Source organism: Nycticebus coucang, chromosome 9 (assembly GCF_027406575.1).
Source record: "Nycticebus coucang isolate mNycCou1 chromosome 9, mNycCou1.pri, whole genome shotgun sequence".
NCBI lineage: Eukaryota > Metazoa > Chordata > Mammalia > Primates > Lorisidae > Nycticebus > Nycticebus coucang.
Genome location: NC_069788.1, coordinates 71,292,894 through 71,437,072, shown reverse-complemented (window position 1 = coordinate 71,437,072; position 144,179 = coordinate 71,292,894). Strand labels below are relative to the sequence as shown.

The 144,179-nt window shown below is 40.0% G+C and overlaps 3 protein-coding genes, 1 non-coding gene and 2 pseudogenes across 8 annotated transcripts; 3 read left to right on the top strand and 3 right to left on the bottom strand.

Moving 5' to 3' along the window:
• The first annotated feature begins 7,331 nt into the window (after positions 1–7,331).
• Positions 7,332–8,114, top strand: LOC128594893 (spermatogenesis-associated protein 31D3-like). Its single transcript, XM_053603798.1, has 2 exons — positions 7,332–7,448; positions 7,696–8,114. The coding sequence occupies exons 1-2, from the start codon at positions 7,429–7,431 to the stop codon at positions 8,111–8,113; spliced, it is 438 nt and encodes a 145-aa protein (XP_053459773.1). The 5' UTR covers positions 7,332–7,428; the 3' UTR covers position 8,114.
• Positions 8,115–10,542: 2,428 nt separating this feature from the next.
• On the bottom strand, positions 10,543–12,835 carry LOC128594889 (adenylyl cyclase-associated protein 1-like; annotated as a pseudogene). Its single transcript, XR_008382650.1, has one exon. The product of XR_008382650.1 is annotated as an adenylyl cyclase-associated protein 1-like (transcript).
• A 17,628-nt stretch (positions 12,836–30,463) lies between these two features.
• LOC128594890 (probable dimethyladenosine transferase) lies at positions 30,464–32,504 on the top strand (annotated as a pseudogene).
• A 6,669-nt stretch (positions 32,505–39,173) lies between these two features.
• On the bottom strand, positions 39,174–79,324 carry BLOC1S5 (biogenesis of lysosomal organelles complex 1 subunit 5). The gene is made up of 7 exons (XM_053603792.1): positions 79,178–79,324; positions 76,036–76,118; positions 63,936–64,065; positions 47,337–47,395; positions 40,957–42,633; positions 39,748–40,052; positions 39,174–39,464 (listed from the first exon to the last, which is right to left on the bottom strand). Exons 1-5 carry the CDS (start codon positions 79,287–79,289, stop codon positions 42,454–42,456), a joined length of 564 nt encoding a protein of 187 aa, XP_053459767.1. The 5' UTR covers positions 79,290–79,324; the 3' UTR covers positions 39,174–39,464; positions 39,748–40,052; positions 40,957–42,453.
• A 2,127-nt stretch (positions 79,325–81,451) lies between these two features.
• LOC128595100 (U6 spliceosomal RNA) lies at positions 81,452–81,553 on the top strand. The gene has a single exon (XR_008382783.1). It is a non-coding gene; the product is annotated as a U6 spliceosomal RNA (small nuclear RNA).
• Positions 81,554–91,178: 9,625 nt separating this feature from the next.
• Positions 91,179–118,633, bottom strand: EEF1E1 (eukaryotic translation elongation factor 1 epsilon 1). 4 transcript variants are annotated; one of them, XM_053603795.1, is made up of 4 exons: positions 118,506–118,623; positions 114,027–114,227; positions 107,850–107,945; positions 91,179–93,300 (listed from the first exon to the last, which is right to left on the bottom strand). In XM_053603795.1, exons 1-4 carry the CDS (start codon positions 118,590–118,592, stop codon positions 93,250–93,252), a joined length of 435 nt encoding a protein of 144 aa, XP_053459770.1. In that variant the 5' UTR covers positions 118,593–118,623; the 3' UTR covers positions 91,179–93,249. The 4 variants fall into 4 exon arrangements, with proteins under 4 accessions (XP_053459770.1, XP_053459772.1, XP_053459769.1 ...); XM_053603797.1 differs by lacking the exon at positions 91,179–93,300 and adding an exon at positions 96,928–97,205 and having other exon boundaries at positions 118,506–118,620; XM_053603794.1 differs by lacking the exon at positions 91,179–93,300 and adding an exon at positions 98,272–98,706 and having other exon boundaries at positions 118,506–118,633.
• Positions 118,634–144,179: the final 25,546 nt, after the last annotated feature.

The following is a 144,179-nucleotide window of genomic DNA, read 5'->3' as shown; positions in this document are numbered from 1 at the left end:
TTGCGCGTTTACAACAGAATCTATCAAAGGCGATGCCTATTTCTGTATCTAGCGACTCCAGGAACACCCCCCGCAAAGCATTGCATATCGTTTCTACATCTAAAGGAAGTTCAGGGAGTGGAATAGTTAACGCTAGTTTCTCATGCTTCTGTGGGCAGCTCAGAACAAACAGGTCCAATCCCTCGGCTGCTTCTCTAAGCTATCAAACCCATTCCTTCAAAAGCAAAGATGTGTCAACCAACCAAGTCCTCACCTTGTCCCATAATCATGTGTTTTATTTTTTCCCTAGAGTAATGGAAAATGAACCTATTCTCTCTTCAAGATGAGAGATTTTAACAATTTTTTAAAGTTAAATGTTCTTTACATGACCCAAGAGTACACAAAATCCTTCTGGCTAACTTAAGAGCACTGGATTGTGTTGACAGTACGCTGGGCAACCAGGAAACCATGTGCTAATTGGTGGCTTCATCCCTTGTTCCCTTTTTGTGTCTGCCAGGTGGGGCCCCGAGTTCCGGAGCACGCTGGCTGTCCCGGCATCCTGCCTGTTATCTCTGTCTGGCAAACAACCACCCCTGGCTTCCAGAACTTTACAGCCTTCCAGGGCATAGATGATAAGTTGCGCTCAGCCCACTGTGCCAAAGGTTTTCCTGGCCGAGGGACTGAGGAAGACCATTGTTGTCGCTGGCTGTTATCTCTCGCGCAGAGTCCACTTGGCAGAGGCAGAGGTCCATCTCTCTGGTGTGGAAACCAGGCGCTGGGCTCAGGGTGAGTCAACATGTTCGTAAACAGGAGTCACAGAGGAAATAGCAGCCAGTCTTGAAAAAAAAAAAAAGGGGGAGAAACATTTTGAAATTCGCTGGATGCTGAGATGTTTGTCCTCCATAGTGCAATCCTGTTTTATCTCACTTTGCAGCCTTCCTATCAAAGATGTGGGGAAGTTAATGGTTTATCAAATGTGAATCATGCCGTGATGTTTATGGATTACTTACACAGCACGGAAAATACTTTTTTGGTGGTGGGGGCACTGTTTTGTTTTTTTTTTTCATTGCATATTTATATCTTTGTCATTCATCTCTCTTTTTTCAGACTCCATATTTTAGGAAGTCTTCAGTCTTCCTAAAAGATATTTATTGCCTCCTGAACTGTTCGCCGTGCCATCAGGGAAGCCATCCTGCCTGTGGCCTTAGCAGTGCCTACACTAGTGTAAAAATGACAAGCTCGTCCCTGGCGTTGGTGGAGAAGCAGCATGGAGACCTGGGTCTGGGGAAGGCTCTGCCTCTGAAGCAGGAGCACGGGGTGCAGTGAGAGCATGCCGTATCACACGTGCGCTCCCTGCAAACGTGGCAGGAGCTGTCGCCTCAAGGCCCACCTGGGCACCAAGTAGCCCTTCCTCTCAGCCCCTGCACAAGTCACTGCAGTGGCTCACACCAAGTGGACTAACCCAGAAGACCAATGTGAGATGAGAGTCATAGCTCAACTACTGAAGATACAGCATGTCACCTAAAACTCTTACAAAATACTGGGGGAGGAAGCCAAATCCAGTTCTAGGCCAAAGATCTAGTACTCCCTAAGAGTACTCTGGAGAGATGGGACATCCTGTGGTGACTTACGGACATCTTGTAATAATCCTGGGTGAGAGAGTCACGAGAGGGTAACCACATCTCTGTTTCCTCTAGAAAACCTGGCTTTGTCTGGCATATGTATCAGGGATGCTCTGTTTCACACTCTTCACGAGTGTTCGTTTGGGTGACAGATGGCTCCCCCGCCCTTGTCACTCCACATCCTGATGGAGCTAAAGATAAGCTTTACTGCTGCCATGATGCACTGCTCAGGGCCACTTACCACCTGTGCTTTTATTTAATTTGGTTTCAGCAAACACTGACACCCCTGGGGCACTAGCCATAGTGTTCAGCAAAGGGGACAGCGTGGATGTGATGATCCTCACCACAGGTCTCAGCCTAGTCAGAGAGACACGGCGCTGTGTGAACCGTGACAGCCGAGACGTGCACAAAATAGAGCCTCGGTGCCTCCTCTCCATGTCAATTTAGTGAAAGAACAGCCTGCTCACTTAGGGAATTATCTGAGAGTGTCCCAGCTTACAGGAGGGAATGGAAATGCAGGCATTGGCTGTGTGAGCAGACAGAAACCCATAAAGCCACAGGGTAGGTGTGTTTCTAAAAGCATCATCAGATTCTGGAGAGCAGAGTGTAACGGGGATAAAAAAGTGCTCACTTTTTTTTCCCCTAAAGATACACACATTTTTTAAATTTAAATATTTACTTCTAATAGTGCTTGGCTACTACAAAACATGCAGAATAAATTCATTCTAAAGAAGCTAAGAGCCAGGGGTCTGGGTCCAGTCCATAGAATAATTAAGCAGTTTATAAACAATAGATATTTATTTCTCACACTTCTGGAGACTGGCAGGTCCAAGATCAAGGCCCCAGCAGATTTGTTATTTGGTGAGGGCCATGGATGGTGCCTTCTCACTGTGTCCACACATGGCAGAGGGGGAAGGCAGCTCACAAGCATTCCACCCTCATTACCTAATCACCTCCCCAAAGTCTCACCTCCTACCAGCATCACCTTAAGGGTTAGGATTTCAACATGTGGGGCCAGGAATGGTGGCTCACACCTGTTAATCCTAGCACTCTGGGAGGCCGAAGTGGATGGATTTCTTGAGCTTAAGAATTCAAGACCAGCCTGAGCAAGAGTGAGACCCCATCTCCAAAAATAGCCTGATGTGGTGGAGGGTACCAGTCATCCCTGCTACTTGGGAGGCTGAGGCCAGAGGATCACTTGAACCTGAGAGTTTGAGGTTGCTGTGAGCTATGATGCTACAGCACTCTAAACTGAGGGTGACAAAGTGAGACTCTGTCTAAAAAAAAAAAAAGATTTCAGTATGTGATTGTAACATGTGACCAAGAGGCTAAGGACAAACAAAAATGCTGTAATCAAAGTGTACTCCCTACCCAAGGAGGTACCCATGTACAACTCCCATGTTTTCACTAAACATGGCTGTTGTGATCAAGGTAAGACTCACACCCTGATGAGGTCCTTCTCTTTAGGGGATTTAAGTGACCAAGATATAAAAACAAACCCATCTGCATGTTAAGGAAAAGGGGACACAGACATTGGACCACAGCCGCTGGTGTGAAGTTAGGATTAAAAAGAAAACTCCCAGGTCTACTTTCACTCCTGCCTACTTGTGCAAACACTGCCCACACTGTCCAGCAGTTTGTGTCGGGGTCTCGCATTATCTCTTTAGTGACCAGAGGCTGTGCCTGCACTTTTAGACTTTGTGTTTTGTGTGCTTTCTACCTCTCCCCTCCTTCATTGTTTGAAAGGCATCAGTCTGAAGTACAGAGAGGGAGACGCTCTAAAAGAAAATGACATTTACTTGGGAATAGGGCACTGCGATGGGAATACAGATGCCATAGTCAATTATGAGGTCTGACAACTAGTTCATGAACTTGTCCTTGTGCACTTATGTTGGCAGCACTGTTCAAACACCTTGGTAAGGTTTCATAACATTGGTATTTCAGTGTCTCACAGCTGGGTCTGTGGTGATGTGTGGTGATGTGGTGCTAAGTGGTGTTCATTATTTTTGTTACGTGTTTTAGTTTGCAAGAATATTGGAGTTTGAATTAGAACAACAAACAAACATTCATAAATGTCTTGTTAAACCTGGCAAGAGTAGAAGTGAAATCAGGAACAGGTTAATCCAAGTTTATAAGGATAATGCCATGAAGAAAACTGTAATGTAAAAATGGATATATGTATTTCTTTAGGGGAGAGAAAGTATCACGGATGAAGAAAGGTCAGGGGGCCAGCAACAAGCAGAACTGACAAAAACATTGAAAAATTCATTAACACGTGCATCAAAATCATCTGCTGACTGTAAGAAGCACAGCAGACCAAGCAAACATCAGTAGAGAAACAAAAATCTTAACTGAAAATGTTGGCATGAGAAAGGTGTGGATCTTGCATCACAGCAACACACCAGTTCACACAGCACTGTCTGTGAGGGAGTTTTTGGCCAGTCAACAATTGTATTGGAATACCCTCCCTACTCACCTGATCTGGCCCCCAATGACTCTTTTCTTTACCCGAAGATAAAGGAGATATTGAAAGGAAGACATTTTGATGATATTCAGGACATCACGGGTAATATCACAACAGCTCTGAGAGTCATTTCAGAAAAATGAGTTCCAAATAGCTTTGAACGGTCATTTAGTGCCTAGCTCCCCAAAGGGAGTCCTTTGAGGGTGACCATACTGATATTCAGCAATGAGGTATACAGCACTTTTTCTAGGATGCCTTTGTGAACTTAATTGTTGGACCTCATAGGTACATATTCAGGGAGGCAAAGGAAAACAAAGGTTTTTAAAGAAAAAAATGAGGAGGATTACATTATTGTTTTGAGGTGATTATCTTTGGCTACAAGGATCCACACTAAGGGGATGCCACTTGGAGGCTGGACAGGCCGTTGCTGGGCATAGATCCTCGCACAAGTTTTTTGTGTGTTTATGTGTAAGGCTGCAACAGCCTTTGTGTAAACTTGTAGATTTCGTTGAGTTTTTTGTGATAGTTTCATTATCAAGCATTCATGCATGAGAATCATTATGAAGTATCTCTCTCTAGGAATACTTTTTTCCCCAGCATCCTTTCCTGAATAGTTAATCATAGATATATATATAAAATGTATGAAACATTATAATGTAGACAATATAATGTATGGTAATAAAAGGAGGAAATGATTGATTCCTGGATTTTCAAATACTGAATTGATTTGCCAAGGATGTATGTGTGTGCGCGTGCACACTCAAAGCATGTCCTAAAAGTGTTTGTACAATTTCTGTTCACTAACTTCAGAAAAGAAGTGCTATAAATGTCCCCCAGGATTCCCTGAATATGTAATTATATATGTTTATTTTATACTTACATTAGTTTTCTGGATGTTGCCTAATGACCTATTAGTTTTAGTTATTGAGTCAGCCCCTCTGGTTGGAAACAGAAAAGGTCGACTTTAAATCAAAACGTTTACTATTCAAGTTTCATAAAACTAAGTTAAGTGTGAAAAAAACTTTAGGTTTGATATCTGGGTCAGTGTAAGGAAGCGGTTCACAACCTGTGGGTCACGACCCACAGGAACTGTATTAAAGGGTCGCAGCATTAGGAAGTTTGAGAAGACTGGTGTAAGGAAAAATCATTCAGGGGTCCTCAAACTTTTTTTTTCCCCTCAAACTTTTTAAACAGGGGGCCAGTTCACTGTCCCTCAGACCATTGGAGGGCCGGACTATAGTTTAAAAAAACTATGAACAAATTCCTATGCACACTGCGCATATCTTATTTTGAAGTAAAAAACCAAAACGGGAACAAATACAATCACACCGCCACATGTGGCCCGTGGGCCGTATTTGAGGACCCCTGCTAGATAATATGGCTTTGAGGATAGGTGTGCTGCTGAGAGTATAAATGTCTGAGAACAAGCAGAAATTTCAGGCAGTATCTCAGACTTCCAAGGTCCAACTCAAGGGTTCTGCACAGTAACAGGTGATTCTGGTAACATCTGGATGACTAAGGAAAGAAAGAGAAAATTTCACTGAGGCAAATATATGATACAAAGAAGGGTAAAGTTGCAAACCCTTGGTAGCAGAGGGCAGAAGGGCCCAGTGGGTCCAGGAGAGGTGGAGAGATCGGCTGGGGTGAGGGAGGGAGCAGGGGATTGGCCACAACCTCCACCTGTTGTCACCTCCTCACCCTAAAACCTTCTGTGACTCTCATCTGTGATGTCATCAGTGATGCAGGCCTGGGACCATATATCCCTAAGCCCCGGCACCCTCAGCCCTCAGTTGCTTCAGGCAACACGCCTATTGCGAACATGGACAATATTCTTATTTCTCTGAATAGTAATCCCGAATTATGGCAGAGCCTACGCTCAACCATTTTAAATTTGGACCCTCAATTTACATTTCTGGGGGTTTTGGCATTAAACTTTGTTTACTTGATGTACCTAGCCATGAGTTCATTCCTGTCAACAGCCTGGGACTGTAAAGATGACAAAAAGGTAAGGAACACCCATTTCTATCCCCATGTTTCTAAATGAGCTGGTCGGCCTGGAGATTGGTAGAACATGACTCTGCTAGAGGAAGAGGTGGGGCAGGGCTAGGGACTCAGGAGGACTAAGGTCTCACCTCGGGCTCAGAGGCTGCCTGCCTGGGTGTAGTGGAAGGTTCCGGGATAAAATCCCAAATACAGTGAGGTTGTGGGCACACGTAGAAAGCGTGGGTTCTCTGAAGAACAGGCTGTCCTCACTTGATGGAGAGCACATAACCATGGCAGGTGTCACTCCACCAAGCCTTCCTTCTTCCTGTGCTGATCAGGAGAGCAACATCCAGAGCTTCCAAGCTCTGTCCCCAGGATACAGGGTCCTCTCCTGAGGAAGCAGATGTGACTGCTGGATTCTGAGTCTGTGTCCTCCTTGAGCACAGGACTTCTGAGAGCATCAAGTGGAGATTTCACACACAATTCTCCTTTGAGCTTTTCAAAGAAGGAAAAAGTGGAAATATTTAATCACTTTAAAAAATTGACAGAAGGAAATAATATTCTATCAATTAAAATGAAGAATCACATTATTTGTGAATAAAGAGTGCCTACACTTCCTAGAGAGTGGAGTGAGAGGAGTGGGTCCCAGCCTCTCACTCCTTTTTTTGTTCCCAGTCTCAGGGAAAAGCCCAGAAGATAGGGAGAGGTGGAAGGAGAGGTAAGTAAGGTTCTAGGTAAGTAAGGTTCTGCCTACTCGACCTGAGCTCTCCAAGGGGGAGCCTTCCTGTTTCTTCTGTGAGGTCTCAGGTCCCTGATCTCTGAGGAAGTCACTTGCTAGACACAGTCTCTGTGGGGGTTGAGGGGAAGGTCTCCCAGAGGAGGCGCTCCCGGGAAGACAACGTGACGTGAGACACTTCTCAGAGTCCCTGCTTTGCCCGTCTGTGGCCCTGGGTGTTGCCCAGTAGGTGGCCATGAGAGGTGGTGAGGGGGTTGACCCCTGGGTTGGAGTCAGAATCCTGTCTCCCGACTGTGGGTCAGTCCTTTGACTTCCCAGAGGCTCAGCTTCCTCTCTGAGGTGACCCCTGCTGCCTGGGCTGCACCTGTTGGGTTTGAGCATCACGAGGGATAATGAACGTGAAAGTACTTTCTTTATAAATGAGGCCACACACACACACACACACACACACACACGAACCTTGTAGCATTGCTGTTGACATTCGACCTTGTCTGTGGTTCGGGGGCTGTCAGAGTTTACTATCCCGAGCGTCTCCCAGGAAGGGACTCCTGTGGTCCTTACTTCTACCTTCCTCACCTGTCGCCCCATCTCCTGGTTTCCCAGGTCGGAGGAGGTGCCCGAGGGAAGTAGAGGAGGAGAGGACGATGCTTTCCATTCTCACCAGGTGACTAATCTCCCCCTCTCTTTCCTGGTCCTTTTTCAAAGTGTGTTCTATGCATGTCAGGGATTCAGGGAACCCTGCCTTGGTCATGGGAGGGTGTAGCTGTGGGAACGGGTAAGTGTGTTGTGGAGTTGTGTGTAGGGCCAGGTGGGGGTGCAGGCTTCAGGTGGCCCCAGCCAGGCTGGGCCAGCAAGCCCTCCTTTCTGTGTTCTAGTCTCTGCCTCACCTTCGTCCCTCCCGTCTTCTGCAGGCCCTGGGGCGAGGATCAGGACTTTATGAACTTCCGGCGAGTACTATGTCCAGACCTGCTCTGTGACGTGTGTGACAGGGCAATGTTTGAGGTTATGAAGGTGCTATTCCGGCAGCGTCTGGACGATGATGATGCCTCCTCTACAGCATGTTCAGATACTCCAGATTCTCAAACAGAGTCATCAGGCACTTGGTCCGCAGCCCGCTCAGCGAGCCCTCCAGGAATCCCCCCAACAGCCCATCTGCTGGAGCCTCCTCCACCTCCTACCTCCATTCTTTCAACTGACCTGAAGACCTCCCAGACCTACCCTCCGTTCCCCAAACGGCCTTTTGCCTTTCGCTTCTCCCACCGCCTCGGAACACCCCCCACTCCAAGGCCATTTATTCCTTCACCAAAAGGGCTCCCTTGTGTAAACTAACACAGACCAAGAGCCCCGATAATAACTCCACCAGTTTCTTTTGGATAGTGTTTGAACATCTTTTCAATTCATTTACTTTCAGTCTTTTGTGTTCTCCTAATTTAGATGTGTCTCTTGTAAAGCACAAAGTTGTTTTTAGTGAATCCGGCCATCAACATTTACATTTTAATGAGAGCATTTAGTTGCTCCCAGTTAAGGTACTTCTTGGTAGATTTGGGTTTAAATCCTCATCCTCCCCTTGGCTTCACGCCTGTCTTGCCTCTTCCTGGTCCTTTCCCCAACTCCCTTCTTTTTTGCTTTCTTTTGAATTGACTCAACGTCTTCAAATAATTTCCTGCCATCAACTTGGCAGTTTCCAATATTTTACTACTTTTTGGTAGCAGAGATTGCACCATGTGTTATTAAATTATAAATGTCATTACCTAACAATTACAATCGGTGTAACCTGGCTTATTGTACCCTCAATGAATCCCCAACAATAAAGGAAAAATAAATAAATAAATAAAAGCAAAAGAAAAAATTATAAATGTCATTTATAATCCTCCTGATTATTGAGATTTAAAATTTTTTTTTTTGTTTTGGCTTGGCACCTGTGATTACGATGGTTTCGAACCCAGCCCGGGTCGACTAAACAACAGTGACAACTGCAACAAAAAAATAGCTGGGCTTTATGATGGTGGGCACCTTTAGTCCCAACTACTTGGGAGGCTGAGGCAAGAGAAGCGCTTAAGCCCAGGAGTTAGAGGTTGCTGTGAGCTGTGATACCACAGCACTTTACCCAGGGTGACGTAATGAGACTCTGTCTCAAAAAAAAAAAAAAAATTTTTTTTTAAACACAGAATATAGCATTATCATCTTATGAACAACATTCACTTGGATTTACTCATTTATTTACCCCATTTCTTTGCTTTCCATTTCCTCCTCCATCTCTAAACGACTAGGATCATTTTCTCTTCCCTGAAAATGCTCATTGGTGTTTTCTTTTTTTCAGGGCTACTTGTGAGGAATTGTTGTTTATCTGAAAATGTCTTTATTTCTTTATGATTTTTGAAGGGTTTTTGCTAGGGATAGAATTTTGAATTTTAAGAGTTTTATGGGTGGTGCCTATGGCTCAGTGACTAGGATGCCAGCCCTATATACCGAGGATGGCAGGTTCAAATCCATCCCCGGCCAAACTGCAGCAAAAAATAGCCGGGCGTTGTGGCAGGCGCCTGTAGTCCCAGCTACTCAGGAGGCTGAGGCAAGAGAATCGCCTAAGCCCAGGAGTTGAAGGTTGCTATGAGCTGTATGATGCCACGGCACTGTACCGAGGGTGATAAAGTGAGACTCTGTTTCTACAAAAAAGAAAAAAAAAAAAAAGAATTTTATTCTTCTGGCTTGGTGCCTGCAGCTTAGCGGCTAGGGTGCCAGCCACATACTCCAGAGCTGGCGGGTTCAAATTCAGCCCAGGCCTGCCAAACAACAATGATGACAATTGCAACCAAAAAATAGCCAGGCGTTGTGGCGGGTGCCTGTCATCCCAGCTACTTGAGAGGCTGAGGCAAGAGAATCACTTAAGCCTGGGAGTTTGAGGTTGCTGTGAGCTGTGACGCCACAGCACTCTACCCAGGGCGACATAGTGAAACTCTGTCAAAAAAAAAAAAAAAAAAAGAATTTTATTCTTCTGTCTTCTATTGTTTCTTTTCTTTCTTTCTTTTTTGAGACAGGGTCTCACTTTGTTGCCCTCAGTAGAGTGCTGTGGTGTCACAGCTTATAGCAACCTCAAACTCTTGGGCTCAAGCGATTCTCCTGCTTCACCTCCTGAGTGGCTGGGACTACAGGCGCCCGCCACAATCACAATGCCCGGCTGTTTTTAGAGGTGGGGTCTTGCTCTTGCTCAGACTGGTCTTGAACCTGTGAACTAAGGCAATCCACCCGCCTCAGCCTCCCAGAGTAAGGTCTTCTGTTATTTCTGTAAAGAAGTTAGCTGCCAGTCTTACTGATTCTTTGAGGATAATCAATCCTCATCACTTTCCCTCCTGCTCCCTGCCAACTTTGGTTGCTTTCTGTTTGCCTTTAAGCAGAATTTTACTATAATTTTTGTTTTTATTAATCTTTCTGAGAATTATAATAATTCTTAAAACTATGAGAATTTTTGTTATCCATTTTGAAAAACAGCCATCGTCTCTTAAAATATTGCTTCCATTGCATTTTCTCTCTCCTTTTCTTCCAGTACTTCAAATACGTGTTCTATTTTTCTGCTGTATCCTCTATCTTTTCTCTTCACTATATATTCTTTTTTGGTATTAACTTTGTTCTATTTTCTTAAAGTTATACTTTAAGAAAGAATAGTAAAAAATGAGAAAGTGAGAAAGAAATATTCTATTTTCTATGAAGTTAGTAGGCACATAAAGATTTATTTCCACAGGCCTCAGGAAATGCATAGAAATCACAGGACAATCTCTCTTCTTGCCAAAAAAAAGTTGCAGATGTTGGTTATTGTTTATCCTAGGAGGAGAACTGAAATTTACATTAGCAATGCTGTAGGAGATTCTTACACAAACCGATACCTAAAACCAGCCTGCAGTGTAGCTTTTAGCCCCCTGGTCAGGTGCCTAGACAGAAGCTGTAAGTTGCTGAGCATGACAGGGGACAGGAGGTAGTGACGATGGACGACAGGCATCTAGCAGGCAAGGAGCAAGGGGAGACTCCTTGCAATGAGGTGGTATTTTTCCTTTATTTCCCTTTCAAGTCATCTCTGTAGGAAGGTGCTGGGCAGGGGTCCCAGAGAAAGAAAGGGTCCAAGACACCTTTAACTGCCCTGCACGGAGGACACTGCTATAGCAGCTGGTACCAAAGAACCTCCTAGCTCATGGCTGAGGCAGAGTAAAAGGAATGCTTATACGAATCAATTTTGCTCAGAATTCTAAAGAGCCTAGCCTCAGCCTTTGGTGCAGTGCAACATATTCCCTCACCTGTGATCAGTGAAAAATTAGCTTTGTTAAAAGAAGTGTCTGGAGCCAACACAAGTTTCTGCTACCTTTATGCTCATAGTTAGGAAAAGATTAACTACTATGAACATTCTGATCAGTTAATTCCTGGGATTGTTTTATTCTTCTCAAAAGATTGTGTGCTTGTAGAATAACCCCCAAAAGCTAAAAATTAAAATGCAGCAGTTCGGGTTTGCAGTTCCTTAAGAATGGACTGCTGGTGTGGTTGACCTAATATCCCATCCCAAATCTCAGCCTGGGAAGCTGTGCGTCTCAGTTTTAAAGCACAAAAGTCAAGCGAGTCTAGAGAAGAACTGTCGTGATGCAGATTTAACCTCTGGAGTGAAGAGAGAGGGCAAGGAATACAGCAGCATTTATTATCCAGCAATTTCTGTCGCTGTGGTGACTAACCTCTGGCTTCTGTAGGGTCTTGAACTGCTCAGGGCCTGGAAACTCATAAAGTCACCACCTTCTGTAGGAAGGAGGATGTTCATCTCAGAAGATTTGGCATGGACTATCACACAATCCAGGGGATTCTTGCTCAAGTGAGCATGACAGCCATCTGTTTTGTTGATGGAAATGGTTGGCATTCTACCCATTACCTGAACTTTGACATCCCTACTATTGATAATCTCCAACATGCCCACCACGTCGTTAAATACCAGACCAAGTTTCTTACAGCTATCTACTGTAATGGAGTTATTTTTGCCCTTGATTTGCAACGCCGTGTTGACACACTTGTATATGTAAACCACCTGTTTCAGCTCTGGGTCATCAATCACCAGACTGATTTTCCACTCTCCACTTCCTGCCCTCCCAGTTCAAGTAGAGCTGGCTACTTCTTCTTGGCTGGTTTGGGAGATGGGCTGGTCTGGGTTTTGAATGCAGAGAGTGATTTGGGGCCACACCGTACTGGACCACTCTGTCTTCAAGGTAGTATTCTTGTGAGTTTTCGCGTCATTAGATACATATTTTAAGACGTGTGATGTTCTTCCCCTGATTAATCTGTGCAGACAGTGCTGAGCAGGATGCAGACTCAGCAGAGCTTGAACTGGTGGGGACTAGGGTAATGGGAAGTGGTGGGCCTGTGAGTGGAGGAGGAGGGCTGATCCAGCAGAGGGTCCAGATGGTAAACCACTCAGTTCTTTTGCCACAGGCCTCATCTTGCTCCAGGCCAGTCCAGTGGTATTGCACTCCATTACTGAGTTAAGCCTGTAGCTCTGTCCGTATACTCAAGTAAGCTTTGACCCAGCTAGATGCTTCTTATTCATATCCTTGTATTCCTTGAGGACTCAGTTTATATAAAACAGGGCAGCATCATTCATTTCTGTCACATAGAGGCCAGGCTTGGGAGCCACATCGGGCCCAGGGCCTGGATACTTTCATGGACAGCTGACAGGTACTTCTTCAGAAAAACTATCACTTCTTAGATCTGCTCTGAGATGGGTGACAACGAATCAGAAAGTCTGTTGGCTGCTTATCCTGAGAGGCTGTACTAAGAGAGCTTGCTTCAACTCCAGATCCACACGGACCATGTTCGCATGTTTCTGCACATCTCCCTCAACCTCTCTGCTGACCTTCAAGTACTCTGCCACAGGACAGGCAAGCAGCAAGTCAAATGCCTGGACACATGGAGGACCTGCCCCTAATTTTGAACTGTGTCCATATCCACAGTGTCAGGGGCAGGGGGTACTACCTCCAGGTGGCCCACTACCCTTCCCAATCTTTCTACCGTGTTTTGCATGTCAGCCATAATGGACCACCTCTGAGTCCACACTGAGATTAGCCACTCTCTTTACTGTATTTTCTAATTTTCATTTTTCCACGTTCCGTCATAGATATTTTCTTCAGACTTTTCTTTCACTTCATTAGTTCTCTCTTTAGCTGTCTTTAATTTGCCGTTAAGCCAATTCATTATGTTCTTAATTGTTATTATAATTTTTAGGCGTAGAATTTCCATTTTGTTCTTTTTAGAGTTTTTACTTAAATTTCCAATCTTGTCTTTTGTTTTGTGAGATATATCAATCAGTGTTACCAAACAATGTGTGTAAGATAATGCCATTAGCAGGAAGTAAGGCTAGCGCACCTGCTAGGACAGGGCACTCAGGTCATTAGGTACAACTTAGGGAAAAAGAAAAAGGCAAAGAAACTGATGATCATTTTGAAGAATATAATAAAGAAAAGGAGCCAGGAACTACAGAAAGTTGAGGTCAACCTGCCAAAGCATCTTAAAACAGAGACAGAGGCTCTTGATTTGTAATTTAATACACCTGACCATAATTGTGGTAAAAGTAGGCAGGAGCCAGGGAAGGGAGGCAGCTGACTCTGCCATGTGTCTGTGGGGGTAAGGTAAACAAATGTAGGGCAACACAAGAGGCATGGCCAGGAAGAGACAGTGTTCACTGCCATAAATAAATGCACAAAGAAGTAAAAACTGTATGGAAACTGGAAAATTTTTCCCTGGACCCAGATACTTTATAAACGCAAGGAACCATTTATTCTGTGGAGTAAAACTCACATTACTGATAGGTGAGTTTTCAGTGGTTTGATATTAGTTATTCCATAAATCTAAAACATTACTTCTTATATTGTGTTTTCCCATAACATACATGCTAACAAAAACACCTCCTAGGGTGCTAGGGGCTTTAATGAGAAACTTGTTTGATGCTGTTACCAGCATCACTCCTGAGCCACATTTATTCATCTATTCATGTACTAATTCCCTCGTTTGAGAAGCACTTATTAAAATTTATGTTAGAACTAAGGAAATAGATAAAAGACATGATCCCTGCTGCCAAGAAGTTGCTTGGCTTACTGATGGAATTTCCTAGTACTGCATGTTATTCTTGGCTATGCAAAAATTAGATTTTTAAATTTTTATTATTGTATAAAAATTATGGGTTATGCTATTTAGAGAGAAAGCTCTCACTTCTGTTGCAGATTGAGGTTGCCCCTGGGGTGCTGGGTAGGAATAAAGGCTCTCTGACAGCATCTGAGTAAGGACTATGATAGCCTTTGCAGAGTAACAAGCCTGTGTGTCTTTTCCTAACATAGTGTGAAAATAGCAACATTATATCTTATTATTGTTCTTAAAGATCTTTTTTCTTTTTTTACCAACTTTTAAATTTTTTTATGTTTATTATTATTTTTGTTGTTGTTGTTGCAGTTTTTTGACCTGGGCTGGGTTCGAACCCGCCACCCTCGGTATATGGGACCAGTGCCCTACTCCCTGAGCCACAGGCACTGCCCTGTTCTTAAAGATCTTAATGAGAATAAAGAGAGCCAAGGAAGGAAGAAAATGGTTATGTCACTTCTGAATGTTTGCTAGGATGCTAAAGTCAAAAAAGGTTGAGGATGTAAGGAATGCTTAAGTACAGATGATATTGTTGTTTACAATAAAGATCAAACCACACAGAATGCTCAGTTCCGCAGTCACACTAGCCACATTCCAAGTGCTCAGTAGTCACATGTGGCTGCTGTATGGGAGATCACAGACCCAGAACCACCACCACTGCTGAACGTTCTACTGGACAACGCCGGAAGAGGAACGGGTGCCCCAAAAGAGCTTGAAAGTTAAGATTGTACATGCTGCCATGAGTCTGAATAGCAAAAAAGAGGAAATATAAAAAATTATAAATACATGTAATAAGAGATTTAAAAACATTCAGTTGGAACTTTTTCTCTTTTTTTGAGACAGAGTTTTACTCTATTGCCCTCAGTAGAGTGCTGTGGTATCATAACTCACAGCAACCTTAAATTCTTGGGCTCCAGTGACACTTTTGCCTCAGCCTCCTGAGTATCTGGGACTGCAGGTGCCAGCTACTACACCACAATGCCTGCCTAGTTTTTGTATTTTAATAGAGACAGGGTCTCGCTTTTGCTCAGACTTGTCTCAAACTCCAGAGCTCAGGCTATCCACCCACCTGGGCGTCACAGAGTGCTGGGATTACAGGTGTGAGACACCTTGCCCAGCCTCCGTTGGAACTTCTTAACATGGAATTTAGCCAAACAAAAATGATGGAAACAGATTTTACCCAGTCACTAGGATGAGTGACTCTTTTGAGCCTTGTTTGTAGGACCTGAAAGGTGCTAAGCCCCTGTGTGTGTCATCAAATGATCACTAACTGTGTTGTCTCAATGTGACCCACTTGTGCTGATAGAAAAGGACCTTCACAGCAAAACACTGGAGGAGGGAATGGCACTCACTCTGCACACATAATGCGCCTAAACATGCCCTGTGTGCCTGCTACTCTGCCATAAAATGGGAGACACTTTAAAAAAAGAAAGTCTTGGCTCGGCGCCTGTGGCTCAAGCAGCTAAGGTGCCAACCACATACACCTGAACTGGCGGGTTCGAATCCAGCCCAGGCCCGCCAAACAACAATGACAGCTGCAACCAAAAAATGGCCAGGCATTGTGGCAGGTGCTTGTAATCCCAGCTAGTTGAGAGGCGGAGGCAGGAGAATTGCTTAAGCTCAGGACTTGGAGGTTGCTATGATGCCACGGCACTCCACCCAGGGTGACAGCTTGAGGTAGGCACTCTACCCAGGGTGACAGGGTGACAGCTTGTCACAGCTCCATCTCAAAAAAAAAAAGAAAGTCTTCTCATTCATTTGATTGGACACTTAAAAAGTGTTGCTGGGTGTGGTAGTGCACACTTTTAGTTCCAGCTACTCAGGAGGCTGAGCAGGGGGAGTGATCCCTTGAGCTCAGAAGTTTAAGGCTGTGGTGAGCTCTGATGACACCACTGCATTCCAGCCTTGGCAACAGAGTAAGACTCTATCTTAAAAAAAAAAAAGAAAAGAGAAAGTGTTGCCCTTGACCTAGTCCCACGGGATGAATAGAACAGGGTCACCCTGCAGTGGATTTTAGTTAGAAGCACATGGGTGCAGTATTTCTTGGATCATGTGAACGAAGGAGACTCATAACAATGTAAAACTCATTACTGGGCCCTAAATGAGATGGGTAAATGCTGGTTTCTTTTACGTCTTCTGTCTACCCCCTGGTGGAGGGATTCAGAGACAAAGAAGGAAAGAGAAAGAAAAAAGCATGAATTATTTCCTGAGTGTCTATTCAGTCCCTCCACAATCGACAATCTTCGCTTGTTGTTTATATGAGAGTGGCAGCTCCACAGGAGGAGAACGGACATCCATTGTCTCCCTTTGAACATGTTCTTCACCAGGAGTGGCAGGAGGAGCATTAGGGGCTGTCCTGCCAAAGTGCTGAGCTTGGAACTGACGAGGCCATTGCTCTAGGTGCAAAAAAAGAATTATGGGCTTTGCTGCTCTGGCAGGTCTGGAATCCTCCCCTTGGCCTTGGATAATACCTAATGACTCAGAGGAAGTACTGTCAACTCTTCAAAGCAGGTCTAGCTAATTGTGCAACGTTATTCTGAGGCACTGGGAGAAGCCAAAAAAGAAGTGAGGCTGGGGAGAAATTCCTTCCTTTGCAATGGTCAGCTTCCATCCTGCAGCACCAGATTTGATTATCCTTATCTTTTCTTGCATAACCACAAATGTTTTGACTGGTCATAGTGACCAGACTTCCAAAAAAAAAAAAAAAAATTCAGCTACAATATTGGACTCTCTGAGCCTGTGACAGTAAATTCCTTAGACTGGCTACATGCTGTGTTAAAAGCTACTTCCTTTGACTAATCCCTTTGCCAGTTCTTAACTCCATCAGTGCTCACTTGTTCTCAACATTAGAGAATAAGGAAAAAGAAAATTCTGTTCATTCAGTATCACCCCCTTTCAGTTAGACAAGTTAATCTAAATATCCTCTAAACTCTTTTTCTCATATGGCACATTAACTTTAAAAATTAACTTTTTTTTTTTTTGAGACAGAGTCTCACTCTATCGCCCTGAGTAGAGTGTCATGGTGTCATAGCTCACAGTGACCTCAAACTCCTGGGCTCAAGGGATCTTCCTGCCTCAGCATCCCAGAAGCCAGGACTAAAAGTGCCTGTCACAATATCCAGCTCGTCTATTTTTAGTAGAGATGGGGTCTTGCTCTTGCTCAGGCTTGTCTTGAATTTCTGAGCTCAAGCAATCCACCCACCTCAGCCTCCCAGAGTGCTAGGATTACAGGGTGAGCCACCAAGCCCAGCCTCACGTTCAGATATTAACCTTTGTGATAATTATTATGACCTGGCAGGTAGAGCACTACTTGATATTCCTAAGGGGGAAAAAAAATTGGGCACTATTGCATTCATATTGAAAAGATGTCCCTGGGGAAGATATAAAAATTGTATGTGTGGGGAACTGAGATATAAAATCAGAAACATCAAGCCTTTTGAGATGTACAGTCAACTTGCCATACCTTTAGTAAGCTATCTGCATATACTGAAATAGCATACGAGACCTGTTGAGGCTGGAAACTTATACCTTAAGGCAGAAGGCCCAACCTTTTTGGTACCAGGGACCAGTTTCACGAAAGACTATTTCTCTCTGGGCAGGGAGTGGAGGAGATGGTTTTGGAATGATTCAAGCTCATTACATCTCCACCTTAGATCATCAGGAATTAGATTCTCAAAAGGAGTAAGCAACCTAGATCATCACATACGGTTTACAGTAGGGCTCATGCTCCTATGAGAATGGAATGCTGCCGCTGTAACAGGAGGCGGAGCTCAGGCAGTGATGTGAGCGATGGGGAGCAGCTGTAAACACAGATGATGCTTCCCTGGCTTGTCCACCCCTCACCTCCTGCTGTGCCACTGTGACAGGAGGCGGAGCTCAGGCAGTGATGTGAGCAATGGGGAGCAGCTGTAAACACAGATGAAGCTTCTGGCTTGTCCACCCCTCACCTCCTGCTGTGCAGCTTCTAACAGGCCACAGACTGGTATCAGTCCATGGCCCAGTGGTGGGGACCACAGCCTTAATAGAATCTTTGGTATACTATATTTTTCTCATTCATTTTATCTTGTGACTTATTTAGAACACTTTTTTTTTTTGAGACATACCTACATCACTCTGTTGCCCTGACTAGACTTCTGTGGTGTCACAGCTCACAGCAACCTCAAACTCTTGGGCTCAAGCATTTCTCTTGCCTCAGCCTCCTGAGAAGCTGAGACTACCGGCACCTGCCACAATGCCTGGCTAGTTTTTCTATTTTTAGTAGAGATCGAATCTTGTCCTTGCTCAGGCAGATCTTGAACTCCTGAGCTCAAGTGATCCTTCTTCTGCAGCCTCGTAGAGTGCTAGGGTTACAGGTATTAGCCACTGTGCCTGGCCTGGAATACCTTTCTTTTTACTCATTTGAATTGTTTCTAGTTAAAGTTGGTTTCAGCTCTAGTGTGTCTACCGTCCATGGATGTCTGGCAGTAGTAATGGAACAAGGTCTCCTGGAGGGGAGGCGGCAGCATCCCGGGGGAGCAGCAGCTGTGCGTGTAGCCTGGCCAGCACCAGCGTCCTCCCACGTGTGTCCTTTCTTTCGATTTTCTGTTCTTTCTCCCAGCACAGGACCACATGACCTCACACTTGACTTGGCAGCTTCCCATGTAAACTTCCAGAAGCCCCAGCTTCGCCCCCGTACCGCCTACAGCAGCTCTTCCATCACGCCATTCTCCACCTGTGAACCAGCTGCCTTTCCCCGTCTCTGAGGCACCTGAAGTCCTTTGGCAAGGACCTACATAATTGGCTTCCATCTACTTTATCCAGTCCCCTTCTTATTACTTCACCAACTCAAGCCTACTCCAGCCATGGAGGGGACGTCTTCCTTTCTTTAGCAGACAAAGCCCTGGCTCTTATTCTTCTGTCTCAAATGTTCCGCCTGCTCCCTCTGTAGGATGATAGAAAACAAAGAGTACAGACTTTGGAGTCAGGCAAAATGTAGCTGTGACTCTCACCCAAATGCTATCTATCACTTTCTCTATGCTTTAAAACATGTGCTGAGTGGTCACAGGATGTCAGAAATTGCACTAAGTTCTTTTTCTTTCTTTCTTTTTTTTTTTTTGAGACAAGTCTCACTATGTTGCCCTTGTTAGAGTGCTGTGGCGTCACAGCTCACAGCAACCTCAAACTCTTGGGTTTAAGTGATTCTCTTGCTTCAGCCCAAGTAGCTGGGACTACAGGCGCCTGCCACAACTGCTTTTTTGGTTGCAGTTGTCATTGTTTTTTAGCTGTCCTAGGCTGGCTCGAACCCACCAGCCTCGGTGTATGTGGCTGGTGCCCTACTCACTGAGCTGTGGGCGCCGAGCCTGTGCTAAGTTCTTTATCTCTTTAAGTAGTTGATTGATCACACCCTACCTGTGAGGTAGTAGTGTTATTATGTTCACCAGTTCACAGATGAAAACAATTGAAGAACAAAGATATGAAGCAGTTTGGTGCCTGTAGCTCAAGCTGCCAGGGCGCCAGCCACATACACCAAAGCCGGTGGGTTTGAATCCAGCCCAGGCCTGCCAACAACAATGACAACTACAACAAAAAAATGTCTGGATGTTGTAGTGGCCACTTGTAGTCCCAGCTGCTTGGGAGGCTGACGCAAGAGTCACTTAAGCCCAAGAGTTGGAAGTTGCTGTGAGCTGTGACGACCCTACAGCACTCTACCCAGGGTGACAGCTTGAGACTCTGTCTCAAAAAAAAAAGCTATGAAGCATAACCAGTCAGTAGAGGATTCAAGTCCCAAACTGCCTGGAATTCAGAGCCAGTCAGTCATCTTAACCATCGCTTAAGAGCAACTCACTAGTTGTGTAAACTTGAGAAAGCTACTTAACCTCGCTAGGGCTTCATACTCTCACATATAAACAGGGATGTAAATGTCTACTCAGCAGGATGAATGCGATTATATGCGCAAAGCTACTATCAAAGAGCCTGACATTCAAAAGAGGTTCCATAAATGTTTCCGTCACTTTTCTTTTCTGCCCAATTACATTCCATTCATCTTTTATATCCCGCCTCTTCCATGATCACTCTCTGGAAGATGGACTGACCTATTTCAGCCAATGGTGAATTTTCCTCCTATAAAATCCAAGAGTTCTAAAAGATAGTTTTAAATTTTTTTCCAACTATTTTATTTAACTGAACCTTAGCTTCCTCAAATGAAGTTTTTTACAGGGCAGTAATCACGTATTATACTTCATTTTATTCCCTGTACTTAGCCAAGTCCATAGTTAAGAACTAGATAAATATTGACCGCCTTAGCAATGCACCCCCTGGATGCAGTCTAAGACAGGTCTTATTTAGGAAAATTTCATTGTATATTTAAAAATGCTTACAAAGAGGTACATGGTAAAAACATATTTATAATCTACCATTTATCCAGCATATGTAACCATGAATCAAAAATTCAAACAAATATTAATTTAACTTTCCTACCTATGTAAGCTGGTATTAGCTTAAAAAGCTATGCTGTATCTTACCAAATTGCTATCCTACCAAGAAATAATGTCTATACTAGAAAACATTAGGGCAGCGCCTGTGGCTCAAGGAGTAGGGCGCTGGCCCCATATACCAGGTGTAGCAGGTTCAACCCCGGCTCCGGCCAAAAACTGCAAAAAATAAAAAATAAAAAAAGAAAACATTAGTAGCAACCATCCTTAAATATGTACAGCAGACCATTAAGACCTTCCTTGACAAGTTAAGTATATATACGTGGCTGGTGATTTCCCTCTGAAGTAGTTAGAGACTGCTCAGGTAACTGGAATTTATTGTGTTAAGTTAATCCTGGGAATGAGCCAAGATAAGAAAGCCCAAAGTGATTCCACTGATACAAACTAAAGCCAAACAATGAAGACAATGATTTAAGACTCTGAACACAGTTCCTTCTCACGTTCTTAAACTAGGCCTGGACCACCGCACCCTGGCCCCAGTATGTTCCACAGAACGGACAGAGTGCGGGGACCTGTGCCTGGCCCTCTCCACTCAGGAGTCCATGTCACCAGGTCCGCCTTCTGTGCTGTAGGGCATGGCAGCACACACCAGCTTTGGGTGTTAGCTTTTGTCACTGACTCTTTTCCAGACAGTCTTAACTTAACCTATTACCTTTTAAGCAAGTTAACCAATTTCCACCTGCGGTTTCTCAATTTGATTCTCCTGGCTTGAAAGAGCCAGTGGGGGTCAGAAGGAGACGCTATCAAGAAGCAAAGAATTCTTTTTTTTTTCTCTCTCTCTTTTTTTTTTTTTTTTTTTATTGTTGGGGATTCATTGAGGGTACAATAAGCCAGGTTACACTGATTGCAATTGTTAGGTAAAGTCCCTCTTGCAATCATGTCTTGCCCCCATAAAGTGTGACACACACCAAAAGAAGCAAAGAATTCTTTAATGTGGACATGTGGCCAGGCTACATGGAAAGATATCTTAAAGGAAGAAAACCTCAATTTAGCTATTTCCAGAATTGGTCCATTTTTGATGCAATCAGAAATAAGCAATTTAAATGCCAATTTCACACTATACTTCTAAAAGTTGCATATTTCATTTGATAAAATGAAACAAGTTGATTTTTTGTTTGGTAGAGATAGAGTCTCACTTTATGGGCCTCGGTAGAGTGCCATGGCGTCACACAGCTCACAGCAACCTCCAACTCCTGTGCTTAGGCGATTCTCTTGCCTCAGCCTCCCGAGTAGCTGGGACCACAGGCGCCCGCCACAACACCTGGCTATTTTTTTTGTTGTTGTTGCAGTTTTGGCTGGGGCCAAGTTTGAACTCGCCACCCTTGGTATATGGGGTACTCACTGCCCGAAACAAGTTGATTTTTATGCAGAATGAAAAGACACTGTATCAATACCTAAGCTTCCAGACAGGGTGAGGATTTATGAATATCCACAAAGCCTGACCAAGCCAACTGAGAGCAGGCTGTCCATGAAAAACTTCGGGAAGCGGCCTGCACAGCCTCCCTCATAACTCCCTGTGAGTTATGTCACAGGATCTCAAATCTCTCTTCATTCTGTCATTGCCCTCTCTGTGACACATACACACAATAGGGCATACCTTTTATTCAGGGGAGAGAATATAACAATACAAAGTCAAATTTGAATGTCCAGATAAAATTTAAAACCGGCAATGGTGGAAGTTTCCCAATAACTTTGTAATTGGCATTGTACAGTTTCAATGTACAAGTGACTGTCCCCAGTTTTTTTTCTCTGCATATCAAGAGAAAAACCTGTGTGTGTATCCTTGATGAAATAGCTTACTGTGCAGGTTTCCCTTTAGATGAGAATTCCAGAAAGCAATGTCTAAATATGAGCAATCTTTTTAATTGTTATTTTTTGCTGTGGATATCACAAGCCTACATTGATGATGTTTATGCTGTTAAGGGTCACAAAGATAGTTCTTAATACAAATATCTATCAATCCACATCAGGAGCCAGGGGGTTCAAAAAGCTCTCACAATACAATAAGCTCTCCATTTGCTAAAATGGATATTCATTCTTTCCGGAAAGTTTACATTTCTTATCTAGAAAGCCTGAAATAGAAGTCTCAAATTATCTTTAGGAGTAAAAAAATAATGTCATAAAATAAGTTCAATAAACTGCGAGTAATTTCTGAGATGGTCCCAAAGGTGGGCAGAAAAGGAACAAAGGGTTGTCATCTGACGAGGGGCTGTAAGGCAGCACATTGTCCACAGACCAAAGACAGAAAGACCTCTCAGGAAAGCCAAGTGGTTAATAATTTATGACTTCTGGTCACTGGATTCCAGTGAAGGAGACTGGAATGTCATACCTTCATTCACAACACTGTCTCATGGAATTATTTTTTCCGGATTCCTTGGGAAGTTAAAGTATTTGAGAAGAATATCAGGAACTGTTGTTTCAGCCTGTTTTGTGGGTAGATAATTGCCTTCCAACTCCATGATTTCAGGAAATGATGTGTGCGGCATTGTTCCTAGGGGAGGGTAGCAATGTGTTTTAGTAAGACTCACACATGCACATTAAAATAAAACAAAAGCATGCAGGCTAAGTCACTTCTCTGAACTCAGACTTTTCGAATCTGGTCTCTAGATAAGAGGCTGGCCCCAGATAAACTACTCACATACCAATAACATTCTTTTGAAAGGGTGTAAGCAAAATATGTTTTGAGAAATAAGAAACTGCACCAAAATTACTAAATGTGGTAATAAATAACTTTGGTAAGTTAACTGCTGTTGAAATGGGTTCAGCAGAGACCTATTTGAAAGGCTAAAGTTTTCTCTAGTTTGGGTCTGAATCAAAGACTAGTATAGGAACACAAGTAAAACACTTTTCATCCTGAGAAATACCTTTGATTCCATGGAATATATTAGCCAATCTTCCTGAAATGTGACATCATTTGTGGTACCAGCTGTGTGGGTGTGCCATCTAAGGATTTACAAAACTAGTATTTCTTTGGCTTTAATGTGTATTTTAAGACCATAGAAAGAAGTCTAATCCAACTAAGTGCTCCAAGGGGAACTGTTATGGGCTTCACTTTAAGCAGTTTAAATTTCTTACGATCCTGACCTAGCAAACTTTCATTTACACAGAGCAAATTCCCAGATGGACATCTAGAATCAATGATAATAGTGATGCTAATACATTTTTTCTAAAGCAAATATTACATACATCACTTATATGTGAGGCTCCATTTAAAATATATCAGATATAACAACTCATTTAATCCTCAAAACAAACATATGAGGTTAAGGATTGGTCCTTTTACCATTCCTATTTTACAGATGAGGAAACCGAAGCACAGAGAAGTTAAGTAACAGCTAATGAATTGTAGAACTAGAATTTGAACTCACAATGGACACTCTTAGTCCCTCTGTCACATCATCTCTTATGATTCTCACTTTCGTCTGACTCAGGATACAGTGGTCATATTTTCTTTCAACAGAGGGTATTACTTGGATATTGTGTCAAGGAAATGAGAAGTACTTGAAAAATTTCTAACTAGAGTCCCCAAATTTTTAACTCTATCATGATTCAATATTAGTTAATAGGTGCTGCGAAGATGTTTTATTTTTCCCTTGGTCAGTACGCTGTGATGTTATATGAAATGCAACTCCAATAAAAGGGAAATTGTTTCTATGGAACATCTATGCCTAGCGCTGTTGTTCAACAGTCCAAGGATGTATTTTTATTTATTTATTATTTATTTATTTAGACACAGTCTCACTCTTTCACCCTGGGTAGAGTGCCATGGCATCATCAGAGCTCACAGCAACCTCGAACTCCTGGGCATAAGCGATCCTCCTATCTCAGTTTTTCTATTTTTAGTAGAGATGGGGTCTCACTCTTATTTGGGCTGGTCTCAAACTCCTGAGCTCAAGCAGTCCACCTGCCTCGGCCTCCCATAGGGCTAGGCTCACAGGCACGAGCCACCACACCCGGCCTTGAGGATGTAGTTAAAATGCATTACCAAAGGTAGAGGTAGGCTATTGAGAAATGTTTTGGTTCTTTCATGTTATACTTAAAATCCAGTGTGAAGACATCCAGTTGAAAGGAGTGCTACACCACAACACATCCATCCCCGGAGCCAGCGAGCTGTGCGTGCTGGGCACTGAGAATACAGAATGCATCTGGCGAACCCCAGCCTCACAGAGCTTCTGCTCTAGGGAGGGAAACACTAAATAAAAATGGGAGAACACTGTGTCAGACTGAGTGGTCAAGGAAGGCTTCTCGGACAAGGTGATATGGGAAGGGTGAGCTCAGGGAAGTGAGGGCGGGAGTCCCAGTGGGATCTGAGGAAAGAGTGTGCCAGGCAGAGACTCCCAGATAGAAATCAGCTTTGGTCTGTTTGAAGATTGGCAAGAAAGCCAGTGCGGTCTGATGAAGATCAGCAAGGTGCACAGGGGTAGCGATGACAAACGAGATAGGCCCTCATGGCCATGGTGAGGGGTCTGGATTTTATTGCGAGAGACAGGACGTCATCAGAGAGTTTTAAGCAGGTGAATGACATGATGTGCGTCATGCTTTCTAGAAGATACTTGGCTGCTGTGTGGAAAATGGATGGGGGGGTGCTGGGGGAGAGAGAGAAAGCAAGTAGACTGGTTAAGAGGTACCGTCTAGGTAAGAGATGACAGTGATTAGACAGAATTGTAACAGCGAAGCAGGCAGAACTGGTGAGTAGATTTGGACACGCTGTGATGGTAAGAGCCAACTTGGCTGATATATCAGACGTGGAGGGCGAGGGAAGAGTCAAGCATGATGGCGAGGCGGTAATCTGAGCCCTCGAGTAAGCAGAGGTGCTATGCCGTGAGACAGGGGAGTGTGGGAAGGGCAGGTTGGGAGGAAGGGGCACCAAGAGCTCTGTTCCAGTCGTGAAGTTTGAGGCATCTCTTAGATATCTAAGTGGAGATGTTAATCTGGCAGAGAAACATGTGAGGGGAAAAGTCAGGGCTGGACATACAGATTGGGGAGTGAAGTTCTAGGACTCACTATAAGGAAGTACCAGTGGGGAAGAGAATATCTGAAGGTCTGACCTTGAGATAGATCAATAATTAGAGGTTGGAGAGGCAGAAAGGCAAGAAGACGTGGATACCTGGCAGTCAGAAAGCCGAGTGAAGAAAGAGCTTCTAGAAGGAGAGAGGGATCAACTGCAATAACTGCCGAGCTAGAAAAATACGAAAACTGAGGACCAGCCTTTGGATTTGGTCTGATGGCGGTTGCTTGTGACCTTGACAGCAGGGATTTCAGGGGAGTGGTTTCAGAGTAGTGCTGAAAGTCAGGCTGGAAAGAGTTCAAGGGAGCACAGAGTGAGCTAAGTGGAGATGGCAGCGAGTATCAGCAGCTCCTTCCAGGTTTTCTGCCTGGAGGGCAGAGCAGTAGTTGAAGCCCAGGGAGGGCTCTTTGGGCTTAGGTGGTAGTTAAAATACATTTGTAGTATGTTGAATGAATGATTTTGCATAATCTCCAAATTTTTATCTCTTTATCTTCTGAAAAAGTGAAAACAGAAAATAAAATTAGCTTGATTATAACTAATGTTTAAAACACGCATTTTTCTTCTGTACACATTTACTCTGTGTTTTTTGTTTTGTTTTTAACATGCCAGCTAGCACACAAATGGTCGTCTGTCTAGGCTTGGCTCAGCCACTCAGTTGGCCACAGCAACTGTGCGTGTTACTGATTACTTCTCAGTTGCTATAGTCTGGAATTTTGCTTTCCCTTAAGAGGGGAACTTTCCCTTTTCTTTATTAAAAATCTCATCTAGATGCTCCTCGGTGTGAAATGGAGATGAAATCTCCACATGGGGAGCAGTAACTGGACCTCAGAGGTATGACATCCACCTTCTTCTTAGGGGTCACTCACTGTCACTGCCACTGCCACCCCATATACTTGATGTAGAAGAGCTCCTTTCTTACTTCCCTCTACACAGGTGAGATAATGTTGGAGCATTTAAACAAAGTTTTGATGAGGATTAGGGGGTTACAAAATGGCAACAGCCACAAAATAAAGTGTATCTAGAAAATCTGGTTTACAAAAGTGTAACTCATAGCTGGGTGTGGTGGCTCACACCTGTCATCCTAGCACTCTGGGAGGCTGAGGCAGGTGGATTGCCTCAGCTGGGGAGTTTGAGACCAGCCTGAGCAAGAGTGAAATCCTGTCTCTCAAAATGTAGCCAGGCATGGTGGTGGGTGCCTGTAGTCCCAGCTACTTGGGAGGTTGAGGCAAGAGGATCACTTAAGCCCAAGAGTTTGAGGTTGCTGTGAGCTGTGACATGACAGCACTCTACCCAGGGCAACAAAGTGAGAATCTGTCTCAAAAAAAAAAAAAAAAAAAAAGCATAGCTCATGCATCTTTGGTTCAGGCACTGCTACAAGGATGCCTCCCCAACTTCCAGTCTATCTCCACATGGCAGAGGTTATCTGTGATTCTACACACGGTGGAGGGAGAGGGAGAAGGAGACGAAAAGAATGGTCAAGAAGGGGAGAAGGGAGGCCTCACACCCACCTGGGGCCTTTCTGAGAACTCACCTCTTTCTGAGGTGACTAACGTTAGTAAAGTCTACTTATTGCAAGACTCAAGGATAGTCTTACTCTGTAGCCTTATTAAGATTATCTACATGAGATTTTAAGACAATAAACTCAACATCGATGCAACACACACACACAAACACATACAAGCCACAGGAGAGAGGAGGGTGTTTGTTATACTTTTATGTTTGGAGGTGCCCCTGGGACCTGGTATCTCCAAGTGGGATCCTAACTCATTTCATAGAAACCCAGGTCTTTTATAGCAGGACTAGTTGGGGCAAGAAAGAAAGGAAGCAATGAAAATAAATCCTGGATGGGAGGGCACTGCTCTCCACTCTAACTTGACATTTCTCTAGCCCCAAGGCAAACCTGTAGGCAGCAACCTCGTGGCCAACTTAATCACTTCACGGAATACCCACACTAGGAGAACCAAGGACAACATATAACAAAGTCATTGAATGTGCAAATGGAGGGGCCTAGTGATGGGTTTAAAGAACCATCGGTGTCAGCTAAGCACACTTTGCGCATGTGTGTGTGGTGGTGGGAGGGGTGCTTCTCTTGTCCTCTGCTTCTCCTTGTTGTCAACGATTCCTACCTAAAAACTTCAAAATCTCTTCTGTGCCACAGAAGAGGGAAACCATGAGACTTCTGAAAGTGAGGTGAAGAATGAGCTGTTTTGAGGCAGTACAATAGAAAGGGGAAGGAGACTGGTGGGAGGCTGGGACTGGGAATGCAGAAGGATTTGTTTCTGAACAGTAGACACCTCCCTCGGGGACTGGACGTTAAGGAATTCTGCTTCCCCCATCCTACAATGTTACTCTCAGAGCTGCTGCCAAATGGGGAACATCCCGGGTCCCACAGGTTAAGACTTGTACATTTCTAAAAATAAAATAAAATAAAAATAAATAAATAAATCATCAAATATAGTGGTAGATCTTAGCTTACAGCATTACACACTATTGGTACTGTAATATTTCATATTCATCCTTGGGAGCCAGCTAAAAGCCTAATCACTCTGTATATTATAGTTTCTACTGGGAAATTCATTCTAAGTTCCAAACAAATGACCAAGTGAAGTTTTAGAAATAAATTTGTTAATTGGGGGGAACTGTAATTTTTCCAAGGAGGTAAGACTTAAAGTTTCTATTTTTCCAGTATACAGCTTACCTTAAGAGCTTTCCAGAGAGAAAAGCCAATATCATAAACTAGGTAATGACAGACTATTTTTAGGGGTGTCCAACCTGCAGCCCGTGGGCCACGTGCCAATTTTTGTAAGGAAGTTTTTGCTTACTGTTGTCACATATCATGAAAAGTATGCAAGCACCTTTTCTTTTACTAATCAGCTTTTGTTAGTGTTTGCGTGTTTAATGTGTGGCCCAAGACAACTCTTAATTCTTTCAATGAGCAGGAGAGGACGAAAAAAAGGCTGGACACCCCTGAATGAAACACATTCACCGAGGATGTATGTACTTCTTTATATTCAATCATTATAGAACACAAATGTAAATAGCACGGATCACTCAAATCTTCCCTACTCAAACTCACAGTCAGCCTTCAAACATGGAGAGAACATCTCTTTTTAAGTCAATGGTCAGTGTACGTCTCAAGCATGGAAGATAAAAGAGCATAAAACATCCTTTGTCTTCTGGAAAAGGAAATGGGGAATCCTTAAACAGGGTAGCTGCTTCATAAAACCCAATAGTATTTTCTCACTAATTATATGAAAGCAAAATACGTATTGAAAAGACAAAGACCCTTTAATAACTTTCTCAATTTTCTAATTTACAGTAATAGTGTCCTCAAAAGGAAAAATTCGGTCACTTAGGTCAACAACTTTGACGATACATGAAAAGGAAATAGGACAGATTGTCTAAATCTGAAGCCATGCAAGTCATTATCATAATGTAAACAGTCTATAGACAGACCTACATATGGATGTTAAAAAATTCCCCATAATCTGCAATTCAAGCCAAGATCTTCATCTCTATCCCTGCCCTGTCTAGACGAGGAGTTGCTGTTTTCAGCTACATTCTGAAAAATTCCACGTGCAGGCGAGTGACTTCTTCAGTCTATCAGTCTATATGTGAGTCCATGGAGTAACCTTCCTGTAACACGGTCACTGTGCCCCTTACTCCAACAGTCCATTACCTACAGGACAAGCACAGGTTATTAGACATACTGCGAAAACCATCTAAGTGATATATTTGAAGTCTCTCAAATTTAGCGAAGTGACCAAAATGGGTCTTCTATCAACCCAGTGTGCTTTTCAATTTTCTGTCTTCACCACCACTGTTTCAGTATCAATGAAGTCTACAAATTAATGTTTGAATTTGCCAGGGGTATTTCCACCAGTATGCTTAATAAACAAGGGCAGAAACCAAGCCTTAGTCACTTTTTAACCCTAGAATCCCCCTCAGAGCACAAAGTGCTTGGCATATAGGTGCCCCATAAATGCTTATTGAACTAAACTGAGCTGGAAATACTTTGTCATCTATAATGAATTAAAGTTTTATCTTTATTCTGAGGGACTCCTTGATCACAACTCACAAAATAGTGCCTGGTTACTAAGAGGAAAATCTTTCAGTTTAACTCCATTCAGTAAAATATTAGCTGTGGGGTTGTCATAGATAGCTTCAATCAGTTTTAGAAATGTGCCACCTATGCCTATAGTCTTCAGTGTTCTAATTAGAAAAGGATGCTGGATTTTATCAAACGAAAACATTTTAGTCGTATACTGCCTGGTTACTATGTCATGGCTTTTGTCATGGCATTATGTTATATTGTGGTCTTGGTTTATGCTAATAGTTTATCACTACAGTGCACAACTTGATTATAAATTCCTTCAGGAAAGAGTGCTATTATTGACTGTCTTTCTTTTGAAATATAATCCTGACACAGTACGATGCTCCAGTGAATAAATGTTTATTAAAGTCTACTTTTGGGCAGCACCCATACCTCAGTGGGTAGGGCACCAGCCACATGCACCGAAGCTGGAAGGTTTGAACCTGGCCTGGGGCAGCTAAAACAACAACAGCTACAACAAAAAAAGCCAGGCATTGTGGCAGGCGCCTGTAGGCCTGGCTACTTGGGAGGCCGAGGCAAGAGAATCATGTGGGCCCGAGGGTTTGAGGTTGCCGTGAGGACAGCAGCTCTACCGAGTACAACAGCTTGAGACTCTGTCTCTAAATAAGTAAGTAAAGTAAGTCTACTTTTACTTCCATGCTAAGAGGTAAAAAATATTCTGAAAATCAGCTGTTTAATTTTTATTACAGTTTTCCACCAATTACTATATTTTCATGTCTTTAAACATTAATTTAAAAGTTGTAACTAACTTAATTTGGAGGAAAGGACCGAACGGTTTTTCGAAATCCATATAAAAACATTATTGAAAATGTTCAGTTTTAGATTTGGCTTTGGTTATACAAGCTCTAAAGTTTGTGGTTTGTGTAATATGTTCGACATGAAGTTCAAAAAATTACCAGAATTTTATTTTACTGTACCTTTATTGTTAATAAATATCCTACAATCAATTACATAATGAAAGAATCTGTATGTTTAAGACATAAAGAAAATTAGTAAGAGCTTTCAGGAAGGGGACGGATGTTTACTCTCCTCCCACGCGTCGAGCACCTGTGGGATTGTTGCTGCCTGTGCTGGGCGGCGATTCCCACATGGTGGGTTTCTTCAGCTATCCTTCCTCTCTGGTTCTGCTGGACTTCCCTGGCTTGTGGGCCGCTTGCCGCAGAGATGCCCAAGATCAAGTCGGGGCGATCGGCCGCCTCCGTGAGAGGCAGGAACAACACAGGGAGCTAAAGAGGGCTGAAGGACTCATGTTCAACACTGGGATTGGGCATTTTGAAAAATCTTCTCATTGTTAACAGCATTATAGATAAGGCTGCTTTAAGACCAACTGATGTGGTGCTGGAAGTTGCACCTGGAACTGGCAACACGACTGTAAAGTTGTTAGAAAAGGCAAAAAAGGTAGTTGCCTGTGAACTTGACCCAAGGCTAGGAGCTGAACTTCACAAGAGAGTTCAGGGTAGGCCTTTGGCCAGCAAACTTCAAGTAATGGTGGGAGATACACTGAAAAACAATTTACCGTTCTTTGATGCTTGTGTGGCAAATTTGCCTTATCGGATCTCTTCTCCTTTTGTCTTCAAGCTGTTACTACACTGACCTTGTCTCAGATGTGCTATACTTATGTTTCAAAGAAAGAGAATTTGCTCTCCGACTAGTTGCAAAACCTGGAGATAAGTTATACTGCAGACTTTCAATTAACACGCAGCTATTAGTACGTATAGACCACCTAATGAAAGTTGGAAAGAATAACTTTAGACCACCACCCAAGGTGGAATCCAGTGTCGTAAGAATAGAACCTGAGAATCCACCACCACCCATCAATTTTCAGGAGTGGGATGGCCTCGTAAGGATCACCTATGTCAGGAAAAACAAGACTCTTTCTGCTGCATTTAGATCAAGGGCAATGCAACAGCTACTGGGAAAAAAATACAGAATTCACTGTTCAATCCATAACACCGTAATACCAGATTTCAGCATAGCAGATAAAATACAGCAATTCCTAACCAGCACAGGGTCCGTTCCATGGACATAGATGACTTCATCAGGTTGCTACATGGATTTAATGCAGAAGGTATTCATTTTCCCTAAGTGGAAAACAGAATTTTGCAAAGTCAAGAAATCAATTACATATTTGCAATATCTGAGAAAATGAACTTTGCCTATGCTCTCTTGGAACATTATATGCTTGAATATTTTTGGCTTAATACTACTGTTGTCACCATTTCTAATTCTTTATTTTTAAGGTGGTCATTTCTAAGTGCCTAAGTTTGTTTGGTTTGGGTTTGTTTTAATATGTAACATAGGGCAGGGTCCAATCTAGTCTCATAACCTTCAAGTTTAAGAGCTGTAGATACACACAACTTTATAAATTTATCATTTCTAACAGTTTATCATATAAAGATGTTACACTTCTATTTACTGTTATAACTGTGAGGCCCTCTTTAAGCCTTCAGCTGTGTCCCTCAAGTAGTAAAAACATTAAAATATGCTTCACTAGTCACATATTTCCCATACCATTTCTTGTTACTTACATGTACAGTAAAACAATTGTCTCTTACAAAAAAAAAATTCTCCTAAGTATTCCTAACCATTATTGTACATGCTTTCTTATATTTTGATATAATTATTCAGCTATATACTTTAAGCTTATTATTTCTTACACATCTTTGTCCATAGACAGTAGGCATTCATCTCTACAAAACTGTTTAGAGGAGAGGAAAAAAAAAAAAAAAATCTGTTAGCACAGTGACATCTGCTGGTGTTGAGCTATAAATTTCATACTGAAAAGTGAAGGACAGATTTGTAAGTGTCAAAATTTTTCCTAGTAAAGTTAAATATTACTTTTCTCCATTTTAATAAATTAGATATATATTTTTTAAAACAGATTTGCATGATACGTAATTGAGCACGTAAGAAAAGAGTTTCATTTTGTGACAATAATTTTACTAAAGTTTTATTTTCTTAAAAAATACATTTTTAAAAAAAGCTGCTTAGGGCGGCGCCTGTGGCTCAGTCAGTAAGGCGCCGGCCCCATATACCAAGGGTGGCGGGTTCAAACCCAGCCCCGGCCAAACTGCAACCAAAAAATAGCAGGGCGTTGTGGCGGGCGCCTGTAGTCCCAGCTGCTCGGGAGGCTGAGGCAGGAGAATCGCTTAAGCCCAGGAGTTGGAGGTTGCTGTGAGCTGTGTGAGGCCACGGCACTCTACAGAGGGCCATAAAGTGAGACTCTGTCTCTACAAAAAAAAAAAAAAAAAAAAAGCTGCTTAAGCATTTCAGATGACATGAAATTTTTTAAAAAGTGAATTAATTAGTGGCTTTCCTTTCAAATTCTCTACAAATTCTATTTTATGGACAAGTATTATATTAAATATTGACATTTATCAAACATTTTCCCCCAAAGAACTACATTGTTAGCAACATGGGCAATTTCAGAAATTCAAGAATCAGATCTACATAGAGAAACTTTTAAGCACAAACTAGCTAACTACATACATTGATTTGTCTAACAAACAGACTTCACACTCACAGATGGTGATGATATTTTTCCCTGGAGACTAACTTTTCAGGCCTGCCTAGTCTCAACCAAATCTTTCTTATTTTAAATTTAAGGAGGAAAAATCATTATTTCAGGGAATGATGGAATATACATCTCCTTGTTTCATTTTTAAAGAAATACAGTACTGCCTGGATCAGCTGCAGAGTGGATCCACTGGCCATGGGAGACCAACCCATGGCTAAGGGTTCGTGCACACTCTCTTAAAACACTGCAGCACTTAAGCCTGGTGCTGTCTGTTCTAGGCGACCGTGAATCATGCACTGGTTTCTTCTTGGAGCGGCACTGATCTGCCCTTTAGTCTTGGCTGCACTTATATTCCTTTTTTTTAGACAAAGTCTCACTTACTCACTCTTGGTAGAGTGCCATGGTGTCACAGCTCTCAGCAACCTCAAACTCTTGGGCTTAAGTGATTCTCTTGCCTCAGCCTCCAGTAGCTGGGACTACAGGTGCCTGTCACAATGCCCGGCTATTTTTTAGAGATGCCGTCTCTATGACCTCAGGCAATCCACCTGCCTCGGCCTCCCAAGTGCTGGGATTACAGGCGTGAGCCACTGTGCCGGGCAATATTCCTTTGTTTTTAATTGACAAATAATTGTATATAGTTATGGTGTACAATGTGAGGCATTAATACATGTACACATTGCAGAATGATCCTATCAGGCTAATTATTAGTAACATTATCTATCACCTCATGTTGTATTTTATCTTGTGGCACAGCCTGACCACCCAGTAAATGGTGAAACAGTAGTAAACAGCATTAATAACTCAGAATATTTTAGAAGAGCAGCATTTCACATATTGACTTATTAATGTTTACGGTATGTGTAGTGTGTTTGTATGCTATGTAATTATAAAGAAAAATTTTGGATACATTGTTAGCATGGATTTTCACTTATGGATTTTTTAAAAAAATCATAAAAGTGTTATAGTTCAACATTAGGTGGGCAAAACACGACATTCTCTGTACTTTGCTGTTTTGCTCTTTAAAAGAACAAAATGGGTAGTTGTTAATTATAAGGATGAAACAAGATTAAATGTTATGTAAGGCACTTAAGAGTACACCGTAAACTCTGTCATACAACTGCAAGTCTTGTGTTTACTTCCTTATGTCTATTTTACTTCACTATTTCAATAATAATTTGAAACTTGGGACTTATGGAACATAAATATGGAAATATCGGAAGAAATACTGCTTTGCTATTGTTGCCAGACCATTCACAAGAAAGGATTGTTTTGAGCAGTTAAAATTCAAAAATGAACAAAATGAAGAAGAGCAGGCAGGCAGTGAGTTCCCTTCATTTATATGACCTTGAATTGCCTCAATAAAATATTGGTATTCACATTTTATTGGAGTTGAAAATTAATGAAATAATTAGAAAACCTGTCTGAAAGACTAAGGACAAACTACTACTAGGAAATATATCTTCTATAATGGAAGCTTCAAATATTTTGACCGAATTAATGTTTAAAATACTTTTGTGGTATTTTTCATCCTGAGATATAGACTTATGGCCTGAAGTGGCAAAAAGAGCTTGCAGGGTACAATATCAGGCAGTCATTATTCTCAATTCCAAAGTAAAAAAAATCCCTCTACCTTTTTTTTTTTTTTTGCAGTTTTGGCCGGGGCTGGGTTTGAACCCGCCACCTCCAGCTTATGGGGCCAGGGCCCTACTCCTTTGAGTCACTGGCGCTGCCCAAAATCCCTCTACCTTTTAATTTGCGATAGAAACCAGAACCCAATACATCTAAACACATGCACATTAGAAAAGTGTTGAAACAGAAAATAGACACATTCAGATAGAAAGCCAATGTATTACTGGGGCAAAGAGGAGAATTCGATATGTATCTTGGAGGCATTTGTGACTCCTTCAGATTTTCATGGGACTAATAGATTTAGTACCACAAATGTAGCCCCCTAACTCCCTACATGTCCAGAAAAGTGGCTTGAGACATTTTTACTAACTACAATAGTGTCCTAAATAAAACATCCAAAACTAAATATTCAGATAAGAGTTACACAGGTTTAGAATAAGATTACTAAACTTTTATTAATATTTGCCTTCATTAGCTCATGAATAGTTAAAAATAGTCCAACAGAAGAAATAGAAACAATCTTATTAGTTCATAGATAATAGGAAAAAATATAATCAAATAGAAAATATTTGGTATAATGATTGAAGGAAAAGGTATCATCTTTTATACTATTACAGAATATTGGCATGATCTTTTTGGGAGAAATTTTTATAAAATAAAACCACCATATAATCATTCTAATGTACCATTGCTGTAAACAGAAATCTCTAGCTACTGAACACCAAAAATGCTAGGAATAATATCTTAACTGTTATTTTTTATTTATGGCTGAATTTACGGCAAATTAATGAAAACCAATGAAGGCAGACTAGAAGATGGTGAAATTCTACCAGGTAATTTAACTCTGGAACTGGTAACTGTCCTAGCAGCAGTGTCATCCCCAGAGTGTAGAAAGGCCCCAACTTTAAGAAGACATGCACACAGTCAGGGACAGTCTCAGTCTTCTCCAGCTGACATAACACGATCATAGGTTGCATGGCTTAAACAACAGAAATTTACTTTCTTATCGACCTGGAAGCAAGAAGTCTGAGTGCAAAAAACTTGGCCAGGCCTGGTGGCTCATGCCTGTAATCCCAGCACTACTGGAGACTAAGGCAGGTGGATCGCCTGAGCTCAGGAGTTTAAGACTGAGCAAAAGAGACCCCATCTCTACTAAAAATAGAAAAACAAGCCAGACATTGTGGCAGGTTGTAGTCCCAGCTACTTAGGAGGCTGAGGCAAGAAGATCATTTGACCCTAAGAGTTTGAGGTTGTTTCTTGTGAGCTATATCACAGCACTCTACTGAGGGCAAAGAGTGAGACTCTATCTCAAAAAAAAAAAAAAAGTGCTGAAAAATTTTGTTTCTGGTAAGGCCCTCTGTTTTGCAGTGACTGCCTCCTTGCTTTGTTCTCACATGACTTTTCCTCTTTTCTCATAAAGACACCAGTTCTGTAAGATTAGGGCTCCACCCTATGACCTCATCTAATACCATTTACCTCCTTACAGCCCCTGTCTTGAAGTACAATCATGCTAAGGTTAGGGCTTCAACCTATGAATTTTGGGTGGACACAATTTAGTCCGTAGCAGGCACTGAGCTGGCTGAGTAACTGAAGTAGTAAATCCCCAGAGGGCACCACCTTCAATAGGTGAACTAGAAAAACACTTAATCCTTCTTCTTTATTCCAAGTGGGGCTATAAAGGAAGGAAAATGTCTCTGCTAGGAATGCCTCATCACAGCTCCAGAACCACAGGTTTGGGGCTCAAATTCACACTTTGTGAGTGTGTGCACACATTCAGGCGTACACACGAGCACCCGTGAGTGCGTGCACATACGTAGGCATACACACGGAAGGACCTGTGAGTGCGTGCACACACGCGGGCAGACACACGAGAGCACCCGTGAGTGCGTGCACACAGGCATGCAGACACACGGGAGGACCCGTGAGTGCGTGCACACACGCGGGCAGACACACGAGAGCACCCGTGAGTGCGTGTACACAGGCATGCAGACACACGGGAGGACCCGTGAGTGCGTGCACACAGGCATGCAGACACACGGGAGGACCCGTGAGTGCGTGCACACACGCGGGCAGACACACGAGAGCACCCGTGAGTGCGTGTACACAGGCATGCAGACACACGGGAGGACCCGTGAGTGCGTGCACACAGGCATGCAGACACACGGGAGGACCCGTGAGTGCGTGCACACACGCGGGCAGACACATGAGAGCACCCGTGAGTGCGTGCACACAGGCATGCAGACACACGAGAGGACCCGTGAGTGCATGCACACACCCGGGCAGACACATGAGAGCACTAGGCAGTACTGAAGGGAGAGGCAGGGAGCCCAAATCAAAAACTGATTTTGAAGTGGTCCAGGATTTGTAGTGTCTTGAGAAACAAATGGTGCAGGAATAAAAATCTTTCTTGTAGGAATGCATGTTAAATGAAAAATATCCACAAATCAAGTTCAGAGGAATATGAACTCACCCCAGACTTAAATAGTTTCAGCAATATTCAAATTACCACATATAGAATGTGTAAAATAATATTTAATATGTTTAAAGAAAAGAAAAAGAGGAGACAATAGAACTATCTCAAACAACCACAAGAAACTCAAGAGACAGAACCAAACAACACTTTGGGAAATAAAAAAATATAATAACTAAATAATAACTCAATATTTGGGTTAAATAGGTTAGTGACAGAAAGAAGACAGAATTAATGAAATGAATCATGAAATAGATCTAAAGACACTATCCAGAGTTGACAGAAACATTAAAATTTATGGAGAAGAGAGGGAAATGGTAAAACAAAGTTTAATGTAATTTCCTGAAGGAGAGAATAGATTGAAAATGGGGGAAAAACAATATTCAAAAAGGTAATAGCTGATAATTTTTCATAATTCATGAAATAAACTAATTCTCAGATTCAGGAAGCTCAAATGAATCCCAATAGGATAAGGAAAAGACATGCACAGCTACACACATTGTGGTATAGCAAAATTTTATTGCAGAACACCAAAGATAAAGATCTGAAATATGACTTGAGAAAGAACACAGATTAGCTGCAAAGGAGTACTGATGAGACTGACCTCTATCATTTCAAAAGCAACTATGGAAGCAAGACAACAGTGGAATAATATTAAACAACAAGAGAAAATAACGGTCAACCTGTCAATCTAGAATTGTATCCCAGTAAACTTTCAAGGATAATTAAGTGGTAAACTTCTAGGTAAATCTAAACACTGACTTTACATAATAACTACTTCTGGAGTTAAACCAAGATAGAATTGAAATTCTAGATAATAATTTCTAAGTCAAGGAGAGGAAATTAGACTTTGTAAAAGTCATGTTTTAGAAGAAAGATATTAATTAACTCTAGGTTTTGTTAACTATGCAAGTTAAATTTCTTAGTAATCACTAAAACATAAACATTGAGCACTTAACTTTTAAACTAGAAGAAAAACAGATGGAGAAGCAAAATAAAATATATTCTGAAAGAAGGCAAGAATACAAGAGCAGAAGAAACAGAAAAAGTGGAATAAAAAGCACAAATATGATGGAATAAATAAATCTTAACATAGTAATTTTGACAAATGTAAATGGATTAAACTCTCTAGTTAAAAAAAAAACAGATAAAAAAAATCTAGTTACATTTTTTTAAGAGGCATATCAAAAATGTAACAGAAAGGTCCAAAGGGATAAAAAAATCTATGCCATATTAATCTAACCAGCTGGTGTGGCCTACATAAATGAAAAAAAATCAATTTTAAAGCAACATAAAATGAATGAAAGGTCTCCAGAGAAGACAGACAAATGGCTAATAGATATATGAAGAATTATACATCACTAATTATAAGGGAAATGAAAATTAAAACCACAATATCACCTGAGCACTGTCTGGCCATTATTAAAAAGACAAAAAACAATAGATGCTGGCATGGAAGACACTGGCATGCAGAAAGAAAGGAACATATACACTGTCGGTGGGACTGCAAATTAGTACAATCTTTATGGAAAACAGTACGGAGATTTCTCAAGGAAATAAATTTAGACTTACCATCAATCCAGCAATCCCACTACTGGTTTTTACCCAAAGGAAAAGAAGTCATTTTATCTTCACTAAAATGTTTATTGCAGTACAAGTTACGATGCAAAGATGTGGAGTCAACCCAATGCCCATAAATTCATGAGTAGACTAAGAAAAAGTGGAGTACTATTCAGACACAAAAAGGAATGAAATAATGTCTTTTGCAGCAACTTGGATGGAACTGGAGATCATTTTCCTAAGTACTGCAGGAATAAGAAAACAAACACTAGATGTATCCCATACCTGGGAGCGAATCGATGGTCACACAGGCACAGCGAGATATAAAGGTCACTGGAAATCAAGAAGGAGGTAGGGGGAGGAGAAGAGGAATACAAAGCCACCTGTCAGGTACAATGAACACAGTTCAGTCGATGGGCACACTCAAGTCTCAGCTTAAGCATTACAAAAGGTATCCGTGTATCTAAAAATATTTGTACTCCCTTATTATTTCAAAATTAATAGAAAAAAGAAATACAAACATTACTAGAAACAGAGACTAGGACTATGAGAATCAATTTGAAACTTGAAAGATAATTCCAAACTTGTATGTACCTAATAACAAAACTTCAAAATATATACAACAAAAACTAACAGAATTATAGGGAGAAATTAGCAAATCTATTACAACAAGAAATTACAGTACAGCTTAGAATCTGAGATCCAATAGAAGAAAAAAGAACAGTGAAAGAGAAAGAATTTGAATGACACCATTAAAAACCTTGGTGTAGGGCGGCGCCTGTGGCTCAGTCGGTAAGGCGCCGGCCCCATATACAGAAGGTGGCGGGTTCAAACCCGGCCCCGGCTGAACTGCAACCAAAAAATAGCTGGGCGTTGTGGCGGGCGCCTGTAGTCCTAGCTACTCGGGAGGCTGAGGCAAGAGAATCGCTTAAGCCCAGGAGTTGGAGGTTGCTGTGAGCTGTGTGAGGCCATGGCACTCTACAGAGGGCCATAAAGTGAGACTCTGTCTCTACCAAAAACAAACAAACAAACAAAAAAAAAACCTTGGTGTAAGGGACACCCACTAGCTAAAAAATACGTATAGTTGTCAAGCACTCTTAAAACATTTACAATTGGGTGGCGCCTGTGGCTCAGTGAGTAGGGCGCCGGCCCCATATACAAAGGGTGGCGGGTTCAAACCCAGGCCCGGCTGAACTGCAACCAAAAAATAGCTGGGCATTGTGGCGGGCGCCTGTAGTCCCAGCTGCTCGGGAGGCTGAGGCAGGAGAATCGCTGAAGCCCAAGAGCTAGAGGTTGCTGTGAGTCCTGTGACATCATGGCACTCTACTGAAGGCAGTAAAGTGAGACTCTGTCTATACAAAAATTAAAAAAAAAAAGCACTTACAATTGATGATATTCTAGGTCATGAAGCAAGTCTCAACAAATTCTAACAGATCAGTCTTACATGTTATCTATTTTCTGACCACAATTCAATTAAAGCAGGAATCAATAATTGCAAAATTAAAAAATCTACGTGTTAGGAAAAACCTCACACATTTTTAAGTCAAAAAAGAAATCACAATGACAAATAGAAAATACTTACAGCTTAAAAACAAATATTTCTAAAGTGCTTTAAAATTACAAAACATTTTATTACAATAATCCTAAGAGCTACCCAGAACCCATAGTACCTCTGCTCAGTAGCACAAACATAGCAGAAATGTTACAAATTATAAAATTATTAAATTATATATAAAAATAAAATACATGTAAAATGATTTGGAAAACTGGGAAATAGAAGGGAAAGTGTTCACTATTAAAACTATGAAAAGGAAGGTAAATACACAGACTTTTTTAGAAACTATATTGAACAGCCAACCAATTTACAAAGAAATAATTACATATTTTAATGCTTAATCAAAAAGCCCATCACCTTATTTTGGTTTAGGAAGACTCTTAGATACTTATACACACAAACTTATAAAGTATTTATTACTTATATGAGATGAACAAACACTATCAGAAATCCTTGCTGCACAAGTTGTGTAGCCACAGTTAGGACTTTGTTATCATTCACACACACACCCCCGCTTTGATTTCTTGGTTACAACATCTGTTCAATGGTGTGTTGGCAACTAATCGCATTTTTAAAAGTGTCCATGGTACAAAGGGAATTTTCATTAAAGGTTCCCTTCCCTTTTCATTTGTGGGATATTTTTGGAAGTTTTTTTTTTTTTTTCCATCCACTGAAAGAGAATTAAAAAAATTCCAACATGCCTTGGTGTCAGCAAGCACTCTTTTTAGCCCAGGTACCAGTGGATGATTGATGAGCCTGTCAAGCCTACAGTAGCAGACAGAGAAAGTTGGCAGAAGTTCAGTGTTATTGAAAGAAATCTCAAATACTTATTTCATCTCCTCTATTAACTTTAATCACATTTTCAACACACGGCCAAGAATGAAGCTTTGACAGTAAGCCATAAACTTACACAGGCAGGCATTGTAAGTTTTCTGCAGTTGCAACACTGAGATAACACAAGAGAGTTGGGTGTTTTCTTTCTTGTGCCTTTCTTTACTAACAAGCAATAAATAATATGTGGAAGATTTATCCATACCTCAAATTCATTTACCATAAATCTCCTGAAATTATTGCATTTACTTTTTGCTTGGTTTATGGCAAATAAAAAATCAACTTAGTTCTTCAATTAGATTATTAAATGCAGATTTTAAAGGATCACAGTGATGACAGACTTGGGACACGCTTCATCATAACATACCTGCTTGTCAGATCAGACATTAACACCAGAAAGGATTTACATTTAACATGGATCATTTGCCACGTGGGCAAACACTTCTGGATCATTCAGAGCCAGAATCTTACACGGTTCCAGAGAGACTCCCTGGCAGATTTTGTTGACTACTCATTAAACAGATGAAACATGTACAAATATTATTTATCTTATAGCTTACCCACAGCAAAACAGACATAAAAATGAGGTAAATGCCATGGGCAAGATTATAGTTCTTGGAAAAACCAAAAGCAAAAATATATTTTTGGTAAGCTTTTCTTTCTATACATCTTTTATTAATAAAAGCTGAAAATACTAAGTGCTAGAAGGCCACAAAACTTAACGTGTGTCTTGTCACCCAGTGAAGCACACAGCATTATGCGGTACTGCAAAATCTGCAACCTCTCCCCAGGGGCAGTGCAGAGATCCACACGGCCATTTGCCAGGGTGGAGACAATGCTTCTGATTTCACCTCTCTTAAATATGATCTCTGCTCAAGGACAACTGTTTTTTTTTTTTTTTGTCTATATTACTCACGCAATAATACTTTATATATTCCTCCATTAGCCAAGGAGGCTATGACGGGCAGCTTTTATACCGCCTACAGCTACAATAAACTAATTATTAACCCTGTAGAAGAGTGAATTAAATTATCTTTCTCTCTAAAAAAATCTATGCTCACAGTTCTCTGACCTAATGAATGGAAAAGATCAATTCTGATTAACAAAATGTATATTTATCCCATTTTACCTCTTCCTCCCCATTCAAATAATCATATATAGGCACTTAAAAGCAGACGAATGTGGCACTCTTTTTCTATTAAACATTTAATCAGAACTCCAGCAGAAGTGCCTTTCTTCTGATATGAGTGCCACTGAATATATTGCTAAGCTTGAAGCAGAGGCTAAATGGTTTGGTGGGAAAATTTCTTAGGGAGGAGGCAAATGTTTTCTCATTAGTTTGTCACTGTTGTGGTTTAAGTCCTTAAAAGACTGAAAATTTTGCTAGGTCCTTCTCCATCTCAGCGTATTGTTCTTTGAGCTTCTCCATGGCTTTTCTGTGCTCTTCATCCACTTCAGCCCTTTTGCTGGGTTGTTCCTTCATGAAGTCTTCCCACTGGAATAAATGCTGTTTCTCACTAGCTATTAAATGGTCATTATGAATCTGAGAAAAGAAAATCTGAAAGTCATACGACATTTTCTAGACAATTATTTCACAACTTTATCTTATACCTATATTTCTTCACAAATGCTCTTTTAACTGAAGATTTTTAAATCAATTCTTAAAAATATGCAGTAAAAGAATTATGATTGTTAAGAAACATAAATGCCTGTGATACAGGAAATATTTTTAGGTACATTAAAAAAAAATCAAAGATTGGTGGTGCCCACAGATCAGTGGGTAGGGCACCGGCCACATACACTGAGGCTGGCGGGTTCGAACCCAGCTGAGGCCAGGTAAACAACAATGCCAACTCCAACAAAAATAAGCCGGGCATTGTGGTGAGTGCCTGCCTGTAGTCCCAGATACTTAGGGGGCTGAGACAAGAGAATCGCTTAAGCCCAAGAGTTTGAGGTTGCTGTGAGCTATGATGCCACAGCACTCTACCAAGGGAGAGACAGTGAGACTCTTGTCTCAAAAAAAAAGGAAAAAAAATCATAGATTATTAGTCACTAGAAGAAAACTCAAGAAATCTGATTCAATTCTGGGGCTTGAAACCGACAACTAAAATACCTATGTCAAATACCTAAGCTCTTCTTGAAATGTTCCTTAATATTTCTATATAAGGATAAAAAGATCATTTATTAGCATTACAATATAGATGAAACCCTGCATGAAAAAAAGGCATACATTTAGTTTTTCTCTTCCCAAAGTATAATTTCTATTAATTTTAAACATGTAACAAAAAACTAAATAGAGAAAGAAAAGTATGGGCTTGGTGCCTGTAGCTCAGCGGCTAGGGCACCAGCCACATACACAGGAGCTGGCAGGTTCAAACCCAGCCCGGGCCTGCCAAACAACAATAACAACTACAACCAAAAAATAGCCAGGCGTTGTGGCGGACGCCTGTAGTCCCAGCTACCTAGGAGGCTGAGGCGAGCAAATCACTTAAACCCAAGAGTTTGAAGATTGCTGTGAGCTGTGACACTACGGCACTCTTCTCAAGGCCAACATAGTGAGATTATGTCTCAAGAAAAAAAAAAATGAAAAAGTAACTTTTTAACTCTACTTCAACTATTCTACCTGTCTTTAGAGGTTAAGTTTTGATACAGACTAAGTCCTATTAAACAAACAAAACTATGACAGATGTAAACCATAAAAACCTATAAAACACCTGAAGTCATTACTAACTCCACCAAGTTAATTTCAGAGCTCAAATGAGGAAGGAACACTCAACATACTCAGGTGCTACACCCCAGCTGCCAGGGAATAGATGGAAACCAAGTTTTCAGGCCATCTACAATGTCCTTACTGTACCTTTTTTTCTCTCATTTGGGTCACGATGACAAGCAGGATGAAGGGGCAGATACACCAAAATGCTCTTAGTACCTATGAAATGCCAATTTATGTTAGCTGTTTTGCATTGTTTATCTACTTCTGTAAATCCCTCTTTATAAGACTGTTCTCATTTTACAAAGAAATTAAGGCTTACGGGCACTTTATTCTCCCAGGTCAGTCATCTAACAGTCTCTTAGGGTTGTAGATTCAAACTTAGGTTTTTCTGACACCTAAACTTAGGCTTTTTCTGTCAAGAGTGCAAATCAGATCTTCCCAGAGGAAGTTTTACACATAGCTACAACTCCTTTACGAGACAAAAACAAGCTCTTGTAAGAGCTCTTCTGCCAAGCTGATGTGAAGTTCCTCAGCAGCAAGACTTTCCAACTGAAAAGTTGCTGAAGTGATTCAGAAGTTTGAATGAAAGTTAATTATTCCCACAAAACATGCCCCACAGATTCCTGGGGCCTGAATAGATATTAAGGAGAGAGGGTGAGGGAGGGGTTTGGGAAATGGGTTAATAGTCTTTGCCTCCCATTCCTATACAGGCAGTTCCTGGGTTACGAATGGGATCAGTTCTGCAGGTTCATTCTTAAGTTGAATTTGCATGTAATTTGGAACAGGTACATTTACCTGTTATCTGCCTCCCTCTGTAAATACAAGTCATATATCAGTTGGATGTACTTACTATAATTGTCTCCATTCATAAGTTGGATGTTTGTAACTTTGGGACTACCTATATTCAATTGAATCCTTCTATACATCCACTGTTAAACTACTAGCCTCACAGTCCAGGTGAAAATAAGATGAAGGCTGACAACTCCCAACCCAAACGAAAACTAGTCTTGCTGTCTTATTAAGATGTTCTCAAAGTCAGCCCACTTTATGTTAGTCTCCCACCATTAATAATACTTGCTATGCATTCTTGCAGTCTTCACAATAATTAGTAAAGAAAGAAAGGGGTGGGAGGGAGGGGGGCCTATACATTCATGTATTGACAACACTGTAGTATTCATCACATATAAAAACTCAGCTACCTGAAAAAACATCTACCTGAAACTTAGTCCTACGTGGTAATAACTTTAAGTCATCAAAAAAAGGTGATGATCACAAAGTTCATTTACAAATGTTTCAGAGTATTTATAAGCTTTTTTGATTCTGAACTTAATTTGAGCGATATTACATACCAATTCTAATCAGTTTAGTTATCTGGTTTCCATGATTACACAATATTAAAAACCACAAATTAGAAAAATAAAAGACCGACAAACAAGTGAAGAAGATATGATAGGCATCAGACTTCTAGCAAAGGAGAGAAAGAAACAGAAACATAAAATACAGAGTATCTGAGGACACTTGGAATAGAGACATAACACGATCTCTCAGTACAAAATTGGATATTCTCAATAATGCCTAATTCTTACAGAAAGTTAACCTGTAATATTAATAAATTAAAAAAACAGGCTGGCGTGGTGGTTCATGCCTATAATCCTAGCACTCTGGGAGGCAGAGGGGAGTGGATGGCTTGAGCTAAGAGATGTGAGACCAGCCTGAGCAAACCTGAGACCCGGGTCTTTACCAAACAAAAGAAAAATTAGCCAGCCACTGTGGTGGGTGCCGATAGTACCAGTTTAGTTAGGAGGTTGAGGCAAGAGGATGGCTTGAACCCGAGAGTTGAGGTTGCTGTGAACTATGATGCCACAGGGTGATAGAGTGAGAGACTCTGTCTCACTGAAAGAAAAAAAAAAGGGGGGGGCATGGAATATATTTTTAAAGATATTCATCCAAAATACTTAAAATAATAAAAGCACTGGGTTTAAAGAAGATCAAAACCTTGGCTTTGGGGTAAATCTGGCTATATGAAACATTCCTAAAAAAATCAAACATAGAATTACCATATGATCCCGTAATTCTGCATAAGAATTAAAATCAGGGACCTGAACAAGTATTTGTACACCCACGTTCATAGCAGTGTTACCACAATACTGAAAGGTGGACATAACCCGTGTCCACAGGAGAACAGACACACAAAATGTGGTAAACACCTACAATGGAGTATTATTCAGCCTAAAAAAATTCATTTACATTACAGGGTAATGTGAGTGAATCCTGAGACATTAATCTCAATAAACAAGCCAGCAACAAAAAGTCAAATAGTGTCCAACTCTGCTTGTAAGTACGACCTGCTGTAGGACAGTACTCTATCAAGTACACAGAGTAGTAATTCACAGAGACAGAAAGGAGGGTGGCTGCCACAAGTGGGCAGAGAGTGGAGGGGGCAGTTGCTGATTATCAGGTACAGAGTCTTGGTTTTACAAGATGAAGGAGCTCTGTGGATGCCCCTACTGCCTGCCTGTACAGCACTTTCTGCGCACCGTGCCAAGCACCACACCCTAACACAAACTTTCCTAATTCCAGCTCTGCCTCCATGTTCATCTGTGTGCTCAGCAGTGCCCCTGCTCCCTGACCCGGCTAGATGGATCCTGCTACCCTTGGGCAGACTTCTCACCTGTCTTAAATATCAAGTACTTTCGGTAAAGCTTAACCCATCAAACAACTGAATTTTCAAACTTTATATTAACATCTAGAATTGAGTGTAGAAACAGAAACTTTGGGAAGGTTCATTCCATTATATTTTTATATAGTACAGATCAAAATTATTATTGTGGATTAACCACAACACACTCCAGAGAAATGGAGACTATAAGGTTTGTTAACACATACACATGCAAAAAGGCTTTATTTTCAGAGTGACTTAGTATTTTCAACATTTCTTAAGCATAAGATGGATCATTGTTAGTTTAGAGCAATGAATAAGTCACAAAAATACTTCATGAAAATTGCAAGTGAAAATATCAAACTATCACAGGAACTTAAATTCTTATGCTGTTTTTCCACATCTGAATTTAGTTAAGATACACAGCGCTTTGCATAACCCTATAACTATTCATTAAATAACCCATCCACAGCCATGAATGCTTCCTTCTCAAGAAGAAATATACATAATGTACTCAATGCTTCAGGCTTAATGGAAAAATTTATCTTTCCAATCTGGTGGTTATTTGTTGCTACACGTGAAAGTCTCTATTGTGTCTCTCCTTCATGACAAATGCCACTTTCAGGGAAAAGATGAAAATATTGAAAAGGAAAAAAGAGTTATGCAATTTGAAGTATAAAAATATTGATGAAGCGGCCATGTTACTATACCTCCTTAATATATATTCAATGAATTCACCATTTTTTAGTTTTTATAAATTATTGCATAAAAGAAAATAAATTCAGAGAATTTGCTCCTCAAAAGTAATTGCTAATCACATGATAATACATACCCACGAATTATATGCCCCATTATCTAAATGATCTACTTTTACCTTTTTTCGTTCCTGCTCCCTCTGTTGGAGTCTACAGACTGAATCATTAGCTGCTTGCACTGAAATAAAACAGACAATGGTTTTCAATCAGCAGCCCTTGTTTAAGGACAGACTCACCCGGGGTGCAGGGAATAGGTGGATTGTTTTAAATCTCTATGCACAACCCTTATATTATTTTGGTGGTGGTGGTGGTGGGGTGGCCAGAAAGGAAAAGTAAGTTTTGCCAATATATAAGGATGTCATAATTAGAACAACCATAGTTCTTAAGCTTTGAGCTGCAAGCCAAAGGGATTTTAAATACTAACGCCAATGACAAGCTGCCAACAATCACCTCAGAATTCTCTAAAAAGACATAAAATGCCTCATAAATGTGCCACTACATTCTGATTGATTGTACTTTTACACTGTCTCTCTGATTCATTAACTCCACCCCCCTTTCTCATTCCCACTGCCACTCTCTTGCAGGTAATACTTGATACTGAGATGGCTTCAGCAACTACTATTCTTGTAGCTCTTTAACATTCTAATTTATACTGGGTGCTGCTGTAAGATTTAAATTTCTCTGAACCATTCCCATTAGGTCATTTACCTTTCTTAAGAACCCAAACTGCGAGCAATAGCATTTACTATGTGCCAAGACCTGTGCTAATAACCTTTCATATGTTACCCTCCTCTTAATTGCACATTCCCATTAAGAAATGACTACTCCATTTTACAGATGATAAACTGAGGCATGGAGAGGTGATGCTGTCACTCAAGGAGGTCACACAACTAGTGAGAATAAGAAACTGGATTTCAACTCCTATCTTTCTGACTCTGAAGATAAGGCTCTTATCCTCAATGCTCTACTGCTTCTTCTATTATTTCATCAGTGAAACCAGTTTTAATTCCTCAAGTGTTCAAATTTTGTCATCTAGGTACATTTTATTTCTCTTCATACATGTTCTTGCTTCATCCAAATAAAGACATGCAGTGTGCTGGCTGAGTCGGCCTTAACCAAATCTAGGCTTGGGCACTTAGTTGTGTACTGATCTTGGGCAGGACTGCTCACCCACTCATTTGTTTGTCAAGTATTTATTGAGCATTCAGCTGTTGTATTTGCTGCTCCTAACCTGTCAACACTTTAGTTTCTCATTTGCAAAGGAAGTATAACAGGCTGGGCACAGTGGCTCATGTTTGTAATCCTAGCACCTTGGGAGGCCAAGGTAGGAGGACTGCTTGAGCCTGGAACTTCAACACAAGCCTGGGCAACACAGAGAGACTTATATAATTTCTACAAAAAAAAGTTTTAAAAAAAATTAACAAGGCATGCCTGTAGCTATGTAGGAGGCTGAGATGGAAGGATCCCTTAAGCCCAGGAGTTAAAGCTGCAGTGAGCTATGATGGTACCACTGCACTCTAGCCTGGAAGACAGAGAGAGACCCTGCCTCAAAAAGACCCCAAAAAATAAAACAAAAGTGAACATTAAAAACTAACAACAGGGGTGGCGCCTGTGGCTCAGTCGGTAAGGCGCCGGCCCCATATACCGAGGGTGGCGGGTTCAAACCCGGCCCCAGCTGAACTGCAACCAAAAAAAATAGCTGGGCGTTGTGGCGGGCGCCTATAGTCCCAGCCACTCAGGAGGCTGAGGCAAGAGAATCACTTAAGCCCGGGAGTTGGAGGTTGCTGTGAGCTGTGTGATGCCATGGCACTCTACCGAGGGCCATAAACTGAGACTCTGTCTCTACAAAAAAAAAAAAAAGTATTAAAAAAAAAAACTAACAACAGAACTTTAGAATTAACATAAAAATTAAATGAGATAACACAGTAGATGGTATGATTAAAAGTACAAATTTAAATATTAAGAATAAAAATCATTTAGAACATATGTTCTTCAAACATTACCCCTATTCTATTTACTGTACTATCTCCTACTGAAAGTACTTCCTTTATGTCTTTCCTCCAATTACAGTGTTTTACTTCAAAAGCTCAGTTCAAGGTTTTACTACCTTCATAAAGACCTCAGATGAATCCTTTCCATATAAGGATTTTCCCTGGTTTGAAATTCCGTCCTTAGGTATGTGTCTATCCTACCTCTTTATCTTGCATTTGCTTCACTGGAGGTTTGTCTAATTGTTTTACAGTTATGCCTTCCTACCTCACCCCACTCTGGCCCCAGTTATGTCACAAATTCCATAACAGGGCAGGGATTATGATTTCTTTCTCAGAAAAATGTTGGGCCTCTCCCTGTGGGAATATGGTAAAAGAGAAAGATTTTTTTTTTTTTCCAAAAAGTCTTGTTTTTATCTGTAACCATTAATTGTAGTTCTCAAAGATAATATTTAAGTACTAAAAATGAGTTTCCTATTGTTTTTTCTAAAAGAAAAGATTACGACAAAACAAAATGGGAGTTGATTAGATCTGCCTTCTTTGTGTGGTATTTTAATATTACATCATCTTTCTTAAGCAGTGGTTCTATCATTTCCTGGGTTGGCTCCCCCTCCCCCCACCATCCGGCTTTAGTGAACATAAGTTAAAAATCCATTTTGCACTCTTTAGGGCCTTTATCATTCTCGGGTCATTCTGACTTTAATCTAAAAGAGTTACAGTGCTATGTCACTTATTTTGTCATTGGTTACATCCTTTAAAAGTTAATTAGAACACATCTGACCAAGGCACACTTTTGTTCCTCATCAGGATTATCTTTACGTTTACACAGAACATCCATTTTAAAAATCTCAATTCCTTTAAAGTAACTCACTTTTTAACCTTTCTGCCAACAACAGGAAATGTTTACTTTCTGAATTTATGAAATTTGCTTTTCTAAAATCCAAGAAAATCAAATGACTACACCAAACATTTCTTTTCTAAATATTTAGTGACCAGCACTCTGGGAGGCTGAGGCAGGTACATTGAGCTCAGGAATTCAAGACCAGCCTGAGTAAGAGCAAGACCTCATCTCTAAAAATAGTAAGGTGTTTATGGCAGGTGCCTGTAGTCCCAGTTACACAGGAGGGTGAGGCAGGAGGATGTCGAGCCCAAGAGTTTGAGGTTGCTGTGAGCTATGAGACCATGACACTTTACTCAGGGTAACATAGTGAGACTGTGTCACAAAAATAAATAAATAAAATTAGTGAGACCAAGAGCCCATTTCTTTGAATCTTCCTATCACACCCCTATCACTATTCATTCCTAATTCAGTATGAAGCAATTTCCTTTGTTGTCTTATTTTTTTAGAAGACTATATTGATTTAAGTCAAATATTTATCAAATGCTTTTCTCTTAACCAAAAGATTATTCAAGTAGATTAGCACCACATACAGAGTTATTATGCCACATATATAGTTAACAATGTCCTGATTTTCCTAACATAAAAGAGAACAAATTCTCTCTATCATAATAGCTATGTGAAACACCTCAAATACATATGTAAGAAAATAATTTCAGGACTTCTGGTTCCAAAATGGTGGTGTAGAAGCAAGCCTGCTTCAACTCTCCCCAGAAAATACCAAGACAAAACACATATTGCCTAGATTATCACCAGTAGTATTGCAGAACAAAACAATTCCCAGAGCCACAGAGAAGAGAAAAAACTATTAGCAGACAATAAGAAGAACTAAACTTCCATATCTACAATACCCCTTGCCTTAATCCACTCAGAACCAAGTATGTGGAAAAATTTCCTCAACTCTTGGTGTCTACACTAGAAAACATGAAATTGAGATGGACAACCATCTTTGCCCCTATTGGGGGTTCTCTGGCAGGAAATCTATTCCTGCTTCAATACATGGGAAGCATTGGGAGTGCTTGAAGGGAGAAATATGCCTGAGAACAGCTACAGACAAAGGGGGGTGTAGAGCTACCATCCCTAGTCCTGGACACTCTGCTCTGTAACTCAGTCAAAGAAGATGCCAAATTACAGTGGCTGTTCAGCAGCTATGAAATCCAATTCGTGGCCCACAAGCCACATGCTGATTTTGTGAGGACATTTTTTGCTTGTCTGTGGTGTTGGATATCATGAAAAGTATGCACAGGCCCCCCGCCCCCTTTTTTGCCAGTCAGCATTCATTAGTATTTATGTATTTAATGTACGGCCCAAGATATCTCTTCGTTTTCAAATGTATGGCAGAAAAAAAAGTTGGATGCTCCTGCTAGGAGGTTCATAGGTCCCTTGGGCACAACCCCCTAACCAGCCTTCTCATCCTACTGGATTATCCTCTTTGGTACCTCCCCATAAGACCTCCTCTACTGCTGAAAAGGAGGCACTCACCTTGTAGAAAAACAAGTAAATTACAAAGTATCTCTCAGCAAACATATCCAATAAAAACCAAAACAAGTTGGATAAAACTGGAATCCTGTAATGTGTATATACATTTGTAAGAAATGATAGCAGGGCGGCTGCCTGTGTCTAAGTGGGTAGGGCACTGGCCCCATATACCAAGGGTGGTGAGTTCAAACCCGGCTCTGGCCAAACTGCAACAACAACAAAATAGCCAGGCATTATGGCAGGTGCCTGTAGTCCTGGATACTCGGAAGGTTGAGGCAAGAGAATCGCCTAAGCCAAGGAGCTGGAGGGTGCTAAGAGCTGTGTGATGCCACGGCATTCTACAAAGGTCAATAAAGTGAGACTCTGTCCCTACAAAAAAGAAAAAAAGAAAGAAAGGATAGCAGACAGGGAACTGTGAACTCTGCCTGCAGACAAAGCAAAAATATAGTGACTAACTCTAATAAAGTGATGACATATGGACTCTCTAGCCAAGAAATAGAAATAATTCACTGAGTTTTAAGGAAACTCAGTGATCTCTAGGATAACGCAAAAAACACAAAAATTTGTCAGCAAAACTGAACAAAGAAATTGAAATAATAATAACCCCCCCAGAAATCTTAGGACTAATAAATACATTTGCTGAATTAAAATATTCACTAAAAGCTCTCAACAGCAGAATGGATGAAGCAGAGGAAAGAATCAGTAAGCTGAAAGACAGGCTATTTGAAAATACACAGAGAAGAAAAATGGAAACAATAGAAAGAAATGAAGATTGCATGATATGGAAAAGGACCTCAATAGACCAAATAAGAATTATATTCAGGAGAGAGCTGAACATGAGCAAGTGGAAGAAAGCGCCTCTATGCATACACAACTTAATTTTCTAAAACTTGAAAAAGATATAAATATCCAGGTATAAGAAGTTCAGAGAACATCAAACAGCTTTGACACAAATAAGACTACCCCAAGGCATATAGTGATCAAACTCTCAGAAAAGAGGATCCTAAAGCAGCAAGAGAAAAGAAGTAAGTAACATATATACAGGAAGTCCAGTGTGTCTGCAGTACACTTCTCAATGGAAACCATACAGGCCAACAGGGACATCATTTTCAAAGTTTTCAAAGTAAAAGAAAAAGCTGCCATCCAAGAATATTACATCCAGCAAAGCTATGCTTCAAATATGAGAAAGATGTAAAGTCTTTTTCAGACAAATAAAAACTAAGAGTATTGACCACTACCAGACCTGACTTACAAGAAATGCTAAAAGTTCCTCAATGTGAAAGAAAGTAACATTAACATAAAGGAACAATATTTGAAGGTATAAAACCCACTGATAAAATTTAGACAGATAAATCCAGAATGCTCTACTGCTGTAATTGTGATTTACAATGCACTTATAACTCTAGCATGAAACCCAAATGGCAAATCCATCAAAAATAATAATCGCTGTAGCAACCTAAGAGATAGACAATATAAAATATATAAACTAAGACAACATAAAGTCAAAATGTGGTAAGAGTTAAAATGTAGAGATTTCTTTAAATTTTTTATTTGTTTCTATTCTTTTCTTTCAGATTAAAGACAAGTTGCTATCTCTTCAAAATAATTTGTTATGTCTACGTTTTTTGTAAGCCTGATGGTAATCACAATGCAAAAACCAATTAACAGATTCACAAAGAAATCAAAAAGCGATGGATTAAAACATACCACCAGTGGGGTGGCGTTTGTGGCTCAAAGGAGTAGGGCACCAGCTCCATATGCTGGAGGTGGTGGGTTCAAACCCAGCCCAGGCCAAAAACCGCAAAACAACAACAACAACAACAAAAACATACCACCAGAGAAAATCACTTAGCCATAAAATAAGGCAGTAAGAAAAAAAGAGGAGTTACACAACAGCCAGTAAACAAAAAACAAAATGGCAGTAAGTTCTTCCTTATCAACAGTAACACAGAATGTAAATGTACTTGATTCTCAAATTAAAAGACACAGAGTGGTTAAATGGATAGAGAAATAGGATCCAACTATATGCTGCCTACAAGAAACCTATCTAGCATTTACATGTATAAAGACACACAGACTGAAAGTGAAGGGGAGGAAAAAGATATTCTATGCAACTGGAAACCAAAAGAAGAGCATGAGTAGCTAAACTTATATAAGATAAAATATTTTACAAGTCAAAAACTGTAAATAGAGACAATGAAAGTTACTGTTAATGATAATGGGGTCAATTCAATAAGAGGATATAATAATTATAAATATCTATGTACACACGGGAGGTCCTACATATATAAAGCAAACATTAGTGGATCTAAAGGGACAGACTGCAATACAATAATAGTAGAGGACTTCAACACCTCACTCTCAGTAACAGATCACCTAAACTTAAAATCAACAAAGAAACACTAAACTATACATTAGAACAAACAGGTCAGACATTTACAGAAGATTTCATCCAACTGCTGCAAAATATACATTATTTTTATCAGCACTTGTAACATTCTCAAAATAGGCCACAAAATAAATCTCAACAATTTCAAAAAAGCAGAAATTATACCAAGTATCATTTCTGAGAATAACAGAATAAAACCATAATAAGAGGAAACTCAGAAACTACATAAACACATGAAAATTAAACATGTTCCTGAACAACCAATGGGTCAAGGAAGAAATTAATAAATTTAAAAATTTATTGAACCAAATGAAAATAGATATACAATATACCAAAATCTATGGCATATGGCAAAAACACTGCTAAGAAGGCAGCTGATAACAATAAATGTCTATGTCAAGAAAGGAGAAAGACTTCAAATAACCTAACAATGCACCTCAAGGAATTAGAAAAGCAAGAACAAACCAATCTCAAAATTAGTACAAAGAAAGAAATAATATAGATCAGAGCAAATGTAAATGAAATTGAGACTAAGATGAAATTGTGACTTAAAAAAAAAGCAGATCAGTTTTTCCTCGTCTGGCCGACCTCGGGGCAGGAGTGGCACAGCTGGATGTATAAAGTTTGCTGATCTGAGAAGGCCCACTTCTTATTCAATGGATTATGGCAGTTAAGCGGACACCAAAAAAGGATTGGTACAGCATTCTGGGGGCAGACCCATTGGCAAATGTGTCAGAGCTAAAACAGAAGTATCAAAAACGTGTATTAATGGACTTAATAAAAAAGTAAAGTAAAGAGCACCCTCCTGGACCCCGGTAACAGCTGTGCAGGGACCCACTACCCCACCTGCTGAGCCTCCCCACGCCCTGAGCAGGAACTCTGGGAGCTGGGCAACCCCACGTCCTCCCTCCTGTACCCTCCCTGCCTCCACACTGCCCGCTCATCTGGCCAGGGACTCTGTTAGCCGTGTGCCCTCCCTGCCACTGCACGGAGCCCTTCCCCTGGCCAGAGACTGCTGGAGCCTTGGGCCCTCTGTGCCAAAGTCACTGGGCGCCAGGCACTCCCAGAACCGTGTGCACCACCCACTGCCCTGTTGCTGGATCTGGGGGTGTCACACTCTGGAGGTGCTCTCACAATCAGAACTCCCTGGCTGGGGCAGAACCAGAACAGCGACACAGGGTCACTCCCTACAAAGATCGAGCAATAATAGAGTGATCTGCCCGGGTCTTATCTCGGAGAGACACCACCCCAACTCAGGATGGCCAGAGGCAACGGTGAAAAACAATCATGAGACGAAATCAAAGGAAATACTCTGGCAATATGAATAATCAGAGTAGATGAATTCCCCCAAGGATCAATGGGGCAGACACAGCACAAGATCCCATGCACAAACAAATAGCTGAGATGTCAGAAATCAAATTCAGAATCTGGATAGCAAATAAGATCGAATTAGAATTCCAAGCGGTAACCAAAAAGATGTCTCAAGAATTCAACGAATTCAAAGACCAAATGATCAAAGATTTTGACACATTGAGACAGAAGTTGCAGCCCTCAAAGATCTGAGAAACACAGTAGGATCCCTCACTAACAGAATGGAACAAGCAGAAGAAAGGATTTCTGACATTGAAGACAAAGCTTTCGAACGCTCCCAAACTCTCAGAGAGGAAGAGAAATGGAGGGCAAAAACAGATCACTCTCTCAGAGAGCTCTGGGATAATTCGAAGAAAACCAATATTCGTCTTATAGGGATCCCCGAAAGTGATGAAGTGGCTTCACGAGGCACAGAGTCTTTTCTCCATGAGATTATGAAGGAGAACTTTCCATACATGCCAAGAGATTATGAAATTCAGATAGCAGACAGTTTCAGAACTCCAGCACAACTCAACCCGAATAAGACATCTCCCAAACACATCATAATCAATTTCACTAAAGTTAATGTGAAGGAGAAATATCTGAAAGCAGCCAGACGAAAGAAAACCATCACCTACAAGGAGAAGAATATTAGAATAACTGCAGATCTCTCTGCTGAAACCTTTCAAGCTCGAAGAGGATGGTCATCGACTTTTAATCTCCTAAAACAAAATAACTTTCAACCCAGGATCCTGTACCCAGCTAAACTGAGTTTCATTTATGACGGAGAAATTAAATACTTTAATGACATTCACATGTTGAAGAAATTTGCCATAACTAAACCAGCTCTCCAGGATATCTTCAGACCTATCCTCAATAGAGACCAGCATAATCCTCTACCATAAAAGTAAACCCACCAAGAAAATTTTGATCAAATTCCAACTTCCACAGTCACAAAAGCATTAAAAATGTCCACCGGACTCTTGAAAGGCTTATCAATATTCTCAATTAATGTGAATGGTTTAAACTGTCCTCTAAAGAGCCAAAGGTTGGCTGACTGGATACAAAAACTCAAGCCAGATATCTGCTGCATACAAGAATCGCATCTTACATTAAAAGACAAATATAGACTCAAGGTGAAGGGATAGTCATCTATAGCAAAGGCAAATGGATAGCAGAAAAAAGCAGGCGTTGCAATCCTATTCGCAGACGCAATAGGCTTTAAACCAACCAAAATAATTAAGGATAAGGATGGACACTTCATATTTGTTAAAGGTAATACTCAATATGATGAGATTTCGATTGTTAATATTTATGCACCCAACCACAACGCACCTCAATTTATAAGAGAAACTCTAACAGATATGAGCAACTCGATTTCCTCCACTTCCATAGTAGTTGGAGATTTTAACACCCCTTTAGCAGTGCTGGATAGATCCTCCAAAAAGAAGCTAAGCAAAGACATTTTAGATTTAAAGTCAACCACTCAACATCTGGATTTAACAGACATCTACAGAACATTTCATCCCAACAGAACTGAATACACATTCTTCTCATCAGCCCACAGAACATACTACAAAATCAACCACATCCCGGGCCACAAATCTAACCTGAGCAAATTTAAAAAAAATGAAATTATCCTTTGCATCTTCTCAGACCATCATGGAATAAACGTTGAACTCAATAACAAGAGGTATCTGCATAACCATACAAGAACATGGAAGCTAAATAACGTTATGCTGAAGGATAGATGGGTTATAGATGAGATTAAGAAGGAAATCACCAAATTTCTGGAACTAAACAACAATGAAGACACGAATTATCAGAACCTCTGGGATACTGCAAAGGCAGTCCTAAGAGGGAAATTTATAGCACTGCAAGCCTTCCTTAAGAAAATAGAAAGAGAGGAAGTTAATAACTTAATGGGACATCTCAAGCAACGGGAGAAGGAAGAACATTCCAACCCCAAACCCAGCAGAAGAAAAGAAATACTCAAAATCAGAGCAGAATTAAATGAAATTGAAAACAAAAGAATTATACAACAGATCAATAAATCCAAAAGTTGGTTATTTGAAAAGGTCAAATAGATAAACCTTTGGCCAACCTAACCAGAAAAAAAAAGAGTAAAATCTCTAATTTCATCAATCAGAAATGGTAAAGAGGAAATAACAACAGACCCCTCAGAAATTCAAAATTCCTTAACGAATATTACAAGAAACTTTACTCTCAGAAATATGAAAATCTGAAAGCAATCGACCAATACTTGGAAGTACGCCACCTACCAAGACTTAGCCAGAATGAAGTGGAAATATTGAACAGGCCTATACCAAGTTCTGAAATAGCATCAATTATACAAAATCTCCCTAAAAAGAAAAGCCCAGGACCAGATGGCTTTATGTCAGAATTCTACCAAACCTTTAAAGAAGAACTAGTACCTATATTAATAAACCTCTTCCAAAATATAGAAAAAGAAGGAATACTACCCAACACATTCTACGAAGCAAACATCACCTTGATCCCTAAACCTAGGAAAGACCCAACAAGAAAAGAAAATTATAGACCAATATCACTAATGAATATAGATGCAAAAATACTCAATAAAATCCTAACAAACAGAATCCAACAACACATCAAAAAAATTATACACCATGACCAAGTGGGATTTATCCCAGGCTCTCAAGGCTGGTTCAATATACGTAAATCTATAAATGTAATTCAGCACATAAACAAACTAAAAAATAAAGACCATATGATTCTCTCAATTGATGCAGAAAAAGCTTTTAATAATATCCAGCGTCACTTCATGATCAGAACACTTAGGAAAACTGGTATAGAAGGGACATTTCTTAAACTGATACAGCAAACCCACAGCAAACCTACAGCCAATATTGTATTGAATGGAATTAAATTGAAATCATTTCCACTTAGATCAGGAATCAGGCAAGGTTGCCCATTGTCTCCATTGCTCTTTAACATTGTAATGGAAGTTTCAGCCATTGCAATTAGGGAAGAAAAGGCGATCGAGGGTATCCACATAGCGTCAGAAGAGATCAAACTTTCACTCTTTGCAGATGATATGATCGTATATCTGGAAAACACTAGGGATTCTACTACAAAACTTTTAGAAGTGATCAAGGAATACAGCAATGTCTCAGGCTACAAAGTCAACACCCATAAATCTGTAGCCTTTATATATACCAACAATAGCCAAGCCGAAAAAAGTCAAGGACTCTATTCCTTTCACACTAGTGCCAAAGAAGATGAAATATCTGGGAGTTTATCTAACAAAGGATGTGAAAGATCTCTATAAAGAGAACTATGAAACTTTAAGAAAAGAAATAGCTGAAGATGTTAACAAATGGAAAAACATACTATGCTCATAGCTGGGAAGAATCAACATTATTAAAATTTCTATGCTACCCAAAGCAATATATAATTTTAATGCAATTCCTATCAAAGCTCCATTGTCATATTTTAAAGATCTTGAAAAAATAATACTTCGTTTTATATGGAATCAGAAAAAACCTCGAATAGCCAAAACATTACTCAGAAATAAAAACAAACCTGGAGGAATCACGCTACCAGACCTCAGACTATACTATAAATTGACAGTGATCAAAACAGCATGGCACAAAAACAGAGAAGTAGATGTCTGGTACCGAATAGAGAACCAAGAGATAAATCCAGCTACTTACCGTTACTGGATCTTTGACAAGCCAATTAAAAAATCCAGTGGGGAAAAGATTCCCTATTTAACAAATGGTGCTGGGTGAACTGGCTGGCAACCTGTAGAAGATCAAAACTGGACCCACACCTTTCACCATTAACTAAGATAGACTCTTACTGGATAAAAGATTTAAACTTAAGACATGAAACTATAAAAATACTTGATGAAAGTGCAGGGAAAACTCTTGAAAGAATCGGCCTGGGTGAATACTTCATAAAGAGGACTCCCCAGGCAATTGAAGCAGTATCAAAAATAGACTAATGGGACCTGATCAAACTAAAAAGCTTCTGCACAGCCAAGAACACAGTAAGTAAAGCAAGCAGACAGCCCTCAGAATGGGAGAAAATATTTGCAGGTTATACCTCCGATAAAAACCAGAATCCACAGAGAACTCAAACATACTAGCAAGAAAAGAACAAATGATCCCATCAGGGTGGGCAAAGGACTTGAAGAGAAACTTCTCTAAAGAAGACAGACGCATGATCTACAGACACATGAAAAAAAGCTCATTATCCTTGGGCGGCACCTGTGGTTCAGTAGGTAAGGCGCCATTCCCATATACCAAGGGTGGCAGGTTCAAACCCGGCCCTGGCCGAACTACAACAAAAAAATAGCCAGGCGCTGTGGTGGGCGCCTATAATCCCAGCTACTTGGGAGGCTGAGGCAAGAGAATTGCTTAAGCCCAGGAGTTGGAGATTTCTGTGAGCTGTGTGATGCCATGGCACTCTACCGAGGGCCATAAAGTGAAACTCTGTCTCTACCAAAAAAAAAAAAAGACAAAAAGAAAAAAAAAAGCTCATTATCCTTAATCATCAGAGAAATGCAAATCAAAACTACTTTGAGATATCACCTAACTCCAGTAAGAGTAGCCCACATAACAAAATCCCAAAACTAGAGATGTTGGCATGGATGTGGAGAACAGGGCGCATTTCTACACTGCTGGTGGGAATGCACACTAATATGTTCCTTTTGGAAGGATGTTTGGAGAATACTTAGAGATCTAAAAATAGACATGCCATTCGATCCTATAATTCCTTTACTAGGTATATACCCAGAAGACCAAAAATCACAATATAACAAAGACATCTGTACCAGAATGTTTATTGCAGCCCAATTCACAATTGCTAAGTTATGGAAGAAGCCCAAGTACCCATCGACCCACGAATGGACTAGCAAATTGTGGTACATGTATACCATGGAATATTATGTAGCCTTAAAGAAAGATGGAGACTTTACCTCTTTCATGCTTATATAGATGGAACTGGAACATATTCTTCTTAGCAAAGTATCTCAAGAATGGAAGAAAAAGTATCCAATGTACTCAGCCCTACTATGAAGCTAATTTATAGCTTTCATATGAAAGCTATAACCCAACTATAGCACAAGAATATGGGGAAAGGGCCAAGGGAGAGGAAAGGAGGGGGGAAGTCAGGGTGGAGGGAGGGTAATGGGTAGGGCCACACCTACAGTGCATCTTAGAATGGGTACAGGCAAAACCTACTAAATGCAGAATACAAATGTCTACATACAATAACTAAGAAAATGCCATGAAGGCTACGTTGAACAGTTTGATGAGAATTGTATATGAAACCAGCACATTGTACCCCTTGATTGCTCAAATGTACACAGCTATGATTTAACAATTAAAAAAAAAAAACAATAAATAAAAAAAAGCAGATCAATAAAATAAAAAGCCAGTTTTTTAAAGGATAAATAAATCAATAAGCCTTTAGTTTAAGAAAGAGAAGATCCAGAAAAATAAAATGAGAAGTGTAAAAGGAGACATAATAACTGAGACCACTGAAATGCAAAGAATCATTACAGACTATTATGAACAACCACACTCAACAAATTAGGAAACCTAGAAGAAATGGATAAATTCCTAGTCATATACAACCTACAAATATTGAAGCATGAAGGAACGGAAAACATAAATAAATCAATCATGAGAAACAGGATTGAAAAATTCTCCCATCAAAGAAAAGCCCAGGATCTAGTGGCTTCACAGCTAAATTCTTCCAAACATTTAGAGAAGAATTAATACCAATTCTACTCAAATGCTTAAAAAAAAACTGAAGAGGAGGGAATACTTTCAAACTCAGTCTACAAGGCCATCATTACTCTGCTACCAAAATCAAAGACACAATAAAAAAAGAAAACTTACAGGCCAACGTCACTGATGTATACAGATGCAAAAATCTTCAACAGAATCCCAAAAATAAAGTTCAAAATATAATTGGCAACATATTAAAAAGATTATTCACCATAATCAAGAAGAATGCATCCCAGGGATGCAAGGATCGTTAAACATATGCAAATCAATAAATATGATATATCATTAATAGAACCAAAGAAAAAACCATATGATTCTTTTTCAATAGATACTAGAAAAGCATTTGATAAAATCCAACATTTCTTTATTTTAAAAACTCTCAACAAGCTGAGTATAGAAAGAACACATTTCAAAATAATAACAGCCATATTAATGACAAACCCACAGCTAACCACATACTGAACAGGATAAGTTGAAAGCCTTTCTACTAAGATCTAGAACAAGCAAGGATGTCCACTTTTACCACTTCTATTCAACAGAATACTGGAAGTCCTGGTCAGAACAATTAAGTAAGAGAAAGAAAGAACATCTAAACTGGAAAGAAAGAAGTCAAGTTAAACTATTTTGCATATAACATGATCTTATACTTAGAAAAACCTAAAGGATCCACCAAAAATCTACAAGAACTGATAAACAAGTTCAGCAAAGTTGCACAATACAAAACCAACATACAGAAATCAGTAGCATTTGCATACACCAACAGTGAATAATCTGAAAAAGAAATCAAGAAAGTAATCCCATTTACAATAGCTACAAAGAATACGAAATACCTAGAAATCAATTCAGCTAAAGAAGTGAAACATCTATACAAGGAAAATCATAAAACACTGATGAAAAAATTGAAGAGGACACAAATCAATAAAAAGAAATTCCATGCTCATGGACTAGAAGAATATTGTTAAAATGACAATACTACTCAAAGTAATTGACAGATTCAATGTAATCCCTATCAAAATACTAATGACATTTCTCACAAAAATAGAAAAAAATTTTCTAAAATGTATATGGAACCATAAAAGACTCCAAGCAAAGAAGTCCTTAGCAAAAAGACTATCTGGCTTCAAGATACACTACAAAGCATGGTAGTGGCAAAAAACTAGAAACACAAACAAATGAAACAGAATAAGGAATCCAGACACAGATCCACACATTTACAGTCAACTCATTTTCAACAAAAGTGTCATGAGGAAAGAATAGCCTCTTTCCTGGAAAAATTGAAAAACCATATGCAGAAAAATGAAATAAGACCTTATCTTTCACAATACAAAAACCAACTGAAAATAGATTACAGACTTAAATCTGTATGAAATGACTAGAAGAGAAAATTGGGCAAATGCTTCAGGACACTGAAGCAAAGACCTTTTGTGTAAGACCTCAAAAGCACAGGCCACTATAGCAAACAGACAACTCGGATTACATCAAGCTTGAAAGCTTCTGCACAGGAAAGGAAGCAATCAGTGACAACCTTCAGAATGAGAGGAAATACCTGTAAACTACCCATCTGACTAGGAATTAATAATCAGAATATATAAGGAACACAAACTACTCAACAGTAAAAAACCACATAATCCAAATTAAAAACAGACCAAAGATCTGAATAGACATTTCTCAGTAGAAGATATACAAATAGCCAAAAGGTATATAAAAATGCTCAACATTTTGTAAAACTCCCTGATCAATTAGTAGCAAAAATAAACAAGTCAACACATGATTTAAAATGTCAAGTTTTTAAACATGAAATTTGCCAGAAAAGACATCTGGGCTCTGGTTAATTTTTAAAAATGTAACAGTTTTAAAGGCAGAGAATTATCTCCGTTATACTGTGACACTCAGCATCATAGATACCAGAAAATACTTACATTGAAGCCCAGTGAGGAGCTTTCACTGCTTCTAGCAAGAAAATGACTCGACTCTGAAAGCTAATGCTTTGTTTCTGAAGCTAACAATAAGATTCAAAGCATTCCACAGACATCAAAACCTTAATTATTAACTTTGCATTTTGTGTATTTTAATTGTCTTTCAAGAAAATACACTTACAATGTGGATTCCAAATTATCAATAACATTTTTCTATTTCACTTTTATTTGCTCATTGTGCAGATGTCTAAACACTTATAAAAACATTCTTATTGATAATAATTGGAGTTTTCCCTTTAGCATAATTATCTAGAACATTTTTCAGTGTTAAGGACATGAGAATATGAACAAACAAGGACATGCTGGTAGTAAAATGGAAAAGTCAAAAATCAATTTTAGACTTTCTGCTCTGCACTCAAAGAAACCAATTGTGATCTCGGGGGAATTATCCTTTCCAACACTTTTTTAGAATTAGAGTACCCAAGACCATTAACTTGTACACACAGGCTTAATAAACTCAATTACTAACCAAGGTCTCTCTCCTGCTTATTACAGGTCAGTTTTGTGCTTTGTTTTTTTTTTTTTTTTTTTACCCCCAAATATATGTTTCCATATGCACTCTAGTTAATTTGTCATTATCCTTCTTTGAACATTCTAACTGTTGTCAATATAGATGAGAAGAGCCTCGAGTTTCTTACATACTTCTAATTTTAAAATCAGTTACTAATATACTTTTATGCTATAGTTTTGATATTAAAGAATATTTATATTCTTTTTGACCAACAAAAGAATATAAATATTCTCATTCCACGTATATCCAGGGTAAGAATTCCTCTCCACCTCCCATCATAATACTCAAGGAAATACACTTTTATGTGGCACTCATTTGAAATGAAAAGCAATAATAAAATGGCTTACATCTCTGAAGAACTTGGCTTAAGTTGTCCCGCATTGTTTCTCTACATTTGGGAAGAGTATGTTCGTTTGTTTCATGGACCATATTCTTCAAATTTTCAAGAACTCGCATTTCTCGAAGACCACGTTTTTCCTATTAAAAGAAAGTAAACTACTAATACATATTGTGTCTTAAATCTTAGTAATTACTTTCTGGGATCTCTACCTAGGTTTTGGTTGTTAAGTAATTACTTATTACTGAAATTTACACAGCTTTCTTCTAATTATTTGGCAATAAATGCCTCACAACCTGCAGGCATATTTTAAAATTACTATCCAAAAGTTGCAATACGAGTAATATTTTTATAGCAGTGTTTAAAAATGAGCAACAGAAATGCTCAAAGAACAAGAAAAATCACCTGGATTGCTACATACTTCATTATAAAGAAATTGGATACCCTTGATCTGATTTTAAATTTAATCTTGCCATTCTTATATCATATTGCTTCTATTATTATACACTATTTTTGTTTGTTTGTGAGACAGGGTCTCACTCTGTCACCTGGGCTAGAGTGAAGTGGTATCATCATAGCTCACTGTTACCTCAGACTTTTGGGCTCAAGTGATCATCCTGGCTCTGCATTGCACGTAGCTGGGACTACAGAGGCATGTGCCACCATGCCCAGCTAATTTTCCTATTTTTTTGTAGAGATGGAGTCTAGTTTTTGCTCAGGATGGTCTCAAATTTCTGATCTCAAGTAATCCTCCTGACTTGGCTTCCCACGGTGCTAGGATTATCACCTGGCCTGTGCGCCATTATCTAATTTTTTTGTTTGTTTCCTCAAAATAAAAATGGCTGGTAAAAGTAATGATATGTAGATACCTCGCTCTATAGAAAAGAATTAACATTGAAGGCCTGTGACTGCTATCCTTAGGTCTACTTTTAAGGTTGGATTAGCTGGGGGCTAGAAACTTGACTAATAACTAGTTCCCTACACTGGTATAAAATTTTCCATATATTATAAAAGCCATTGCTAAACGCCCTTTCTTTTTGGAAGTCTGGAAGTTTGGTACATGCTAGGCAGAGATGCCTGCTTGGCCAGGCCCCATTAAAAGCCCTGGACTCCTGGGCAAGCTTCCCTGGTAGATTACATTTTATGTGTACTGTCACAACTGTTTGCTGGGGAAGTTAAGTGTATCCTGTGTGACTACATGGGGAGAGGACTCTTAGACGCTTCTGCCTGGTTTCCTCCACACTTCTCCCCAAGGCACCTGTTCCCTTTGCTGATTTTACCTTTTTTCTGAAATAAAGCTCAGCCACAAGTATGACCATATGCTGAGTCCTGTGAGTTCTCCCAGTGAATCACTGAATCCACAGATGATCTTGGAACCCCCAACACATCTCCCCACCAGAAAATAGTGTAACCATCCCTCCACCCAGCTTGAAGGTGGGTTAGACTTAGTGACTTGCTTCTAAATAGAATATAGAAAGAGAAAAATATAAACATTGTAGTGGGTATCCTGGCAAATACTATCTCAACCAAGCTATCATATCATCACTGGTACCATGTTGATAGCACGTACCTCCCAACGTAATATGACGAGAAGGTACTTCACCTCTGTGGGTATCCTTCCATAATCTAATCATAAGAAAAACAACAGAAGATTGTCTCCCAGATTGGGAAACATTCTACAGGATACTTGGCTAGTATTCCAAGACTGCAAAGGCCATGAAAACACAGAGAGACTGTCACAGAAAAAAGAAAACTAGGGTGATTAGATTCATCGTGGTACCCTGGGTGAGATCTTGTAACAGAAAGAAGACTGTAGTAGAAAAACTGGTGAAATCCAAATAAAATCTGGTATTATATTATCATTCCATTGTTGGTTTCTTAGTTTTTATAAATGGGATGTGGTAATATAAGACATTAATAAAGGGAGAAATTGGGTGAAGAGTGCTTGGGAACTCTCTGTACTATCTTTGCAATTTTTTAGGCAACTCTAAAGTTAATACAAAACAAAAGGTTTATTTTAAAAAAGGGTGGCAAACTTAACTGTAAGAAAATAAAAAGTTATGTTACTGGGGGTTTTGTTATGTTTTGAATCATTCTTATGAAGCTGCTGGGACCAGTTTCTTTTTCTAATTTTTCCACTATAACAAATTAAAAACTAAAAAGTTGAGAGAGAATAATGACCCCTCACCTACTCACCACCCAGCATCAGTAATTCTCAACTCATGACTCAACTCTATAATGCTCCATATAACACCCCAGATTATTTTAAAGCAAATCCTAGATAGTAAATCATTTTAGCTGTTTCAACATGTATCTTTGAAAGACAAGATTCCTCTTTTAAAAAACCCAATAAGACCACCTATCTCTCATAAATATTTTCCCAGTCAACAATAATTTTTAATGCCATTAAATATAAAGGTAGTGTTCATGTTCTCTCAAATGTCTTATAAATGTTGTTTTTATCTATTCCCCAGTGTATGTGAACCAAAATCTAAGTAAGATTGATACACTGTAATTGGTGTCTTAAGCACTTTTTTTTTTCTTAAAGACAGAGTGTCACTTTGTCATCCTGGGTAGAGTGCTGTGGTGTCACAGCTCACCGTAATCTCAAACTCTTGGGCTCAAGCAATCCTCTTGCCTCAGCCTCCTGAGTAGCTACAGGTGTACTGGCTAGTTTTTCTAATTTTAGTAGAGATGAGTGTTGCTCTTGCTCAGGCTTGAACTCCTGAGGTCAAGCAATCTCCTGGCCTCCAGGAGTGCTAGGATTATAGGTATGAGCCATCTTAAGTACTATTTAATTAATGGATTTCCCTTCTACTTTTTTCCTTGCAATTGGTTGAAAACAAGTGAGTCATTTGTTTTGTATAATTTCCCAGTCTGTTTTTTGCTGAACAAATCCCCCTGTTGTAATCTAACATATTCCTTTGTCTCTTCTCTTTCCTGTAAATTAGTTGTTACAACTAAAGGCTTGATCAAATTAACGGTTTTGTTTTGGTTTGCAAGAATTTTTCAAAGGTGGATTGTGTACTCTCAACAGGATGTTGGTAGTGTTCTGACTTCATTAATCAGCAGGAAGAGAAACTATTTCTCATTAACTATTTGGTTACTCTGGGGAAAGGCAAATAAAACACTATAAGAAAGGCAAAACACTTATTACCCAGTTTCAAAAATAGTAAGTTGGTTGTCTACTATTCTCTAAAGGGGATTAGAGTTTCTTATTTGTTTGTCATCTTCCTATGATTCCTAAATTTAAACATATTTGGAATTTTTCAATCCATTACAGTAGTCCTCTTCATTGGTACTCAGACTATCCTAGCTTTGTCCAGTAGGAGCCTATTCAAGCTGCTTCTGGAATGCTTTAGATAAAACTCTAGTAATTTTTAGTAGCTTCTTTGCTTTCTGGCATGACCTGATGCTCTGTATTCATCCTCTACATCTGCTCCGGACTTGGAATTGGCAAGTATCTAACTACCATTGGGATTTAGAAATGGAATTCAAAGACTGAGCACTATGGCAGCTTACTGCCCTTAGGCTGGTCATTATTTTTAACTTTTCAGTGGACAAGGCTAGTAAAAAAAAACATAATATATTTTTTAATTCATACTGACAGTCAAATTCAAATTAGGACTACAAAATTTTTAATTACTCTCCTCTGTCTTATCTGTTTTTTTCCAGTTCTTAAAACACAAAACATACCCACTTTTTAAATCACTGATTCGATGAAATAACAATGCTAATACTAGCATCAACAAAATCATGCTGAAAACAAATTAAGATATTATTTTAAACTTTTTTTAAAGGTATATTCCACTAGGAATGTTCAAATTTCTGTGTTTTAAAGTTTTTTGTAACGATTTCTGAGTAGCAATGTCATCATCCAGAAACACAGATTTGCTTCTTTAGATTTTACTTGATTTTTAGGAATTGCTCTTTATAATTAGATTCTTTTAAATTACACAAAACATTTACATGGTTCCAAAATGACATCTATAAAACAAAATATAGTCAAAGAAGTCTAGCTTTTATTCCTGTATTTCGTGCTATTGGCTCCAGTGCTTTCCCTTATTAATTATTTTTAACAATTTATCCAACCATTGTTTTAAGCATAAGGATATATATATATACACATATATGCAAATGCATATGTATGTCTGAGTATAACTAAGTACATGAATGTATATGTCTAAGTGAATACAAGCATATCTCATTATGCTATACTCTGTGGATATTGTGCTCTTAACCAACTGAAGGTTTGTGGCAGCCCTTTGTCAAGTAAGTCTATCAGCATCATTTTTCCATTAAGCCTGTGTTCACTTTGTGTTTTGCTAGGTCACGTTTTGACAATTCTCACAATATTTAAAACATTTCAGTTATTACATCTATTATGGTGATCTGAGATCAGTGATCTCTGATGTTACACAGAGTAACATCAAATGAAAATTGTACTTTGGGGGTGCTACCAACCTTGCCTATAAGACAGCGAACTTAGTAAATGTGACGTGTGTTCTGACTGCTACAGTGACCAGCTATTTCCCCATCTTTCTCCTTCTGCTTGGGCCTCTCTATTCCTTGAAACATAACAGAATTAAATTTAGGCCAATTAATAACCCTAGAATGGTGTCTAAGTGGTCAAATGAAAGGAAGAGTCACATTATCTCTCACTTTAAATCAAAAGCTAGAAATAATTAAGTTTAGTGAGGAAGGCATGTTAAAAGCTGAGATAGGCAGAAAGCTATGCCTCTTGTACCAGTTAACCAGGTTTTGCAAAGCAAAAGTTCTTGAAGGAACTTGAAAATGAACACATAAATTATAAGAAAGCAAAACAGACATGCTGACATGGAGAAAGTCTAATGAGTGGTCTGGATAAAAGATCCAGCTACGTATAATCAGTCTGAAGCCAAAACTCAGTAACAGAACAAGGACCTAACTGTCTTTCATTCTGTGAAGCCTGAGAGAGTGTGGAAGTTGCAAAAGAAAAACTGGAAGTTAGCAGAGACTGGTTCATAAGGCTTAAGAAAGAAGCTGTCTCCGTAAGAAGAAGCTGTCTCAGTAACATCAAAGTGCAAGGTGAAGCAGTAAGTTATGCACAAGATCTAAGATCATTCATGAAGGTGGCTACACTACTACTCCTGGTTTCAAGCAATCCTCCTGCCTTGGCCTCCCAAAGTGTCAGGATTACAAGTGTGAGCCACACCGCCTGGACTTATGCTACTATTTTTAACTGAGGGGTGCTGTCAACTCCTATTACAAAGGGAAGACTATAAACTCATTTATTTACATATGTATATTGTTTCTGGGGTGAAAAATTTTAGAACAAATCTTAGCACTAATAAAGCTTTCTCATGTGTAACCCTACATTAAATTACAGTTACCTTCTCTTGATTTAAAATAACAAGTGTTCACATGTTGCACAGTGCCTGGAACTAAGCACTTAAAATGTTAGCAATTATTAATATTACTATAGTTACTGTATTGTAATATTTATACTAAAGATGTAATTTAATAGCACTGAAACTGCTTTCTATAAAATTAATAAAATGCCATAACGTAGGAACTATGGTAAGAGTATGAACGCTACAAAGGTATAGATAAAAAATACACATTATCAGCCGCTGTTCCCTCACTTGCTTTCCTATAATTGCTTACTAATCAGTAGTCACATAGCTGATGGGCATAAAGATTCTTAGCTTTCATCATTGCTTTGTAATAACACCCTTGTGTGGTCTTTGAGATATCTTCCAGATCCTGCGTTCTTGGTAGACCAACTGAACCAACCAGACCAGTGGCCCATACCACAGAACTGGCTCAACTTGTCTTGGGGCCCTCTACCTGAGAAATGACTCAGCAAGAAGACAATTTCTGCTTCCCAACACTGTATGAGTTCATACCCAGCCAATCAGCAGACTCAATTTGCTAGCCCTTTGCCTGCCAAACTATCTTTAAAAGCCCTGGACCCCAAATTCTCAGGGAGATAGACTTGAGAAATTTCTCCCATATCCTCTCATGGCTTTCTATGATATTAAACTTTCTCCACTGTAACCCATGCTGTCTCAGGATGCTAAGTTCCTCTTGATCTGCAGGCAATGAGCCTGGTTGGGTAGTAATGGTATTAGAGAGGAAATGAAAGACACAATAAATTTTTTTTTTTCAATCACAAAAAAAAAGTGGCCATTCCCACAAGATTTAAAACCCTATTGTATATAACACACTTATGACATGCTGTATGTAATAGATACTGTAATAATGTGATGTTTTAATAATTTAATAATCTGACAGTTCAACTAAAATCAAGAGATCAGGATGTAAAGTGAAAATTCTAGGTTATGTTGGCCTTTTAAGGAATTTTCTCTTCATTATTTTAGCTTACATTCAAATTCCTTAACACAATCCCTCCCACCTCCTGTAATTACTGTACTTACTGAACACTTTTTTTGCCTCTAATTTTAACCAACATTTGCTCTACTTTTTCTAACACCTATTTTTCTTTCTCAGCCTGAACTTCGTCCCTTCTATGAAAAATTTTCTCAGAGCTCTGCTGGGAGTTGTTTCCATTTCCTTCCCTGAGCCCTCAGGTACTTAGTGCTTATTTTAGCTTAATAATTACACCGTTCCATTCTCTTCATTCTAGCTATATGCAAATTTTTCTAGAGTGGTAATGTGCCCGTAAGAGAGACTGCTGGCTGTTTCTCACTGGCTTTCCCCTTCACTACATAAAACGCAGATGTAATGGCTGGAGCGCCAAAAGCTACTCTGTAAACATAAGGATAAGGGCAGCACTCTCAGGGAGATAGGAGGTGAAGTTGGAAGAAAAAGCAGACATTGTGGAGCCACCAGACCAACCCCAGGCTGTCTAACTCTGCATTTTGGCTATTGTGATAGAAAAATAAGCACTTGTTAAAGCCACTAATTTTCCGATGTGGCACGATTCACTAAGCACATTCCTTACTGATATACCTAGGTGTTAAATGACTATCCAACAAAGCACTACGTGAAAAATGTTCGCTAAGTCAAAACTTACACAGGACATATGCTCTGCAAGCTAATGTGGGTCTCTGTTCTGCTCCACAAGAGAAAGGCCATGACACCTCCTCTAGGGCTGGAAATGGCACAGAAGACGCTGCCTTTACTCACTGATAGGACTACGTTAACATTCACTCAAGGTACTCCACCCCAAAGGTGAGATCCTTAAGAATGTCTCCTCATAATGTTCATTAAAATCAAGGGAAAAAGTTACAAAGTTAGTCAACTCTCCTTAAATACTAATAGAAACAAAAAGGGAGTTTAACATAACCTAACAGTACTTCAGTAATTTGAGTAATGCTGCCACCATGTGGTACTTATTCCCTTCTTTTACAAGTAAAATTTTATATAGAGAAAGATCATTGTTGCCAATCTTTAAATATCTAAACAATTTTAGTTTTAAATGCTAGCCATTTTTTTTTTAATGGTACAGAAAAGATGAAACTTCCAGGAAGGTCTGCTTCCCTGCTTCTCCCTGTACAGCAATGCCACTTTGGGCAAAGACCATTTTTATTAAATATAAGACATTACTCTGTGGGCCAATATACAACAGAATCATAAAGAATGCAGATATACATTCAAATTTAACATCTCTAAAATTTTTTCAGCTTTTTCCTTTTAATTTGAGTGTAAATGTTAGAATCTAATATATAGAAAAGGCAGTTGAGCCTAATGTATAGAAACATTTCTGTGCTACGCTAAACCCTCAGGAAGACAGCTGGGGAGGTCACTGTGTGAAGACTGAATCAAGTGCTTTTCGGGAGAAAACAAACCCTAACTAGGCTGACAAAATATTTTTGAGTCTTTCAGAGCCCACTCTTCAATGACAAAGACCATTCAAGGCAATATGAGAATGCCTTGCTTCTCGAAGGGGGAGTCTGTGTGTCTCTCTCATTCACAGGAAGGATATCAGTAGTTCCTGGCATTATGCTCACACAAAGTAAGTGTGCAACACATTTTGGTTGACTTTATCTAACAAGCTTGTATGTATCATATCCAATGTGAAAATTTTATTTTATTTTGATACAGAGTCTCAAGCTGTCACCCTGGGTAGAGTGCTGTAGCATCATAACTCACAGCAACTTCAAATTCCTGAGCTTAAGCGATTCTCTTGCCTCAGCCTCCCAAGTAGTTGGGACTACAGGCACCCGCCACAACGCCCAGCTATTTTTTGGTTGTAGTTGTCATTGTTGTTTGGCAGGCCCAGGCTGGATTCGAGCTCACCAGCTCTGGTGTATGTGCCTGGCGCCCTAGTCATTGAACACAGGCGCTGAGCCTAAAAATTTTATTCTTTAGTAAATATTTTCTTAAGATAATGCTTATGCTAGTTGCTTAGCTAATCCTTATTTTCCCTAAAGATAATAAAAATTAAACCCAAACTCAAATTATTAGAAATTCCAAATAAATATATTTCTAGTTTATTGTACTTGCTACCATCTTTCTCTTAACAATAAGTCATCAAATTTGTCTAACATCTATATGCCAGAGTCATTTTTTTTTTTCGAGACAGAGTCTCACTATATCTCTCTGGGTAGAGTGCTGTGACATCACAGCTCACAGCAACCTCCAACTCTTGGCTTAGTGATTCTCTTGCCTCAGCCTCCGAAGTAGCTGGGACTACAAGTGGCCACCACACCTGGCTATTCTTTGTTGCAGCGGTCATTGTTGGTTAGCTGGTCCCAGCCGGGTTCGAACCTGCCACCCTGGGTGCATGTGGCTGGTGCTGTAACCCCTGTGCTACAGGCACCAAGCCTATACCAGAGATTTTAAAAATGATGTATCATTTGATCTTTACTAAAACTCAAAAACTCTGTAGTATATATTGTTCCCATTTTAAAAATAAAACTAAGTCTTATAAATCAAGTAATTATAGCTAGTAAGATATTCTAAGGAAGGAAGGTAATAAATAAGTAAATAACAGGAAAGGTATCAGGTGGTTTTAAGTGCTGTGGTAGGCAGAATTCTAAATGATCCTAAAGCCCCCACCCCCACATACACCTTCTCCCAGCTAATTCAATCTAACCCAAATTTAGGTGCTGCAGTAAAGGGTTTTCAGGTAAGTCCAAATAGAGACTAGGCTTCTCTAGGCAAGAGAGATTTAAAGTGTGAGAGATTCTTCATTCCAGGCTTTGAAGATGGAAGCAGCTAGGTGAGGAGGAATGTGAGTGGCTCCCATACCAAGAATTGAGTCTTGCTACAACCACGTGAGTGGGGGCAAAGAACCCCGAACCCCAAACCCCAAATGAGAACCCAACTGTCCAACACCTCGATTTTAGCCTTCTAAGACCCTGTGCTAAGATCTTGGCCCCGCTATGCCCATATTCCTGACCTACAGGACTCTGAACTATTTTAAACTATTACATTTTCAACTGTTTAAGCTGTTTCACATTGTTAAATTCGTGGTAACTTGTTACATAGCATTAGAAAAAAATATAGTGCTATATTGTGAAGTAAATTAGGGATGACATGACAGGGCGCCTCAGTGACTAGATTAAAGGGCCAGAGGTGATATTTAACCTGCAATCTAAACAAAAAGATGAAACCATGCAAAAAACATGAACAAGGAATATTTTAGGAAGACAGAATTACTGATGTAGAATAATCATGATATGTTAAGCAGGGGTCCTCAAACTTTTTAAACAGAGGGCCAGTTCACTGTCCCTCAGACCGTTGGAGGGCCGGACTATAGTTAAAAAAAAACAAACAAAAAACTATGAACAAATTCCTATGCACACTGCACATATCTTATTTTGAAGTAAAAAAACAAAACGGGAACAAATACAATCTCACCGCCTCATGTGGCCTGTGGGCCGTAGTTTGAGGACCCCTGTAAGAAAAAGAAAGTATGGCTGAAGCCCAGTAAATGAAGAGTTGTGTACCACAATGTTCCAAAGACAAGTATGAGTCAGAGATCATCAAGATTTTTAAGCATAGACTGGGTGGGGTGGCTCACGCTTGTAATCCCAGCACTCTGGGAGGCCAACGTGAGTGAATTGCCTGAGCTCAGGAGTTCAAGACCAGCCTGAGCAAGAGGAAGACCCTGTATATAAAAAGTAGCTGGGCGTTGTGGCTGGTGCCTGTAGTCCCAGCTACTTGGGAGGCTGAGGCAAGAGGATCACTTACACCCAAGAGTTTAAGGTTGCTGTGAGCTGTGATGCTACATCTCTCTACTGAGGGCAACAAAATAAAAGTTTGCTAAAAAAAAAAAAGAAAGAAAGATTTAAGATTTGTTTTAAGTTTTGGAGGTAGTCTTACTGATAGCCTGGTTGCTGGAGCGAAGAAAAAAATAATCAAACATAACTCCCACATTTAAGAATAACTAAATCCACGTGGAATATTCAATACACTTTTAAAAATGTATTTATATAACACACCATAGCAGGGGTGTCCAACCATCTTTTTTTCTGCCACACATTGGAAGAATCAAGAGCTGCCTTGGTTCACACATTAAATACATGAATACTAAAGAAAGCTGACAAGCAAAAAACAAAAAAGGATCCTTGCATATTTTTTTCGGTATCTGACATTACAGCTAAACAAAATAGTCCTCAAATAGTCCTGCAGGCTGGAAATCCCTGCGAGGACTCAGAGCAAGTTTGCATTGAAATTTCCACTTTATTCTCATTATGGAATTTGTAATTATCTTTCCCCAGAATGATTATGGATAGTCTCTGGATAATTTTCTGTGTTCCACGTAATTCTTATTCCACTATAGAAATAATAAATAATGATAATCACGATAACAACAATGAAATTAGCTAACTAAATAGCTAATTCTAGATACCAGACAATATTCCAAGATATACAGGTCTCTAATCCTCACAACAACCCTGTGAAGTATTATGGAGGGTTTTTTTTTGCTTTTTTGTTTTTTAGCAATAGTTGTACCTTTGATAAACCTCATTGGCTATAATACTGCCACTACACAAAGCTATTTTGCTTTTTTGAAAAAAGATATTTTATTTCTTTTTCTAGACAAAGATATTGAATAATTGAATGGCTTCTATAGGGAGGCAGAGTGGGGACCAGGTGCCAGAGCTCCTGACCCTCTCCCTGTCCATATCCCCAGCAGAGCGATGAATGGCCCCTTTTAGCTGCTGCTAACCAGTTTATACTTAGCTTTTCTCTCAACAGGAGCATAAAGGTTTCCCCGTGAATCCAAACCAATGAAACAAAGTTCTTTCCCCCCAGGAGAACTCACTGGCACATGACAAAACCTATAGTAATATGAAATAGGATGGCATGTTGGTGCATCAGTATTGCTGGGACAGTATACAAGGGGGAGAGTAGCAGAGGTCCAACTACAAAGGTAGGGCCCAGGTCATAGAAGGATACTTAGACTTGACTTATAGACTGCAAATATTACCAAAGAGTTTTAAAAAGTGAAATAATGTTAGATCACTCTGGCAGCACAGGAAAAATTGGCTTTCAGTTGGTTGATAAAGCAGTCATACCTGTCAGAAGTGGATATTTATGAACTAACATCTAGAGAAGATTTGGTCACTGAATGTGGGCTCTTTGGGGAAAAGAACAGCCAAAGACCATTCTCAAGTTTTAGCTGGAGTAGCTGCTTATACCTCAATTGAGAAAAAAAACATAGAAAATGGGTTTGGAAAGCTCAGATCCATCAATCTCTAAAATCTCTTTTTTTTTATCACTAATCTCAATTTGTAGATTAAAAAAAACCCCTGAGATTGACAGACATTAAATTCAGAGTTTGCAGCAGACCATGAACCCAAGCTTCTGCTGTCTAGTCTTGCACTCATCCCATTGAAAACAAGCATTTCTAAGCTGGGCACACACACCTGTAGTCCCAGCTAAGCAGTAAGATTGCCTGAGTCCAACAGTTCAAGACTAGCCCAGGCAACATACCAAGACCCTACCTTTAAACAAAAACAAAAGGAAAAAGAAGAACAAAAGAAAAAAAAAGGAAGAAAAAAACCTAAGCATTTTCGTCTCTCCATAATTTTTGTTTGTATATTTCATAAACATGTGAACTGAAATCAGAGTTTAGAACTAGGGAATTACTGTTCTGCATATAAACACACTAACAATTAGGCAAGTATTTTTATAAAGTTGTAAATACTCACTTCAAATTCTTTTACAAAATAACGAGTTTCACCTTGAATAACTGGTCTGTGATCCAAGAGCCTTGAATGAATTTCTCCAAGATCTACAAAGACAAAATGAAATTCAGGGTTAATCCATGCTAAATGGTATAATCTCACCCTCTTCCCCACCAACACATAATGGTTAAAATCCAGTTCAGACCATGGATTAAGAGGAAGTCTCATCCACCAGAGTGTGTGTATTAAAATATAACTGCTTTTGAGAGCAAGCTGAAAATATCCAATAAAGCTGAAGATGTATACCTAGTAATTTCATGCCTTTGTATGTAAGCTAGAAAAACTCTTGCACAAATGAACAGGCATTTATAAGTACATTTACTACAGCATAGATGTAATACTATATGTCAAAGAAAAAAGGGAGCACTTTAAACGTAATTATACAGTGGAATACTATAAATCAGCAAGTAGAAATGAATACACTAAAGTCACACTTAATATAGATAAATCCCACAAATATAATACTGGGCAAAAAAGCAACTTTTAGAAAGTTTAGAGCCATTTGTATGCAGTCTAAACATATGCAAAATTACACTTCCTTTTGAGATACACAGGGAAGCAATACACCTATAGAAAAATGGATGAGAATGATTAAGATCGAATTCAGGATAGTGGTTACTTTTAGCTAGGTGGAAGGGTAACGAATGCAATCAAAGCAGTGGGGCTTTCAATGATTTATTTATTAAGGTGGGTAGTGAGTATTCCTTATAGTCTCTACTTTTTCATAAGTCTGAAAGTCCTAAATAAGTCCTAAGTCTTACTTTTTCATAGGTCTGAAAGTCCTAAATAAGAAAAAAAGTTCTGATTTTTAACTGTTTTGGTGAGTCAGTCCATTAACTCTTCTTAGTAACAACTACGTAGTTTAAGATGTAAACTTCAAAATTCCTGGAGAAGTTAAATTTCCAAGTGAGAATATGTATTACTGGCTTGGTGCCTATAGCTCAAGTCACATACACTGGAGCTGGCGGATTTGAATCCAGCCTGGACCTGCCAAACAACAATGACAACTACAACCAAAAAATAGCTTGGGGTGGTGGTGGGTGCCTGCAGTGCTAGCTACTTAGGAGGCTGAGGCAAGAGAATTGCTTAAGCCCAGGAGTTGGAGGTTGCTGTGAGCTGTGATGCCGTAGCACTCTACCCAGGGTGACAGCTTGACGCTCTGTCCCAAAAAAAAAAAAAAATGTATTATTCATCTTCATTCATTAGTAATCTGTTCCCCCCATTTTTTATTTTTGCAGACATGCAATAGGGCAGATTCCAACTTTCTATTCTTGTGAATTGGATTAGGACGCATCCTGCAAAGCATGCTAAGTAGAAAAAAATATAAGCACGAAATATAAGCACTTTATATATCTGGTATAGGTAAGGAACTCTTACAACTTAAGAACAAAAAAACTGAACCAAAAAATGAACAAAGAACTGGAATAGACATTTCTCTAAAGACGATACACAAATGGCTAATAAGTATATGGAAAGGTGCTTAAAATCACTAACCATCCTAGAAATGCAAATGAAACTACAATGAGCCACCATCTCATACCCATTAGTATGGCTGCTACCAGAAAAAGAAAATAACACATATTGGTAAGGATATGGAGAAAGCTGAACTCCTGGTACACTGTTAGTGGGAATGTAAACTGGTGCAATCAACATGAAAAACTGTATGGCTATTCCTCAAAAAATTAAAAATAGAATTACCCTATGATCCAGCAATCCTACTTCTGGGTATATACACCAAAGAATTGAGAGCAGGTATTTGAAAAGATATTTGTGCACTCAAGTTCACAGCAGCATTATTCACAATAACTAGAACATGAAAACAATGCAAGAGCCCACTGACAGATGAATGAATAAACAAAATGTGGTAAATACAGACAATGGAATATTATTCAGTCTTCAAAAGGACAGAAATTCTCACACATGCTACAACATGGATGCATATCAAGGATATTTTGCTAAGTGAAAAAAGCCCATCACAAAAGGAAAAATATTATATGATTCAATTTACAGGCAGTACAGAAGAATGGTGGTTGCTAGGGAATAGGGGAGAGGTTGTTTCATGGCTACCATGTCCATTTTGCAAGTTGGAGTTCTGTAGATGTGATGGTAGCACAACAATGTGAATGTACTTAAGGCTGCTGAACTGTACCCTTCACAAGAAAATGTTGTTTACAATTTAAAAAATTAAAGTAATATTTCACTAAGATCGCATATATAATTCTAATTTAGCACTAGTATTCATGCAACACTCTCACACTCTTAATCAGACGTAAGAAACAACCTGAAATACAAAGTTCAAAAACAGCCACAGCCAGCTGAGATGGGGCTGCCTACAAACCTGACAGATAAGGTTAAAATGAAACACGCAGCACCCAAGGATACCATTCCCCGAGTAGTGCTGAAGGATTCCGGAATCATAAAAAGCTTCCATACTGATAGTGCGACGGACAGGTTAAGTTCAGAGTTAAGGATGGTCAGTGAGAAAGTGTAGTATCTAACTGGTAAAGCTCTTCCCGCAGGAAACAGTGTCAGTATGACCTTTGGAAAATCAAAGCTAATGCAGGGTTTGTGAGAATCCAGGTTGTAACCAGGCTGGAACCTTCTCCCAGCTCAAAGCACACCAGGCAAACGGACGCTTCTGCACGGGTAAGGCGCTTTAGCGTATTTTAGGGCGCTTTCATATAAATGTTATCTCATTTACTCCTCGCGCAACCCACGAGCAAACAAGTAGGTGGGTAAATAGAATGACTCGAAGTCACACAATTCCCAAGCGACTGGTTCCCAGCTCCCAACTCCCGTCCTTTGCATTACAGGTCGGTCGTGTGGCTGTCCGAAGAAGCTCTGCGCCCAGGTCAGGAGGCGGGCCTAAGAGTTCAGGGATGCAACAGAGGAAAGGGAGCAAGATGAGTTAGGTCGGCTGATTGTTACTGGGAAGCATTTGGCCTGACAAACAGGCAAGGACCGACAAGGCACCCCCATCCCGCACAAACGCGCGCGGGCCCCGGAGATGGATGTCGGCCTGGGACGCGGCCCTGGTTAGAGGGCGCAGCTTGGAAGGTGGGGCTGCGCTGAGATCACCAGGAACCACGGCCCCGCCACTCCGTACCCTTGATAATGAGGTGCGCTGAGCCCGCAGTCCCCAGAGAGTCCCTCTTCTTGTGGCCGCCGCCCGGGGCGGTCTCACAACCCACAGGGGTCTCTGTCCCTCCGCCACTCATCCCGACCAGATCCGCCCACCCGCGGCCGCGCTGCGCCTGCGCAAACCTGGACTCTTTGCCCTACCCTTCCCTTTATAGGCACGTCCGGGTTTTCATCATCACCGGGCGTCGGAGAAGTTGAATCCACCCAGCATGCAATTCCAGAAAGGCGCCCGTAGTGCAGCCAGGGATGTGAGCTGACCGAAGCTAATGACGCCATGCTGGATTAGGGCAGCTGCCGCGGGACTAGGAAGAGGCTAAAGTCCGTAGTTCCGGAATGTGTGGTTTAGGAAGAGGCAGAGCGGGCTGGGCTGCAGTCGATGAATAATATTGATAGTAGAAATATTATTATCTGCCACCAATATTTTATAAAGCATTTTGACATGCATTGTCACATTTGATTATCATAGCAACTTGAGGGGACGGTTTTACCATTTCTTTGTAACAAATGAAGTAATAGTGTTAGGCCGACTTGTGACTATGGTTACAAAAGAATATCTTTTTCTGCTGTTTGTATTTACAAAATTCTAACTATTTGTTATATGGCCTAAGATAAAATATATGAAATGGTGTAAGGGATTGATCTGCTGGGCAGTTTTGAATTGGCGTCCTCAGGAAGAGACAACCACAAGGCTGCTATGTGTCTGCTGCCATTTGATGAACTCCAACATGTGCATCTTGTATTCTCTACAAGCCTTCCTCCTTTTCAAAGAACAATGTACAACTTTGCAGTGACTCCTTCACCACCTGTTTCACCCAGTGATTCTTATTAAGAATCATGTCTGATTTCTCCCTTCTCCTCCTTCTCTATTCCTTAACAGTCCTTACCCTCAAGGGTCTCACACACAGTGTTGAAGGAGGATTATAAACCAACATTGACAATAAAGGGCCTATGAAAGCTGGAATGGGGGAAGGGGCAGCACACACCTGGGACTCCTAGGAGTGAAGAGGTGAGGAAAGTCTTCCCAGGGAAAGGAGGCAAAAGTTCATCCTCATGATGCAGGACAAGGCAGCACCATGACCTGCTGCCTTAGCCCTGTAGGTGTTGATGCTCCTGGGAACAGAGGAACAGGCACCAGCTTGCTGCAAGGGCAGGACACCTGCCAGGGAGATGCTGGCACCATGCTGTCTCCTCCGCGTGCGCTTCTGCCTGGTCAGTTTCATGGATGGCGCCTTGTTGTCTCCTCCAGGTGCACTTCTGACTGGTGCATTTCCTGTCAGTTTCCGAGGCCTGAGAGTTCAATGGACAGCTGGCTGTAACTGACAGGACTCACACCCTAGAAGAACAACCCCCATGCCACTATATTAATCCCTGAGCAGAGAGCCCAAAGACAGACCTCGAAGAGGGAGCAGGAGAGCTTGTTCTCCTCCTGTGTTCTCTCTGCCAGGAGGTTTGTTTTTTGTAGTTGTTCTAAGTTTTGTTTCTGTAAATAAATCCTGACTTAGCACTGATCATCCTGTGGTCCCTGGATTCATTCTTCCTATCCCCGAGACCAAGAATCTGAAATTCTGGTGTCACTCAGATTGGAAATGTTTGGTGGAGAGGGAGAAGGAGGAACTTAGAAATAATATCCTAGTAGAGGAAATGGTAAGCTCAAAGGCAAAGAGGCATAAAACAAATGAATTAATGAACAAAATATAAACTTGGTTAATTGTAAATAGTTGGGTCTGGCCTCTACCCTTCTAGTCTTACTCTCATTTCCCTCGTTTTAGCATCAATCTCTAGAAAGCATCTTTTAAAAGGGCCTTGTTATTCTCTCCACTTCTAAGTCACTTTGCCTTCTCTAAGGTGTTTTCCTTATTCCAGACTTTCCTTTGTCCCTTCAAGAAAAAATTTCCTCTAAGCCCATCTTCTTAGTGTCCTTAAACTACTGAAAAAACTGGGAAGGTTCACTATAGTACAACGTGGTTGAATGCTTCTCCAACATTAATGTAACTGTTTTAAAAAAGCAGAATCTGAGTTCTATCTTCAGTATTTGCCAATTGATTGTGATATAAATGATAAACGAAACTTTGGCTGCAGTAGTTAAGATTCCGGAAATAGAATTGTGTTCTAATTCTGACGAGGCCACTAACCAGTCATTACTTTTCTATAAAATGGCAATAAAATATCTATCTTATATAGTTGTAATGCAATTACTACAGTGCCTGACACATGGTAAATGCTCAAAAAATTAATTACAGTGCTTGCTCTGGCAGCACATATATGGAAGTGAAGGATGCAGAGATTAGCATGACCCCTGCACAAGGATGACATGCAAATTCGCGAAGCGTTCCATATTTTTTTTAAAAAATGCAGTTACAATTACCTCCTCTATCTACTTATAAAGCAGATATATTTTTCTGTTTCCTCTCCCTCTAATAAACTCCCAAAAAGCACTACACATTCTGCTCTCATTCTTCTAATCCACTTTGATCACCCATCACTAAAATATCTTCTATTTGTTTAGCACTTTAAAATCTATAAAATGGGTTTGGTGCTCATAGCTCAGTGGTTACGGTACCAGCCACATACACCGGGGTTCGAATCCAGCCCCAGCCTGCTAAACAACGACAACTATAACAAAAAATAGCCGGGTGTTGTGGCGGGCGCCTACAGTCCCAGCTACTTGGGAGGCTGAGGCAAGAGAATTGCTTATGCCCAAGAGTTAGAGGTTGCTGTGAGCTGTGATGCTACAGCACTCTACTCAGGGCAACATAGTGATATTCTGTCTCAAAAAAAAAAAATAAAAATAAAGTTTATAAAATGATATCATGCATCACACAGTATGTGTCCCTTAATTCTCTTGTTAGTTTACTTGATGCAGATATTAAAATTCCCATTTTCAGATGAGGAAATGGAGAGTCCAAGAACATAGACTCCAAGGATGGCTGCAGTGATTCCTCTCCTTTTTGTACACATCCTGCTTTTCCCATCAAGAGAGGGAGTGTTTCTCCTCCCCTTGAAACTGGGCTGCTCTTGTGATTTGCTTTGACCAACAGATCATGGTGGAAAAAGACTGGCAGCTTCTGCTTTTGGTCTCTTGTCAGGAAATCCAGGCTGTCCTATTGGAGAAGAGAGGTCACTATAAAGAGAAGCATTGGAAGATGAGCTGTCACATGTAGAGAGAGGCTTCGTGGGTGGGTGAGAATTGAGCCACGCTAGCACTCTAGCCAGGCCTGGATGTATGAGGGAGACCTTCCTGGATCTTTCAGCCTGGCTATTGGCCAGCTGAATGCAGTTACGTGAATTGCATGTGGAGCTGACACCATCATATGGAGCCAGAAACTGCCAAATCAACCCACAGTATTGTGAGAAATAAAATTAATAAAAATCTTGGTTATTTTAATACCTATGTGTATGTATTTGAATTATGCCTGCCTCTCATAGAAAGGATTTCAGGTGGTTTACAAGGATCCACATACTCAAACAAGATGGAACTATGATTGGTGAATAGCAGCAGCACAGTCAGGCCATTTGACTTAAAGCTGGTGCATTTCAGTACAGCAGACCCCCCTTATCCACATGGAATACATTCTAAGACCCCTAGTGGACACATTCACAAGATGGTAATGAACTCTGTTTATTCTATGCCTTTCCCATGTATACATAACCTATGATAAAGTTTATTGATAAACAAGACACAATAAGAGATTAACAATAACTAATAATAAAGAGAACAATTATAACATACTGTAATATAAGTTATGTGAATGTGTTCTCTCTCTCAAAATGTCTTGTTATATTGTACTTCATGGGGCTGAACCCACAGAAAGAGAAACTCCAGATAAGGGGAGACTAGTGTGTAGCAAAAATTATCTGCAGAGAGTGGGTCCCCCTACTATGCCACGGCATGACATATTCCTGCCTCTTTCTTTTTAGACACCCCCTTTCTTACAATTCTTTCCTTGCTTCTCTACCCATTCAATTCAGTAAATATGCTATATAATAAAAAATTTGACTGGCTTTCATCCCTAGTTCCTGGGAGCTACCCTCTAAATCCTAGTGAGCTGGGACTATGCCTGAGTTTATGCTAATAAGATGACTCACAGAGGGCCCTTACATGTTTTCAGGATGGGGCCTGGCCATGCTGGAAAGAACCATGTGATTAGATGGCCTGAGGCTTTTAGCCACAGAGTCAGTATGAGCTGAGGGAAGTAGAGGGGGCTGGAAATTGAGCTCAGTCCCATAGCCAATGATTCAAGCAACCAGGCCCACATGATGGAACCCCGGTAAAAACTGGAGACACTGAAGCTCAGGTGAGCGTCCTGGTTGGTAATCATATGTCAAAGTGCCAGGAGAGGGACACATTCCCAAGGACTTGTAAGCTCCACATTTGGACCACTCCTAGACCTCTGTCTATGCATCTCTTCGTTTGGCTGGCCCTGATGTGTGCGTTTTACAATGAAACTTCTATGAGTCATTCTAGTGAATTATCAGACCTGAGGAAATAAAGTAGGAAGCTCTCAATGTTTAGACCATAAGAAGAACAGTTGATCTAGGAACCCCAGTCCTTGTGACTGGTGTCTGAAGTTAAGTCTTGTGGAGGACCATGTCATTAACCTCTGAAGTCTGTTCTAGCACCCAATAGTCAGTGTTAGAACTGCATTGCAACTTAATGAACACTTACATGGCACTTGCTACATGCCAGGTAAAGTTGTAAGTGCTCCACAGATATGAATTCATTTAATCCTCTAGTAGTCCTTTGAAGTAGGGATTATTTTCCTCATTTTACAGATGAGGACGCTAAGGCACAAAGAGGTTAAATGCCTGACTTATTATGGCAGATACAACTATTTTCATGTATGCCTCTGTTTGTACGTTTAAATGTAGTTGGTGGGTGAAGAAAGAGTAGGGATGAGATTTGGAAAGGAGGAAGAGGGAGGGCATAGTAACTTTAATAGACCATATGGGCTTTTCATGTTTTTTTCACACACAGACAAAAAAAAATTGACAGGCTGGACATGGCTTATGCCTATAATCCTAACACTCTGGGAGGCCAAGGTAGGAGGATCGCTTAAGGTCATGAGTTCAAGATCAGCTTGAACAATAGTGAGACCCTGCCTCTATTAAAAATAGAGAAAATTAGCTGGGCATAGTGGCATGCACCTGTAGTCTCAGATACCAGGAGGCTGAGGCAAGAGCTTTGCTTGAGCTCGGGAATTTCATGTTGCATTAAGCTATGATGATGCCACTGCACTGTGGCCTAGGTGACAGAATGAGACCCTGTCTCAAAAAAAATTTTACAAATATGTATTGAGCAGCTGTTATGTGCCCAGCACAGTACTAGGAGCTGAGATGGGCTGGTCAACAAGACTGATCCAGTATTTTCCTTCCCTCATGGAGCATACAATCAGAATAGATAACACCAAATAAGGACATGATCATTTTTTGGAAACCTGTGGCAAGTAGGCTGTGAATCCATGTTTTAGCCATTTGATTGCATTGTTCTGTACACTACTGAGTTGCATTATTCTCTGAGATAGTCGGGTATGCCTGTTTCTTCTTCCCCTTTGCAGAAATCTCTAGACTGCAGCGTCGACAAGTATGAGAAGGTCCAAAAAAAGAACATCAGCTGTGCTATCTACCCTGCCGGCACATTTGGCCACTGTGAATGTGTCCTTGGCTTTTACACATGGAATCGCAGGGTTTTGAGGTTAAACTAGGTCTCTACATTATCTCCTAGTACGTCTTATATTGTCTTTTATTGTCTCTGGATTGATGAGACTTTTGTGTATTTTTTATCTTAGAATAAATGTTTACGATTTCTGGAACAAATGGACAGTGGACAAATTACACTGGACAAATTACTGGACAGTGGACAAATTACACTGGACAAATTACATGGACAGTGGACAAATTACACTGAAATGGAAAGTTTTTTTGAAGTTGTTATAAAATCAAAGGTAAGAATTTAATATTTATCTCAAGATGCAGACTTTCACAAAAGACTTCAGGACATTCTTACAGACATCAGCCAGTAGATTTTCATATTATTTATTTTACATAGGAATGGCAAGAAGACACTAACATAAAATGTCTTTCAAAGACATTTTGAACATTTTCCTCTTTTGTTGATAAGAGTCAAACATGGTTTTTAACAAGTCTGTCTTTCAATCTTTATTCAAACTGGCTCTGCTTTATTCTTAATTTTAAAACTTCATGTTTTTATCCCAAAGTTTTTTTTTTCCTGCCAAAGCTGTAGGCTTCAGAGAAAAAAATAAAGGGTTAAGAAAAAAAGAAATTTTTAAAGTGATAATCTACTCCTTTTGATAGCTAAGGAAAGTGAATATACTTTTCTTTTCCCCCATAGCTTCAAAATGAATCAATCTATTCTTTCTGGCTATCAAAGAGTATTTGCTTTTAAATTATTTTGGTGATAAATAATGCCATGGACAGCAAAACAAAACCGTTCTTTAGTATTAGTTCTGTACTTCTTTTGCCTGGTAATATTAATAGAATTTACAAAAGCACTAATTTTTTGATTAACAGAAAAATGATGGATAGCAACTTCTTTCAACCATTGACATAGAACTTCCTACAGTAATGAAAAGAACTTAACTTCTATTAGAGACAACTGCAAATATTTTTATCATACCATGTTATGATTTTTTAGAGAAAAATATGAATTCTGAAGTCATATACTATTAAGAGCATTACTTTACATGGCCAAGAGATCATTGGTAGATGAACATCAGAAAAAATTATTTTAAAAAATCTGGAATACGGGAATTAAGCTAAAGTCAAATGATTTACCAAATGAATTGGCTACTTTTATTCCTTTCTGATATATCTAAGATAACTTTATGTAAAGCAAGAAAATTTACATTAAGTCTTTACTAAAGTATGTTAACTTGAAATATATGTTCAATTATCATTAGAAAGATTTGATTTCTGACTACTTTTTTATCAGGGTATTAATTAAAATAGAAAGGAGAGAGGAGAAAACTTGGTCACTCAGTTTAGCAGTTTTCTCAGATTGAAAAAGTAAGAATGAAACCTCAGGGTTAAGAATTTCAAATGAGGCTGCTAGACAGAGAAGACAGACCAAATTAGCTTACCACTTGAAGCATTTTGAGATATCTGGCATATCTTGGATTCTTGGCTACAGTTAAGACATTTTCTGCTGAAACTTCACTTTCCTGTGGTCCAGAGTCTTGTGTACTGTTCTGCTATGATTGCTCTGAAGTAGCTTCAGAGTGTGGCCCATTTATGACACTAGTGACCCTTAAAGGAGATACTTCAACTGTGACATCATCTAGGCCTGGGATAGATGACAACTTTACATCTAAAATATTGAAAGTTGTTTCAATTTGTTGGATATGAAGAGAAAGGCCTGCCATTTTCTGTGAGCTGTTTTGGTGTTTTTGGACTTGGCACTCAGTTGAACTGCCTTGGGAGAGCTTGGGTAGGAGTGTGGAGAACTTTGGACGTTGTCTAGGGCCCCAGACTGAGCTGCTGAGCCAGATGGAGCTAATAGTGTTTGGCTGTGGGCCACACAGAGCCATTTTGAGAGAACTCGAGACTTTTGTGTATTTTTTAAATGAAATTTTTATTAATTGTTGATTCTCATTCAGTTACAGGAAATAATAGAGTTTCCTTGTATACTTTGCCTAGTTTCCCCCAATGCTAGTTTCCATGATATTGCAAATGCTAATATCATGACAAAGATATTGCCGTTAACACAATCCATCAGTCTTTTTCAGATTTTGTCAGGTTTCCCTGTACTCACTGTGTGTGTTTGTTTAGTTTTATACAATTTTATCACGTGTGGGCGTACACTTCCATCACCACAGTTAAGACACTGAACAGTTCTGCAGCCATAAGGATCTTCTTTTTTTTTTTTTTTTTTTTGTGGTTTTTGGCCGGGGCTAGGTTTGAACCCACCACCTCCGGCATATGGGACTGGTGCCCTACTCCTTGAGCCATAGGCGCCACCCATAAGGATCTTCTTAAGATGCCTTTTTACAACCACACCTACCTTCTTCTCTGCCCCTGGCCACCTATAATCTGTTATCCATTTCTAAAATTTTGTCACTTCAAAAATATAGAAATGAAATCATATACCAAGTACTTTTCATGTTTTAAAGAAGAAGTGTTCTCATATCATAATACTCTATACAAGATCATTTTTCAGAGAATCAATATCAGATACACAGAGGGTGCCAAAATACGTACAAAATTTAAGAAAAAGGTGTATTAAATTGTAAACACGATATATATAAATAAGAGATGAATACAAGTCATGCTGAGCACCTTTTGTAATTGCAGAAGCCATATGTGATTTGAATTTTACAAATTTAATATAGTTTTTCATTTCTTAAAATGATACACATTCTTGGCACCTTCTGTATAATCATAAAATCACAAAAGGATTTTCCCAATTATTGTGTTTTTTGAGTTAAGACATCTAAATCCTGGCGATATCACCAATTTAGTAGAAATTCTCACTTCAGAGGAAATTATTTGCTGCAATCCCATATTGAATCTTATGAAAATTAGATAATAAAATGGCCACTTAATTTTATGCATATTAAGAACAAAATTAAAGTCCATTCCTTAGGATAAGCCCATCAAGGCTAAGTATAATTGGCACAAGATGGGGATTGAAAAGACTCCTAAATTCATTTTATTTTCCATCAAATCCACTTCATGAAATTTCCTCTAGAACATTTTCTGTTGGTGTTACTTCTTGTCCTTTTTTGTGTAAAATAGTTCTGAAGAGTGTTAAAAAAATTAAAAATGCAAAAATTGGGCTGGGTGTGGTGGCTCACCCCTGCCAGGCCTCCCAGCAGTCTGAGAGCCTGAGGTGGGTAGATTGCTTGACCTCAGGAGTTCAAAACTACACTGAACCAGAGTAAGACCTGGGCTCTAAAAATAGCTGGGTGTTGTGGCGGATACTTGTAGTCCAGCCTACTTGCAATGCTGAGACAAGAGGATTGCTTGAGCCCAAGAGTTCGAAGTTGCTGTGAGCTATGATGCCATAGCACTTTACCCAGGGCAACAGAGGGAGACTCCATCTCAAAAGAAACAAAAAATCAAATAAATAAATGAAAATGCAAAAAATTAATGATGGCAAAGAGAGGAAAAAAGACATGGTATTTTTGGATAAGATACTAAATATTACTACATATTAACCTTATGAAGTCTTGGAAATGTTTATGGCACAGAAGTCAGTTGGTGTGAAGTAGCATCAGCAGTCTTTTGGGTGGCAGCAACTTTGTAGTCCAGTACTGAATGTTTCTGTACTGATTCCTGCTAGTTCCCCTAAAGACACTTCTGGTTAACTATATCCCAGGAGAACACCTGGGGCTTTACCTCCAGAGTGACTATAGGAGAAACAGCTCCTGTCACAGAGCCAACCCACTGGGACACAGAATCCCTCCATCACCACACTGTTCACACCTTTCAGAAAACTGGACTTGGGCTGTGCAAACAGACCAAAGCACGAGTTCTTGTATGCATGCAATTGGCTCTGTGCCCGACTATCGCCTAAGCTTTGGACAGGTGTAAAATAGTGATTCTTATACTATGGTTATCACACCAACAGAATAAGAATTACTTGGCAATTTCTTAGAAATAAGAATTCTCAAGTCTCACCCCAGACCTCCCAAATTGGAAGCCCCAAATCTGTGTTTTAGGAAGCCCGAGGTGATTCCCAGGCACGCTGAAGTCTGAGAACCACTGCTCTATGGCCCATGTCTATCATCCATTCCCTAAGCATCTGGTGATGAGAGTTGACTATAGAGTTCTTCGACGCAAGTGACAGTGTTCAAGTTGAGTGGTGAAAACGGTCAGGAACCAGAAACCTCATGAGGCCAGTCTAAGAGTTAAAAATCTCTGAGAGCTTTTAAGATAAGATGTGTGGGTGTAAGGTGCACAGGGGCAGAAAAAATGGGGCAGTGGAGGAAAAATAACTTAGATTATGTGAACAGGCCACTTCATGGGCTGCACCAAAGCAGCTTTGGAATTTGTAATCAGGTGGTTGGAAGTTTCTCATCTTGGTCAAAATAAGCCTGCGGCCTTATTGTAGAGCTATGCCTTGTCAAATGAGTCATATAGCTACTGTATTTCAAGCTTAACTTGGACAGACAGGCCTGCCAGGCACAAATTTCTCAAGCAGATGATGTTAGTGAGGACAAAAATTATCCACTGCGAGACTGTGAGGACAGATGACACTCAGCAGGAAAGGCAAGGCAAATCTGCAGGATTCATAATACAATTGGCTAGCCCTAGGGACCTGGACTCTTTGAAGTGGAAGAGACAGCTCGAACAAGCCCTCAAATTAACTCACTGGGCTGGAAAAGATGCAATGCTTTCCTTCCCTCCTCCCCCACCCCCCCCCGTCCCTCCACCTCCCCTCCCCTGCCAAAGAAACACAAGTTTCAAAGATTGAAATATTCCTAAAGCAGTCACAATAATGGAAGCAGAACTCTTTGAGACAAAATAGAAAAAATGGCCAACCTCTCAAATTCTCCTGACTTCATGTCTACCTTCTTTTGGCCTCTCTCCCTTAAGTGAAAGATGAGTTTTGCTAGTTTAGGTAGCAGGTGGAATTAGTTTTATTCGCCCAGCAGTGTTGGGAATAAAGGCAGAGCCTCCAGGAATGTGGGCTCCAGCAACAAGTAATCATTATTGCAAAATCAAATTCCCCGTCTCATCTATGATATGCCTGTATGTAACCCTAGAGCTGAGCTTCAGTGTTATAAATCCAGCATACAAGGCATGGAGCAGTGGGGTGTGGGGTCCCTGGTGTATCTAAATGCTCTGCCCAGCAAGAGAGATATATGACGGTAACTTTCTCCCCATTGCTTTTGCAATAAAATTCACCCAGTGCTGCAGGAAGAGTTAGGAATGTAATTCAGCTCTAATAAATCAAGACTAAAATTAAGATGGCCAGATATGTAGCAGCCTGCTCAGGTGTATAGAGAATTTGAAATTTAGTGCCCTGGTAATGGGTAGTAGCAGATTATCTAATTATGGGAACAAAGAAGAAATATTGCTCTCTGGGGTAAAAAGCGAAATGCTCTAATCCATTAAGCTACCACATCTCTGCCAAAGCTAGATCAATATTAAAGTTCATGTAACATCTGACTTTTTTTTTAGGGAATGAAGTCAAATGTTAAGAAAAAATATAAATGAATAAACTATAGTTCACAGTAATTGTAATTTGACTACTTGTCAAATAGTTGTGTGTACCTGATTATAAGAGAGTTCTATTCTTTTCTAACAATATATCTACTTTAATTTTTATCAACAGATTTTGGAGCTATTCTGGAAAGACAGTCACTGGGGCTCTCATGAATTAGATATGCTTTTCAGGGGCCACTGAGGACCTGAGGCGCTGGCAGTGGGAGACCCTTCCCATTCATTCTGCTCTTACCTGGAGTCAATGGAAGGCCAAGGTTTAACAGGGAGTAATAATCTTATTTCTGAACTGGATGGGGATGGAGTGTTTGGGAAATGAATGGATGACTATGTCATTCTTGAAGTTACATCACTTTTTCTGCCATATTGTGACAGTGGCCACTTGCAAAGAGGCATACACCCACAGAGCTTCACCCAATATTTCAAGATATCTTGGATGTTTGAGTATAACCATGCCTACAGACAAACAGTCTTTTGGTATTACTCCCAGTTCTATTATTTCTATTTGTTTTAAAACTAGTATTTATTCTAATAAATGAAAACACTTGACTGAAGAGTGATCCCTCCCTATTTGGAATTTTCAATTTGTTCTTGAAAGTCATATGTGGAAGAGGGACAAGTATCTGATGAGGGTAGTTGATTCAAATCTGATGAAGATTTGTCTTCTGGTGGCAGATCGTCTTCTACCCAATCCAATTAAGGTGTTAATTACATGTGGCTTAGTCTCTGCCTCTTCCCTAGCTCCTAAATTAACAAAAAATAAGTTCAAAAAAAAAAAAAAGAAAAAAAAAAGTACAGAACACACAACCTAGTAGACACTTAATAAATGATAACCAGTTATTTTTATTTACTTTCAAAGAATGCAGGGTGACTATAGCCTCCCAAAGAATGCTCTATCACACACTGTACAAGGGGAGGGTTGGAGCGGGGTTATCTGTATGGCCTAGCAGAGTGTCCGGTGCATAGTCAGTGCTAAATAATACCTGGGGGAATCACTGAATGGTCAGTGCTGTAGACTTCTGGGAATCACAGAGAGAAAATGGTTGGACAGCAGCATTCACTTTTCAGAAGCAATAGCATGCATGAAGATGGCTGCACTCTTTTTTTTGGACGGGTCTCATTGCTCTTTTAGAAATAAAATAAGAAAAATAGCACAGTCCTTATTTCCAACAGCTTGAAAGATGTGAGAATCCGAGACTTTGAAACTGGTAATATGAATTCATGTTTTACCAAAATCTAAAGATGCTCTGTTACCATTTGTCTTACCTCAAATGGACTCATGTATTGAACAGGTTGGCACCTCAGGGATAGCTAGCTGCTAGAAAAAGAATTCGGCTTCATAAAATTGCAAGTTATACTTTTACGATCTTTTATAGCCATTTATTGATCATTTTTTTTATGTGCTAGGCACAGTACTGGGCAATTTTTATACATTCTCACTGCAAATTAAATGATATCAATGATCTTTACCTCTATTTCATGTGAGGAATTTCATAGGCAGTGACTCATGCAAAGTCTTACACTTAATATACAGTGAGACTGGTGTTTAACTCCACTCCTTTTCAATTGCTTTATTGAGCTATAACTCACATATGGCAACATTTACCGTTTAAAGTGTGTAGGTTAGAGGTTTTTACTGTATTCAGAGTTGTACCATCATCTCATTTGTTCTTATAATTAGGTACATATTTATTTTATCTAATGCCCAGGGCAGCTTTTTTCTGAGGTTGATAACAACTGATTTCACAGGCCAAGTAGAATTTTACGGGCACACCTGTCACGTGGTTTCCAGGTTAACATTGAGCCACATACTTATGTTTGAATCCCAGCACCTTGATTACTGGTTGTGTGACCCTGAGCTAGTTTCATAACCTCCCTCTGCTTCAGTTTCCTTATTTCCAAAAAGGGACAATAAAGGAGTGAATTCATTTAAAGCACTTAAAATGGTGCCCAATACATAGTAAATATTGTTGTGATTAAAGGTGCATTAACAGACCCTCATGATGACAATTGTATATCACAGGATCCCAAAATTACCTTCTGAATCATGAAATGTGAAATAGTGGAAAGTTACTATATTCTAACTCTTTGCAAATCAATGATCCATGGAATGTCAACAATTTACTAACAGTTCTTTTACAGTTGACCATGTGGCATTTGGAAGGTATTTTCCCCTTTAAGCACTGCTTACTGTGACAGAGCTAGCTACCTGTCTCCCTTTATTCTTTCTTCCTCACTGACATAGCTTTATTTCAGGTGGCTGTGTGCCCACTAAAAACCTACATTTCTGGCCTCCTCCCAGCCGGGGGTCAAAGATATGTACATAGATATTAAGGCACAGGGCTTCCGGGAGGGTCCCTTTGGGTGAACTCTGCTGGGAGAGCAGCCTTTTGCTGTCCCCCTCCCTCCTTTGGAAGTCCATCAGGCTTGATGTCTGGAGCTCTGGTATCAATATTGGACCATAAAATGAACTTAAGGGTGGAAATCTCTGCTTGAGTGTGGAGAAACAGAAAAACAGAAGCTGGGTGCCTCATACCAAATGTGGACTATTGCCCAACTTCTTTTACCTGAGAGAACCACCACCCACCTTCGTGTGGTTTGGGCTGTCTGCTATATACACCTGTACCTAATTGTAATTTACACTTACACTTTCCTTGGTCAGCTTAGAATGGTACATTCTTTCAAACAAACAGGTATTGAACACCTACTATGTTGTGCCAGTCACTGTTTTGAGGGCTGGATATACAAGAAAGAAGACCGTCCCTTAAGGAATTAAGCCTGGCTGAAGAGACAGATAATCAAGAACAGTACAGTGGTATCGGTGCTGGAATCAGGAGCCAGGGGAGATGTATATCAGGACAGACTTGACTTCCAGGATGCAACCAAGTTGAATACTTGAAAAGGCTATAAAGTGAGAAGGAAAGGCATTTCAGGGAAAGGAGTATCGCACTGAAATGATCCAAGAAGCACAGCAGTTTCACAAGGAAATGAATTGTTTTGACCTGTACCCAGAGAATGTTACCTAACTTCTGGCTGCGAGAGCCAGGTCTTTCGTTCCACTCCCTCATCCTCTAAGATCTAAAATAGTGGTGAGAAGTCCTGGTACATAGCAGTGCTAGGTAATATCTGTTGAATCAATGTTGACACTAAGAACTGAATAGTAGACGTAAGGATTCAGAGGATCAAGACTCAGAAGGTCTAAGTGGGGAGCAGTGGTTTCCCTCTCTGTGCTCCTGTCCTTTCCTCATAGCTGACCTAAAATGAAGGAGAAGAATGAAAGGCTATAGTTGAGATAGGAGGGCTGGGTAGCCCATCTCTGATCAGCCCTATCTGTCCTGTTTCAGTCCTCCTGCCGGCTAGGTGGAGGAGAGAGGTGTTAGAGGAAGGGGTGACCTGCAGCAGACCCAGCTGGGGCAGGGGTTCGCATGCAAGGTACGTAGCCTGAGCCTGCCTCTATGGTATGCACCCAAAATTAACCCGAAACCTCTACTTTCTGAACATGTAAATATTTACAGTTTACATTTATAAAATTTAAAAGGCTTCAGGGGGCAGTTGTGAAAGCCAATGCTAATTGTCTCAATTTATTATTATCTGCCTACCTTGAAGCTATTGTAGGTTTGGTTTCAGATCACTGTAATAAAGCAGTAGTACAAGTCAGTGAGTCACACAAATATTTGTTTTTTCCAGGGCACATAAAAGTTGTTTATACTGAACTATCTAGTCTTTCAAATGTGCAATGGCATTCTGTCTAAAAATATGCTGAATATACTTTAATTTAAAAATACTTTATGGTTGTCGAAGTGGGAGGATTGCTGAAGGCCAGGAATTTGAGACCAGTCTGGCAATCACAGCAAGACCCTGTCTTTACAAAGAGTAAAAAAGTTAGCCAGGAGGGGTGGTGCATGCCTGTAGTCCCAGCTTCTTGGGAAAATGAGGCAGGAGGATCACTTGAGCCCAGGAGTTCAAGGTTGCAGTGGGCAATGATTAGGCCACTGTATTCCCAGCTTGGGTGACACAGCAAGACCGTATCTCAAAAATAAACAACAACAAAACACAAAAAACCACCCAAAATGTTATGGTTAAAAACTGCTCATGATCAGCTCCATGCCTGTGGCTCAAGCGGCTAAGGTGCCAGCCACATAGACCTAAGCTGGCGGGTTCAAATCCAGCCCGGGCCCACCAAACAATGATGGCTGTAACCAAAAAATAGCCGGGCATTGTGTCGGGTGCCTGCAGTTCTAGCTACTTGGGAGGTGGAGGCAGAATTTCTTGAGCCCAGGAGTTGGAAGTTGCTGTGAGCTGTGATGCCACAGCACTCTACCCAGGGTGACAGCGTGGGGCTCTGTCTCAAAAAAAAAAAATGCTCATGATCATCTGAGACTTTAGGAAGTCTATCTCTCCTCTGGTGGAGGTCGTGCCTCAATGCTCACAGCTGCTGCCTGGTCGTGGTGATTACCAAAGATTGGGGATAATTGTGGCAATTTCTTAAAATAAAGACAATAAACTTTGCGGCATCAATTAACTCTTCCATTCACGAAAAGTTTATCTGTAACACGCAATGCTGCTGGCAGCATTTTGCCCATAATAAAACTATCAAAATTGGACTCAATCCGCTCAAACCTGCCACTGCTTTATCAACTAAATTTGTGTAATATTCTAGACCAGGTGTGGTGGCTCACACCTGTAATCTTAGCACTCTGAGAGGCCAAGGAGGGTAGATTGCTTGAGCTCAGGTGTTCAACACCAGCCTGAACAAAAAGCAAGACTCCATCTCTTCTAAAAATAGAAAAACTAGCTGGGCATTATGGTAGGTGCTTGTAGTCCCGGCTACCCAGGAGGCTGAGATAAGAGGATCATTTGAGCCCAAGAGTTTGAGGTTGCTGTGACTTATGATGCTAGAGCACTCTACTGAGGGTGACGAAGTGAGACTCTGTCTCAACAAAACAGAAAATGTTCACAGCATCTTCCACCAAGAAACGACTTTCTTTGTTCATCCGTAATGGCTCAGTGAGCAGGGCGCCGGCCCCATATGCCGAGGGTGGCGGGTTCGGACCCAGCCCCAGCCAAACTGCAACAGAAAAATAGCCGGGCGTTGTGGCGCGCGCCTGTAGTCCCAGCTCCTCGGGAGGCTGAGGCAAGAGAATCACGTAAGCCCAAGAGTTAGAGGTTGCTGTGAGCCGTGTGACGCCACGGCACTCTACCCGAGGGCGGTACAGTGAGACTCCGTCTCTACAAAAAAAAAAAAAAAAAAAAAGAAACAACTCCTCATCTGTTCAAGTTTTACTATGAGATGGCAGCAATTCAGTCACACTTCATGCTGCACCTCTAAGTCTATTCACTGAAGTTTTGAACTCCATTCATTAGGGCTGGAATCAACTTCTCCGTAATTCCTGTTAATGTTGATATTTTGACTTCCTCCCATGAATTATGAATGTTCTTAATGGCATCTAGAATGGTGAATCCTTTTAGGTTTTCAATTTACTTTGCCCAGACCCATCAGAGGAATCATTATCTAAGGCAAACAAGAGCCTCGCAAAATATTAAACAATAAGACTTAAAAATCAAAATTACTCCTTTACCCATGGGCTGGAGGCATGCTAACGGTCTCCTTGTATGTTTCCATTAGAGCTCTTGGATCACTAGGCATTGTCAAAGAGCAGAAAAAATTGGAAAGGAATCCTTTTTCTGGAGATCTTAAACCCTAGGCTTAAAGTACTCAGTAAACCATGGTGTAAATAGGTGTGCTGTCGTCTAAGCATTTATAGAGAGCAGAGTAGATGGGCATAATTCTTAAGGGCTCTAGGATTTTTTGAATGGTAAAGCCCTGCCTTCATTATGTAGTCACCAGCTATGTAAGCCCCTGGCCTAACAAGAGACTTAGTCTGTCCATAACATTGTCTTCTCCCTAGCCAGGAAAGTCTCAGCTGAGTTCTTTCAACAGAAGGCTGTTTCATCTATAGTGACAATCTGCTATTTAGTGTAGTCACCTTCCTCATTGGCCTTAGCTACTACATCTTCTGGATCCTTGCTGCTGCACCTTGTACTTTTATGTTATGAAGCTTCTTTCCTTAAACCTACGAATCAACCTCTTTTAACCTCCAACGCTCCTTCTGTGGCTTCATCACCTCTCAAGCCTTTATAGAATTAAAGAGAAGGCTTTGCTCAGGATTAGGCTTTGGCTTACGGGAATGTTGTGGCCAGTTTGCCCTATCCAGACCACTCAAACTTTTTCCATGTCGGCAGTAAGGCTGTTTTGCTTTTTTATGTTCAATGAAGTAGCACTTACAGTTTCTTTCAAGAACTTTTCTTTTACTGGTGAAAGAGACCTCGTTTTCTGCCTATCTCAGCTTTTCACTTGTCTTCCTCACTAAGCTTAATCATTTCTAGCTTTTGAATTAAAGCAAGAGATGTGAGACTCTTCCTTTCACTTGAATACTCAGACTCCACCATAGGTGATTAATTGGCCTAATTTCCATACTGTTTGTTGTGTTTCAGGAAATAGGAAGGCCTGAAGAGAAGGAAAGAGATGGGGGAAGGGCTAGTGGACAGAACAATCAGAGCACACACAACGTTTATTAAGTTCATGGGCACAGTTTGTGGTGCCCCCAAAATAATGGCAACAGCGACATCAAAGACCACTGATTACAGATCACCATAACAGATATAATGACATAAAGTCTGAAGTATTTTGAGAATTATCCAAACGCGACAGAAACATGAAGTGAGCACATGCCGATGGAAAAATGGCACCAACAGACTTGCTTGTTGCAGGGTTGCTAAAAACCTTCAATTTGTTTAAGATCCAAAATCTGCAAAGCACAATAAAATGAAATGCAATACAATGAGGTATGCCAATACTTACACACTTGGTCTATTAAATCTCCAGGCTCAGTGGCAAGGAAGGGCAACAATGGGAGGCTCTGAAAATCCTCATTTCTTTATAAGCACACTAACAAAAAAATCATGACTTGAAGAGAAACTAACCCTACCGATAGTCATGTGCTATATATATTAGGCTTTTTCCCCTTCATATTATCTCCTTTAATTATGTTCAGTTATATAATATATAGAGTTACATTAAGAAAATATGGTTAACTGTATTGCTTAAGGTCATACAGCTTGTAAGTGATATCAACAGGACTCAGTGATATCAAAAGTAAAAGATAAACAGGATTCAATCCACATGCTATATATTTTCTAAGTATCTGCTCGCTCACACTCTGAATTGTATACTGACAAAACTCAGCATCAGCACCAAAACATTAAACAGAATCAAACAGGAAAGTGCCCAATGACTTCAATTTAATTATTTGGAAAGATAAGCTCTCAAGCACTCAATAACCAATTATTTATTCAACCAATAAGAGTAATAAAATATACAGATCTGTTAATAAAGTATTTCTATTTTTCACATAGTGTTGTAACAGCAACTTCCTGTAAGAGGTGGCTTTCAGTTTAGAAAATTTAGTAATTAAAAATCCAGAATTAGTAGGCAGGCTGGAACCTCCCATTTCTTTTTAGGCTACCAAAAATTCCAATAAACTCAACAACAAAAAAGAATCATTAATTCAAGAGGAATGTATCTTATTCCAGTTTCCTCTAGGGCAGTTCAGTAGTTAGTTTCACCCCAATGAATATTGACTACAGGAAAGAAAGAAACAAACAAAAACTGATTTTTTCAACCACATTTACTAGCTCACATAAATATCTGAAAACAAATCCGTCTGCCTTCCCTTTTTGTTTCCTTGGCACAATTTATCATTCCTAATAAACAAACTACCATAAATATCCATATGGGGAAAATGAATTTTAAAACATTAAAGAGAATTAATAAATACCCATACATACCAACCACTGTAAGCACTACCAATTTTCTTTAAGATTAAGCCACTGATTTACAATGTTTATTGAAATAAGTTTCACCTATAAAAACAAGATTAATTTACAACTTGATCTCAACTTGTTTTTTTATAATAGTAGTTTAATTTTTACATTAAAAATTATAAAACTTCAACTAAAGAATAAAATACTCAGACACAAGTTTATACTTTCTGAATTCTCTCAACTTCAACAGAGAATGACTGTGTATCAATTTATGTTAGTCCTGTGGTCCAGAATACATTTTCCATTTAAAGCATTAATTGTTCTTCTGTATAGCATAGGTAGCTTCTAGTGGGAATTAGTATATAGTCTGTTCTTGACGAAGACAACATTAGACAGATGTTGCCTGATGCCTGGGTAATGCTGAATGTGACAAAACCAGCGAGATACATTAAGATATTTCTCCTTTTCTTGAACTGTCAGGTCAACCTAAGTAGAGATTAAAAACACACACACACAACACAGACATTACATAAGCACAGCTATTAATATCACTTAAGTAGAAGACTGAAATTAAAAAAAACAAAAACAAAAACCATCCAACAATTCTCAAAAGCCAATATATTTAGATAGGAATGAAAGTTTTGGCCACTTGGAAAAACCACCCATTTGTTTAATGCTTGTGTGTTCAGTTCAAAACCAGTACACTTTTTAGGGAAATACCAAGTTTTCAAAAATGCAAAATTTACACTAACAAGAATCCGGAGTCCCAAAGAGTTTGTTTTTTACTTTCTTGGAAAGAAAGTCTAAGATATGGTTCTTTCTGAAAAAAAGGGAAAGATTGGCAGCTTACATAGTGAACAAGGGAATACCACATGGACTCAAATATACAGTAGAACTCCAGAGTTGACCACCTCCCTACATTGACCACCTACTTAAGTTAACCTAATTTTCATAGCCTGGACATGCACCACATGTACTCAATGGAAGTTCCTTATGCTGACCACTTCTGTATGTTGACCAGTTTGTTACAGTCCCTTGGGTGGTCAACTTATAGAGGTTGTACTGTATATGTAAGACGACTGCTGCCTTTCTACTTAACCCTACAAACAAACCTTACTTCAGAAGACAATGATCGATTTCAGTGATCATTGCTTAATACAAGGAAGGGCTATTTCTTTCTTTTCTTTTCTTTTTTTGAGACAGAGTCTCACTTTGTTGCCCTCAGTAGAGCACCATGGCATCACAGCTCACAGCAATCTCAAACTCCTGGGCTTAAGTGATTCTCTTGCCTCAGCCTCCCAAGTAGCTGGGACTACAGGTACCTGCCACAACACCCAGCTATTTTTGTTGTTGTTGTAGTTGTCATTGCTGTTTAGCAGGCCTGGGCCAGGTTCAAACCCTCCAGCCTTGGTTTATGTGGCTGGTGCCCTACCTACTGAGCTAAAGGTGCCACCCAGGAAGGGCTATTTCTAAGGGCACGTGAGATAAAGACGCCGAGTAATAAATGCATGAGAACTACAGATCTTCTAAATTCAGTTTGCAATAAAGCTAACTCTTATCTTTTAGTGGATGTAGCATTGACATAATTTACTATTAAGTTTCAAGAATGCCTAGAGATTTGATCAGAGAAGCAATAAGAACTATAGGTGCTTCTCATTTCACTGGGCTCAAATTCCCAAGTGGGTGACTCAAAGACTTCTTTGAGACAGAAAGAAAAGTGGGCAGTGTAATTCCTTCTCCGGTTAAGTCACATTTATTTTACAGATACTACAAGTCTCCATAACACTAACAGGAATATTTACACAAAGAAAAAGATTCGGTCACCCCACAAGTGGTTCAAACCCATCAATAGTCTGCTTGTTGGGTAGATGTCCTAAGCCTTCCAGAATTTAGCAAATACTTGCCTTGCAGGTAAATACTCCACTAAGTTTCCAGATCAATGAAAATCACTCTAGTAGCAACCATCATTATAGAATACAAAGGAGTATCAATAAAATTAAAAGATAGAATCTTCTCAATAAATGTTTAACTGAACATGTATTTATTGGCTCAATTTACTAAAATTGTTAGTAGTGACAGTCTGCTTTTGTTTCATAAAAATTTAAGTTTCAGGTTTTAATGATACACACTGAAGTCCTACACACAAGCTGCTTCAGCAAATTATACAAATATGTTCATGTTGTCTAGGGTTATAATAGGTGGCATCTAGTTATCAGAAAGATGCCACTGTAACAGTTTCCTCTATAACACCATTAGTCAAGAAAACTGGTAAAAGCTTAATTGTTATTAAAAGAGAATTCATGGTCTCACATGTAAGTATTACACTATTCCTAACTGTTAGGGTTTTTGGGGGGTTTTTTTGCAGTTTTTGGCTGGGGCTGGGTTTGAACCCGCCACCTCTGGTATATGGGGCCGGTGCCCAAACCCTTTAAGCCACAGGCGCTGCCCCCTGTTAGGTTTAACTGAAAGAGGTGCCTGTTTGGTGCACTTTCACAGGAGGCACTTAAATAATCCTTGGGGGAATAAGCTGAGTATCAGTGTACGTTTCAAAGTATTATTTTGTAAAAGAGCTTTTTGTTCTTTTTCTAAATCTTTACCATATGTAAACTTCACCAATGACTTCAGAAGAAAATATAAGATTTTTTAAAAGCTCAACCAGTAATAAACAGAGCTGCAAATCTAACAGAAAGTGAGTTTTCTTACCAAAAATGAATGGCTGAATGAATAAAATCCAAAATCAACTTTAGCAAACCTATTTGCTGACAGTTACAGCAAATAGAATTAACAGTGAGTTTTACTCCAACTTGATTTCATGTCAGCTGCTGAAATATATGCATCAAATCTGATCTCGTTTTTATAATTTTAATATTTTCAGAGCTCTACTGAAAAAGTCTACACTCAACATTTTGTAAAAATTATCAGAATAAACTAAAATATACAAAGAGTGAAGCATTTCTAAACAATAAAGTACTAATCCTTGTTTGATTTATGTTGAAGTTGTTCACCCAGATTTTGAACCAGGTGGAATGGGCAATGTATATTTAATATTTATATTCGATAACAGCATTTGCTGTCACAGAGGGCTAGAGTATTTCCACTGGGGCTGTTATTTTAAAGCAATAATAACAGCACACAGCAAAATATTCTCCAACTTAAAATTTTCACATAAAATTGGAGTCTCTAGGGTAAGAATTACGAAGTTCCAAGAGCTTTTAAAGCTTCTAACATTTTCTAATTTATTCTAATAATTTTAAACCAGATGATCTATTTCACAATTTTTCAGATGCTCTATTTTAGAGAATGTGAATTTGTTCCTTTTCCCTCAGAAATTTTTTTGCTAGAAATACCTAGAGGTTTTCCAAAATAATCAGGTTATCACTTTCACTTTTTTATAGTTTAAACTTCGGAACTTGTCCCTTTGAGTCTGAGATAATTATGACTGACCTCGATTTGTTACCTATGCTACTTCTGTGATAGGCGTTCTATATATAAACTTACCATAGACAAACATGTGAACAAAAGAATAGACTTTTGCTTTCATCAAATTTACAGTTTTTTTGAACATTTTTGATGGGAGCCCCTGGGCTACTTCACCGTAACAATGGTTTCCATCACCCCTTCTCGCTGAAGTTCTTTTTCCCTTCTTAGACAGGCACACCAGGCAACCGTCCTCACTCCCACTTCCTGCTTTGCACTGTCTACAGGCCAGTGTGTCTAGATGATGCTTGGCTCTTTTTCACCTAATCATTCCCTTTTATTTATACTGGCGCTCTATAATTACTTTGAACTTTAGAGCTAAGCAGATAATAGTCTGAATCACTAATTTTCCATGAAGTCATGTGAGAAACACTTAAGCAACTCATTCCAGATCAGGGTGAAAGGCTGGCTTGATGCCTTTCCAACTGGCACCATGCTGCCTTGGGATTCTTCATGCCCAGTGTTCTTGGACTGTGTTGCAGCTATTTCTTTTACTTTTCCCTTCCTTATAAAAGAACCACATACCTCCACCAGTGCTTCAAACTTGAGAACAAATGTATTTTAGCTGATAACAATCTTGTAGTCAAGCAGCACATAACATTACAAAGGCTTCAAATAATCTTGAATAACAGTCTGTTCACAGGGACTTCTATCTACTAGTGAAATCGCTTTAAGAGAGCAATGAGTCACTAGTGTTATAATAAACAGCCAAACTAAGGGGCAGTTTAACAAAGGAAGTGCAACATAATATTCCTCAAAGGGAATTAAGATAAATCTGATCTTAGAATTACTCAGTCACAACTAAAATTGGGTTCACAATGAAACAAAATACAGTGGGACCATTTGATGACTAGAAGTTTCTTTGACTGCTGTTTTGTACACTGTGCTGATAACAAATTAAGTATTGAATAACATGAATGAATAAATGAAAGAATGCATGAGGCCAAAAATAAATTCAAGGGCAAAGCAAAGAGCACAAGAACCTGGTGAATATGAACAGGTGGCCCATCTGGACTTCACGTCTACCCTCCCTGAATTTAATACCTAGCCATCATTTTTCCTCTTCTGTACATATTTATACCCCACTTAACAGAGATGTCACTTAATCCTGTTGCTGTGTAAGTTTTAGTCTGTGAGGACTCTGTTCCTTGAGAAAGTGTCATTTCTCTGATTATTTTGCCTGCACTTGCTCTAGAGTGGGAGAGATGCTTTGACTCATGGTACAACCCCAAAGGGATGGTCAGCGTGACCTGCACATTATTACACTCAATTTCATTTTGAAAAAAAAAAAAAAATAATAATGTCTTTAATCACAGTATCTTAGCCACCATATATAAAGAGGATATACACTACCAAATCAGAAATATAAGTAAGGATAGACCATTAAATATTATTAATGTAATCGTAATTTTAATAGGCAGAATTGAATGAAACTCTTATAACCTGCCTGAAAACCAAATGCTCCCCAGGGTACCTAAGCTCATAATTAAATAACTCTGCAGCTGGTACTATGAATATTCGGCATTACAGAATTATGACCTTGTTCACTCTACTGACAAAGAAAACCTACGTAAGCTCTCTCCTTTTCCTTTCAGAGTATTTTCCTTCCTTGCTACATGACCTATGTAAGCCAGAAGACAGGAAAATGTAAACGTACACTTGGGTTTGCCAAGAGTTAACACTTCATTATTAACTTTTTAAAAAATTAGATGGGAGAAATCTTCTCTTTAATGACAGCTTGAGCTACAAAGCCAGATCTTGGGGGTCTGCTGGCAGTCAACACATAGAGAATGACACGTGATATTTCTCCTAATATGAAAATTTTTAAAAGTTAAATAATGTCCAAAAACATGAGTCGCATTTAAATATGTGTTAAAAAATGCCAACATGTTTGTGACTTCTCAGGTGAGTTGTTCTTACACTCCTCTGTGAGGTGGCCAGGCCCACAGTGCACAGTGTCACAGAGGCCCAGACTGAAAGACTGCACACCTGCCACCAGGAGAGAGAGGCTTAGACACCTTAACAGCAAATCTGCTTTACCTTGGAGGCTTTTTCATTTTGAAAATGAGGTAAGCTGTGCCATGTCATCATTCTAAATTCAAAAAGCTACTAAAATGTACTGAACCTAGAATGGAATGAAAAGAGGATAGTGTGATCAATGTATTTCAGCTCTAATTAAACGCTGCTCACATTTAAATAAAATTACTTCAATTAAATGATATTGAAGTGCACAAATGAAATTTCTGTTTTCACTACAAAGACAGATAAACTAAAATAGGAGCTATAGCTAAACACAGATTGACAAATATTACTGATTTTTATAAGGATTTAGTTGCACAAGGCACTGTGCTAAGAGCTAGGAGGGGACAAAAGAGAAACAGGATGTGATTCTTACTGGTCCCCTTAATATTCCTAAAATTGAATCATATTTCTTGTACATAGGGGAACAAAATTAGTTCCATTTCACTCCTGTTGTGCCAGCATAATTACTGAAAGGCTCCCTCTGACAGTCAAAGTGTTGTTTAGATGCGAGATCAATCATATGGTCATCCTACTTACAAGCAAAATTTGTAGTCAAACTTAACATAATCTTTTGAAAAAATGCAAATTCCCTTGAATAGCCAAGGCCATCAAAATCTGCAGATATTTTTCTGACAATTTCATAACTCTATGTCCTACTTTATCTGCCTCGTTAATTAATAACACAGTATTCTGGCCAGACCTTAGCTCTGGATTCCATTTTCTCTAATTCAATGTTTTCATGTAAAACAGTTTTATTTCTTCAATGTATTAACAGTTTCTTGAAAATAGTTTTATACTTCTTTTGTATCCCTCTCAAGTAGAGTATAGCGGGCACATAAAGTAGCTTTCAAAAAATAATTTAAAACTTACACTAACAATAGAGTTTTACACTAAACTAAGGATCATACTAAGCCATTACGATAATGATGTTACAGAACTTAACACAATCACTTAATAAAGTCAAGTAAATCCAAATTGAGGGATTATAGCTTGAGTGGGGGACTAGGAATAACTCTATCAGACATTATCATAGCATTTTTTGGAGGGGCTACATTATTTTTAAATACTAAGGAATCCTCTTTTGTGATTGTCATAAAGCTCAGACTGAGACAGTATCAAATTTGGAGGTAACTATACCCCACTGTACATTTTCTGGTTAGAATCCCTGTCTTCTCTCTTGATCTCAACTGAAAAGCCAGATTCATGAGGCCTTGATCTCTGCTCTCCTACTCTTGACAAATAGCAAAGCCAATCATGTAGGAGGTTTTTTCAGAGGAGAAAACGACTTTGTCTTCCCAAGAGACAAACCTTCCACTTTGCTTTTTTGAGGCAGATAGCAGCCCCAAACCACAGACAGGTCGGGGCCTGCGCAGGCCTCAATTATTACAGTATTTTACAGTTGACAAAGGCCTTTCCCACACACTGAAATCTAGGCTGTCTTGGCCCTTCCAAATCTAAACTCTATGCCTTTGTATAAATCACTTGACCCTCCCAAGCATTAGTTTACCTCTCTGTAAATGGTAATAAGACTGGTCCTTTCTCCCTTGTAATAATGAGGTATAATGAGAAAATATATAGGCAACTTCTTGAAAAGTATACAAATATGTTAAAAAATATATTCAGTGTTTACAGAGGACAAACTATACATACTACATGTCAGGAATTATGCCAGTGATATTAACAATACGAATTGGTACAATCTCAAGCAGCTTATAATGTAGAGAGAGAGATTTTTTAAAGAAGAATTAGAGTACAAAGTAAAATAAACTGGAACTGAGGTAATCTATGAGGTATAAGACAAGATGGATGAAGACAGGCACGCAGGTAGGCTGGCAGATAAAGGGATTAAACAGCCTCCCTTCCTAGCTGAAGGAAGGAGGTAATCCAGGAGGTATCATGCTGTAGGACGCGGAGTAGGCTTCACCCAGGGATCACTGCTGGATCTGATGGACACTAGATGAAATGCAAATGAAGGGCTGGGATCAGAAGGGGCAAGAAAACTGGCAACACAAGGACACTGAGTGGAAAGTGTCCAGGGTATGTGATGGTGGGGACAGAATGACAGGACCGAACAAGCAAGTGGGCCAGGAATCAATGGGTCTCCCAGGCTGTCAAATTTTACTCAGTAAGGAACAAGGAACTACTTAACTATTTGAGAAAGAAAAAAGCATGATCATGAGAAAGACTGCTCCAATGGCTACCAGTCTCATCTCTTCCAGTCCGTCTTTTTTTAGATGAACCAAAGATTATGAATTCTGAATTAGGGCTGTACCCCCCAGATCACAGGGAGACATATGTGAGATGCATCCAGGAGGCGGAAATCACGACCTGACTGACTGGATGCTGGCGGTGATGAACACAGAAAGATGTTTACGCTCTTCTTTTCCACAGGGGTAGGTGGGTGTTAGGGTGATGGGAGTTGAGCTGAGTTGAAAGTGCAGAGACAGATGTAAGAAAGCACAAACTCTGCAGCCAAACTGCCTGGTTTCTAGACCTGGTTCCACCACTTGCTCAGGAGATCTCAAGAAAGACATCTGACCTCCTTCTATGCCTTGGTTATCTCATCTGTAAAATGGGGTTGTGATAAGAATACTACTCACCTCAGAGCTGTTATTAGTATTAAATGAGTTAACATTTTATGCAACATAAAGAACAGCGTCAAGAACACAGTGAGTGCCGTATAAATGTCCGTAAATAAATTTGAGATGGGATACAAGTTAAAATAAAGACACTGACCAGATAGATAGGAGGAAATATTGAAGATAGGAGAAAAAGAGAAAATAAAATTGGGGAAAAGACTCAGAAAGAAGGCTGGGTGCGGTGGCTCACGCCTGTAATCCTATCACTCTGGGGGGCCAAGGAGAGTGGATTGCCTGAGCTCAGGAGTTCGAGACCAACCCAAGCAAGAGTGAGACCCTGTCTCTAAAAAATAGCCGGGTGTGGGGCAGGCACCTGTAGTCTCAGTTATTAGGGAGGCTGAGACAAGAGAATCACTTTGAGCCCAAGAGTTTGAGGTTGCTGTGAGATATAATGCCACGGCACTCTGTCACAAACAAACAAACAATCTAGAAAGAGGTTAGGAGGTGAAGAGGGGGATTGAGGTAAAAGACCAGATGGATTAACTTAGGGAAAAAGCAAGGCAATCCTTTCTGAGACAGAAAAAGGGGACAAGATGGATGAAGATGGGCATGCAGGGCAGGCTGGAAGATGCAGGGATTCAAACAGCCTCCCCTTACTAGCTGAAAGAAGGAAGAAGAAAGGCTCTGTGACGATGACTGAAGACAAAGGAGCAGGGAGGATGAAAGTGGTAAAGGTCAGAATTACCCCTGGGAGAAAGCAAAGACCTGATTAGTACCAGAGCCCAACCACAATTGTATAGTAAGAATTTTTAGTGGCAGCCATCTGTAGTGTTGTGATTTCTCCGATAGAGCTCGGTGTAGCTAAAGGAATGAAGACATTTATTTGGACTGGCCAAGAACGGGGGAATTACAGGGAAGGAATGGTGATTGTACAATAGAGCGAAGGAACTGCAGATGCTAAGAGGCTGTAGCTGAAATTATGCAAAAGAAAGTATCAGATTTGAAAGAAGAGGAGTCAATTATGTTAACTAGGGTTGAAAGATTAAAAGAGTTAAAACAAGAGGTTTCACAAAAGATGCAATACTGGAATTGAGGTGGCATGGTATGAATGTGGGGTCCAGGGCATGATAATAAAATAAAAAAGGTGGCTAGGAAGTTGCTGTCAAAGAAAAGCAGAAGCAAAGGTGGAAAATTAAGCAGATCAAAGAGCAGGAAGCGACTCTTTGAGCCCAAGAGTGGGCTGTGAAAGGCATTTCTGCATAAGGTACCTTGTATAAAAAAAGAATTCCTTTTCTTTTCCCTATCTTAAACATTGTTATTGCTGTTAAATTTTAAGCCTTTTTAATTTTGTGAAGGCAAAAAGTGGAAGCCTAATGAACACATGTATATGTGAAAATAAATGCAATTAAAAGTAAAAAAATAAAAATAAAAAAGAATTCCTTTTCTTTTTATTTGATAAGCTTGAAAATGCAAATTTGATTAAATTCAAGACAATTAAAAAAAATCATCCTGCACATTATAGAAAAAGTCACTGTCTATTCAACTACTCACTATAAAGCGATGAAGTCCATAGTACAATAGGATATCTGCTAAGGTGAAGTTATATCCTGTAAGGTAGACTTTATCTTCAAGATAGGAATTAAGATCCTAGAAAAATAAATAAATAAAATGTTATTTTAAAAAATAGTAATAATAAAGCTAGCTACTATATTATATGACTTAAAACATTTAGAAAGCTACTAGAAAACAAAATACTGAAATTTAATAAATTTACTCTTGGATATTAACAAAGATACATTCAAAATGACAAACCACATGCCAATTACCTCATTAAAAAAAAAGCAGGATGAATATTATTAAACTTAATTAATTAACTTTTGAGACAGAGTCTCACTCTGTCACCCTGGGTAGAGTGGTCTGGCATCATAGCTCACAGCAACCTTAAACTCTTAGGCTTCAGCAATCCTTTTGCCTCAGCCTCCCAAGTCGCTAGGATTATAGGTGCCTGACACTATGCCCAGCTAGTTTTTTTTCTATTTTTAGTAGAGATGAGGTCTTCCATTTTGCTCGGGCTAGTCTTGAACTCCTGAGCTCAAGCAATCCACCGCCTCAGCCTCCCAGATGCCAGGATTATAGGTATGAGCCGCTGTGCCTGGTCATTAGTCTTATTTTAGAGAAATCACGAGCTATTAGAAAATGATATTCAAAGTGCTACTATGATCATTTCAGAGTCCAGGTTTTATTCTGGGAAATACTTGCAAATCACTTTATTTTTTCTGTTAAAATATTAAAAACTCCTTAACAATCAGAGAATTCTAAGAAATTCCATACCCATGAAACAACATTTCCTCATTTTCCTTTTCCTCCAGGTCCTGGCAACCGCTACTCTCCTTTGTTTCTATGAATTTGACTGTTCTCATGTAAGTATGTGAAATCACAGAGTACTCGTACTGGTGTGACTGGCTTGTTTCCCTGAGCGTAAGGTTCATCCACGCTGTAGCAAGCATCAGGATTTCCTACCTTTGTAAGCCTAAATGATACTCCATGGTATACAGAGACCACATTTATTGAGTTGTATTCATCTCTTGCCTATTGTGAATAATTCTGCTATAAACATGTGTGTACAAATACCTCTTCAAAACTATACTTTGAATTCTTCTGGGCATGTACCCAGAAGTTAAACTGCTGAACCATATGGTAATTCTACTACTTTCTTGAGGAACTGCCATTTTGTTTTCTATAGCAGTTGTATACTTTACATTCCCTCCAACAATATCCAAGGGTTATTATATAATTTCTCTGAATCTTTGTCAACAGTTGTTACCTTTGTGCTTTTTGGGGGGTTACAGCCACCCTCATGGGTATGAACATATCGACTGTTGAGTATGACTTGTATTTCCTATTGATTAGTGATGCTAGCATTTTTTTCATATGCTTTTTGGCCATTTGTATATCTCCTTTGGAGAAATGTCTATTCAAGTCCTTTACCCATTTTTAATTCAGGTTATTAGTTTTGTTTTTGAGTTGTAGGAGTTCCTTATACATCCTGAATATTAACCCTTTATCAGAATATGATTTGCAAATATTTTCTCCCGCTCAGTAGAGTGCCTTTTCCTTTGATGCACAGTAAATTTTAACTTTAATGTAGTCTAATTTATCTATTTTTACTTTTGTTAGATATATTAACAGACCTGCATCAGTTTCCTGAGAGAATAAAAAGTTTTGATCTCTTAAAATTGACACACAATTTAGCAGAACAGGAATTTGTTATATTATATTCAGTTATATAAGGAAACATAACGTTTAGAGGACATAACGTTTAGAGGACATAACGTTTAGAGGATCCTGTAAAGACTAGATACAAAACACTGCTCGACGGCCAACAGTATTTATTCTGGAAGAATGCCTTCAACTATAGCAATAGCATTTTGTTCTGATTCTCAAATCACACCTATTTAGTCTATTTGGGCTCTTGTATCAGAATATATAGACGAGGTGGCTTGTAAACAATAGGACTTTATTTCTCCAAGTTCTACAGGCTGGAAGTCCAAAATCAAGGCTCTGTCAGATTCAGTGTATGGTAAGGACTCGCTCCCTGGTTCACGGTCAGCTGTCTTTCCACTTGATGGAAGGGGTGAGGTCTCTCTCAGGCCTCTTTTATAGGAGCATCAATTTCATTCATGAAGGCTGACCCACCTAATCACCTCCCCATGTGAATTTTAACAGACAGACTCCTAGAGGTATCCATTTTGGATGACAAAACAAAGGAATGTGGACATAAATGAGATGTGTGGAAGAATCAAAATAAAATTTGGGTTGGAGGGTAGACTACATGGGTATATTACAGGATACCACTAAAATTTTATGGTAATCTATTGAATGGAGATGGTTCCTCCCCCGGTATCTTCAAAGGAAATCAACTTTGACAAAGTATAAAAAATAAACAGATGTTCATGCAATTTTAAAAAAACATTTAAAGAAAGCTGGAACAATTTAACATTGTTTTATGTAGTATAGTTTTTCTAAAAATAGACTCTATATCCATGTTTTAGTTATAAAGACTCTTAAAATGTAGTTATAATACATTATGATTAGCTAATATTTTCCTGATTCGTTATATAAATACAATTTTTCCTACCAAAAGACAGATTTCACATATTCAACTATTCACAACAGGGAACCAATTAATGTTGTTCACATTCCCTTTTTTATTGTCTTTAACAAGTCTTTCTGATGCTATTGCCAGATAGCATTTTTTAACAAATTTTTTAACAAAAATTTTTTGTTAAAAATTTCCTTTTAGTTTCACCTGGTTTTTCTTTTTTTTCCCCAACTATCTATTATTAAACTTCCTAATAATACAGAAGAGTTGAAAAAGCAATAAGCAACTGCCCTCCATCTGAATTCACCAAACGTGTTTTATAATGCCTGCTTTTTCAAATGATATGCCACCTTATTTAGAATTTTGGTTTTAGCACTAAAATGTAACTTTGACAAATAAGAATTAAACTCTTTCATAATACCCTAACAGCTAAAGTTAAAAAAAAAAAAAAGATAATAAAAAGATATACAGCTCTGAAAAAACATAGGCAAAGAATACATGTAAGTAAATATTTTTAAATAGTAAATACGGACCAGGAGTGATGGTTCACACTTGCCATCCCAGCACTCTGGCAGGCCAGAAGTTTGCGATCAGCCTGGGCAACACAATGAGACCACATCTCCACAAATTTTTTCTTTTTTAAAGTCCACCAGGTATGGTGCCATGTGTCTATAGTCCCAACTACTCAGGAGGCTGAGACAGGAGGACCCAGGAGTTCAAGGTTGCTAATAGTATATCACAGCACTCCAGCCTGGTGAGAGACAGAGACCCTGTCTCAAAAAATGATAATACTAAAAATGGCTAACAAGCACTAAGAAAAAGGCCATACCACTGGTTTGCTTATTTTGGTAATGAAATTGGGTGATGAAAGAGAAAAAAGGTAATACCCATGTCGGTTTGTGGAAGAGGCCATTTTCACATATCACTACATTGTAAGAGTGTAGTTTTCTAGAGGACAAATGAGCTATGTAGCCTTAAAACCATACAGCTTTTAGCCTCGCAATTTCCCATGTAGAAATTTAGCCTAAGGAAACAAACAGAAATGTGTTCAGATATTTAGGAACAATCTGGTAACTACAAAGGGACAGACAATTTAAACTGTGGTACAATTACAGTCGACCCTTGAACAGCTCAGGTTTGAACTGTGTAGTGTCACTTAAACGCGAATTTTCTTCTTCTGTGTCTGCCGCCCTGAGACAGGAAGACCAACCCCTCTTCCTCCTCCTCCTCAACCTACTTACTGCACATGAAAACTACGAGGATAAAGATCTTTATGATGATCTACTTCCATTTAATAAACTGTAAATTTATTTTCTCTTCCTAACGATTTTCTTTTTCTTTGTAGAAAAAAGTGACTGTCTCACTTTGTCACCCTCGGCAGAGTGCTGTGGCGTCACAAAGCTCACAGCAATCTCCAGCTCTTGGACTTAGGCGATTCTCTTGCCTCAGCCTCCAGAGTAGCTGGCCATAATGCTCGGCTATTTTTTTTGTTGCAGTTTGACTGGGGCTGGGTTTGACCCGCCACCCTCCGTATATGGGGCCCGCACCCTACCCTCTGAGCCACAGGCGCTGCCCCGTACGATTTTCTTAATAGTATCCTTTTTCTCTAGCTTACTTTATTTGTAAGAATACAGTATATAACATGTAACATATAATGTGCTGATGGACTGTTTATTATTGGTAAGGCTTGCAGTCAATAGCAGGCTACTAGTAATTAAGTTTGGGGAGAGTCAAAGTTATGTGCAGATTTTCAACTACTCAAGGGGTTAGCGTCCCTAACCCCAAGCACTGTTCAAGGGTCAACTGTATTACAGAGAACACTAACAGCTTAATAAAAGGAGAGTGTAGGTAAATGTTCCAAGACATAAAAAGATGTTTACAACACATTGTCAGGGAACAAAAAAACAGTTCACTGTGTCTAGTAGATTCCATTTTTAAAATACAAACACATATATACAAAAAGAAAAAAGCATAGAAAGAACACAAAAGGGATTTAATAAATATTTGATGACTGAACACAAGCATCCTTAACTATTCTCTCTCATTGGTAGGACCACAGATACTTTAAAGATATTCCATTTGCTTATTTGTATTTCCTAAATTTCTATAATATTCACTTGCTTTAAAATAAAAACAATGCTGTCTTGAAATGGTAAAATTGCAAAACAAAACTGACACCACCCTTTTCTCATTTGTGCTCTACAGACAAAATCACATTGCCGTCCATTCTACGTACATCTGTCTCCCGCACTAGTCAGAGTTCTGTAAGGGCAGAACTTGGAACTGTATCCTGGTGTGTTGCAGGTGCAAATGAGAGAACTGCTATAGAGCAAGGAAGAGACACAAATCACCAAGCGGCATGTAACTACACTTCAAAAACAGTAACACTTTAAGTCAGGGTCTCTCAATTAACTATTTCAGATATAATGCTTTAGGAGTTATGTCTATGTTTCCAAAATCAAATCTATTAATATAACCTCTTAATCTATAAACCTAATTCATTGAAATCCTGTTCATATCTTTCAGAATTAAGTACTTTATTACTATTGTTTCCTTTGGAAAACCATAAATAATGGTTATAGTCACTTTTTATTTGCCTGGAATCTCACATTCACTTAGAGGCGGATAAGCCTGCTTCCCTCTGGAAATGCCATGGTGCACGGTAGAGCACAAGAGAGGGGTCCCTGTGAGTGATCAGTGTAGACATTAAGAATAAACAGTTGGACAAGACAGACTAACAAGGATCAAGCCTGAAGCCAACTTTCTATCTCTGATGACATTTCTCAAGAATTTAGTTTAAACCATTTTCCCCAAAGTGATACATAACTTTATAATGCCATAATATAAAAATGGAAATAAAATTAAGAAAAGGAAGAGATTCCTACAATGACATGTGGTTGTCTGAATGATCTTTTGCTTCAAATTTAAAGCTTTTATAAAATTTTTCAAAATCTGTTTCATTTTTATGTAAATAATCGAAGATAATTTTATTTGGAGTGCTTTCATTCATGGTGATTCTGGAGCCAAATGCAGTTTATATTTTATATCAATAGATTCTTTTATTTTAATCTGACACCTTTGGAAAGAAAATATAAATCTTAAAGCAATGGTTCTAAGGGATGGAAAAGTTGGGCTTTCTCAGATAAGTTGGACAATTTTTTTAGAACTATAGTCATCAAAGATTCTAATGCCCTCTTGCCTCTGAGAAAATACTTTACCCCTTTAGAGAATTAGGACCGCTGAGCATGGTATTACATTAAAAAGTCTCATATAAAATGATAATTACTGACTGTGACAAGTGTTATGAAGGAAAAGCAGCTGCCACATTAAAAAAGTCAGAAGAAACTACAGTTGCTGACTATGGCAAGTGTTGTGACTGCACATGGAACAGAGAGCTCCAGCTAGCCGAAACGGAGCAGTCAAAGAAGTTTCCGAGGCAGGAATGTCTTATCTGAGATTTGAGAGTTAGAGATGGTATAGTCTGTTCCAGGAAGTAGTAACAGATAAAAACTACAAGGCAGAAGGAAAGAGGGAGAAGGCCAACAGCATTTGAATCTCAGGGGAAAGAGATTTCTGCTTAGTGCATTTCAGCATTTTGGCCTACATACAAAGAGAAGTCACAGTACCTTCAACAGAGTGCGGATATCATCTTTACTGGAGTGTCCGTCTACTTGGGTGACCCTGTACTCTAACCACTGCTGGACGATTGCCTTTTCTTCTGCTGTGCTCCCCAGCAAGTGTTCTTTGTTGGCCTGCTTGACTAGATGAGCTGCTATCGTGGTCAAGCCTGTTAGACTTGGACCATTGTTTGTTTGAAGAACTGGAATCTTAAAAAAAGAAAAATGAAGTTCCTCAGATAAATTTAAAAAAACAAAGACCATCATAACTAATTTCTAAGTAACTGTTAAATTCCTCATCTATTTTTTCAAATACTCTAGGGTTTTACACTAAGACACTAAATCGCATACACATGAAAGTCAGGAAGATAGTGGTTATGTAATTTACAATTTGATAACAGATGTTTAATGATGAAACTGGTAATAATACTGCAAAAATAAGTGTAATGTTACTATAATAATAATTGTGTAGGTACAATATGAGAAAATGTAAACTCTAATAATCTGTGATAATTTCAATCACGAATATTTACATTTTATTTTAGCAAAGTGAACATACTTGAATAAACATGACTTCTTTTTATGCTTCCCCTATGACTACAAAGGGTCAGATATAGTTGCTTATAAGAAATTGCTAATTAATTTACGATTTGATAAAAAAAAAAAACTAAGCAGAAAGCATGAGAAATTTCAAAGAAAATCTGAAGTAGTGTCCAATGGGAACACTATCCAAATAAAACAAGTACACAATCTAAATGACCCAAGCAAACAACAAAAAAATTATTTTCTTCTTCAGAGGACTGCTGTTCTTTTCAGCCATATCAATAGTATTCTTGTATTCTTTTTTTTTTTTTTTTTTTTTTTGTAGAGACAGAGTCTCACTGTACCGCCCTCGGGTAGAGTGCCATGGCGTCACACGGCTCACAGCAACCTCTAACTCTTGGGCTTACGCGATTCTCCTGCCTCAGCCTCCCGAGCAGCTGGGACTACAGGCGCCCGCCACAACGCCCAGCTATTTTTTTGTTGCAGTTTGGCCGGGGCTGGGTCCGAACCCGCCACCCTCGGCATATGGGGCCGGCGCCCTACTCACTGCGCCACAGGCGCCACCCGTATTCTTGTATTCTTACAGTGATTTACACTTTGCAGGGCACTTTCGTACTCACATCTATATCAACAGGATTCAGTAAGTACATAAAACTATAATTACTGAGTATGATAAGTGCTATGAAGGAAAAGCAGCTGCCACATTAAAAATGTCAGACAAAACTATAATTACTGACTATGGCAAGTGTTTGAAGGAAAAGCACAGGCTGCTGTGACTGCACCTGGAACAAAGAGCCCCAGCTCACTGAGACGGAGCAGTCCACAAAGATTCTGAGGCAGGGATACCTGAGTAAAGTACCATTGGCTTGAAGTCCATTTTCGTTCCTCTATACAAGCTGAAGTACATAAATCCCTATAGCTATATCTATGTCTATATGTATGTATATAGAGAGAAAATTATGGAGATTAACATGCTATAGACACAGATTCGTTACTTTGTAAAAGAAGGTCCAAAAGGCACTTACCACTTCTCATTCACTATTTAGCTACCTCAAGTTTCACTTTTGCCTTTACACTCAGATGAAACCACCACCGTCTAAGATCATCAATAACTTCTTTTTAAAAAAATATATCAAAAGAAAATAATATGAAACCTTCTGAGAGTGCTAATAAACGTTCTATTTCTTGACTGGGTGGTTACCTGGGTGTGTTCACTTTGTGGTAACATCAAGATTTGTGTACTTTCCTGAATGGCTGTTATACTTTGAAAAAAAAAAAAGAAAGAAAATGACTGACAATTGCTGAGTGTGTCACGATTAACACTAAAAATAATTATTTGTAAAAATAAATTATCCGAAACCCTTCCATACTAACTAAAAATATTCCCAGTTACCTTCTCATCTAATCACTACATCTTCTAAGAAATCGTGAGTAATTTCATCCTCATTTTACAGATAAAGAAACAAGGTCACTTGGCTATTAATAGCAGAGTTAAGGTTTGAATAAAGTACCATTGGCTTGAAAGTCCATTGTCCTTGCTCTACATACAACCTAAAGTAGCGTATGCAGCTACAATCACTGGATGCACTATTCACATTCATCTTAAGGCTACACAGTCTTCAAAGTAATCACTTTTAATACCTTACCTTTCCTATGTTTAGATATATTTAGCTAAAGAAATACCATCGTGTTACAAATGCCTAAAGAATTCAGTAGAGCAACATACTTTACAAGTTTGTAGACCAGAAAAGGATTGTATCATACAGCCTAAGTATATAGTAGGCCATAAGTATGCTATGAAGTTTATACAAGGACAATACTGCACAACCATGCATTTCTCAGAACCTGTTGTTAAGTGACACATGACTGTATTTCAATGTGACAATGCATCATAATTTAATGGACCATTCTCCTAGAGATGGATCTCTTGGCTACTTCTAATTTTTAATTATTAACAGTAATGCTGCACATAATGCCATATTGCTGACTCACTGCTATGAGCTGTGCTCCCCCCAAATAGCTGATCTTATCACATAACTCCATCCCTTTCCCCATACACATAAACAGCTGCCTACTACCAAAATGTTTTCATAAAAATAAATTTAAAACCACACCCTGAACTCCAAAGCCCTCACAGTTGGGCCTCAAGCTATAATTCTGGGTTGACCTGGCATTGCATCATCAAGCATATTGGTTTATTTATTGCCCCAAACTTTCTAATCTTTCATAATTTATTGGTTTTACACATCTTTGAAAGCCTAGTTCCTTAAATACCAGCTTTTCCATGTAGCTTATAAGTCTATTTTTTTTTTTTGAGTCTCACTTTGTCGCCCTCAGTAGAGTACGGTGGCATCATAGCTCACAGCAACCTCAGGCTCTAGGGCTCAAGTGATTCTCTTGCCTCAGCGTCTCGAGTAGCTGAGACTATAGCCACCTGCCACAATGCCAGCTGTTTTTAGAGGTGGGGTCGATAACCTGTGAGCTCGGGCAATCCACTTGCCTAGGCCTCCCAGAGTGCTAGGATTACAGGTGTGAGCCACTGTGCCCTGGCCTCTTGGAAGTTCATTTTTATAGTCAGAATTAACTTCCTCTTCTACACTCCTCAACAATATTTTCCTTTCGGTACATAAAGTAGAACCTCTGTAATTTGACTACTGAGGGGCTACCACAAACTGGTCAAAATAGGAAGGTGGTCACCATAAGGAACTGTACTGCTTGGAACATGTGGTGCATGTCTAGTCTATGAAGTAAGATCAACTTACAGAGGAGATCTGCTGTATTCTGTTGGGCTTTAATTGCTAATGGCTGTTTCTCACACTAGATTATATATCTTGGCAATGTTCCCTAAAAAATAGAAACCAAACTGAGGAGTACCAGCTGAAAGGATAAAATCAGCCTGGGGGCAGAAGAAAACCCAAAAGTCGGTCACTTTGGTTATACTGCCTACTCTGCTACTAATCACAAGGCTTATCTTAGGCAAGACACTTATCCATTTCTAGGCTTCAGAATAACTTATGTGTAAAAACCACACTACTACGCACTTACAAGATTTTAACATGGAACAAATGAACAACAGAAAAAATTAAAGACAAAAACCAAATGTCATCTGGAAAAAACCTCAAAGGGCCAAGAAAAGTATATATCCAAAGTAGTCTTCCCACGACTATTTTCTTCCTCTAATACACCGTCTCTACCGCAAACGATCCTTATAAATACACAAATGTTCTTCAAAGCCCTGGGAAATCTGAGTCTTATCCCTCACGAGTTAACCTCAAGGTGTAGCTTTCCCTCAGTCTCCGAGCGTCACACACAAGAACTCGAGATCTCAGGGCCTCAGAAAAGCCTTCCCTGAGTCCCACAAATTGGGCCAAGACCCCTTTTACGTGTTCTCTCAACCATCTACGCTCTGACGTGGCACTTTGCACTACTATAATTTAAATATCTGCAACATCTGTCCACTCGGTCAAAAAGCAAGCTTCCTAAGGGAAGCCAGGGTGCTTGTCTTAATCACCTAGGCCCAGCACTCTGCTCCCTGGCATCCCGTTAGCTCTCACGAAGTCACTGCGTAATAAGCGATGAAAGATGCAATTAGTGTAAACACAGTCAATGAACGTAAATGCGGGGCCTCCAGTGTAGTCTATTCAAGAGCTCTTAGAGGGTCCTCCCGCAACTGGTTTCCCCATAATGGAATGACGACAATATCCCTGGAGGTAAAGTTCAGGCGGAGTCTGTCCTGAGCCGGTGCCCCTTCCTACCCTCAGGAACAAGGGCGGCAGGGGCCGAAGCCGGGAGTCAACCGCGGGCTCCGCGGCGCGGACACGTGGAAAGCTGGAAAGCCGCAACCTCACTCCGCCCGCCTCGCCCACTTCCAGGCCCAGTCCCGCCCATGCTCAGCAGGCCCCGCTCCCGTCTGCCTCTTTCCTTCCGCGATGCCCAGTTTCTCACCTGTCGCTCGCCCTGAGCACTATATTTATTCCCTTTGCTCAGCCCCAGAGATTTTTCCAGCAGCGTTAACTCCGCGGCCGCCGCCATCTTCCGGCCGTAGCTCCGGGCAGGGACAGGACCAGGATGGCAGGGACTTCCTGCATTGGCGGGGAGAGAAATCCCACCTCCGCAAGCGTCTTCGGCGATTGGCTGAACGTAGAGGGGCGTGGAAGGCGCGCCTGCGCGCAGGAGGAGAGGCCACCGGAGGAGGAGTGGCTGAAGGCAGGGTGTGGGCAGGTCTAAAGGTGACTTCAAATTTACACTGTTGAACACTCGGGTACTTAATAGCAGAGTGACCCCAGCCGCAGGGCCAGGGTTTGGTGGCTGCGATAGACAGGATCTCTAAACCGCGAGCTTTTGAGCTGGCAGCCAGTTAAACCATTTACTCACTTGGGAGGCTAAGAGAATTTATATATATATGTGGAACTGAAATTTACCATAGTTTGGCTAATGAATTTGTGAATTTGAACAAATTGAATAGCACAGAGCTCACAATCCATGATTATTTTCTCACCTGTAGTGTAATTCATGAGAATTTGAATTGTTTTGTAATGGTGAATTGGAAAACTAATTTTTCCGCTGTGAATTTATAGCTCAATATTAGCAGTAGAGTTATAAATTTAAAGATTATTCATACAACACTGGGTATGTTAGATAGTAGTCAAATAATGATAGCTCAAGAAAATCAGCCAATAATAGTATTAACGATCTTTATTTGCAGTACTAGAAAGACGGTGATATAATTTATGTAGTTTTTGGTACATACTCCTAAATAAATAATACACAGAACTTTCCTCCTTCATCAAGTTGCTATGTTCTTGTATTTTCAAAATAGAATATTAGCAGTATATGTTGAGGCCAAAAGATTTCTGAAAAAAATATTTTTGACATTGAAGAATGAATAAACAAAATGTGTATTTGAGAGAAATAGGAAAGAAATGCTATAAGGTAATTCATCACCAAGCAGAAATATAGAAATTTAGTGGGGAATGTTGTTACTGTGTTACACCTTTCCTATACCCCAGAATACTTAATGAGTTAATTATGGCAGTAGAAGTAAACATAAAGCAAACAAAATTTTGGCAAATCAACATAACAAAGTAAAAAGGAAATTCTAGTGTAAGTAGATGATTGTTCATTAGTCATCTGTTTTACAATACACAGGCAAATGAATGACTATTTTACTACTTCTAAAAAGGGCAGTCCTCTGAGAAAATTCACATTTTCTATTTTCAGTGTTTAGGCATGCTTTTTGCTAGTAATGAAACATTTTTTATGGCTCGGTGCCCGTAGCACAGTAGTTACGGTGGCCAGCCACATAGACGGAGGCTGTTGGATTCCAATCTGACCTTGGCAGGCTAAACAACAACGACAACTGCAACAACAACAACAAAAATAGCTGGGCGTTGTGACAGGAGCCTGTAGTCCCAGCTACTTGGGAGGCTGAGACAAGAGAATTGCTTAAGCCCAAGATTGTGAGGTTGCTGTGAGCTGTGATGCCACAGCACCCTACAAAGGGCAACATAATGAGACCCTGTTTCAAAAATAAAATAAAATAATAAAATAAAATAAAATAAATAAATAAAATTAAAAAAACCCCAAAACTCATAGTCACCTAATTCCAAGAATATATTACAAGATATTAGAAAGCTCACAATGGTTTTAGAAAGTCTGGAGAACAGCTCAAAGCTGGTTCCATAACATTATCTAAATTGAAGCTGCGGATTGGCAGACTTAGAAAACCCCTACTGCTGATGTGACTTCTGCAGAGCATGAGCAACAGAAGTTCTTGGTCTTTTCTGTAACTGATGCTGCTACAAACACCCATAGCTCTTCTTCATCAGGAGCATCACCTTATGGTATGTGCCTGATTAATAGAACCTAATCACCTGCTTGTGTCCTGATTGTAAGGTAAGCTGGGAAATTGAGTTTTGACTTCTTCACTGAGAGGCATTGACTGTACATTTATCTCTAGTACCATCACTAAAAGATTGACACATGGAGTGTGTATATTATGCAATGGTTATATATTCTGCACAGTGGAAACTAACTAGCCGATTGCAGTGGCTCACGTCTGTAATCCCAGCACTTTGGGAGGCTGAGGTGGGAAGATTGCTTAAGACCAGGAGTTTGAGACCAGTCTGGGCAACATAGTCAGACCCTGTTTCTACAAAACACTAGCTGGGCATGGTGGCAGATGCCTGTAGTCCCAGCTACTCCAAAGGTTGAGGCTGGGCGATGGCTTGAGCCATAGAGTTGGAGGTTTCAGTGGGCGATGAACACACCATTGCATTCCAGCCTGGGCTACAGACTGAGACCCTCTCTCTAAAAAGAAATTGATTGATTAAATTTTAAAAACTTGAAACTGTATAGCTATCAAAAATTGGGATATAAAAGGAACAGTATATGGAAAATTGAACAAGCTTGCTGATTGTCTTACTAGTAGTAATTAGAAAGAACAAAGCTATAATTTCAAATTAGGTGCTGAAGGAGCAGGAGGGAAGGAGAAAGATTACTAGTTAATGCCATTGTTGTTCACAATTGGTAACTGATAGGTAGTATTCAAAAAGAAGAGATGTTTAAGGTTATTATGTAAAGGTATTGTTCTAAAGATTACCTCAGAACAAAATAGAAACTCTCCTAAATGCCAACATCTCCATATATTGCTGTAGAATGAAGAAAAAGCAGAGAAAATGATTATGGTATGCTACCATTCGTCTAATAAAGTTGCTGGTACAAATATCAAGCATATACACATTTTTACTTTTAATTTAAAAATAAGTTATATACCAAAAACTTCTTTCCTGCTTCATTTCCTTTTTCCTTCCCTTCCCTTCCTCCCTCTCTTCCTTTCCTTTCCTTTCCTTCCCTTTCTCTCTCTTGCTTCCTTCCTTTTCTTTTTTAGAGAAGGGAGCTCACTATGTTGCCCAGGCTAGATATAAATTTCCAGGCTGAAGGACTCCTTCCAACTCAGCCTCTGAGTAGCTAGGACTACAGTATTGGACCACTTTGCTAGGTCCAAAAACTTACCAAAAAAAAAAAAAAAGGAAAAAAACCTATGAGGGAGGGGACAGTATGTAGGGAGCAAAAATAGAAACTAGACTTTCATCACTCTACTTTTCCTCATAGATTTAACTTTGAGACCAACATGCTATGCACATTTTTATGGACAATCAGTAGCAATGAGCACAGATTCTGGTTTAAATATTATCTCCTACAAACAGGAATGAGAGCACTTTGGAGACTGGCTGATTCCAGACCCAGGCAGAGAGGTTCTAGGCAGAAGATGAACCTGGGCCATCTTGTCAGAGCAGAAAGTAAAGGAGTTTTCTAAGAGTAATAATGATGGGTGTCACAGGACAGGATAAGATCATCTGGGAGTTACTAATAATAATTGCAATAGATTAAAAAATTTTCAATTCATGAGTTATTTTATTTTAGACAGAGTCTTACTCTGTCACCCTGGGTTGAATGTCATGGCATCATAGCTCACAGTAACCTCAAACTCCTGGGTACAAGCAATACTCTTGCCTTAGACTTCTGAGTAGCTGGGACTATTGGCTCCCACTATTATACCCAGCTACTTTTTTTCTATTTTTAGTAGAGACAGGGTCTTGCTCTTGCTCATACTGGTCTCAAACTCCTGAGCTCAGGCAGTCTACCTGCCTTGACCTCCCAGAGTGCTAGGATTACAGGTGTGAGCCACTGCACTTGCTCCATGAGTTTATTTTAAATATACACGTTCATAATGACATTGAAAAACAAAAATAAGAATAAAATCAAAACAACCCTCATTGGTCACCTTTGGAGGATGCTAGAGATCCAAATCATAATTTTGAACAATGAAACATGAAGGGAACAGATAAAGAAGACAACATATTTTTTCTTGATTATTCTATGCGAACTGTGTCTCACAGAAACAAAATACCAAAAATTTATCTCTATAGAAATATTTATAGGTAAGAAATAAAGACAGAAAAATAGAATATCATTATTTTGCATCTGCAAGTGAAATAATGAATCCAGGCAATGATTACCCACAGCTTGTTCACATCATAAAAAGAGACAAACAGATATTAAGTGCTTCTCAGAAAGATACACATCATCACCCACAAAGTAAATAGTTTTTCTAGATTTAATCAAAACTTTTTTGATGAAGACAAGTTCTCGCTTTGTTGCCTGGGTGTGAGAGCAGGGGCATGGAATGATCATAGCTCACTGCAATCTCAAACTCCTGGGCTCAAGCCAATCCTCCTACCTCAGCTTTTTCCTGAGTCCTACCTCAGGACTCCAAGGCATGCCACCACACCCAGCTAACAAATCTCTCTTTTTATTTTACTTATTTTTTGATCAAGCCTTTTTGAAATAGGCCAGTGGAAAAGAGGAACATGTTAAATGACACCATGGACATGCAATGAGCAAATTCTAGATTACAAAAAACTATAGGATAAAAGATCTGTTTTTTTTTTTCCAACAAGTAAATTGTAAAGGAAAAAAAAAGGTGGAGGTGGAATTATGAGCTGAAAGAATTTTAAGGGAAGTAGCAACCAATTACAATGTATAGATCTCATTAAAATCCTTATTCCAACTAATAAACTGTTAAATTTAAGAAAATGGATGGGCTCATTTTCCTTATTCATTAGAGAAGTATGAATCAAAACCGCCCGGAGATATCACCTAACCCCAGATATCACTGAGAATGGCCCACATCACAAGTCTCAAAGCTGCAGTTGATGGCATGGATGTGGAGAGAAGTTTTTACACTGTGGGTGGGACTGCAAACTAATACAACCTTTTTGGAAGAAAGTATGGAGAATACTCAAAGAACTCAAATTAGATCTTCCATGTGATCCTGCAATCCCATTACTAGGCATCTACCCAGAAGAAAAAAATCCTTTTATCATAAGGACATTGGCACTAGACTGTTTATCGCAGCTCAGTTTACAATCACTAAAATGTGGAAACAGCCTAAATGCCCACCAACCCAGGAATGGATTAACAAGCTGAGGTATATGTAAACCATGGAATACTAGTCAGCCATTTAAAAAGATGGAGACTTTACATCTTCTGTATTAACCTGGATTGAGATAGAACACATGCTTCTTAGTAAAGCATCACAAGAATGGAGAAGCAAGAATCCAATGTACTCTATTCTAATATGGAGGCAGCAGATGAGTAGATGAGGGTGGGACAGGGGAAGAAGAGAGCAGGTAGAGGGGCAGAGGGAGGAGGATGGGGTTACAGTGTAGGGCACACCTCTTCGGGGTGGAACACAATTATGAGGGACTTTACCTAACAAATGCCATCAGTGTAACCTAATTCTTTGTACTCTCAATGAATCCCAAACAATAAAAAAAAAAAAGTGGATGGTCAGTCATGCCTGGAGCAGATGTTTACTACATACCATTTTATTCCAAGGATATTAAATTACATGCCCAAATTCACATAGCTAATAGATATGTACATTAACAACCTGGGGGGAGGATTAGAAGATGCAGATGCTATGCCATACTGAAGATTCTGATTTATTTTGTCTAGGGTGGGACTACACATTGGCGTTTAAGAAAAATCCCCACCTGAATCTAACATGTAGCCATGGTTGAGACTTTGTATGATAGATGGATCATGTGGAATTTCAACTTAGCTTTCTGGCTTCCTATTCTCTCCTTTCCCTGCTAGTTGGTGAGCTGATGCATCCTCTATCTCACTCAACATTAGACATAAGAAAGAGGAGAAAGCTTATATTTTATTTAAAAGAATCAAACATATTTGCAGATGGCTTGCAAATATGCAAACATGTTTGACTTGGAGATATCTGTATAAAGACAGCCTTACTCATAATAAAAATAACTCGATGAATTGGTTTTGTCAAATGGAACGCTTCTCTAATCTGCTGTTATCATAGTCAAGTTTCAAATCCACAGTACCTTAGGATATAAATTAAATGTCAAATGAAATTAATTTGGCAAGTGAAACATGAACTGGATGGCTTTTCTTTCTGGAGCATGCATGACAACTTTCTGTATGTCATACTGGCATCTGTTAAAATGAGCTGCATATGCCAGAAACTGTTACTGTATCAGATTGCTCTTAGCAATGCCATCATCTGGAAATTTTCAGTACGAGGGGAGTCTAACTTTCTATTTCAGAATATAACAGGGTTTTAAATTCAGGTGTGGATGGCAGGTAAATGTGAGACAAATAAGGTGATGCAGATGCTCTGTGTGCTTTTATTTCTCTGTCACAGGTACCTCTTATAAAATCTACGCATGCCTTGCATTTATCCCACTTGTTTATTGAGTCATTACCAGGAACTGTACTAAGCACTGGGGGCCCCTTGATGAACAAGCCCCATCAAACTCAGGGTATCTTGGGGGAAGACACCAGAAAACACAATTAGATTGTGTGATAAGGCAATGACCAGGAATTGACCATATGATAAGAAGGCAGAGAGGACACCTAATCTGGAACTGAGAGAGGTCAGAGACATTTCCAGGAGGTTATGGTGTCCAACCTGAGACAGGAAAGATACAAAAGAGATGCTCAGGTTGCAGGGGATGGAGAGTTGGGAGAATTGTATGTGCAGAGGCTATAAAGTGGAAGAGAATGTGATTCTCTGCAGTAACCAGGTAGGACAGGTTGAAGATGCTGGATCAGAGGGTCTTTGAAAGCCACGCTTAAAAATCTTTACTTGTGATGGTTCATTTTGTGTGTCAACTTGACTAGGCCATAGGACGCCCAGATATCTGGTTAAACATCATTTTGGGGAGTGTCTCTGAGGTTGGTTCTGGGAAAGATGGGCATCTGAATTAGTAGACTGAACAAGATCACTCCCACAGATGTGGGTGGACCTCATCCAATCTGTGAGCACCTGAATAGAACAAAGACACTAAGAAGGTTGAATTTGCCGTCCACCTGATGACTGAGCCGAAACATTGGTTTTCTCCTGACCTTGGTGCTCCTGGTCTTCAAACTTGTATTGGAATCTAGACCATTAGCTCTCTGGCTCTTAGGCTTTCCTTGGTCTCCAGCTTGCAGATGTCAGATCACTGGACTTCCCAGCCTCCATAATCATGTGTGCCAATATCTTACTTTAAAAAATCTCATTTTATGTAGATAGATAGTGCGCCCATTTCTCACTTAAAAATCACATTCTATTAATAGACATACTCTTACTTGACAATGTGAATGTCACTTTCTTTGCATTATTATTATTATTATTATTGCTTAATGTTTCCAGGTAGCAATTGTCTGATTCCTTCTCTGAATATATTTATGTTCTTTCGTTCTTTTTTTTTTCCGTTCGTTCTTTATGAGGTTTTTGTTTCTAGTCCTTATCTTAAACATTGTTATTGTTATTAAATTTTAAGCCTTTTTAATTTTGTGAAGGCAAAAAAATGGAAACCTAATAAACACATGTATATGTAAAAATAAAAAAAATTTAAAAAAATCAAAAAAAATTCTTTACTTGTGATGGTTCACAAAAGAATCTCATTTTATGCAGATAAATAGACATCTGCGTCTTCTATTGGTTCTGTTTCTTAGGAGAACCGTAACTAATGCGCTCCTCTTAAGTTTCTCAGGCATTTCAAAGTCTGTCTGACCTGAATGATTACCTTCTCCCTTTGTTCTTCCCCTGGTCTGCTCCTTCTGCATGAGCCCCCCCATCTTACCACCTGACATTGAACCAGGTGCCCTCATCAGAGGTCTAGGTGCCATCCTTGACCCTGTCCTCTTCTTCACGTCCCCTCTGCAGGTACCAGTGAATAGATTCAATACTCACGAGAAAGAATTTTCCCTGTTGTGCTGCTCCTGCTCGGGAGTCTTTACTATGGATCTGTGGCTGAGTCCAAACTGCCTTCTGGTCACTGTTGACCCCATGAGGGCTGTCCCTTACAGGCACATCTCCCATCCCCACTGTTTATACCTTAGCACATGTCTCCACGTGGGTCATTTGGAATTTTTCACTGGTCTCCTACCTGTGGTTCTAATACCTGTTCTGCATGCTTCCCATCTGTCTTTCACCCTGGGGATTTTTCTTAGCTGCCAGTCTGCTTTGTCCCTTCCCTGACAAAAACATGCCCGTGGCTCCACATAGTACTTAGAATTTAGCCCAGACTCCTTAGCCTGGTGATTAAGGTCTTTTATAACCTGACCTCTGTTGGCTTCTTCGCACTTACGTCTTGAAACTTCCTGCCTGGTGCTCTCCATGCCAGCCCTGCTGCTGTCTCCTCACAAGCCGCTTGGTTTTCCTTTGGATCTTTGCATCTGTGGAATGTCACCATGAATGCTACCTCCTCCCTCTCTTAGGGTTGAGTCACTGAGCTCTGGTGGCAGCCTTGGGCATGTTCCCCACAGGAACACACGGCACTGACACTGCCTTCCTCCCGACTCTCTGTCCCTGGCCGGCAAGCTTGCTGGGCGCACAGACAGCATCCTGTTCATCGCCGAGCCATCAGCACCCGGCACTAGACCAGATCAATTAATTTGCCGAATAAATGAGTGAGATTACACGAAGGTCCCAATGATGTTGAAATCCAGGTCAATGGGTCAAAACAATTAGCGTGCAATATCCTGTGAGGATATTGTAGAGTTCTGCCTTTAGGGAAACATTAAAAACCAAAAATTAAAAACACAACGAAGTCTTATCTGGTGAGTTGACCAGTGCAAATAAAGATAACTCAAAAACTACTCATTAGGAGTTAGCAACCAGTTTACCAAAAGAAAAATCATTTCCTTTACCAATCTCCCAATCACCCATTTGTTCACCTCTTGAACTATGTGTTTTGGCTCAGGAAGTGACTGCTTATCATCTTCTCACCATCATTATCCTTCCCCTCCTCCTCCCGGTAATCACTGGATGATGGCCTTTGCTGTGTGCTGGACTCTGTTCTAAGATATGTTAAAATGGCCAATGCGATGGCTCATGCCTATAATCCTAGCAATGTAAAAGGCTGAGGCCAGAGAATCCCTTGAGACCAGGAGTTCAAGACCAGCGTGGGCAGCAAGCATAGTAAGACTCTGTCTCTACAAAAGGAGAATTAGCCAGGTGTGGTGGCACACACCTGTAGTTTTGCTATTCTGAAGGTGGAGGCAGGAGGATCACTTGAGCTCAGCAGTCTGAGGTTGCACTCAGTTATGATTGCACCATTGCACTCCAGTCTGGATGACAGAGTTAGACAGTGCCTATTAAAAATAAATAAATTATTAAACTGTATTAACTCATGAATCTTCACACTGGCCTTTGAAACTTATACTTTTATCCCCATTTTGTAGATGAGGAAATTGAAGCTCAAAGGAGGGTAGAGAAAATAAATTTTCAGAGCATTATAGTCAGAGAAGTTCCATAGAAGAATGAAATGCCCCTGATGTGATCTCTGCAGCCACACAATTCTCTGACTCAGCAGTGACTCGATTGGGAGTTCCAGTACTTCTTGGGGGACATTTATTCATGTGGGACTAGGTGGAGCTTGGCCTGAGAACCATGCAGGGGGTCACCGCTCTACAGTGGTAGCTTACCCACCAGCAGCTGAGAGCCTCAGGATAGCTGCCTAGCAAAGGATGCCTTAGGAAGGAGCTGTTGGTGCAGCTTCAACCACAGCCCTGGGGTCCGTGGCAGACAGTCACAGGGGATTTAACAGCAGAACATCATTTCTGAGCTGTCTGGAGGAAGGCTCAAGGGCAAAGCGTGTCCTTGGTGCAGGTCTTCAGGTGAGAGTCAGCCTGCAGCCAGCATTTACTTACAGATCCCACACTGGCTACAGGCTTATCCTGCTGGAGAGTGGGGCACGCTGTTTGGAGGGACATGTGCCTGTACGGCTACTTCTTTTCAGACTGCTGGGGGCCGTGTTCTCTCTGAAGGCTTCCCTGATCCATTTCAAAGCTGGCCACCCCCTTTCCGAGTCCTGCTGAACCCGTGTGTACGTCCCACTAAGCACGTGTTGCCCTTTGCTGTGCTAGTTATTCATGTTTTGGACTCTTCCACCTGGACTTTCGGTCACTTGAGATAACACTGGCCCTGAGTAGGCATCCTGTCATGTTTCCAGAATGAGTGAATGTAGTTTAAATGAATAGTCACAGTGGGGAGATGTTAGGGAGATAGAATCGTGTTGAGAGTAGAAGGGCTTTAGAGTGGTCCAAAGTTAGACACAGACACAGGACCAGCAATCCATATGCTAGTGTTGAAGGGACCCAACTGTCCCATCAGTGGCAGGCACTGTCCAGAGCTATTTTCTTCTCTTTTTTTACATAGTTTCCATAACACTGCCAGGAATTATAGGGCTGAGGCATGTGAAACACAGTTTTGATAACTTTGGTCCCAAGCAGGTAACCTATTACTTCACGGTCCTTTTTGGCATTTAAAAAATTACTCTTAAAATTTGCTGCAAATTTTAGCTCAGTTTAGATTTTTCTTTCTCCCTAATATTCATGTGTGTATCAGTTGTCTCTGTAACATGCTTTGTCTCAGAAGGAGCATGAAGTTTATTTCTCACTCATGCTGCCATTCAATGTGGGTCTCTGAATGACATCATTTAAGAATCCAGGTTATTTGTGTATTTTTTTTTGGAGACAGAGTAGAGTGCCATGGTGTCACAGCTCACAGCAACCTCAAACTCATGGGCTTAAGCAATTCCCTTGTCTCAGACTCCAAGTAGCTGGGACTACAGGTGCCTGTCACAATGCCTGGCTCTTTCTTTCTTGTAGTTGTCATTGTTGGTTAGCTGGCCTAGGCCAGGTTTGAACCCACCAGCCCCAGCGTATGTGGCTGGCACCCTAACCACTGAGCTACAGGTGCCGAGCCAGAATCCAGGTTTTTATAGCCTAATGGCTTCACTATCCTGTAAGGCCTCGAAGTCCACCTCTGGACCTTTGTCCTCTAAAGTTTACATGAGACAAGAGGGAAAACATTGAGGCCACACCGAGTGTTATGGGCTCAGATCTGAAAATGTTGCACATCATGTATGTCCTCAGCCCATTGTCCAGAACTCAGTCAGGAAGCCACACTGGGCTTAAGGGAGGCAGAGGAATGTGATCCATCTGTCTGCTGGTTGTTCTGAGCCTGCCCTACAGTTCCAATCTCTGCTTTTTTTGGTTCTAACCCCCTCTGCTACAGGAGAATGATCTTATGGACATCCTCTGGCATCTCCTACCTCCTGGCTTCCAGATAGGCTCAGGCAGGAGATTTGAGGACTAGAGTTTGGGGTATTTGTACCTTGCTGTCGTCCTGTATTTGGCTGTGTCATAGAGTTTGGCTCCATTTGAGATGTTTGACAGTTCACCTCATTTAGACCTCCACACACCCTTCCCCTGCCTACCCCCACACTTCTGGTATTTTGTGAAAGGGGACCACACACCCAGCTCCTGTTGACAGTTTGAATCTCATGGCTTCAAACTAACTTACACCTGCCCTTCTCTCCTTAGAAGTCCCTTGTGTGTGAGCAATAGACTTTCTTTCATGCTCTCTTGGTGCATGAAGGAGCATCAGCAGCCTTGACATCACCCAGGGATTGAGAGGGAGTACATCTCAATCCCCCTACAGAATGACCACAGAACGGGCTGTGTTCTCTGAGAGCAGGTGGTGTCCTAGGGCTGGTAATGGCTTTCTAGACTTGCTAGTCCCCAGGTGCCTCAAATTCCCTTATCGATACTCTTGGTCCTTTCCATGTCTCTGTAAATCGGCTTCTGTATTCAGTCAAGATACTAAAGTCATTTGGATCATGAGTCAGATTCTGTTTCCTGCCATAATTCTGATGGATGTTGGAAGAAGAAGAAACTGATTTGGTGGGCAGTTAGCCAGTGGCTGTCACATCATGGTCAGTGCTAACTTTTAAAGTTTGTCCTTTGCTTTTAGCACAGAGGGATATATTTGTTCAATAGCATTTGTTTATATATACATACTAAAATGTACATAATATAGATACTGACTAAAGCAGAAGGAATTTTATGAGGAAATTTAGTAGAGGAGGGTCTTTATCCCATTGTTGAAAAATTTTGCTTTAAAACTTTTTTGAGATTGGGATGGCGTTTGAATACATATTGGGATGAAGACACTTTACCCGAGACTGGGCTTTGGCCAACAGAGAACAAATATGCTTTATATAATTCTTCATTGTAGGGCCCAAAGGTATTCTTCGTAGAGAAATACTGATGTACAAATCAGTCTACAAACATTTTCCCCTCCAATTGGCCCTGCTGAGATTCACAAAGGTACATGTGTCTTAGAAACAGGTGTTGCTGGGAATGAGTCCCAGGTAATTCAGGACAGAGATGCTAAAGAAATTCAGGAAGAGAGAGATGTGTTCCTGCAGCACTGCTCGGAATCCCGCAGATGACCTGGTTCCCCAAGCTGACTGTCACTTTCTGCATTTAAAGTAGCCAGCTGATCCTTGTATTTTCTATACCTTGATTACATATCAAGCACCCTCCAAATCGAGGGCCATTTTTCAAATTCCCTTTAAGTTTGTGAACAAGCCTCTCCAAGGAGCTTTTGCCATCTCTGTGCTTGATTTGTGTGCTCTCACTAGCTTGCAGCTTTTTCCAGGCTCTCTGGTGTTAAATTAATAACAAATGATGCGGAGTTGACAGGTAGGTGAAAATGGAGAGTTCAGTGATATTAAAAGAAAAAAATCTCAATCTATTATGTAGCACAATGCGCAACACTTTGTCAGGTTTTGCCTGTAGGTGTCTTAATTTTACTTAAATATTTTGCTCACATCTTTTTTAACCCAGAGGATGGAAACACAGCCCTTAGCATCTCTCTAGCAGACTTCGTAGCATATGTTAGTGTGATACCGAATGCCAAACGTTGCTAGTTATTTGGCATTGTTTAAAAAGGCACTGGATAAAATGAAAAGGATAAAAATACATTCATGGGAGAGAAATAGTCTGATTCTCACTTGAAGTTATAAGGGGGCAATACAGACATTATCTTCTCATAAGCAGATCCATCCAGCTATGACTGCCTCCAAATTAGTCTGCTCCTTGTCATTGTAAGTATTTACGCAATTGCAGATCATCTGCCAAGATTCCTTGGAAATGATTGTTAGTAAGTTGGCAGAATATTGGAAGAATATTCGGCAGTTTGAAAACTATGTACATTCAACCTGTTTTATATATTAAAATTCAATGTAATTTCTCTTTAAAAATATGGAAAATTTTACACATACAGACAAGTAGAGAGAATAATGTAAGGAAATCCCATTACTGAACACTCAATTTTAACAATTAATAAGTTTCTTTTGAAAAGTGGTGCTACGGATAAAAATAAATTTGGAAATTGCTGAATCGGAGGATACTTGAAGTCCTTGTAATTCTATTTTAGGGGTGACTTAAGGGTCAGCTTTCTTGTCTTAAAGACATTTTCTTAGCATAAATTGAAAGAGATTTTGATCCCCCCCTCCCAGGCAACCCCGAGCTATCCTCTTGGTCACTGGCCTTCTGCATCCCCAGTACTAGCTGCACCATGGACAACCATTCATTTCTCTGCTGGTTAGCATCTGCAAGTTGTAGATACAATTCCTGGGTAAATACTTCTCCCTCCCCACGGTTCCTGTGGAGGGATGAAGATGGAGCAAGCTCACACACCTTTTCTCTTTCAGGCCTTACTGAAGGATCAAGGCAACTACGGAGAATGACAACAGAAGAAAGACACCTAAAATTTTGTTCCAAACAAAATTTAGCTCAAGTCTTCTAGTTCAAGCGCTGGTCCCCATCCAGAAGTTATACTTGTCCTGAGGGGTGTCCTCAAGGACATTCACAAACCTAACGTCATTTCTTCTGTCCCCAGTTCCCAGGTTTACACGATATTGCAAAGGTGCAGCTTTTTGCTGACTTCCATGATTTGGCTGTCTATTAACCTTTCAGAAAACCTCACTCTGTACCTACTTGGATTGATCCCTCTCTTCCGATCAGCTATGTTCCCCCAAATCTGAGTTACTCAGTTTGTTTATTATTTGTTCACATTCTTTTTTAAATTTCAAAATGTCAAAGGGCAATGTTTTTGTTTTATTTTGTGGTGCAAATGTTGTGTTACATGGACACACTGTACAATTCTGAAGTCAGGGCTTTCAGTGTGCCCGTCACCTGGATGGTGTTCATTGCATCTGATAGGTAAGTTTTTATCCTTCGCCCTCCACCCACCCTCCCCGGTTCACAGTTTCCCGTTATTTAGTTTCTCACTTATAAGTGGGAACGTGGTGTTTTCCATTCTTGTGAGTTTCTCTGTTAAGAACACCACTCCAGGAGAAGGGCTCTGGATGACAGTCCATTCGGCCTTGGATTGCTAATGCCATGGAGTAGTTCAAGGAAGGAATGAACGAGTTCAATCCTCACCAGTGTAGCGTGGCCACTATCTTCCTTTATTCTATGTTTTGTTCAGTAAGTAACTATTAAAGGAAATACACTTAGCCATTTCCTAGGGATAAACTTCAACTTCTAGTTAAAGCTGTGTAGTTGAAACTGAAGGTCACTGACTTTGTAGCCAGGAAGTCTGACTCAGTCTGCAAATGTACCTTGTTCATCCAGCCTGGTATTGGGCTATACAGTTTAAGTGACCGGAATTAGTTTGCAACCCTTAAATTCATGGGATTTTTACATAAAAATCCAGATTGCTGGCTTTTCTTGAGGAATAGGAAAATCTGGCGACACAGAGCCTTCCTTCCTGCTTAGGACCACGTGCAGGGGATGGAGTTGCTCCTGGATCCTTTGCAGGGAGGCTGTTCTTTCTTTGGTTCTACCTAGTCCTTATCTTCTCTTTAATATTCCCTAAAACCAAGCCATTGAACAAGTCATCATTTATCCTTGTGACCCAGCCCGTTTCTCTTTCTCACCAGGCCCCTGTAGGCATTTGAATTTGTGACTCTTATTTTCAACTCATAAAAAGGAGCCATATTTCCCTGACTGTCCTGTTAACACCCTGATGTAGTTGTCTGTTACACAGAGAAGTGTTGGTTCATTTATTGATACCCCTCCCCCATGCACTCAACTTTTCTCCCCCAGTTCTGCAGGGATTTTTTTTCAAAAGTCTCATTACTGAGTAAACATCTCTTTTTGACCTATCTCTGTAAATGCTCAAAAGTGTGACAAGCTTTGAAATGACTTCATGAGTTTCTTAGCTAAGGTGCATTCATAGTCACATCATCTGGGGGGGAGGGGGAAAGAGTGGGAGAAAGGAATGATTTCATTTTCCAGTAATATAAGACTCAAAACCTTGATTATCCACTATAACATCTCTATCCACAAATAGGTTGCTTTCAAGGTCTCTGGAATAGAGCAAATTGATATTTTCATCTAATTTCATTCTTGAAAGGATGTAATTGTCCACATGGAGCATAGCTTTGTCTTCTGGATATAGGGAATAAATAAACAGTAAATAATGTAAAGGATTTTTAATAGCTAGAAGTGCAGTTAAGAAAATCAAACAGGTTTATGTTCGGGAGTAGGTTCAGGAAAGGCCTTTGGAAGAGACCTTCGTAAGTGTCATGGGAAAGAGCACCTTTGTGACAGAGACTCATCAAAAGCACATTGTGTGACAGATATGTTTGTTATCTTGATTGTGGTGAAGATTTCACAATTGCCACATATCTGACCGTACAATTTAAGTAGTGTAGCTTTTGTATGTCAATAATACCAGTAGAATTTTTTCTTTTTTAAATTTAGAAACAAGGGTCAAGGTGCACACAGAAGTTTCACAATTCTGAAATCCAGCAGGTGCTGCCTGTTCTATGATAAGGGTTCATTCCTAATGCCTGGGATTGATTCACCGTGGCTCCTGGTTCCATCCTCTGAAATACTGTTTCTTAGTGTATGACGTGGTCCCTGTCCACAGCTGCGTAATTTTCTCAGCTTGATTCCTACCTATAGAATTGGAGGGTTTCAAAGGCTTTATTTGTGCTGACCGTCCCTTTCATTTCCCTCCTTCCCTCCCTCTCTCTTCTCCCCCGTCCGCTCTCTGCCTCCTCTCTGATCTCAGCACACCCAGCTCTCTCTCACCTTCTGTCACGAGTGGAAGTAGCCTGAGACCCTCAGCAGACGCAAGTGCCATGCATCTTGTACAGCCTGCAAAACTGTGAGCCAAATACACCTCTGTTCTTTCTAAAGTACCCAGCCTTAGTCATTCCTTGATAGCAGTGGTCCCCACCTTTTTGGCACCAGGGAGTGGTTTCACGGAAGACAAGTTTTCCATGGACAGGAGTGGGGGAGGAAGATTCCAACACTTTGCATTTATTGTATGCTTTATTTCTATTATTTTCATATTATAATATATAAACAAATCACTTTACAGCTCCCCGTAATGCAGAATCAGTGAGCCCGCCTCAGCTGCACCTGAGATTATCAGGCAGTAGATTCTCATAGGAAGCACACAACTTAGAGTCTTCGCTCGTGCAGTTTCCAGTAGGGTTTGTGCTCCTGTGAGAATCTAATGCTGCCACTGCTGATGTCACAGGAGAGGGAGTTCAGGTGGTGATGTGGGCAGTGAGGAGTGGTTGTAAATACAGACGAAAGCCTTGCTCACTCCCCTTCCATTCAGCTTCTGCTGTATAGTTCTTAACAGCAGTGGTCCATGGCCATTGCTTTGAAGCAACACAAAACAGACTCAGATGCACAGGCAACCCTGTTACTAACCTTGTTGCTACTTCACTTTGCTTTGAGCCATCGCCTTCTAGAGGCCACCACCAAGATTGTGCTAATAGTTTCCTCAGGGTCCTTGGGAGTTCTATCAACCACTTGATCATGAAGCTACTGGCATATATTCCAGGATTTTACTAGAGCAGCACCCCTTCCAGGTACCAAAATTCAGTTTTTGTTTATCTAGTAGTCCATATCACAGTGACTGGAAGATAGTAGATATTTTCAGTTCTTTATTTTTATCTTTTGCATATTTTAAATGATAGGCCTATGTAGTTATGGTTCTTTCTTTTTTCTCTTATTAGTTGGAGTTTAGTGGAGAATTTTAAAGCTCCACTCATGAGAAGAGAGTCGTTGTTTTTACAACAAATCAATGACATTTTGAGAAATTTTCTTTTAAAATGACTTGAGCACACGATTTGAGACACTGTAATTTGTTTTTGCTCCACAGGGACATTCCTGGGGATCACATAATAGTTTACAAAATAAATACAAAGATCAAAGTCATTTGAAATTCAGATTGATTTTCTATCTCTTCTGATGGGAGATAGGGGCACTGTTGGAAAAGATAAACTTTTCATTCATTTTAATTTAGGACTGTTCCTGCCAGCAAGGGAAATTTAATCTATTTTGATCAACAAATCATTAACTGAACATTTATTCATTAAATAATCGATCAACTGGAATAGGCTTTTCTTTTTAAAAAATATATTGAATGGTGAAAATGACAGGTTCATAAAAGTGTCTGGGAATTTTCTTTCTTTTTTTTTTTTTTTTTTTTGTAGAGACAGAGTCTCGCTTTATAGCCCTCGGTAGAGTGCCATGGCCTCACACAGCTCACAGCAACCTCCAACTCCTGGGTCTAAGCGATTCTCTTGCCTCAGCCTCCCGAGTAGCTGGGACTACAGGCGCCCGCCACAACGCCCGGCTATTTTTTGGTTGCAGTTTGGCCGGGGCCGGGTTTGAACCCGCCACCCTCGGTATATGGGGCCGGCGCCTTACCGACTGAGCCACAGGCACCGCCCAAGTGTCTGGGAATTTTCATTTCTTACTTTTAGGTCAGCTGTCCACAACAGTGTAATGGCACACCTTGTATGCTTTTTCAATTTTTTCCACGTGGACATGTGTTATTTGTGCATAAATGTGGCTTCCTCTACACCCTGTATGAGGGCAGGTAACAGTAATTCAGATAAAACAGAAGAGGCAACAGAAGCATCAGAATTTTGTACATACCAGGAGACAGACACTGGCATCACAGTCAGCATGTTGCTGCGTCCCCTCCCCGGTCCCTGCCGCTGCTCACGCAAGTGTTGATGGCCAACAAGCCCCTGCTCTGTCCTCCAACATGGACACCTGCAGGAAACAAATCCATTCACAGCCCTCCGTTGCTTAAAGTAGAAGACAAATGAACACAAGGCACACAACTATTATTTTTCTAAGTAAATAATTCATGCGGGTGGTTTTTGATAGTTTAAGATATTTATAAGAAAAAACATTGAAAACATTTTATTGCTGCATGCGTGCAGAAAAAATGTCAGTTGAAAACAGACAGCTCAGGGAAACTTCACACATAGGACACATGTGTATAACCAGCACCCAGATCAAGAGGTAATATCCCCTGTACCCTTCCTTAATCCTTCCAGTTACTGCTTCTGAAAGTAACCACTGCGTTGACAAACACCAGTAGGTTAGTTTTGCCTGTTGCTGAAGCTTTATAAAAACACAATCACACAGTACGTACCCTTTAAAAAAAAACTTATTTTTAAAGCTTTTTTAAGGCATGGTGACATACGATACATTACACATATTCAGAGGGTACAATTTGATGAGTTTTGACATATGCATATACCCATGAAACCACCACTGCAATCAAGATAATGAACATATCCATCACTCTCAAGTTTTCTTATCTAATCTCTCCCCATGCCACCACCCCTCTGCTCCCCAGGCCACTACTGATCTGCTTTCTGCCACTCCACATTACTTTGCATTTTCTAGAATTTGATGTAGCTGGAATCAAATAAAATGTATTCTTTTTTGGTCTTGTGCTCCCGTCATTATTCCTTTTATTGCTGATGGCTATGCCACTGTTTGGACACAACACAATTTCTTTATCTACTCACCTGTTGGTCCATACCTTTGGCATGTGATTTCTTGTGCTTAATATCATGCTTGTGAGATTCATTCTTAGTGAGAAATTTATAGTAGAAACAGGAAAAGTTACTATGTAACAAACCAAGGGATAAAACTGCACCAGAAAATATGAATCTATTTATAGATTCATAGTGTGACATCATGGTCAACATAAATTCATTCACATATAAATTCAAAGCATTTATTGAACATCTATTTTGTATAAGATGCTGTGTTAGACATTGGGCATAGTGAGTTGGCAGATTATATTATTTTTCCTTCTGCCCTCCCTTAGAAGAGGATTTTGCATCCCTGTCCATAGCCCTGCAGCTTGCAGAGCTTCCTTGTGTGAGGATTATTCTTCCCTGTCCTACTTACATCAGGGGTGAGCATTTGACTTAGTTTGGCCAGTGAAATGTGAGGAGAAGCTTAAAGAGACACAGAGCGGATTGGACTTGGCTCTTTTTCCTCTGCCACAAGATCATGATGTCTCAGGTGGGGGCAGGGTTCTATTCTGAACTTGAATGAAAGCACACAAAACAGAACTACTGTTCCCCTGTGGCTGACATCTTCAGTGAGCAAGTCACTTTTGTTGTAGGCAGTGGTTATAAACAAGAGCTTGGCTACACTGCACGTGAGAAGATTAATCCTTAAGTTATTAAATAGTTGTGCTTTTGTGATAGTACAACATTCCAGTGCACCCTAATTTTTTATGGCTTCCCCCTTTTTTTTTACTTTAAAAAATGAGTTTTTCCTTTGATTAGTAAATACATCACTTCCTGAGTGCCTAGGTTGACTTATCTAATCTTGGTCAGCCGATTTCTTCCTCTGAGAATATTAGTAGGTTTTGGTGGTTTTCAAACTGTGCTCCTTGGATTCCAAGAATTTGTCTGGATTTCCCCTCTGCCCCACCCAGATATGAGACTAATACTCTTTATTCTTTTCCCTCCACCTGTGACCCCTGGCTCCTGCCTTCCTATTCTGCCTCAACCACAGAATCTCCTGTAGTATTAAGAAAGTGCAAACCACAGGCCTAAGAAACTATCAGCACCATGATGAAATTCCTGCCGAAAAGACTTCATCTTTTAACCCAATAAAGGAGGTCTGGTCTTAGATAGACTTGGCTCTACTTTCTTACGACCACACCGCTCAATTGTTCATTTTCTTGTATTTTATACTGGGCCTGGGCTAATTGGCATAGTTGTGTGGGTCTCCAAAAGGAGTCCCTTTATGCCTTAATATTGTCTGAGAATTCATCTTGTACCATGCTGTGGTTTCTAGCCATTCAAATTCATTCACGAGTTATAAAAATCATATACTTCATTTAAGCTTATGGTCATACTTGTCACTGAAAAGTGTTAAATTCCCATTTCTGAAAGCTTTCTTCTAAATTTGCACTGATCTGATGATATTATATATTTGGAGGGGTCATTATAAAAGACTTTTGGAGAAGGTAGCTTACATGAACATGCTGGAAAAATACATTTGCCCCGTGATTCTTGGCTGTAATTGACCCGGCCCTGGTCTTGGGTGTGGAGTGTTGTGGGGTGCCTCGGTCCCCTGTCTTCATTCTATCCTTACTGGGGACCTAGGAGCAGCACGTGCCATGGGGAGAGCCAGGTCTGTGGGCCAGACTTTCTGTGGGATTCTCATTCCCGATGCTTGCTAGGAGTGAAGTCTAGAGCAATTACTTCACTTCTCTGTGTTTCAGCCTTTTCCTGTGCAAAATGGAACATTTCCAAAATAGTACCACCCACCTCCTAGGTTAATTATGAGGGCTAAAGGAGGTAACGTAAGTGGAAGGCTTGGAACAGAGCCCGGCATCTGTAAAGTGCTATACCAATGTCAGCATGAGCAGTGGGGTGGACCAGCCCGCCTGGTCCCACTGTGGGCTGAGCACCCTGTGTGGATCTGCAGCTGCACTAGCAGGTGAGGTTATGGAATTGTGAGGGGATCTGGAGATGCTGAGGTTTCATCTGGTACCTTAATGGCCAGTAGGTCTGGTACGGGCCAGTTTGAGGAGTGAAGTCAGTCTTCAATAGTATTTGGTTCTCCCATCAGTTTTTGATAGTCTTCCCCTTCTTTTTGTCCTAATTGGCCCAACGTCTTGGTGATCCCAATTCTGACAACAATGGCAGTGGGATGGGTCTGCTCATAACAGAACCAAACCATACAGATTTCCAGTTTCTCATTTTGTTTTAAATGTATCTTTCCAAAGACCCATCCACCCACCCATCCATCATCCGTCCATCCATCATCCACCCATCAGTCCATCCACCCACCCATCCATCATCCATCCATCCGTCCATCCATCATCCATCCATCTATCCAACACACATTTATGAACCCCCTCATAGGTACTAGGCAAATGCAAGATAGGATATGCTGGGAAAGGATTTCTAATTTCTGTCTTCAAGAAGCTTGAAAATGCTATTAGATTAACCTATAGGAAATGACACTAAATGCTGAGAATTCCAGCAGTTTGATAGACCCCTAAAAGAGATACTTTCTTTTCAGGGACTATTTCAAAACTTTTACCTGCAGCATATAAACTCTACTCTATTTATCTGTAAGACACAGTATCTTAGATATTTAAAGAAAGCAGGAATCTGGGACATTCCAAAAGTCAAGAAGTTAGGAAGGCAGCGAAAAGGGAGTAGGTAGTGTGAATAAAAGCTAGAATTTGGTGTAAAAATAGTCTCAGAAGCTCTTCAGCTGAGACCTGTCTGCCGTGTCCTAAACCAGCTAGTGATTGTGCAGTGAGCCTCTTCTACAGGGCACGAGGAGCTGGCCAGACCTTTCAGTCCTGCTGCAGAAGCCAGGCTGACATTCCTGCAGTTGGAGAGGGTGACGACAGCATCCTCCAGACCTCCTCAGTGAGTCAGGCACCCAGCTCGTGGCTCCACTATGCTGATCCTATTTCCAGCAAATTATTAGAAAGATGTGGGTAAGAATTGTGTAAAATGCCCCAGAGTCAGCTGCATGTAGTTTTTCCCACTTGAGATTGCAGAGTCAAATCAAAATCCCATCAGACATCTCTTGCCCTCTGTAGCGGGGGCCCCACCTCCGCAGCCCAGTGTCTCCCCTGGCTTCCCGATGTGCAGCTCACCTCTGCCAGGCTGCTCTTGTTCGTGCTCATTGAAGTGACCTCATTCCCACTTTGAGGGTTTCACATTCGTCCCCTTTGTTAGATTCTTCTTTTTACCTCCTGCCCATAATTTTCTTGCTCCACTTAAAACTCACATCTTCAATGAAGCATTCCAGGATTGTTCCATATTCCTTAATAGTGTCTATTTTTTTTCCTCATGAATTTCCAGGCTATTGTGCACCTAGTCTTGGACAACGCAATTTAGTCTTTAACTAAACACTGCACTGTGGTGCTGGATAGCTGTGTTGTGCTTTGGGGTGGTTCCTTAGTGAAATAGGAAGTTCCTGGAAAGCTTCCTGTTCATCCTTGGGCATGCCATAGTGCCTAGTACAGAGCTGAGTATACAGTAGGCATCCAGTAATTGTGCTAGTGCAAGCAATACTACAGGTGTAGATCCCAGTTTTTCAAGGTCTGAAGCTTATGCAATTTGAGGGATCTTCCTTAAGGAAAAGGTGACAAGATTATAGATACAAAACTGGAAGCCAAATGGAATATTTATGTCAACGCATTCTTAGGCCCCCCTTTTGGGAAAGAGTCCTGAGAAAGTGAGGAGCTCCAGAACTTAAGCAGCCATGAAATTAATTGACAAGTCCGGAGGTGTTTTTGGTCTTTTCAATCTGTCTTCTTTATCAGTTTTATGTGTCACATACAAACCAAATTTCCAGGCCTCTCTCTCCCATCATCATAACTTCCCTGCTTAACTGGCCAAGATCACTTTTGATTTTATCTGTGCCAACTGATGGATCTGGGTATGTAATTGCAAGGAAGGAAAACGGATGACAATTAAGTATTAACGATGTTATTGATCTTTGCCGAAGAGGAGCCTGTAAAAACCAAAGTGTCCACATATTTGTGTCTCTGTTGTGTATTATGTATTTATCATGTAAACAGCCATGTTATTTATGCCTTACACAGGGTGCATTACTTAAATCATAATAGGCAGAATCAAGAGGGGCACTCACGGTGCACGCAGCAGAGCCATTTCCTCTCCACTGAAGCTGTAGTTTGGGATCTGGCCAGCTGATGTCACTATGGGACCGTGAATGTAGGCTTATTTGGGGGTCTGGGATCAGAAAAACTTTCGATTGGCATTATAGCCTTGGGAAAGATAACCTCCCTCCCACCCAGCACCAGCCTCCGCCCGACCTCCTCGCTCTCCCTGCCTGCATAGTTTATAAAATTTGAGAACTAGGTGACAGATTTAATTTTGATGGAGAATTACCTGTAGGCAAAAGGGCAATCAAACCCATACTGTTAAGAGTTGGAGATGGGGTGGGGGTGGGGGGGCAAGGTGATGAATCTATTCTCTAGGTTTAGCAGACGGAGAGTGTCAGGCTAATAATCCATCAGTTGCTTTTTCCTGGCAATAAGCTTTCATTTCCATCTAGTTAGGCTCAACTAACTCAGAACTATCTATAAAGGGGCTGATGAATCCAGTGGTGTATTTTCTAGGCTTTTCATTTCTGTGTCTTTTCTTTTGCCTGACTTTTGTCTATTTCAGAGCATCAAAGAGTCCCAGGTGGACTCAAGATTTCAAATCAGTCTCCTGGTCACAAAGTTTTAGCAAATTACAGAGGTTCGGTGTGGGAGAAGCTTAAGCGTGAGAGCTGAGAAGCATTTTGAAATTAACTATAGGTTGAAAGTATTTCTGGCTCCATTTCCTGTCACCACTGCAAATCATGCAGTCTTCCATGGGCTAGAAGGGATCAGATACATCTTTCCAAGCCTGAAATTCCATTAAAAGAAGAGCCCTGTGTTATTTCCTTACAGTTCTGGAGGCTGCAATTCCAAGATCAAGGTTCAGGTGGGATTGGTTCCTCCTGAGGCCTGTCTCCTTGGCTTGCAGAAGGTTGTGTCCTCTCGGAGTATCACTTCTCCACTCTCATCCCTGCTGTGCCTTCTCCCATCTAAATTTCCTCTAATAAAGACACCAGCTGGAGCCAGACACAGCGGCTCACACCTGTAATCCTAGCACGCTGGGAGGCTGAGGCAGGTGGATTGCTTGAGCTCAGGAGTTTGAGACCAGCCTGAGCAAGAGTGAGACTCCATGTCTAAAAATAGCTGGGCATTGTGGTGGACGCTTATAGTCCCAGCTACTCAGGAAGCTGAGGCGAGCTGATCACTTGAGCCCAGGAATTTGAGGTTGCCATGAGCTATGATGCCATAGCACTCTACTGAGGGTGGCAGAGTAAAAATCTGTCTCAAAAAATAAAAAAAACAACCCCCCCCCAGCTAGATTGGATTGGGGCCAATCCTAATCGCTTCATTTTAACTTAATCATCTCTTTAAAGGCCCTATCTCTAAATACAGTCTCATTTTGAGGGGATTAGAGCTTCAATATATGAATTTTGGAGGTATACAGTTTAGCCACTAACTCCTATTTCATATCCTTCACTGGTCTGGAATGATATTGACTCATCCGAGATGCTGATTATCTGACAGCTGGGAACGTTCCCTTCAGCAGCCTTGCAATTCTCCTCATCAGAAGCCTGAGCACATAGATTCTTCTCCCTGACCAGGGAGCCTCTCTGAAGTCCAGAAAACCAGGGAGACCAGAGAGTCTTGCTCCACTACGTTGGAGTGGAAGCCAAGCCTGAAGTTTATCTGAAATTTCCCAGACTCTATCTGGTCTCCTTCGTATTATCTTCAGACTTTAGTATACATTTTTAAGAAGCCCTTATACCAGGATGGTCTATAAGTGAATGTATTGAAAACAGAATTAAAGTAAAAATAATTGAATTGGTAGTATGCTTTGGCTATACAGTACAAAGAGCTTTCTCTTTTTATTGCATAAAAATAAGGCAATATGAATTAAAATAATGTGCAGATGGTATACCCTTATAAAAAATTAACAAGTAGTAATGTTCATGTTACAAAATGTAGAAAGTATAAACTAGGGAAAGAAAGACCAGTAGCACATAAGATTTTAGAGAGACAGAGAGATTGAGAGAGATCACACTATAGTACTGATTTTTAACAACAAAAAAAAAAACTAAAAACACCCTCAAATGAGTAACTTAATGGTATTTATGAATTAATGCATTTAATTACGTGTTCAATGCCACTGCTGTTTTGGTGCTGGAGACCTAGGGACAAACAAAACAAAGTCCCTGCACTCGAAGTTCAGTGGGGAATCAGATGGCACAAAGCTAATTGATATACCCTGCATTTTGTGGATTCTAAATACATAGACATTTGTGAAACATCTCTGACCTTGGGATGCATATTGGAGTCACTATTAGTCTGTCGTGATCACTGCCTGAAAACACGTGACAGCAGATTTCAGGACTGGTGTCAAGAGCTTGGAAGAAAACTCCAGAGGTAATATGAAGCACTCTCTTCACCTCTATGCACAGGTAGCAGTGGAGTGTGGGTGGGGCCTGTGACCAACCAGGAATGTCCCACCTGCCTGGAGGCTGGGTTGAAGTTGGTCTACACTGCACCATATACAGCCCACCAGGAGTCTAGCACCAATGGGTTTACAGTCTTAAAGAATTTAATTTAGGAAATGCTGCAAGGCCAATGATCTTAAGATACCAAAGATGACATTATGTGGCAAAATGTAAACATGAGGCAGCTCTGAGCAAAAAACATGATTCAAATCAGTGGGATTCTGTGAAAAAGCTTTAGGAATATATTTTAACTGGTTTATTTTATGTCTTCAAAATGCCCACATAAGGGTAATCTGTGATAAAATCCTATGCCTAATTAGATCTTAAAAAGCTCTT

What these genes read in the sequence shown, in the direction of transcription:
- LOC128594893 (XM_053603798.1), top strand. Translation starts at nt 7,429, where the DNA reads ATGCTTTCCATTCTCACCAG. An exon ending in ATGCTTTCCATTCTCACCAG is followed by an intron (nt 7,449 to 7,695) that starts GTGACTAATCTC and finishes CGTCTTCTGCAG; the next exon opens with GCCCTGGGGCGAGGATCAGG.
- BLOC1S5 (XM_053603792.1), bottom strand. Translation starts at nt 79,289, where the DNA reads ATGAGTGGCGGAGGGACAGAGACCCCTGTGGGTTGTGAGACCGCCCCG. An exon ending in ATTTTGTAAAAGAATTTGAA is followed by an intron (nt 64,066 to 76,035) that starts GTGAGTATTTAC and finishes TTCTTTTAATAG; the next exon opens with GAAAAACGTGGTCTTCGAGA. An exon ending in AAGCCAAGTTCTTCAGAGAT is followed by an intron (nt 47,396 to 63,935) that starts GTAAGCCATTTT and finishes GTTTTATTTCAG; the next exon opens with TGCAAGCAGCTAATGATTCA.
- EEF1E1 (XM_053603794.1), bottom strand. Translation starts at nt 118,592, where the DNA reads ATGGCGGCGGCCGCGGAGTTAACGCTGCTGGAAAAATCTCTGGGGCTG. An exon ending in GTGCTCAGGGCGAGCGACAG is followed by an intron (nt 114,228 to 118,505) that starts GTGAGAAACTGG and finishes TCTTTTTTTAAG; the next exon opens with ATTCCAGTTCTTCAAACAAA. An exon ending in ATGGACTTCATCGCTTTATA is followed by an intron (nt 98,707 to 107,849) that starts GTGAGTAGTTGA and finishes ATCTCTACTTAG; the next exon opens with GTTGACCTGACAGTTCAAGA.